This window comes from Anser anser (genome assembly GCF_964211835.1).
Source record: "Anser anser genome assembly, chromosome: 13".
Lineage (NCBI taxonomy): Eukaryota > Metazoa > Chordata > Aves > Anseriformes > Anatidae > Anser > Anser anser.
In genome coordinates this window covers 9,061,630-9,205,808 of record NC_139734.1, presented here as the reverse complement: position 1 = coordinate 9,205,808, position 144,179 = coordinate 9,061,630, and the positions used below count along the sequence as shown (strand labels likewise).

Below are 144,179 nucleotides of genomic sequence, written 5' to 3'. Positions count from 1 at the left end.
TCGCGAGGGCTGGGATGCCACCATCCCTCTGCACGGGTGACTCCACTGGTAGTTCACAAGGAGGGGACAGCTTGACAGAAAGGAATGAGACCAGATTGGACCTGCCTGAACTACAAAACATTTTTCATTTCCTTGTCAGAACTCTCTCTTGGACACAAAGCAACTGGGAAGCAGCACTTAGACCCCTGCCTAGACCTCAGTGCAGCAGTAATTAGGAGGGTGAAAAGCAATAATTTTCTTGAGTAGCTCTCTCTTTCTCCTGTACACACATCATGCACAGCACGTTGATTCATCAGCAATTAAAGCCTACTCTTTAATCTACAACTCTTTCATTATAGAGCCGATAGTCAAAAGTATCTGAAATGCCCCAAGTTGTCTCCCCACTCCCCATCCGCCCCCAGTGGCAAAAAAAACGTTGAAGAGGAAGAAAAAAAGAAACCTTCTCACATACATATCCTCAAGTTTAGGCAAAAACAGACTCCAAGATGAGACAGATTTCTTAGACTGACGAGCTCTTCTGGGCCCCTCTCCTCCCAGCTCCCACGAGTGTGTGGCAATGCCTGGCACAAGGCAACGGGCTGAGCAGCAGTTGGTGTTTATAGCTAGAGACAGGTAATAATTCCCCTCCCAAAAGCACCGTGTTTACACAGAGGCACCAAGCACAAACAGCCACTGTACCACCTGCCGTTTCCTCCAGGCACTCCTAAACGCTGGGGCTTTGGGCTGTGCATTGCAGCACCATCCAGCTGCAGCTGGGGACAGAAAAGAGGAAGGTTTCTGATTCGGCAAGGTCTGGCTTTCTGCCTCCCCCCCCCCCCCAGACCCTGCAGCAGGCGATGCTTCCCCCAGGTACCGTGCCTGGGATGATTCAACGCAAGACAAACGTTGCCAGGAGAAAGCCCACCCAGCCCAGCCACCCGAAGGGCTCTGGCAGCAAACTGCCCCACGCAGCAAGTCCATCTTCCCCTCACCTGCAAACCTGTGCTCCCAGCACCGCAGGCACTGCTCGGCTGAGCTCTCCCTGCCGGGCAGCCAGGCAGTAGCTGAGCAGGTAGGAATCTGTCCCTCTAAATACAGATTTAAGCACGTGTTTAACAGCTTTTCTGAACTGAGAATGCTGATGCATTTAAGGAGAGAAAAATAGCATTTTTTGTTTGTATTACCCTGACAGAACCAGGTGCCTGAATAATGCTTTTCCAGTAGGAGGAAACTGTAGGGTTTTTTTTTCCATCCTAGGAAAACAGTCAACAGCCTTTCAGTAACAGAAATCAGCCCAACAGAAGCGTTTGTGTCAGGTTACCCTACAAGGAGCATTTCAGCTGTATTATCCAGAGAGGAACATCTGTACAATATTTGCCTGCCAGGAAAAAGTCTCTGCTGCATTTTCCCAAAAGGAACTTTTTTACAACCTTTTGCTGACAGAGAAGTAATAGTTATCCACATAGGAGCATACCATTAGAGTTCCCTTGACAAGGATTTATTTATTTATATGTATCTGCCCTGAAGAAAAAAACATAATGAATGAAGTGCTGGTAGATTTCTTTGCTAATAGAGCTGCAAAGGGGAAAAAAAAAGTCACAGTGCAAACAGAGCACCTGAAAGGACAGCTATCAGAGCAAAGCAAACACGAGGGCACAAGGGGGACACTGCCAGGCACTTGGCAGACCCAGCCAAGGATGTGTGTGCTGCATGAGCACTTCACACCATGAAGGGCGACCCACTCGTTAGTGCGTGGCTGTGACTGCCTCAAGTTGAGCAGTGCTGGGCCTCCTTTGCCAGCCAGGATCCTTGCGGGAGAGCACGAAGGCTAGAGGAGAGGAACGAGAGAGAGCCTTGCAAAGTTATTTTCCTACCTCTGCCACGGCATTCTTCCCACTAATCTCCCTTTCAAGTGATCTTAAGAAGCTGACAGAGAGAGGACACATGGTGCCAGAAACTACACAAGAAACACAGCTTAACATGCTCATTAGACTGAAAAGAGGAGGATGTCGCAGCTAATCACAAGGCTACCACTGTGGTAAGAAGAAAAGAAATGCTGATTTTTAAAATGTTTTTTCATTTTCTTGTCTAGTTATTGTCATACAAGCCACACTATGGGAATCAAGACCTCTAGTCCCATTGCTCTTTTATAAAACAACAGTATTAGCGTCTGAGGTTCCCATTAAATGAACACGACTTCATTTGTTCAGCAGCTTCCCCATGTATGTCTGCTTCTCCTGGCCTTCAGCAGCTCTGCTAGATGTACTTGCTTATCTGGTAACTGGTTAGGTGGGAGAATAATTTATACCATTATGGTGTCTTCATGGGCTTCATATGAGAGGATTAAAGCCAGCTACTGCCAAGCCCCAAAGCAGAGAAGCCAGCATAGGAACTTCTCTCCGTGTACAGAGGTGCTAGACATTGTCTTCCTGCCTGTGTAATGTGTTGTCTCGTCTGTGCTTTCATTCTCTGTACTCAGAGAGATAATTCACTCACACTTCATTGGCTTAATCAAAGTGATCAGTATTTCTCTGGTTCTGGTGTTGGAGAGTAAAACAGGACATCTGCAACTCCAGTGAGTGAGGAGTGCTGTTATGCAGTCCTGAGCCCTGATTCTGGCACCTTTACTGAGCGCTGCCTTGCTCAGGACACCATCATCTGATGGGATGTTTCTGATGATGTTTCCTAAATAAGGACTGTAGAATCAGGCTCGAAATTTCCATACGAACACGATCATAGCACTTGGCAGAATAACATCTTATGGCTCCACTGGGTTATTTATATCTTTGATTCCTGCTAACATTCTTGTCAAATGAGTATAGATTTATTATTTTAATTATCTCAAGCTTGTAGAAATTTGAACATCTGTTATAGGTATTCAATAAGTATTAGAACAGCAATCAATTTTTCCTTAAGCAGGGGAGTGATTCATGGTGCTCTGTGAGTAGATAAACTCGCTATAGTCGATACCAGAAAGATACTTTGAAAGAAAGCAGGAGGCCCTTTTAATTAGCTTCTAATTAATTCTGTTTAGGAAGTCTAGATGAAACATAACATTTAGGAACACTAAAAGTCATTTAATTACAGGATTTGGTGCGTTATCCTCAGATCTCTCACTGCCAAGGTAGCGGTGTTTTCTGTTCTCTTTCCCAGCAGGACAGTGTTTATGGATTATCTATACAGCTTTGTTGAACATCCTTTGTCCCACACGGCTTTCAGGCTTGTATAATAGATTTATCAGTTAGCAGTGATGGATCATCGGAAGAATTCAGCCCAGAGCTTTGCTTGATGCCATTTGAATCCCCCTTGGACTTTATTTAATGCCAGTAAAATCAAAAAGGAGGAGACTTCCAGGTTTGACTTGGCACACAGGGCACCATTAAAACAGCACGTCTGGTGGAGAGCACAGACAGATCCTGGAATACCAGCCTTTGCGTCTAGCATCTGTCCTGAGGTGAATTACAGAACAAACACACATCTCTAGAGTTACAGACATGCCTGGGCACACCTAGGGGACTCCATGCTCTGAGTAACTTCTCTCAAGTCGGGACAGGACAGCAAGGCTTCAGAGCAGCACAGCGCAGGAGGATAGGTGGGGGCAGGTCTCTGCCCAGACCTACGCTTCCCCTTAGCTCAGCCACCAGCCCTTGGAGCTACTCAGCTCGGTGCAGCCCAGGTGCACACACCCCCACAGCATCTTGAACATCTCCCCCGTTCCCAACCATTCCCCACAGCACTATTTCCACGGACCTGTCCCAAACACAGTATATGCAAACCTCTACGAAGAAACCCGCTGCACCACACACTGCCAGCACAGCAAAGATATGGTTAAACAGACAGAGGAACGTTATAAGATGTTCCTCTTACAATATTTTGAGCCACTGCCCTGGAAAGGAAAGAGAATAGGTCTTTGAAGGTAGCAGGGCTTCATTTCATGCAGAACAATGAAGTAGCACAACAATAATAGATGCTTACCCATTCTCCCCCAGTATGTCCTTGAAGATTTTTAAAAGATTAAAGAAGTGGAAGTTGAGCCAGTTCAGAAAGTGTAGAATACATTAAAGACTGAAAGGATAATAATGGTCCTTTTTACCAAGTTTTGTATGAGAAAGAGTCCTGCCTCAGTATGAAATTTAAAGAGAGAGAGAGGGAGAGAAAATCCTGCAATCATTACAATAAAACCTTGTCCATATAGAGTGGTACATGGGAAAACTAAGTTTTAAATTTGGGAAATAAAGGAATTTCTTCTAAGTGCCCTAGATTTCAAATCCATCAGACCAAAGACACGAGCGACCTAACATACCTAGGAAATGAACAGTTCTTTTACACCAGCCCCTGATGTTGCCTGCCTGGAGGAGGCAGCACCTCAGCACAGCAGTTTTACCTCTCCAGAGTCAAATCTGACCCAAGGCTCCAAAAAATTTCAACCCGTGTTTATATCTGCCAGCTGAGGAGCTAACAAAACGATTGTTATTATTTCACTTACTGTGGGTAGACTCAAATGATTTTTCATGAGATTTATGCTAGGAAGGAGGAGAAACTTGCAGATAAGCATGCATCCTATGGAAAGGAGGCAGCAGGAAAATGAAAAACAGAGCTGTTTATGGGAGAAACGGATGAACGGAGCATTGAGGCTCATCAAGTTAATGAGACAGAGCCAGATGCTAGAAAGAGAAGGGTTTTACTAGGTTATTTGAAAGATGCAGTGAGCAAAAATAAATACCATAGATCTGATTGCTGCCCTCCAACAGAAACAAGACAGCTTTTAGCTCAAATTATCCCCAAAGACAGCAGCAGGAATATCGTTCTCTCCTGTACAATAGATTTCATCAGTTCCTAAATCTCAAAGTCAACCCCTCATGCACTCACCAGACAAAGCCAATATTTCTAGGAATGAAAACACAGATGCAAAAAAAAAGGGCAGCTTCCCATCTTAATGAATCCACCATCAGCTCCACGAAATCTTTGGCTAAGTATCGAACAGACGCAAATTAAAACAGCAGATTTGTCAATTCATATACATTTAAAACTGGATGTAAAAATGCAAATCTGTTAATTGCATGGTTACTGATACAATGCAAGGCCTTTTTAAGTGCCAGATACAAATTCCCACCAAATCAGTGACAATCCCATGGCTCTCAGAGACCTTGGATGAAACCAGCTGTACTATAGTACTCAGGAAATAGTGAAGAAAAAGCTTGTTTCGTACCGTTCTTGAGATATGATCCATAGCTGTAGCTAGAACTCTGTGTGTTGCTAGTGTCAAATTTTCCTTAGGTTTTCCAAATAAGCAGATTGCTAGAATTTGTCCCGGAAGAAAAAGTATAGCTCTGAGGAAAAAAATATAAAACAAAAGACACATTTTCAGTGCTGGCAGCAAGAGAGAGAACCAAAATTTCCATTTCTTGTCAACTCCACTGTTATTTTTTCTGGTAATGTATGATGGTCTGGGCACAGGAGCACAGAACCTTCTTTTTTAAAAACTGCTGAGCTTGCAGGACCAGCAGTTTTAAAAAATATTACTGGACTGAGCAAATGTAACAGTGCTCATTGAGAAAAAAAGAGGAACAGTGGTATCACTTTTATATTGCCTTTTAAAAAAAAAGGTGAAAAGAAGGTGATCAGGAGTAGTCAGCATGGATTCACCAAGGGGAAATCATGCTTAACCAATGTGATGGCCTTCTCTGATGGAATGACTGGCTGGGTAGGTGAGGGGAGAGCAGTGGATGTTGCCTACCTTGGCTTCAGCAAGGCTTTGGGGGGCTGACCTGCTGAAGAGCAGCCCTACGGAGAAGGCCCTGGGAGCCCTGGTAGACAAGTTAACCACGAGCCAGCAATGGCCAAGCAGGCCAACGGGACCCTGGGCTGCATTTGGGGGAGTGCTGCCAGCAGGTCAAGGGAGGTGATTCTGCCCCTCTGCTCAGCCCTGAGGAGGCCACACCTGGAGCACTGCGCCCAGTTCTGGGACCCCAGAGGTCCCTTCCAACCCCAACCACTCTGCAACTCTGGAACTGCACAAAGTTATTTTCTTCTCTCTCCATTTTTTTTTTTTTTTGCAACCAAATCTAATTCTTCCAATTCAGGATCATAACATTTAGTGAAAAAAAGAATCCAAAATTACTAATGTCAAAAAAATATATACTTAGCTGTCCTGGTTATAGCAATTTCCATAGTAATTATGTTATGCACATCATCTAACACGTTGTCTAGAGCGAATTCTCTACTTCATTTTAGTACCATCACAGAAACATATATTTAAGAAGTTATAAGAAGAAAAGAATTGCCTTGGGGAGTCACACTTGCTACCGTGTTCTAAATTCTAAAACAACAGTTCTAAGAAAGCAGATTTTGTTTTTATGAGCAACATAAATTAATTGAAAACAGGAAACAAAATATGACTTTTTTGTATTAGTCTCACTTCCAAAGAAGAGGCATGCACTGCTTGTGCCCTCTGTCTGCTAGCACCTGGGAATTACTGAACTTGTTGACCAGTTTGATTTAAATTCAGCAAAAAGTGAGATGTTCAAAAGTTATTAAGTTCCTACCAGTTTGGCAAGAGTGAATGCATATAGGACATGGAGTCTTACTAAGGCAAACAAGGAAGATAGGAAAGCACTGCAAACTTAACTTAAAAAGAGAAGATAATATATTTTGGGAAGATAAATTCCTCTTCCTATCCTATGCAGATCTCTATCACCCAATGTAATTCAAATAAGACGACAGTCAACCCTACAAAAAAATTGTTTGCTATAGTCATCCTGGCACCTGGAAAAGAATACAGAGAAAGCAGGCTAACAATGGTTCATGCTCTCAAGTTTACAAGCTATGGCAATAATTTACTTCATACACTGTCATCAGCCTTTTTCTTTCCCTGTACACAGGCTAAATGTGTGTGGCTTCCACTTTGCTTTGCGGTGGCATGTTCTTGAATTAACCATCACTGGTTAATCATTTTTGGACAGCAATTCCAAACAGCAATGCCCATGTGGGATGTGAAGAAGGATCCCGATGGTTTCCATAACAGCTTGGTGCCTCCCAAGGACTTGCCTGCAGTGCAATGGGGCTTTCAGTGGAGAAGCCTTTCCCTGTTCTGCATAACGAATGGGGCACTGAATCAACTAAGTTGTACTGAAATGCAAGCTAACGAAATGCAAAGTAACGAATTAACTTTGTGATTTCTGACGTTATGTAGCAGCTCTTAATTTCAATGCCCTTTCACAGTTTTGTGAACACTTCCTCCAATTCTGGGCAAAACATCCTCAAATAAAGTAAAAAAGTGTAGCCTCATGAGGAAACAAAGCTAGTCCAAGGGCACAAAGACCTGACATTCCCCTCACTACACACTGCTGAAATAGCTATTTGATTATGTTATCAAAACATACTTTGATCCATTCCATACATAAACATGCAGCTGCCTGACGTTTAAATTATTAGCAGAAAGGACCTAAGGTGACATAAGGCTCAGTCCTGCATTTTTAACAGATTTCCAGATCTTCCCATGATGTTAGAAGGTATTGGAGCTGCGTAAGGAATGCGTGACCAGGGAGCACTGGCTTAGTCTTTGGGATCTCAAATCACGCTATTCACAACTAAATCTGAGCCTGCATGTCAGTGCCATAGGATCAGCCTTTTGGCATGTGATAAAAGCATCCCTGGACTATTTCTGCTGATCACTTATCTGTTTTCCCAAGTCCTCTTTGCCTTCAATCTCTATTCTCTGAAAGAAAAAAGATAAACATGCCTCTAAAGACTAGTGAGAAAGAATCACAGCTGTGAATCACAAGTAAGAAACATTTCCACCATGCACACAATGCATCTATATGCAGTGGTCATTCTATGTTCCTGTATTTAGCTGTGAAAAACAGAAAAAAAAGAACAGAAAACAGATTAGCAGCCAAGATGTTTGTCTGAAGTGTGGACACCCAATCCAAGCCCATCATGGCAGGGACTCAGGCCTGAACCTGCCACCTCCCAGCCAAGTGTAACGAGTTCACCGACAGTTCACAGATGGATGTAGCTCTCTTGCAGAATCATACAGTGGCTTGAATAATCTTCCCCATCAAGTGGACATAAAACATCTTAACACCCTTGCATATGAGCAAAGCAGGCCAACAAACCCAGAACGTGGTACCTGATGGCCTCCCGGATTCCTAACTCCTTCCACTGGAAGCAGGGATGGGAACAATTGCTTTGTCACAACCTGTTGGAATATCACAGAACTGGACTCGTTCCCAAGTCAACATAACTCCAAATGACAAAATGGTAGTTCTTCAGCATCAGATACCATTACTGAACCTAAGAAATCTTTCAGTAAGAAGGAAAGCCCCAGTGTGTCTGGTGCTGTTCAGATACAGGGGACAGCATCTGCTGAGGAAAGTCAAAAATCTCAACAGATAAAACAGACAAGAGCCACAAGGAGAAGTAACAGCGTGGGGTAAGCGACGTCCTTAGAGCTGCAGCAGAGAAAGCGGCTGCAGAACCCAGGTGTCCTGGATCCCAGCCCCATGCTTACAGCACCACATCGCTATGCCAGGCACACAGATGCTGCACTTTTAAGCCTATCAGTCTTCATGTCAGGTGTTACCTCAACTAACATGAAGTAAAGCTGCTATGGTAATTTCTCCCAGATTTCTCTACGTTTCTTGGCCTTGCCAGTCTCATTAGAAAGCAACCCACGAGCACTGGTCCAATGGGACCCTTCTGCTTGCTCCTCTTAGGGTTTTTGCTTCATCTTATTTCACTGCATGTAAACAAACCTCACCAAATTACAGGTGAATACAAAAATACACGCACGTAGCACTGCCTTGGAGGGTGTTACACCTCTCCCATTCCTCCCAGCCTTGGCCTATCCACCAAGGATCACGCTAGATAACTTAATTTAGTTCCAAACAGTCCTCGCAGCAAAACATGACTTTGAAAAATCAGCCAGCACACTGTTGTCAGGAAGCTTACCTTCAGTAAATTCTATCAGGCTGCTTCCAAAAGTCTTTGACAGCCAGCTGTGCGTTAGTGGAAGGCAGCAGCTAAAAATGGCTAAAATCAGAGAGGAAGGATAAGAGGAAAAACAGCAGGAAAAAAAGATCACAGTTGAACATCCTACTTAGTTATAGGAGGTCTATAAACACTTTTAGATGCTCTCTGAAAGAACAAGTCACTGGGAGGTTAGGGAGAGGAGGGAAACCTGAGGAAAGATCAGAATGAACATGAAGTAGGGCTGTAATATCTCCTAAAAGAGGAGCTCCGAATCCAATGGAGCTCCCAGGACCAATACTGCCCGCCTCAGAACTTTTCTCTTTTCCCATGGAGAACAAACAGATTTGCAAAAGCTCCACAACCTTCAAAAATCGTCTCATAATAAGGTGCGAGGTCTGCTGCACAGCCAAGAAAGCACGAGTTAAGGTTGCCACAGTAACCTCCTTCTGAGATGTGACAGTGGGATTTTTCACCAGAGCCTGAAAGAAAAAGGGGCCCAAATAACACAGATAAAAAGCAACAGGAACCAAGTGCCTCACACCTCACAGCTTTCCTTGAGGGAGGAATCCAATTTGCCATCCAGAATGGCTCCATCTGGCCTTCACCTATGAAGAGCCCCAGACAACTGTATCTTAGCCTGAATCCTGTGTAGGGACTGTCCTGGTATGGAGAGGAGCACCCTGACCTGCTCAATCTGCAGGCATTTGCCTTCTGCTCCAGCCCCTGCAAGCCTGGCCTGCAGGACTGTGTTCTTCCAAACAAGGGACACAGCCCAAACTTAGAGGTAGGGGTATGGCACAGGACCAGCTCCGCAGGAAGCCTGCAGTTCTTCAGTACTTGAGGGTCTTTGGAAAAGCCGTGAGTATCTTCTGAGCAGACGTAAGACATACCAAAGGCTTGGCTTCTTCCTCTCTTCACGGGCCAGTGCATGGCTGATCCTTTAAACAGGATATTTATGAATTACAGCATCTCACTCCATCCCTCTTACTCTATAAATTCACTACACAATAAAAAAACAGAAATGCAATCTAAATAACTCCTCTTCCCACACCCCCATTGCTTCCTTCTCACTCTTTTCTCAATCCTTTGTGTTTTAAGGAAGCATTTCTCATGCACAAATGGGTGTGAGGCTGGCAAAGTGTGACTGGGCTAGAAACATACTCAGTTTCATCAAGGAAGCCCCCAGACTTCAGGAAGCCCTTAGAGACTGCACTAAGTTATTGTGGCCAACCTTTAAGCAAATTCAAAGACACATTTTCTTACAAAATACTATTACCAGGCTTCACTACACAAAGACCCAACCATGCGTCCCCCAGACCTCAGCATGCACAAGAGGGCTGGCAGCAAATGAGAGCTTACGCTGAGGTCCCACACATCCACGCAGGCACCACCATTTGAAGAAGCATTTCTGTTTTGATATTCTAACAAATGTTCTTCTCCTAAAGTGCAGGAAAGACACATGGTGAGGAACTGGTGTAGAGCATATGGTGCTGAAACAGCAAGCTGATAAGCCTTTAACAGCTTTTGACAGTGGTAAAAGATCAATTATTGCACCATAAATATTAAAAAGTTCTTCCAGCCTTTTGTTGGAATGAAATGTATATTTAAACATCAGTGGTCCCCCTTAATAGCAGCAAATTTGCCTCAGAATCTGAAAGTCATACAGCCCCTCAAAGTTAAATTAAATGCTCGATTGCTGTGTGTTTACATCTCCAGCTGCTAAAGAACAGGCCTGGCACTTGCAGCACAAACTCCTGAGGCCACTGAGACTGCAGGCAATCAAAAACCGGCCCTCGACACTTTGTTAAAACTAAAACGGAAAATGGAACCATTGTTGTTTTTCTTTCCCTGCAATTACAAAGGTTTACAGCAAAAATAACCAAAGATGACTCTGGAGAGGATCAGGCAAGAGTGGCTGATCTCCCAGAATGACCACTGTGCCAGCTGAGATGCATAACCACAATGGGTTTTATCTTCTGAATTTCCTCACCCATGAAATTTCTGCCTTGGGGGGTGGCGGGCACGTACACAAACACTCTTACTGGCCTTGATTTTAATCATGGAGCAAATTGGCAGCTCCCACCAGTTCTCTGTAGAAAGTCACTGAGGTTAAACAATTATAATAGATGATTGCTACTAAATTTAATACTATACATGATATGTTTATGACAATTTAACGACAGAACCACAACTAATGACCCTAGGGTCCAGCTCAAAGAAGCACTAAATGAAAATTGACACTGAGCTGTAGATCTTGGATATGGATCCAAAGCTAAAATGTTCTGCAATTATTCATTTAGATCCCCTATTGTTACTTACGGGTAACATACTCCAGTAGCACCTCAACTTTTTGCTCTGGAAAGCTTCCCACCTAGGGAAGGTATCTGAGCACATTCCTAGCTTTAACTGAGTGCCTGTCTCTGCTGGCTGCCGTAGGTAGGCTGTTAAAAACATTGGGCATTATTTGTATCAGTGGGGTCCTATGGTGATAGCAGTGGTGGTCAGGGCTCAGTTGCGCTCCAGTGGACAGACACTCGCTTGCAGTGTGAACAGACTCTCAAAACCAATGGGGTGAGGGGAAAAGGATGCAAAAGGTAATGAACTCATGAGTCCCAGCACTGCACTGCTGAAAAGCAGAGAGTACTTTCCTTGCTCCCAGACCAATGTATCATCTGCCAGGCCAAATTACTGCTTTACTTCTCACGCATTCCAAAACCTGCCCATATTTGATTCCACCTGATCTAGATTCCCAAGATTTCCTGGGGCATGGCCCACCATACACACAGCAAGACCACCTCATGCACAGATATTGTTTTGGTGGGACATTTCTATCCACGTTAGTGCTCTGTACATAGCCATAAAAATGGTTTAAAGCCAAGTAGGCCAATTAAAAATACTGTATTAATAAAGAAAAAAGCTTAGGTCAAACCCTGATTGGCATGGTGCATAATTTCACATCAATATATACGATGTCACCTGTGTTACTGACCCATAGCTCTCCCATGTGGGAATCTCATATCTTCCCATCTTGACTGTTCTAGCTGGAAAGACACACCTTGGCTTCATGTCTTGTCCCCTTTCCATTTTCCACCCGTACCTCCCTACTTTATATTAACTGAACTTCATCCTACCTCGTTTTCTGGCACACCCAAGGTGCAGTGCCAAGGGTGGTGGCCATTCCCGATCTGTTGGATTGTCTTATCCCCTGCTTCAAATGAATAAGTTCACTTTCTCCTTTTCCATGTGCCATTTTGAGTACAGATCATTGGATAGCACAAGCACAATAACTGTTGTGGACTTTTGCATCTTATCACTTAATGGGAGCTTTGTCCATCAGTACTGAGTATTCTCCCTTTCTTTCTTAGCAATCCTACTTCTCTTAGCTGGAAATGCCACCCTGAAGTTGGATCCATCTGCTGCTCCTAAGCATCCTCAGCTCTGCAGCCTTCTGTTCTTACCCTCATGTCAGACCTCAGCCAAGGTTCAGATCTGTCCTAGCACTCTGCAATGACAGCAATATGTAGTATTTCTGAGTATCTTCAGCTAAACCTGCTAAGAAAATTAGCCTGCATAGAAAAGTCAGAGCACAAACAGTTAATGACAAGATCACAGCAATAGGTAGCAGATGAGGTAAGTTAAATAAAAAAGGAATTTTTAAAGCAAAGTTAAAGATCATAGCAGTGCCCTTGGGAAGACAGTGTCATGAAAAAGCAGAACATACATCTTCCTTCCACATCCAAGACACGTAAGCTATATTATATGCATTAAATGACCCTTCCATTGCACAAGGCACAGCAAGCGCACCAGAGGGAACCCCATCGAACTGATAGGGAGGTCATCAGAGGATAATAAAATCAACCTGCTCCAACCTGGGATGACCTTCTCCATGAAGGGACTACTCACAGCTGGTTAGGTTCAGACAGCCCAAAGGTGGGAGGCATGATTCTTGCTAGCTGTCAAAACACCTGTCTGCAAAACTGTGGTGTGTTGTAAAAGAAGCTTTCCACTTAGTTATCAAACAAAGCAAGAAACTGAATATCACACGGGAGGAAGAAGAGAAGTCCCCAGATGCATTCAGAACAAAGAGAGAAGCAGCGGCAGCAAACATGGCTCTTGGTATCTGTGAGGCTGCTTGGGGACGCATCTGGCTGGCCTTAAGTCTATCAGAGACTCTTAAGACGAGTTCTCATTTCTTCAAAACTAGGCATTTTTTCAGCCCTCTCTAACATTTACATAATTTAACAAAAAACATTTATGCTTGCTTAACTCCAGATAATTTATTTCGGCAGTTTGGCTCTGCCTCAATCCTAGGGATATTCTTTTGTTTGTGTGGGACTTTTAAGGAGGATTTTATGCTCACAGAATATCCCAGATTGACAGCTCCAAGAAATGAAGACTCCAACTGAGCAGGGTGCTGTGTCAGCCATGGTAATGCAAGTGCCCTGCACTGCCTCCCCTCTGCGTCCCAAGGTGAGCCACAATATCCAGCAGAGCAGCAGGCCACACTGGTATCTGGTGCAGCAGAGCACTGCTTCGCTCGTGTGAGCCAGGTCTACAAAGCACATGGCAGTCCCAAAGAAATCAAATGAAGACCAGTCACCGTGAGTCCACATCTCGACCAGCAGGCTTGTAAACCAGCAACTTTTATCCCAAAACCATCTCACAAGTTTTGATGCAAATCAGACAGATCCTTTGTTAATCAATCACTTGGTATTAGCAACAATTAAGCCTTGACATAATTCAGCTGCTTCTTTCACAGTTTAGCCAGTGTGGTAGGAAGGGAATAGAACAGATCACAGAGTGGGACAGAGTCAGGGCTTAGAGCTTACAAAATACCAAAGTCCCAGCTTTAATGGAATAAAGGAATTTACCAAACATCAAACTCAAAAGACAAAGCAGACCATGCCATATTAGTCATGAATACACTTCAGTCTGCAGTAGCCAACAGATTTGGTACGATGGGCCAAGGAGACAGACAAATTTTAGTTCAGGAACATTACTTTATCTTTACCCAGCTTTATTGAGTTTTATACCCAAATACCATCACTCTATTTCGTATCACTTCCCACTGTTATAATTTTCTCTTATATACATTTTCTTTACCACTTTTGATAATTTCTTCATTACGTCTTCTGCACGTTGTTTCATATATTCAGCTCACTCTTTATAAAACATGCTATAACCCAAGCCCCTCTGTTTTAGTAGTTGTTTTTATAGTTTTAAAGTGCCTGTTAGAAGATATGCATTTCATCCATTAATTTCAATGCCACCAACAAAAAAAAAAAAAGGCATCCTCTTTCTTTCTGGTTTGTTAATCACAGCCTAGTGCTTCCAATTCAAAGCCTATCACAGATTATGCACACAGGTGTATAATGCAAGGTCTGACAAGTTCTTCTGTGATAACTGGTGCTAAAGTTGGCTGTTAGTTGGGCTTACTATTAAATGTTTCTGTCTGTACTGAACGAGTTTTTATTGCTCATCTTAAGGAAATAGGGAGCTCTAACTGAGCAAAATGCAAAGGCCTGGGAAGCTGATGGAAAGACCCAAGGAAATTCTTCCAGAAGGAAAGAAAATCCCTCAGAACAGTCCCACTGTACCTACAGAAACTAACTCCAAAATCTAAAGGAAAACGTGTGTTTTGAAACTTACTTTCAAACTAGATCCATTTCCAATCCAACTGAAGAACAGAGAATTGCACTGCTGACCAAAAATGCCCATCTGGCAGGCCATGCTCTTTTAAAAAAGTACTGCACAGCAGGAGGAACAACAACTCAGCCAGGTGAGCCGTAAGAACAAGTGAAGGCCAATACCTCAAACCCCACCCAGAGAACTCTATAGACAGCTCAGGGACACCAGCCCAGTAATATTGCTGCCTGTGCAGGTACTAATCCAGGATAGATGCCTGTGGTCATTCAGGACCTGGATGCCAAGCACAGTGCTCTGATCAGCACAAGCCCAATGACAGTGCCTCAGGAGCCCCCACACACAAGAGAAACAAGGTGGGGGGTGTTTTAGTTTATTTGTGGGGGTTTTTTTGGTGGATTTGGATGTTGGTTGTTCTTTTGTTTTGCTTAGTTTAAACCTGACTGCAGCAAAAATGTGCTCACTACAGTGCTTACTGCCGCAGCTGCCGCACCATTACTGGCTTCGGTTTCTGCAACAAGGCAGACTGCGGACCAAAAGCAGCCGCAGCATCTCCAGTGAATGAAAATACAAACGACAGCAAGGAGCGCATCCCAAGGGCATGGCTGCAAACTCCTGCACAGGTCGAGCAACACCTGCTTAGTAAGAGCTGCAACAACTCCACGCAGCAAACCTTCACGTCCTGTGGCAAGTGTCCAGCGTGCATGGCAGGGCAGAGAGAGATCTTGCTGCTTCTGCTCATTTTCCCCACCAAACCAACTACATTGCAGGTTTATCTACGTGGAGGTCTAGCCAGCTAGCTTTTATGCATATTGTGTAAGTATTTGCACAGTGCCAGCCTCTGGCACTGGTTCATTCAAAGAGGAAACAGAGGTGAAACAATCGATCTTCTGGGGACTGGAAGCTGTCCTGTGCAGCTATGCAAGTATTCCTAGGAATACTCAGTGCTGAAACTCAGTGTTGTTGGATTTCTGGAAAACACTACTTTGTTCAAGACCGTTTATGTAACTTAATTGAGGTATAACTACTGGCTTCAGCATATTGGGGGAAAAAAGGACATATCTCCCTTTTTATTTGGAAAAATTAATTCTCCATTCTATATCTCATTCAGTACTCACAAAGTCATCACTTCCAGAATATGAGGCGACATATAGTAAAAAAGTTTTCACTATTGAAATATTTGTATTTCAGACCTTAAATCACGATCAGCAATTTCTGTTTGAAATACCTTCTCAAGATCACACTGTCTCCTTCTAGGAAGAGACTGACACAATTGGTGATGCATTAACAGTGACGATCAGTAATGTGTCAGGCACCATTGCCTAACAAGTAACAAAATGAAAACAGAAGTATGTGCAAAATAATATTTTATAACTCCCAGTTGTCAATTTTTATTCAGCGATGAGTTAATGCCTTTGGCATACAATTCAGGACAGGAGTTGACAGTGCATGGTGGCAACTGGAAATGGGGAGCGTGACTTAAGGCTAGCACTGGAATCCTTGCGAAACTTAGGAGAATTTAAGTCATCCTGCCATGAACAGTTTCCCTGCTTTTTGTTGTTGGCAGGGATGTCTCATTAAAGATTGAAGACTGTAATTTTTAGATTCCAAACCACCTGAACAACATAATTAACAATGCATGAGCAGAAAGTAATCAAGCATCACTTTAAGATGTTTGCAGGGTGTTTTTTTTTCCCTTTTCTGTTGTTTTGTTTTTAAATAAGATGTGCAAGCATGTCCACGAAAGCAAGGAATTAGTATCTCTGCCTTGAACTAGCCAGGTGAAGTCAGGTGTCTGCTCAGACGCTTCCGCCTCAGCTGCAGGGCCTTCCTTTTAGCTCCAGTTGCAGTATGTGCCAGAGTGAACATTTCAAGTGGGCACAAGTGGAGATGGTAATGCCATGCAAATCAGACTTTGCACGTCACCTAGCAATGTCAGGGTGACACCTACGGTAATGCAAGCAGAACTCTGTGTACAACAGTTATGACTTCAGACTTGAAGGAGTCTAAAATGGCAGTGGAAGCATCCAAAAATTAATAAAAAGCAAAGAAGATGAACCTGAGAGTGAGGCAAGAAGGGGTTTCAGGGAACAAGGTCCACAGGAAACTTTCTGTTTCCTGAAAACAGAATAAATTCAGAAGCTGCACAAATATTGAACCCGCAAAAGTTGTGCAATGAGGTGGACAGAAACTTTCAGGAGAGACATGTTTCATCCAAAACACTCTCTAGTCAATGAATTCAAAATACATTTTTTGAAACAAGTTTGACTGACTTTGGACAACCCAAAGAGAAAATTCCACTGATTAAACCTAGGCTGCAAATAAGGGCAGAGGAACCAGCAACTTGCTCGAGGTGGTTGAGCAAGTCAAGGCCACAGAATCCAAGGACTGGAGCAAACTGCAGTGACCCTGAGTGTGCACGCAGAGGATGGTTCAGGAACTCAGCACTCCGTACCACAAAAAGGGGTCCTGAATGAGGAACAAGCAAGACCAGAGCCAGCAAAAGCAGCAACCTGCATAAACAAGGGGAGGAGAAGGAACGGGAAGAGACAGAGCAGGGTACCCTCAGCCACCAGTGGCATTGCTATGACACCTTGGAGCCTGTGGGGCCACAGCTCAGAGCACGTGGCACAGAACAAGCTCCAGGTCACCAGCCCCCTTACTTCTCCTACCTGTTTCACGGCTGCTGTCGTCAGTGGCAATACTGGAAAAGAGGAATGTATTTTGCCCAGAAGCAGCGTGGGCCAAGGGAAATAAATTCACAGTGACATATTTCAGCATTTCCAAAATGATGTTTTGCCAGGATATCCAGTTCACAGGAAGTGTCAAAATATTTGGTAGCAGTCTGATTCAAACAGACACGAAATGTAATTAAAAAAACAAGTTGTTTTACAACATGGAAAATCTGCCTTTTGGCCAGCTCTAACTGATAGCCCTGTGTCAGCCCCAAAAAACAAACAAACAAAAAAAAAAAAAAGCAGGCATGTGTTTCTCTGTTCTTTTTTTCCCCTTACTGCATTGCACACCTGTAAGAACAAGGGGGCAAATTGCCTGTTAGATCTCATCGGGCTGATAGGAACCTGTCTCCCATTTTCCATCATCAGAATTAGCGGTCAATCAGCCAAGTTCTCTTCCACCACCATAGCAAAAAATGCAAAGGGCTCACATTTATTTTATAGTTTTATAGTAGCTAGGCTACCTTTAGAGATTTATGTCTTGCTTTTATGCTTTACAGCACTCCTTGAAACATTAGTAATATCATCTAGGCAGGAGCAATAAAACGCCAGGACCCTTTACCACATGCAACTCTGTCTGATACCAAATCAAGTTTCTCAAGTGAAATATAGATTCAAGAAAGAAGTGGCTTGAGAAGCGGAATCAAATTCATCTCAGTTATACTCATGCCACCGATGTCAATATATTACATCCCTACTGGGCTAAACCAAGTGTTTCTTCTGCAAGATGCAAGTACCACTTTGGATCTGAAACTAGACTGACACAGGACTTTGCATCTATTTTTAATGTTACAGTTTTACACTTTTTAACTCTGAATCAGCCTTTTTTTTAATAAGAATAATTTCTAACCTTTTTTTCCAAAGCTATCTAACGGAATATTTAATAAGACCCAAGGAAATGTGCACGGAGAAGGAGTAACAGACTGATTTTAAGCCTGCTATTAGTCAATGAAAAGATTCTAGACGAAAGACTGTAGATAACCTAATAGTCTTTTCAGTCTCTGTCTCAGATTCCCCAGACCTTGTGGGAGAGTTAAATATGAATTACGGCCACAGTCTGGTGATCACGCTGATATTTATTTCCCAGACAACGTAGAATATAAACATTTACTTCAGCAGACTTTACTTCTGTGGACTTGAGCACCAAGTTGCACCAAGAACGACCTCCTCACTCAGACTAAGACCCTTGGTGTCACTCTGACAATGAGAAGAGCACTTCGTGTGAGTGTACTCTGTAGCCTCTGATATGACGTCAGATAAAAGGAAAATCCTTCAGTGCAATTGAGAATTAAATTCACAACATATCAAAGCAAAAAAGAACGAAATCAAACTGCCATCAGGAAAATGATTTATATAAATGCCTAGTGGAGAGAACTGAACCACTGCTCAGGGTGGTGGTTGAATGCCACAACAACGTACATGCCAGTCTCCATCCGTCAGGATGGACCAGTAGCAAAACATTCACCATGGTATCCCTCTCACAGATTTCTGCTTGTTGCCAAGCAGCATTTGAAGTTTTTTCCCTGTTATGCTGGCCTTCACAGCTGTTAGAGAGGAGCCACCTCCTCCCAGTAGAACTGTCCAAATGGACACACTGGTCAAAGCACTTTGTGCTTAGCCCACACTGCCTCTTACTCTCTTGTGCTGTCCGGTTAACTTGCTCTTGTAACACCCCTCATCGCACTCAGAAGTTAAATTTCTCCCTCCTTTACTCACAAAAGCCCAGGGGGACCAGCAGCTCAGAACGCCTCCAGATAAATACATTTATTATGAGGTACATCCCTGTCACTCTGATCAAGGGATGAGCACCAGCAGCTGGTTGGTGACGGAGGGCCACGATGGCCTGGGTGGGCCCTGGTCTGCACGGCCAGACGTCACATCACACACGGGCTGCATGGCATGGATGCTTGGGGCAAGGACCAACCACACACACCACCCCCAAGAGACTCCCCTTTAACCCAGGCACATCTAGAAGTGAGGCTGTGCCCGCTCTCTGAGCAGCGAAGACTGGGAGATCAGAGTCAGAATTCATTGCTTTCTAGAGACGATCAGTGACAGTGATTTATGGTTTAATAGCAAATTCCCCATGAGTGCTTAATAATACAGATTAAATCCTAATAAATGTGCTTCCCGCAGGTTTAAATGACTAACTATATGATCTATTAGACTTGTCTCATTATGTACACAGTTTTTCTTGGTAAGCGTGGAAATTTCTAAAGAATTGGCAGCATCTGCACGCAGAGTATTAAACAAACCTATTTTTTACTGGAGGAATTTTGTACAAATTAATTCCAGCCTTGAAAATAAAAATGCTAAACTCCATATTATCTGTGTATATCTATTAGAAATATTCAGAACAAACACTTAAAATCATTAAGAAAATTAAACTGTTAAATACTCTACAAACATTCTAACAAATCATGTCAAGCTGCAGTTTTGTATTTCATTTTCTAGCTATTTTATCTGTTTTGGTTATATATTCACAGCACATATACTGTGTTATTCCTCCCAGTTCCTAATACCGATGCGTGTTGATCACTAAAGGAAAATTTTAACACACAACTGCTTTTAGTTAGCATCTGTCAGAAACCCAAAAGATTAATGGATCTGGTGCTGAGCAGCGGGTCCAAACTTCACAAAAGCTCTGCTAATGTTTTGATCAGTCTGGAGCAAAAGGGTATTTAAGAGTCGCTCTGACAGCTAGAGGGAGGGAAATAATCACTTTGAATGAAAAATCCAAATTCGCTCAACTGGTAATGAAATTGCACTGAATATTGATTCTAGGCTCTAATAAGCTCAGAAGTTCAAAGCAAGCACTGGAAGGCAAATATTCCCTCCTCTTCTGTCAAGCAAATCTGTAGTACTACCACAAGGTAGGATTTCACTCCCTTCTAAATATACAGGATTATAAAAGAAGTCTGAAAGCGGTTCTGCAATTTCTCTCTCTCTCCCCCCTGCCCTTTTTTTAAAGCTGACAAATTGAATATCAACTAAATTTTACCCTACAGAGCAGCACTTTAAAGTGATTTACATCTAAATGAACAGGTTTCTGTCTCCCTTTGGTTTTCAGAAATTATGCAATTGCCTTTTTTATTTTTTTCCCTAAAACAGACTAATCTGAGATTAATGTTCAGCTAAAGCTCATCCTTCATTCCTCCCAACCACGCCAGAGATGTTAATGACAACGTTAGGAGTCTGTTTTGCAGAGGATTTCAGACACCACAGCACTGGAGGAGAGCTACTCCTCAACAGCAGAAGGGGACCTCTTCAGACTTTTGTCGATCACTTCCCAAACCATCTTTCCTCAGGAGATGGAAGGACAGACCACACTAAGAAAGGGAAGGAGGGCAGTCTTTTTGCTGAGAGTTTGATGTAATTAAGGAGCTGCTCATATGACACTGATCAGAGGATAGCTTCCAGTGGTTTGCCTTCCAGGCTGCAACTCCCAGGCAAAGGCACTGTGCTCTCTCTGCATTACCTGTGGAGCCTTGCTGGTGGCAGCCTGCCCCTCTGTCTGTTCAGGTAACTGCAATTTGTTGTGTACAGCCTCATATTCTGTCTGCTGGATAACACAAGAGGATCCCATGCACTTAAAATTGTACTGACCACCCATTAGGGTCTACGTTGTCAGCAGGGAAGTGCACAGGTCTGAAACTAACAATTTTGTCTATGCTGCTGACCAGGCAAAGTGCCTTCCTGTTTGATACTTTCATTCTCTACCTCTGGAGTGGAATGAAGTCCATTGCAAACCACTGATGGAAACACTAGGCATGGCCTTGGAGGCTTCAGACGCAGTTAAGTGCAACACCAGCATCTCACAGACCGATTTCAGGCTACCTCAGCCTTCTGCAGCCTGTGCTCCTATCCCCTACGCCCTGGTCATCATACAGGTGGGACTTGATGCTGCTTTAGACCTTAGATCTTCTGCCCCCTGCCCCCCTTTTCTATATATATATTTGTATTTTTTTTAAGTAAAATGTGTATTTCCAGCTCTCCCTTCCTGAAGCCCAATTATCCTTATCTTTTACCAACTCCAGCTACTCTGCTCTCATCCTCCAGTGATGTGCAACAAACATCAGCCTCAACCTCCCCATCTTCTCCAGAAGGGAAGTACTTCTCTCTTCATACCACCCAGAAGCTCCCTGAAGAGCAGGGCACTTGCTCTCTTCTTTGAGACCTGTCTCCATCCTAACTCAACGTGCACCTCCCTCATCTGGTGCTGTCTGTTAGCGTGATGACCGACTGCTACTCAGAGTAGCATCCTCACCTCTGAAGTCTAAAACACCTTTCAGTGTCAGGAAGAGCCTAGAGCCAGGATATGAGGAACACAATACCATTTTGTAAGCCTCTTCATATCAGTCAGGCCTCCAACCATTAGATGTCAAATAAATAAGAGCATCAACGTGTGCCTCTAGCACCCTCTTTTCTTCCCACTCTCATGCTCTGTGATGCTGTCTGCATTTATCATCCAACCAGAAAGTCAATGTCCCTGAAAAGATTAGCAGGTGATTAAAGTGTATGGCAAGACCTTCCCTGACCACACTGAATGTGTGCCTCAGAATGAAGCCTCAGAAATCACAACTCAGAATATATCAAATAATCGTCAGGCACTTTAAAGCTTTTGCCCCCATACCTTCCTTAGGCCGGTGTAAAAGTTCTGTGTGCTAACAACTGCCTCATTATTCTCTCTCACAAAGGAGGAAAAAAAAAAATCAAAGAGAAAATAAGTTCTCTCGTTACAGCTCTGCCCAACCTAGCCAGGTGTGACAAGGCCAGTATTTCAACAGATCATTTGAGCATTGCAGCATTGCTGACTGTTGTCAGAATGCTTTTTTCTTCACTGTGCCTCCCTTTCTCTCCCATGGTAAAAGGTCTGATTGTTTTCAAATGGCAAAATATTAAATCCTGAATCTTGATTCCTATGGGAAACTCATTACTGTCATCGTTAAACGGTCTTTGATCTTCAGAAAGAGAGAGAAGAGCAGAAAATATCTGTACTTATGTGCTTGTCATTAGAATATCATTTTTACATGTTACCAAAAAGAGGTCAGACTGGCTCTATTGTACTCTTCAGCTGAAATTCAGAAAACAAAACCCCCACTAAGTGTGAAAAAATGACCCTATTTTGATTCTTTCAGGACTGAATACATACACTAAAATGCACCTAGACCTCTCACGCATACCCTTCACACAAGGTAGCGTCCCTGACAGGTGATCACTTCCAGGTTTCCCACATCTGAACATCATATTGGTCACTTGCTGCTTACAAGCACAGCTGTGTATCTGTATCTACACATACCTCAAAAAGGAGGGAAAGCATACCTGGCAGAGCAGCACGAAGATTTCCTTGGTATATATGAACAACTGTGAGATCTCAGCAGCTCTGCTCAGAATATAAGTAGAGGAGCTGTCCTTGGGACGGCCAAGCTTCATAAGTGCATTCCAGAGTTCATCTAAACTTTGATCCCAAGGACAAAAATGGTTGTCTTTTTCTCTCTCTTCTCCATCAGCCTTTTATATGAAAACAAATCTGATTCCAAAAGCACTCAAAGCTCCCTGACTAGCATATACATCAGACTCTCTTCAGGGAAGTTTTGTTATTTGTTGCTAAGAGCTGGTTGGGGGTTCTCAGCAAAATTGGTATTTAAACTCTACCTAGCTGCAGCAGGACTCTCAGATTTCATGGTCACTAACTCACTCGTGTGCCTCTGGGTAGGCACCTCGGATACTTTGCTGTTTGGGTGCAGAGCTGGGTGCTTTAACGAAGCTTTCAACTACGAAAAAAAATCCGACTGTTGTCTTACTAGACCACAGTCAGCAGAAAGATCATCAGCAGGGAGTCAGAGATTCTCTGTCCCAAAAGCTTTGGAACTGGGATTTTGGTCTGGCAAATGGTTGTGGGGAAGGGGGAGGGTTTCCCCACCATGGCATCTTTACTGTCTGGAAAGCTCTGGAGCTGACACGAGTGTCCCACTTCTGCTCTTTCTTTCTTCTCCTGGTAGTCACCACATTTTACTCTAATGCAGTGCAGCCGCACATTTAAATTCAGGAAGTTCCAGGCTTGAAGCTGGCTGCCAGCATCTCCCTCTCTGCACAGCATGACAGACCTCACAGCCCAGCACATGGTTCCCAGTTCATCTATTGTTATAAGTCACAGCCCTTTGTGCCTCAAGGACGTCACAACAAAGGGCAAGTGAGGAGAATGGACTATTGAATTATGTCTTATGCGCACTGAAACAGGATATTAATTATTGTAGAAGACACAATAGAGACTGTGATAAAGGACAGAAAGGGACAGTTGGTTTATTATGACCCATTCCCTGCTGCTACCTGTACCTTTCTTCATCTGAACAAGCTCAATCTCAAGAATAATCAGATTCTGGGAGGGCGGTGACATTTTTGGGTGCATTGGCCCGAATCTACCAGTACTGTACAGCATTGCCATGGCAAATTGACATCTACGGATGTGCCATGTTCCTGGTAAACAGCAAGGCATGCAGTATGTTGCCAACTGCATATGCTTTCTCTGGATAGATCAGTACAGTCACTGGGAAAAAATACTTGCCAAATCCCTGAATATAGCATGAATATCAGGGCAATAAGGAAAGGAAAGCATTGCCCACATAAACCAGGCAGTATTCATCCCTCTACGTGTCTGCTAAAATAGAGGAAAATAAGTTACTGCACGGACAATCACAGGTTAAACCCCACATGCACCTTGTACATGACTGGATCTTCTGGTGTTAGATGTTGTCTGGACAAATGCAGATAACTTGCCTCGTAATGTCTGCTTTTCCAGACTAGAACTCCACAGTCAGCTATTTCCAGTCTAAGCATCTCAGTAAACATTATGGTGCATGGAGCTGATGGGAAGAAAAAGTATACATCAGCAGAGCCCACAAGTCAAACAAACCCGGAAATTAGTCTCAGCTCAGATTCCTTTTCAGATTTCCTTTACAATGTCTCATCTGCTACCTATTAGGAGGGATGGAAGAATCAATTTATACAAGGCCTAAGATATGGATTAACTGCGACTGCTCTCATGACAGAAAGCACCCAGCATTTAAAGAGCAGTAACTCTACCTACCAACCTGTTAAGCCCTCTCTGAAAGGATACTACCTGAAACAAAAACTAACCCATGGTGCATCAGCTGGGCACAGGATGCAGAGATGCATGTTTTTGCCATGGCAATGGTTTTAATTTTAACTTCTTGAGCATTTGATTCTTGTTACTGTCTTGCAACCCTGGAGACAACTGCCTTCCTCTCTGTTTGTCCATCTGCAATTTTGCAGAGAAAAAAAAAAACTATCAGCAGCTTTTTTTTTTTCAATCACATACTTCACATGAAACTAACTTCTTTGAAATCTCCTAGCACATACAACGTCCCTGCTGCTGCAAGATAAAATGTGTCACTGCTCCATCTGCTTCTCATTTGCTGATGAGTCTGTACGGCAGCATGCTGCTGAGAAGAATATTCCAAAAAAGAAGAAACTGTGCAGCCCAACAGATCTGGCTTTGACAGAGCTAGGGCCAGGTCTCATTAATCATTTTGCCACACTGCTTACAGTACCTGGTAAAGCATTAGGACTGCCTCTCGGATCCAGTATTTCAGGGGCTTGCCAGAGGGATGAGATTCACAAACCTGAAGAATCTGCAGTGTCCTCTCTCCTGTCATGTCCACAGGCCTCATTAACGTCACCTGGAATGGGACACATCCCACATCACCCTAGATCTCCTGCATTAAAATTATGGCTATTTCCAGTCCCAGGAATGGCCCATCAGCTCAGATGCAAAAAGTGATTGCAACATCTACATCTCCTCCCCCCCCACTACCTGCTCAGCACCCTGGGGACGCAGGGTCCTGCTGGGTCCTGCTCTCCTCTGGTAGCCCACCTCACAGTCCTCTAGCTCCAGGCTCCTTGCTCTCACAGCAGTGCCCCTTGACTTCAAAGCACCACCACCCCTGGTGTCCTGAGACTTCTGAACCTTCAGAACCCTTATTGAGACCCAAGTGGTGATGGGGTTGGGGGTAATCTGCTGCCCAGGGGGCAGATTGGAGAAGCAAAATAAGCAGCTTTTCCATTCAGGTCACCCAAGTCTGACTGTCCAGCCCGCTGCATCTCAGTAAAAACTGAGATTACTTAGGGCCTGGGGAGGGCTCTGGTATCCCATGGGCTCTTACCCTGTTTATCCACTCAAAGACAGTGATACACTCAGGACTGTGACCTCTTTATATCAAATTAACTCTAAGCTGCACATTTGGAAAAGTTTCCTAATAACCATGTCTATTTAAGTATAATTTTTAGATTAAGAAAATATCATTTTCTAAAGCATAAATGTTATTCTATTTTTCAAAATAATTGAGGGAAGGAAATGATGATTTGCATTTCATTTTCATGTTTTCAAACCAGCTGCAAATCAAAGAAATGCCTGATCTCTATTGAATTACAAACTGCCTTTGAACTCTTAATGTACAGCTCTTTCCTGTACTTAACATAAATAATGTTGTTATGGTACATGCCCAGTCAACAAAGGATGCACAGAGATACAAGAAAAGTGAAGAATCTGAAAGCAAGGTGATAAGATTTTCAAGGCAGAAACACATTTTTCTACTTACCATTGCCTAAGGATAAGACTATTTGAAGCAAAAAGACATGCAGCTCCTCATGTCTGATGAAAAGGTTACTAAAAAAGAAAAGAAGAAATTATGACTTTTCCCCCCAACTCTTTCTGATTTGACTCAGAAGAAAAACCAAACATGCCTAAAGGGGAAGCAAAGCAGCTGCCTTAAGACACTTTCTGAAATTAAAATTTTTACTGAAAAACTATGTGGTGAAATTATAGCCTAGGTTGAAGTTGGTGACACAGGATCCTTATATTTGAAAAGTCAGGTTTCTAAGAGAGCTGGTGAAGAAGAGCCCTAAAAGAAAATTGTGAAAGAAGCTATTACAGTATACTGCAACTTCATTACAAACCTGACAATCTGACAAAGGCAAACATCCTTCACCAATAGAGATGTGTGAATAACTGATCCCTTTGGATCAGTTGTTCAGCTGGAGAGAGAAAAACACATTTCGGGTAGACCTGAAGCTATTTTATTTTGTTTACATTTATGTATATGAGTGTGCACGTGTGTTTATATATATATATATATTTATTTATTTCATAAAACAGTAACTATTCATTTTGGCTTGAACTACTCATTTCAGCCCCAAATACTTTTGTTTCACTTTGAACTTTTTCAAATAACAGCAAAGAGTAGAATCTGCCAGCTGCACTATATCACAAAATCAGCAAGACATGCTATCTGCTAATTCAGCTAGGAAAAGAAAAATCTATAGAGATAAAAGAAATCCTTTTTCTGCTCATTTCAGAATAAGGTTTCAAATCTGTTTATCGGGGTAGTGTTTTTTTTAAAAAAAACAACACCAACAACAAAAAAAAAAACACCAGGATCTCTCTGGACCAGCTCAATTCTGCTGAAACTGGTCTACTTTGTCATCAACGCTGGGAATTATTTCTTGAGCCTGATTATTGATTAATATATATTTATATATATAATTTTATAGCCTAAAATTGATTATTTTTAAGCAACAAACAGGCATTATATGCTTAATGATATACAATCTCCTCCTGTAGTTGTTGTTCTCTTTATGAAATGTGTATGTACCCCCTCGAGGTAGGGAGTACGGTGACTTTTTAGCTCGGAGGCTCAGGTATTCACATGGCATACAAAAACTATCCAACCTATTTTACCATAGCCATATGGGTCACTCCAAGCTTGAAAAGTCAGGTCCTAATACTGATTGGAACTTCCCAGCTTAGAAATTCCATTTAGCTAAATTTAACAATTCAAAGCAAAATGTCTATGAAAAATCCCAACCACCTTTTGAAATGGCTCCACCACCTCCACTGGACATGGAGTTGCCTTAGAACAAAGGAACCTCCATCTTGCTCCAGAATCAGAACCCCATGCCTGTTTTGCACGGCCTGCCCTCCCAAAAGAAACCTGGGCCACAGCTGGAAGTTTACTTATACCCTCCAGTGAGGACCAATACCCTGAAGTTAGTCTGCTTGTCCTAGATCTCAAGACTGCCTCAATATGCTGCTTGCAGCCCCTCTGCAGTCACACTGTGATTTAACGGGCTCTTCCAAACCCTCCAAGGCAGCAAAAATCTAGCAGCAACTAGCTGAAAGCTTCAAGACCTCGTAACAAGTCAGGAGATAAGGCAAACTCTGGCACATTGAACAAACCAGGGCAAACAAATAAAGCTGCTCTGCAAGTCCTAATTGCTCATTACTGAGATGCAAAGGAGAGCAAATTTGGACAGCTGTAAGCAGCAATCTCTTGTTACTATTCCTTCAAGCACTCTCCCTCAGTGTTACCCATGGTCAGCAATTACCACACCAGCCTCACCCACTGTAACACTCTCCTGGGAACTCATGTACCAAGTGCACTTTCAGCCATTTCTTAAAACCTGCAGATGACAGCAAATTTTGTTGGCTGGTTTTGTTTGTTTGCTTGTTCTTTGGGGGGTTGTTTCTTTTCTTTCAGAGGTGTTTCGTGAAAGGAAGCCTTTCGAAAGCAGGAGAAATTAAGGGTATTTATAAAAATAACTAGAATCCTTTCTCAGGGCATCCTGAATAAGACATGCCTAACAGCCTTTAGTTCAATGTCAGCAACATAAGGGTTCATGAAGCATTGAAAAGGCACACCCCTCTCCATAATTAATGGGCAACGTCATTTCTGGTTACTTCAATGGAGTGACAGCAAGTCCATGATTACCCCAATATACACACACACAGAATATCTCAGAAGAGTAAGCTGGAGTGAAGGTGAACGAATTTCAACCAAATGTTGAAAGGGTGGAAAAATTACTAACAATTTGAAGCAAGGTTTTATAATGAGAAATGTTGTGCAGTAATAAAAATGAGTGAAAATACTAACTTGTCAGTAGATCTCAATGCACTTCAGTTTGGGTCTGTTCTTGCACCAGCTAGTGAATGCCATGGTCTGAGTACTGTCTCCCCAGCATCCAGCATGTGCTCTTTGTTTCTTCTCCTCATCTTCAATCATGAATAATTTCTGGGAAAAGAAAGTCTAGTCAGTCTCTGCTGTCTTTCAAAACCTGATGTCAGCTACACACATCTCAATGGTTGGGATTTATAGCACAGGAATACCTCACAAAGAAAAAGACAAGCTTCTAAGGAGGCAGAGAGAACCCGTATTTTAGTTTAACAGATTTTTTCAGAACCATTTACAGCTTACAGTAGCCTCAGGATGAGTCTGGTGTCTGCTGCTTGAGGTCTCAGGAACTCTCCACTCACTTCACAAGGAGCCAGGCATGAGGTATGAGAGAGGTCTCTAAAAAATTCTGGTGTTCACTCTGGAAGTTTGTAGTGGTGTCTTTTTGTACTCAGATGATACACAATACCATCTAAGAACTTCCCCCTCCAAAAGAGATAATTTAGGTCTGCAATGAATTTTTCATTCTCTCAGTCATTATGAACCCGGGACAGTGAGAGTTCGGCTCCATGGAGCTGAGAACATGCCCTGCCTGACAGTTTAGCACCCTGTTTGCTTCCCTGCAGATGTCCCATCAACATACTGACCTCTGCCCGGGCCAGGCTGGGGAACAATCATTTCAGGGGTATGGACCCAACCAGCTCTGTAGCTGTCCTGGAGGACTTCTTGCTCCAGCAGTGAAAAGTTTGTCTCCTAGTAGCAGTATGGCATTCACATTATAACTTTTAAGTATTTCTAAAAATTGAAATTCACATCTAGAATCAGTTCATCACCTCAATCAAAGCTATAAAAGCTTTACAAATCCAAGAGATAAACTCTTGTTTTTATATCTAACATAAAAATTGCACACCTCACAAGCCCACTTGTTCCTCATCCTCCCCAGCTGGGATACATCGATCTGCTAATCTTTCAAGCTTGCAGCAGCCAAGGCAAACACAACTGTACTTTCACTTAATTTATCATGCTCTTTTGCCTTGGCCACAGCTTACATCAGCCTTCTCGCTTCCTTCCTGCTCTGTCCCTTGGGTCCTTGCACAATCCTACCGGGACTCATTAGCTTAATGACTACAGCAAAAGGATTCTGTTCTTGCAGGTTTTGCTGGAGTCTCCCTGGTTACACACAGACCTCTCTGAAAGCCCAGACTCACAGAGGAAATTCCAGTTATGACACAGAGGTTCAGCTTAAATCAAGAACAGCCAGTTGAATTACCAATGCCTGCGGTACACGAGTTGTCCAATGTTTCTGCTCTTGCAGGACAGTAAGTCTGGCAGATTCCAATTTTGGCTTACCGTGCCTGCAGAAGACTCCTGCTCAGGAGAGATGCCTGCGGCCTGATGCTACCTGAAAATGCCACACGTGCTCTAGTGCAAACCACAGGCTCTGGAGGGTTTAAGTCCTCTCTCTACTGTTGAGCCAAAAGAGCCAGTGCTCCACCAGGAGCTTTGTAAAATAGAACAGGCAGAGTGGTCACCTTCTCCACTTATTTCCTGCCTTAAGCAACAGCACATTGTGCTCCTGCTTGGGGCCAGCCCTTAGCAGGTCCCTTCAGCTCTGGTTCTGTTCTTCCCTTCTAGCAGACTTGTGAAGAAGTGAAATCTCAGCTGTCGGGGGGTTGGCGAGAGGAGCAGGGTTTCTAGGTGAGAAGAACAGGCCAAATGCTCTCTTTCTATCACTCTCCAGTGTGCCAGCTTCACAAACCTGCTGACAGTCCTTGAGAACTGATGACATTTTTCAAAACATTGACAAAAATAGACAAGCACTTCCTTCCCGCCATTGAAAAAAATCAACTATTTCCACAAAGCCCTTCTGCTCTCCACTCTTTCTCCGACCACCTTCACAACCAGCTCTTCTCCACCAAAACATTTACAAAGACCCCCCCAACATCCCATTGCTAAAAAATATCTTCTAGGGAGCAGCTATTTGACAGCTGTATCCATTAAAAGAAGCTACCATTTTAATAGCAACTCCCATAAGCTGTAAATTCTGGCCCTGTCGCCTAACACAAGAACTCTTAGTGACTCCCATAAAAAGATCTGCCTGAATGAGAGTTTAATGTAATGATTTAACATAATGTAAATGAAGCCATTAGTACCTGTAACTAATACTAGAAATAAAGTTAAGTGCTCATTGAGCTCGTAATTTCAAATTAAAAGGAAAAACAAACATGTTTTTAACAATTTAATTGAAAGGATTCATAACTCACTGCTCATATCTTGGCTTGCTGTTAAGATACTTTTGCGTTTTACATCCATTTCAGTCTAGCAACACTACTAAATCAATTTATTTCTGTAACCTGAGTACATACACTTGCTATATATACACTGTCCTTTAGCAACATGCAGTAAATTGAAATGAATAAATCTAATTCCTTTTTTTTCCTTTTTAAAGATATATTTATTTCTGTACTTCTTGTACTGATCCTTTAAAACCTATAAATAAGCGTCTGTGTTGGATGTAAATGTACCGAGCTATTTATTCTAGTAGGGCAATCCAAATACTTTACATAACCAGGGATTAATACGCCCATTATGAGCCATTAGTTGGCCTGGGAATAAGCTTGCAAGATGGGAAGCATTTCGGCTTTTACACAGCATGAGTTTAATACTTACATTCAGCACATGCCTAAGTCCCATGCAGAACTCGAGCCAAAGTGGCTGATCAGATTAGGGGCATGAAGTCTAGCATCCTGAAGGATCAAACTCTCACAGATAAACAACGTTCTTGTGGCAGGTACTGAAATGCGTGTGAAGAATCAGCTATCGCAAGCAGAGTGAAACCACACAGTTCTACTAGAGTCCAAAATCCAAAGGAATTCAGATTTGGGCTTTTACAGGAACTAGGTCTGCTTTTGAAACATAGGTCTTCCTCCTAAGATCTTTGGAATTTAGCTTTGTTTTGGATGGCTCAGATTTTAAAGGATTCTTCAAAGGTTTCTTTTATCCTTCCACATTCCACTAGCTCTTCTCAGACGCTTACCCCTTGTTCCTTTTGCTAATTAAACATCCACCATGCTAAGCCAGAGCTGTGCAGAGCATAATTCTGCAGATTTCATTTAACACATATGAATTCTGCTTTCCAGCTACAGCCAACGATGCTTTAGAAGCTTCCAAGGCCTCGTGTGCAAGCAAAGGATGAAGTCAGTGCTGCAGGAGTTACAGCTGAATTGCAGTTCTGCAGCCCAGTAGTGTCTTTGCATTCCTAGGATTAGCTGTACAAACTGCCCAGCCTGCTCCAACAAGTCCAAGAGCATACCTCAATCACTGACAGCATTACCTATCTTTAAAATAAAATGTCACAAGTAAAAGCTATCTGTTCTGCAGTTCACAAACATAAATACAACATTTTTCATCTCCATATAAGATGGTACCATCTTCTCGCAGCAAGGAAAATAAGGAAAGTCATGTTAGTTAAAGAACTGCTATGAAGCTATGTAGAGTCAGGGAAAGCTAGGAATACACCAAGTCTGTCTTTTGGGCTTGAGAGCACTGACTCCACTTTATTACTGGTATTTTGGTAGGTTCCTCAGTATTTCTGTATTCAGCTTATGGTGACCTGTATCTGCTCTAGCTCCCTGTTTGCTTCACCTGCAGCTGAAAGAGACTCAGGAAGGGAAAGAATAAAATGAGGCGGCCATAACGTAGGAACATTATGATGCGCTAAGTGCTGTCATGTAATTATTACAAGAAACACATGTAAAAAACATTTTAAGTTAATGTAAAGATTTTCTTAGTTGGAAAGAAACAGCGTGAAGTTAACACCTGGGTCTCATTAATATGCATGTCAACCTGCTTTCAAGATAAATAACACCATCCATGTAAACCATTTAATATAAAAGCAATTGGGAGACATACACAAACCAATTCATGCCGAGGTTTTAATTTAATGTTTAGATCACAATTTTGGCTGTTTAAATTGAGCATTAAGAATAAATAATAATGAAACATAAATGCTACTTGAGATTTGGTTTAATCTTTAAGAGATAGCCTGGCAGAAGTGGTCAGCAATTTGGGATTCAAAGCAAAAGTATCTCCAAAATCCAGAGGTTCTGTAACTGGAGAATTGTCTCCATAATCAACATAGATTATGGACTTCCACTACTTCCCTAGAGATACCAAGACTACCCATATTTGCATGAATTTCTTGAATTTCCAGCATTAAGAAGTTCTAAGTATTCTTACAAGCAGTATCCTAGGGACAGATTCAGAAAATTCAAGAGAAATCAAGAGAGGTTCCAGGTCTCAGACAAACAAAAACTTCAAGTTCCTCCACTGGGTGGTTTGGTATGACATTCGGAATATTAAGACCATATTCAACACAAATGCAGAACTGCAACTTGAGCTGTAGCTTGCCCTCAGCTGAGCAGGGCCAGGTATGGTTATCTTCAAAAAACTGGCACTCCAACACTGACAGTCTCAGCTCCCCAATTATAATCTCTGGTGATAATACCCTGACAGTTTTCTGTTATCATTTCCTTCATCTCCTCCTTCCACTCTCTCTGGTCCTTCTTTAAGACTACTCTCTGTTCCTGTGACTACATTTTTATTTCAACAGAGTCGAAATGATTCACTTTCCATCTAGTCCCCTGGATTCTGCTATGAGAACCATAAAGCTTGCTCCAACTTGAGACAAAATCAGGAATATTCCAGTACAGAAAAAGCAGTCAACTCCAATCTTTGGTTTTCTCATTTGCTACATCTTGACTATAGCTGCCTTATTTCTTTGATAAAGTCAACAAAGATATGCAGGAGAAGCCACAGTAGACATTATTCATATCATAATTAGCAGTTCTTTATGATTAAAATCCTATTTTCTAAAGTTTCCCAATTTACAGCTTAATCAAAAAACATATTTTATTCCCACCCAAAAAAAGCTCCTTGAATAAGTTCTGATTTGTCAAGAAAAGATCCTTCTCCCTCAAAAACAAAAACAACCAAACAGAGAAAAAACAAAACCAAACAAAAAACCCTTCTCATATAGAATTTACTTTCAGTGTTTTTATGTAAAGTAGCCTCGAATTAATGACTTTTATACCGGCATAACACCTGTGTGTATGCTGCCTCTACACACCCTGGCTCTATTATTTCTAACTTCATGCTAACCATAAAATTCTTCTCTCGAGTAGAATAATTTAACAAATTGCTGTGATGTACATAATACAGGTAATATAGACCTGGCAAATTTCACATTCACATTAAGGTAGCCAGCTCTCTCATAAGCTTTTGTTTAGCGATAACTGATAGACCATTATTAACAAACAGAACGAGATGCTGTAGCAAGTCATTTGGTCCAATTCCCACTCCTTGCTTATATTCATTGAGGAAAAATGAAGATCTGTGGAGTGCAGCCTGCCTACAAATAAGACTACCCATGTGAGATTAGAAAGCCCTCAAAGCAGGCAATCTAATTCCAAAATAAGCAACTAGAATAGGGAGTTCTGTGTTTGTGTTCTTCACTGGACTGTTTGGAAATGGAACAGAAATCATCCTTGAAACCTCCACTCATCCAAAGACAGTGTCATAACTCACCATCTCTCTGGAACATTTTTTTTTCCATTTTTTTTTTCAAACAACTGTCCAGTTGGGCAGGATATTGCAATATAGCCAGTCAGTAAAAGCTGCCATGGCAACAAACACGTGAACTTATTCAGAAGTTCAGGTAGCTCTTCAAACATTTTAAGCAATTTGGCTTGATTAACAAACATACCACATCCCCCCACTGCCAAATGTGGCCAGTGCATGCTACCAAGCTGCAGTGGGTGAAACTCCCCCACCTCCATGCAGCAGTAGGGTGAAGTGAGCTGGAGACAACATTAACAGCAACAGCAGTAACTCAGAGGGGCCAGCCTGACAGGGGCGAAAGTGGCTGTGCATCCAATCTTCTCCTGGCTCCTAATTCTCCCTGTCATACCGTGCCTCATCGTCACTAAGCATCAATCGCAGTCTGCAGTATAAACACTTCTCATAAAGGAGCAGAGGTAAATGGCCTGAATTTTCACGTTAGGTTTTATTTTTTTTCCAGGCCATTCACAGCTCATTTCAGTGGCACTTGCGTGTTTCTGTTACTGCTCTTGGAGCTACACTGTCCCTGTGCGATGCTCCAGCATCTCAGAATGATCTGGTTGCTCAGCCTCGGGCCCTTAAATTTGGGAAACAGCCAGATCCATTTGATGTACTAGCTAAACATTGTACTTCTGAAGTCTACACTAAAAAAAAATATGGAAGTCCCACTACATTTGGTAGCTCAGAATATTGCAACGTATTCAGTACCAAGTACTTATACATACAAGAACAAGCAGATATTGGCCAAATTCTTGGCACGCTGAAAGCTGAGATACTCGCATATATTCTGAGCATATGACACTGTGGATTTAGCTAGCAAGGAGCAGCTCAGGAATAAGATCATGAATTTAGTTCTTTTGCCTGGTCAAAGTCAGATTCAGGCACCATATTTCACTGCACAAACGAATTCTTATTTGTTTGCCCAGAAATTTGAAGGGAAAGTTTAGTTTATTGGATATTTCAGTCTATTTGACTAAAGCAGATTTTTAGATTTCAGATGAAACTGAATCTTCTGTACTGGCTCTTCTGTACTGGTTATATGATCACTGCTAGGAGCAGCTCAGAATTGCCTTGACAAAGAGCACATCTTTATGAAGCAGAGAGATGGATATTACATTGCCCTCAAGTGCACAAGCACCATAACTGCTACCAGTCCAGCAGCTTGAGGGCGTCAGGAAATAACATAGGAAAGCCAATGAAGGCAAGAGAAAACTCCAACAGTTAGTTTCTTTCTTCAAATCTCATGCCAAAATCTGTAACTACTGTTACACCACAGATCAGTTCTTTGTTCAATCAACTACTGCATTCTGTAGTCCCTCGGCTACAGCACTCAGTTTAAAGACTGGCCAAGCTGCAGATATAACCAGACCACTAGTTCACAGTAAAACTGCAACGCTTTATTTTTTTGCTACAATGTTACCTTGGGTTAACAGTATAAAACACACCAGTTTTCCTCCAAAAAAAAAAAAAAAGCAAGGCTGTAAGGAAAAGTACTCTAAGCTGTTCACAGTGCTTCTTCAGGGACAGGAAAGCTGAGAAATGGAGAACTAGAAAATGGCAGGTCCTTTTACTCTTAAGATATAAAATTGAAACTACTTTGCAGCAGCCATGGCTGCGGAAGCAGTACTAGAGAGAAGCAATCCTACCATCTTTTCAGAGTACCTCCAGCCAAGCACCTTATTGTTATGCCAGGATGGTTGGCCAAAAAGCCAGCCCCCTGCATCTTTACAGCTTTCTGCATCTCCCCTGCCAAGGGACAGAACAGTCCTTGCTCCCCCCAAGAACAGAGCCTGACATTCTCTGCATAAATGAGACAAGGGAGAGCTCACTTGTTTACTCTAGGCTAACAGGAAAATCAGCCTGATGCTGGCCCTACAGCCCTGGGCTGCCTTATATGTATGTATAAATAGTTAAGGCCTCAGAATCTGCCATTATTGCTGAGTCTGGGCAGTGCAGCAAATTTCAGTCAGAAGTAGAGCTTTTACCACAGAAATTCTTCATCAGCACAACCCTTCATTGCTGGAAGGTAACACCTCTTCCACCTGAGAAACAGACCTACATAGTTCTGTCTTTCTGGGGACACTAATGAATTACTGCTCTGGGGACTGTTCACTCAGATCTCTGTAGCTGGCTTTCTCTAAGCTGTCAGATGCTTGCTGCTCCATAAATCCCTACAACTGAGTTAAATCCTTCAGGGCGGCACGTTCTCTATGTGCTATGTTTCCTGTAACTGCTTCCCCTCTCCTCAGATCTTAACTTTATTCTCTAAACTTAGACCCTCCACAGATCAGGCCATGAAGTACCAAAGAGATCCTTATATATGAATTCAGGCTCTTCCTCCCACATAACCCTCACCTGCCATCACGTCCCTGAATATAGTTACCTTCACTCTGTCTTCCCAAGCCTTTACTCACACCTTTGTCTTTTACAGGCTTAGTAAGATGCAAATTCTGCTTTGAAATGTGGTTCCTGACATTTGCCATAGGATTTCATGCTTATTGCCTCTGAGTGACTCCAGATCAGACATGCTCAGTTTATAAAAAAGGGGAGGGGTGAACTTGGAAAAGTCAGTGCTAGCTCAACAGCGAAGCTGCTATCTTGTCTTCTTCAAATGGTTCTGCAGAATAAAGTATTCATTTTACACATCTACCTGTAAAAAAGTACAACCATTCTCATCCACAGGACTAGAAGGACCAAAATCCAATCTAAATTGATTGTGTCATTAACGTTACTGGATCTGATTCCATAGACAAAGTGAACTGATGCAGTGCAAATGAAAGGCAAGTATTCAAACTCCTTGTGCTTTAAATTCAGAGGACCTAAGTCTTAAGCTCACCAAGTAATTCTCTTACCTGAGACCAGCTCCTAATCCCATCCATCTTCTTGCCCCTTCAATGATGATACCAAAACTAGTGCTAATATTAAAAGCTGTCTATAAATAAATTCCCATCTTGTTTCCATATCCGATCCTACCTCTTCCTCAGCCTGCTCCTTTCTCTTCTCTTCCTTTTCTCCCGTGTCATCTTCCATCAACAGAAGCTGCCATTTCAGTGGTACTGCCTGCTGAACTGCTTTCCAAGTCATTGAGCAAAGCTGTAGGAGAGAAGCAAATGTACAATTTCCATGAATTTTCACATGAAAGGCCATTTCCTTTCTTTTGAGTAATGTCACAACTTGAGACGCTGCATTCTTTGCAGTGCTAAGTGATCAGTGGGCCATGGTGAACATGAGATCATGCCCTCATGAGATGCAAGTCCTTTGTACTGCTAGGGTGAAAATGAAGAGTTTCCCAAGTCACTGAGAACTAACCAAGTCAGATGGACACAAGAACTGCACAAGACTCTCAGGACAAAGAGAGACAAGTGGCTTGGATGTTCTATGGTGTGTGAAAGGACTGTTTTGGGCTCAGTGGTAAGGACATGATTCACTCAGTGAGTTTTCCTTGGACATAAAAGGACAATAAAGACTGCTACAAAGCCATAAAGAGCTCTAGAGGCATATGGACACCAAACATCAGGCACTGAAAACTGAGAAGACTGAAGTTTGCAGCTGAACAAATGAGAAGAATAGCAAAGGGGTAGGATAAATAAAAGATGATGCAAGACATCCAGATAAATAATAATAAAAAAATCAAGTCTAGAGGACACTTGGGGTGCTATGAGTGAAGCAGCCTCAATGGCTTGGAGAGATACAGCAGCCAGGCTAATTTATTGAGATAGAAAAATAACATTTTCTGGAACAAGCTAAATTATTTGCCTCAGCACTCCTGAAGGAGAAAAGAAGCTGACAGAAAATGACATGTCATATAATTCTCAGAGTGACAAGGGGAACTAGCAGAGATGCAAGGGTTGGGGCCTATATATCCCTCCAGTACTTTTTGGCTGCCTTGGGCAAACCCTGCAGTTGATGAATGCAGACAACATACCAATGACATGCCAGAAGTGCTCTGCGATGGGGAATGATTCTGTCTGATCATTTCCACGGAGCTCAAGACAGTCTCCAGGTCTTACTCTCCTTTGCCACAGCCTTTAAGTCTTCATTTCTGCCTGCACAAAGTGACTACAAAATTCTTCCAAATAAGAGTTCTCGTTTTTTCTTGGCGGCAGCTCAACACTCCCTGTTCACAGGTATAAATATCTAGACAAGGTGCAAAGAAAAAATTCAGGCATGAACTTATGTTGCTGTTCATAAGGGAAGCAGGTCAGAAGCCTTTTCCAAAGTTATGTGAAGTTAACAGTGGGGGATCTGGCCTTCCACAAGTTAGGTGCACCCCCTGTGAGCTCTGCCTGCTATGCTGCCTTGCTCCAAGGTAAAGGGACCACTGGCTCCTAAATACCAATGGGACCTCAGTGTAAGATAAATTTTCAGGAAAAAAATGCTCGATCAGTCAGTTTTTCTCTTGGCATCAACATCAGCTCCATTTTTCCCTTCTTGTAACTCACTTCTGTTACAAAATAGCTCCCCTTAGTGACTGAGGGTACCCATGCATGTACCCCGTGCAATGTGTTATAACAACTCTGTTACATGAATGCCTGTAGATTAGTGACTACCTCCAAGGGTCTCACTCCATACTTAAGCATAAGCAATTCAGCAGAGCCAAAACTTGTGAAAATAAACTAATTTTGATTAATAAAGAGGGACGCATCAACCCACCAAAAAAGCAGAATGCAAAATTATTTGCCCTGCTTTTCCAGATTCTAAGAACTATATTAATGCTCAAAGCTTGAGATAAAAACCAGTAAAACCAGACTGCATATACGCTTGGCATTTTACCTTCCACATGCATAGAAAAAATTTTGGATACCATGGTACATGGATAACATGATTTCAAGGAGTAACGTTATTTAGAGTCATTAAGAAGCAGAATTCCAGAAAAGCCTAATCAAGATCTGCTTAACTACACAAGCAGAGAAATCTTGAAGTGATAAAATACTTGCAGTGATGCTCTTGGAAGTTGTAATAATCCAGAAATTGTCTGTTCTTTCTGCAGAAGTCTGATGGATTCATTTGTCAGCTGCCGATTTTCTGCCTACAGTGAAGAAAACCACATCGCAGAGTGTTATCATCACACACACTGCAAGCAGGCACAGTTACGTATAGACAGATGAACCTAAGGGGTGGATAATGGATAAATTACAGAATTTGGTAAATATATTTAAGAAAAAGACCTTAAAACGAGGGTGTTTGAATTCCCTCTTTTCAAATGTCAGCAAGTTAGAAGATTATAGCAATTGCTCACTCTAAACATACTCGAGAAGGTAATCAATAGAGAAGACAGAGTAATAACAGAGCTTAATTCAATATAAATAGACTAGGAGAATAAATCTCTCCCTAAACTAAGAGGTAAGTCCTTTCCCATTACGTTTCATTCTATGCTTCTAAAACAGCATGCGTGTGAGCCTCTGATGAGATACGAAAATTGCAAAACTAAGCTGCAAGCACAGGTATGTGCGGAATTATATGAGAAATGTAATAAGTAAGAGAACATGCAAGACAAGGATAAATTTCTCCTCTTGACATTTTATAGACATGCTTTTAGCTCTGCAGAAACTGAAGTGCACTTCTGACCTCACTGAACCTCGCTCCCCCAGAGCAGTATCCAAACGATGGGCTTCTAGGACTTTATCAGCACTACAAGCTTCGCACAGTAACCAACATACCTGAATCTGTGACATCTTAGAACAACACGTTATGGGGGCAGCTGTAGCAAACCAGTATGAGAAAAGGATGCTGCTGTAATTCCACGTGACTGGAAACAACCTAGATCAAAGCACTCGGGTCAGCAGGTAAATAATTACATAGTCTGGTTTAGTTGAAAGCTTGTCTTTGCTGGAAGGACTCTTACTGAGTCACATGTTCTTTGAGTACCCAAACAATCTACAAATTTGTGTCCCAACACATCAAACACAAATACCATTTTCTGGGCACAGTCTGCTTATTAATTATGCTGAAGTTCTGGTTGGGAACAAAGGGGGAATCATGCCAACAGAGCACAAAAAAATCTGCACGTCCTGCCTATGGGATAGGAAGAAGGAAGCAAAGTGTATCCTCAATAGCCACAGGTTCCAAAATTCCAGAGCCAGAAGTAACAAAGGGTTATGTACATACTCCATTTCAGATCCGGGCTTATAGCAGAGGCGCTGGAAGCTGACCCCAACATGTATCAGAAGTTAGCAGGTATATGAAGCATTCTGAGGAAGGGCAGAGGCCACACCAACTGCAATATGTAGAATATAAATCACTCCAATATAAAGGGATCAATTTGGAGATGAAGAAAGTACAACAAACAGCTGGGGCATAATACCGGAACACTGACATTTTTGTGATTTTTGCAAGTTTTCATAAAATGAGAAATTCAACCCTTACTCCAGAGAGACAGTGAGCCATCCCCAGTGTCCTGCTCACCCAGGTACCCTACAAGATGAGCAATGCTTTGCACACTCCAGGCTGCTACACACGATGCAAAAATCAGCGTCCAGACAAGTGAGGTGGCTTTTGTTTCCAAAGAGTGAGAAGAGACTGAACAGATGTTTGAGCACAAGAACAGCTTGCAGCACAAGATCAGCAGGACCCCGGGCTAATCAATAATTTCAGGACAGCAGTATGTAAGGGCACGTTGTGCTGGAGAGAAGAGCTGATCAATGCTTTATTATGCTCTTGCACTCGATATTGGATGCTGCAGGATGCTCATAGCTGCGTGCATTAGACCATGTTGCTTTTTGCCACTACATGAAACTCTCAGTAAAAAGCCAAGAGAAAACTGGGTCCGTGACTTTTCTTGTCAGTGGTTCTTGTCCCTGACATCCATCTCCAGCCCTGTTGCTGGTTCAGCTGTGCTAACAGTTGCTTTGCAGCAAACCAGCTCCCTAAAACCATGCAGACTGACAAACAAATCCTGGTCCTAGTGAACCCCCTCCAGCTCCACATTGTGGACAAGGCAACAGAAGGAAATGCCATGACTGGTCTTGCTCTCTTGCTTCCAATGGGGTTGAGATAAGCCATAGGAAGACTAAACCCAGGCAGTAAAGTCCGACCAACTTCTGTATCTTCTTTAACATTCAGGAGTTACCCACCATCAGGTTCTGGATTTAGTCTTAATCTAGATCCCCTCTCATTTTTGTCTCTCTCCTTCCAAAGCTCTCCAAGACAGCTGGTTGAGCAGAGCAGCAGGCTGGGAGCAATTTCTGACAACACACACCAGAAATGGGCACAGGAAAAAACATCCAAAATAGCCCTAGTGGGTTTTACATACATCTCAAACTGTAATCATCGCAGGAGAACCTTCCTACATCCACTGACAGAGAATCCCAGCTCCCAGATCAGATGCTATAGTGATAACTCACCGGTATCTTGACCATTCCTCTGGGATTTTCCCTTACAGAAAACGTTAAACACTTCTCTGTTCCTTTCTAGTAAAGTGCCCATTTCTGACCTAAAAGCTTTACTGCAGGATTGTTACTGGATGAAACAGAGTCTAGCTCTGTTTTGCCTGCCTTGCCCCGCCTCACATCCATGGTTCATGAAGATAATGCAGAGATGATGAGAACTTGGGCCTGGGGCTGATGCTACAGGGGACACAATGCCAGCCAGCTGTCTCTCCCCCAGCTGGGTTAGCTGTGCAGTGTGGGCTCACGTTGGCAATGCAGAGAATCACATGGAGTGCAATCCTCCACAAACTGGGGCCAGTTACCAGCAGGCAGGGAATGAGTTCTGTTCTCAGAGTCTCTCCGGCCCCCACCGTATTTAGAGGACATTTTTTTTCATTCCCTCAAGGCACTGGCACTGATGGAAATCTAGTGGCAAGGTCTCCTCATTCATCTCAATCACAAACAACAGATTTTGACTGAGCAATTTACATCTGCCTACCACTTTGCCTGCCTTGGTCCTTAGGGCTACTAAAGGTTAATTTCTATCAGTGTGAGAATGTCATTGCCTCCTCTAAACACATCCTTCCATGTGTGTTTTGATTGCTTTGTCAATGGCAAGGCTGAGAATAGATCTCATTGTTATTTTTGCTCAAATCACTTATCACAGCCGACTGTCAGTTTCCTGAGCATTGCAAGCTACAGCATTTGTGCGCTTATGAGCAATTTCATTACCCAGGATGAAGCAGGAACCCACCCGAAATGGCAGCACAGCAGTAGGGCAGCTAAATGATGGATAGTTAGCCAGGGTACTAAATAGTCCACCAAGGGCTGGACACAAGCATTGGTTTGCCCAGCCATGGAGGGCAATGAAATAGGTGTTGAAGTGGGGCTTTGCTCAAAGAAACCCCACCTTGTACAACATCCCATCCCACTGAGCTGCTTCCCAGTAGTACGAGGGCAATTCCCTGAGCTGTGTGCTGAAACCCAACTGGAGTGTGAAACTACTGTTTTCGTTATTCCTGTCCTTACGGCTCCCTGTTTGTCACATCTATTCCACTTCCAGTAAACAGAGCAAGTGTTTGCACACCACAGCACTATCTGAAGTCATGCTGTAAACACAGCCCAGGGCCTGCTGTACCAAAGGGTCTGGACCCTGGCATGAAAGTAGGTGTGGTTCCTAATCTCTAGGCTAAGTCAGTCCCTCCAGCTCTCTGCCTAGAATCCCCACCTGAAAGGGAAGATAACACATCTGCCATACACCTGAGGGAGGCTTCCAGAACTGATGTCTGACAAGATGAAAGGCAGTTCCCAGCACAAAGTGCTGCTTCAAATGTTTGCCGTGCGTATGTCACCAGATTACCTTTTGCAGCTGCCTTGCAGACAGCTGACTCGCTGTCCATGGTGGCAAAATGCAACATTGCAGAATTACAACAGAGCGTTGGATAATATTCTACTGCACGTTGGCCATAGCCAAGGACTCTTAACAAAGCTCCTTAGGCTAACGTGCCCAAATTTCTGATGGCAGAAGGATAACAAGCCTGCTGACTAAAACAGAGGGTGACCAACTTCTGCTGGGGTTCCAAGCATTCCGGGCAACGGGAACAGTTCACTAATTCATGCCAATCTAACACTGTCGGGGACAGCACCTCTTTAGCCATTTGTTCCCCAGAAATACCCTTCTGATTTGCCTGGAGAAGCAGAGAAATACCTTCTATTAGCAAGTTTGGCTATAGAAATCTCCTAGAGAAGCTGCTCTCTGTGGAATAAGGAGCAGTTGCTCAGCAGAACAAACAAGGAATAAAACAGATTCATATTTTGTTCTAACCACCAATGAGTAGACACCAGGTTAAAGCCCCAGGTTTCCTTCTGATACGGATTTAGGGCTCTGACTCATGAGCACTTTCAGGTTAAGCTGCAGCAGCTGTAGAGGTCAGGAATAACCAGCAAGAAGGGTTACATCTTCAGCTGTTTCAGCCAGCTCCATACAAGTTATGAACTGGAGACTTCGGCCACTGCAGCTCCCAGTGTAGCACATTCACAGGCTGCAAGCAATGGTTTAAGGTACAGCACAGAACTGTGAAGGCTTAGGAGCTGAACCAGCTACTATGGGTGGTGCAATCTCCCCAGGGACAAGGAGCAGCCGGAGGCATTACCTTGTATCAAGCAGCACCACTTGCTGGGCTCATGAGACCTCAGCGGATGAATTCCTGCACCAAGTCAAAAGGATGCTGAGACCTTGGTTGCTCCGTCACCTTTGAAAATAAGATGTAGTGTCCTGAAATGCACCAAGACTTTTGAAAATGTATTTTTTACCTATGCAAAGCCCCTTGTGCAATCCATAGCCGGGTGCTTCTGGGGTTCAGAAATGACTTCCTGTCCTTTGCATCTGTTTGGCTGGATGCCCACAGGGTTCCCTTTCAACCTGAATGTCACCTTTATAAGAGCTGTTCATAATGGCCTGTTTAATTTTATCTAAGATTCACAGCTGAATTCTACTAGGCCAGTTATTTTTTTGCCTTTTTCCTCCTTGGCCTTTCTCTAGAGACTAGACATAACATAGTTTTCATGCAGACTAAACACAGTTTTGTAGACTAAACATACAGACAACAGTTTTCATACAGACTAAACATAGTTTTTGTATACTAAACATATGGACACAACATAGTTTTCGTACAAACTAAACAGTTTTTATAGGCTAAACATACAGACAACATAGTTTTCATACAGACTATTTTACAGAATAAAAAGATGTTTGGATGGAGAAGGAAAAAAGTTCCTTTCTTGCCCTCTGACTGCTTACTCTTGTTTTTTCTTAGCTCCTACCAGTACTTGATGTCTGAAACAAGCTAATTTCATCTGCTTTCCCAGGATGCTGCAGAACAATAACAGAAGTTGTTTGGAGATGCCTCAGGCTCCTGCTATCACAGGTAGCATGTCCACCTACCTAACTGCTGATATCTGCAAAGCTGCCAAAATACAGACCTACATGTGGAGCACCAACAGCTCCAGAGACGCGTGGGCTCCACGACGAGAAGGGGGCGGCACACGGAGGTCCTTCTGTCTGTCACAGGCAGCTGCGTGCGGCCGGCGGGCGACACCGTGCGGCCAGCCCGGCCCCGGGCCCGCTCCCAGCAGGGACCAGGAGGGCACAGGGTGCAGGAGAGCAGGGCTGGGGTCGTGGGCTGTGCCTCCCCTGCTAGCTCCGGTAAAAGTAACAGTGGGAGCCTGGGCTTTCTGAGGTCTCCATTGCGTGGTTGTTGCTGCTGTGAAGCTGGGAGCTGCGCTGGGTTAATTCCCAGGGAATCCACAATAAGCTTTCATTAGCCATCAAAGCCCTGACGTACTTAGATCTTGCAGCTCAGCAGTATGTGTATGGCTTTAGAAAGCAACCACCTGTGAACACAGAGCATGCTTCACGGGGAATCCCACTGCACGCCTGCAGTGCTCCCACTCTCTGGGCAGCCTGACTCTGGCCTCTCATGCCTCGATGCCGCCTTGTCCCCCTCCCTGTCACAGTCTCTGAGCCCAATTCACGTTCTGGAAAGAAAAGCTGCCCAGCCTGGAAGTTAATTACAAACGTAAATTGCCTCCTGATACTAAAAAGTGGACTCTGATTTCTTGCAGCCCATCCTCTGGCTAACATTTTGCCAGACCTAGGGGACAAAGAGCTTTACAACAGTGCTGCTGTGCTTGTCAAGCTAAGGAGAGGCAGGCATGGGCACTACCACAACATACGTGCCCCATGGGGACAAGGAGACAGGAGGGAAGGCAGACAAAGCCAGCATGCAGACTGTGTTTGAATTGGGTTAGCTCATAGCCTGCAACTACATTAACAAAAAGCAATACTGAAAATTCTGCTGCATCCCTAAAATAAGAGACAGGAACTGCTGGAGTCTAATTCTGACTGCTGAACTTCAAAGCAAGGGGATTTTAGTCTTGTTTTAAGTGAAAAGTTCAATACACTCAATCTGGCCACTTCCACAAACCAAGCAGTGGCTTAACCCATCTCGGTGATGGATAAGGCTGGCTTCTAATGGATCGCTGTCCAGAGATCAGCTGCCTCCAGTCCTTGAACTGTAAATTAAATGCCTAATGCTGCATTGGAGCCCACAACCAAAGAAATTCAAACAGTAAATCAAATCGAGAAAGTTCAAAGTCATCTTCTATTTTTATCAGCTAGAGGTTCAGCAAAATTTCTTCACTGACATTTAAAGGCATGAGCTTTGTCATCCCACCAGGGGCTGCATACAAGCACAAACACAGGCTATTCCTTGGGCAGAGGCAAGGAACGAATTCTTGCACAGAACTTTCCTCCTCTTACCCAAGCAGGAAACACCTGGCTCCCCTGGGGATCCGTTGGGTACTTCTACAAGGCAAGCACCAGTTCTACCTTTGGCCTGGCTCAAATCCTGTGTGCATCTCCCAAAGGACACATCAGGGAGCTAGGAAAACCCACTGGTCAGACACATGTCATTTTGGGACTTCTTACTGGGGAAAGAAGCTTTCCTTCTCCTGCATTATATATCCCAGACAGGGCTGGCCTGTCAAAGTACTTGGATTTTGGGGTGGTTGGGTTTGGGCCACATATCGCAGTGGCAGATCCCAAACCTCTGTAACACACCCGGACTCAAAGCGCAATGACTCGGTAGAGGCAGGCTGGCTAGCAGGTCATCTGAGGTGTCCGCAGTGGCAACTTCCCCCCAGACCTGTCTGTGACCCCACTGCATTTATCTGGGGTGCAAGGTGAGCATGGGCAGGTGGCTTTAAGCCAGAACCAAGTCTTCCCTCTCGAGACATTCACCGTAACGTTTACCTGTGCAGAGCCCACTCCGTCTCTCCAGCTCCTAGAGCTCCCCTGCACCCCTGCTCGGTGTCACGGAGAGCTGACAGGACTGGCAGCTGAGCACATCTTGCTGCTACCATCTCACAGCCCTTTGTGGGAATCTGTCAGCAGCCACAATCAGATCGTGGGAGTCACTGGCTGCGTGCTGCCTGGCTTCTCTCCAACACGTCATTCCACTTCAGAGGTATGGGTAGGTTTTTGACAAGGGGTATGGTCAGGTTCTCTCTTTGAATGCTGTTCTGTGCAAGAATTCATTCACCTTAACAATCTGGGAGATAAGGTAGCCTCTGCAACTCTTGCACCCGTCTTATCAGTTGGCACAAATAAAAGCAGGCAAGCTCTGAGGACCTAAGTCCTCAATCACGGGAAACCCAAATGGCTTTTCAGGAGAATTCATTTTCTTGTCTATTTTGACAGAAAGCCTTCACGTAACTCAAGTGACACATCTGTTTGATGGATACTGCCACAAACTTCTGCCTTTTAACACTGAAGTGAAGATTGATGGGTCCTAGAAACAGGTAAGCATCATGCACCTGAGAACTGGGATTCCTGCTTGAATGGAACAGTCCTCCCGCATCTACGAACTGCTGAAGCAACTCCTGGACACAACAGACTCCATCAGTGCCAAAGAGAGAAGGTCACTGCACAAAAAGCGTCTCAGAGCAGCAGCGGGCATTAGTAGTAGCCAGCTTTGTCCACTGAATTAAAACAACACCCCCTTCAGAGGATCCCTTTGGTTCCCCAAGTCCGGGATCAGCTTTAATTCAGAAGGAATGAACAATGTTTATAAAACCACACAGCACTGAAATTAACAGGGTTAATCCTACGTGCAGGAGATTTGCAGAATCAGATCCATAATTAGCGTCTTATTTGAAGAGAGTTCTGAAAGAGGCAGGTTATTTTTCTTGGTGCCTGTCTCTGTGTTGCTATCTGCCCCTCATGTTTCAGCACTAGTTCTGCATTCATCAGCAAGGCCAGTTAAAAATCGCCTGAGCCACCGTTTGACCAAGTGCTTATCTGCACAACTGCACAACCCATACCATCAGTTAGGGAAAAACAATTTCCCCTGGCTACTAGAGACAGCCTAATTACCTAATCCGACAGGTTATTAATGGTTCAAGTCAACAAAAAGTATAATGGATGCTGATAAGCACACGCGGCCTGGACATTTGGCACATACAACCCAGCTAGAAATCACTGCTATGAAAAGCTGCCACTGGCCACAGGACTAAATTGTCTGATCTCTCAGGGTTTCATTTAACGGGTCTATCAAAATGATAAAGAGACAAACTAGCAAGTTTAGTCCATTAAGGAGGACTGTGAAAGAGCCTAACAGGATGAAAGATACTTATGTTCCAGGTTAATGTAAAAATAAATCTCGGCTTCGTTTCTCTGCAATTACAACAGCCTCCCCTTTTACAGGGCTACTTTGGGGACAAAAATCATGTTACTGTCTGTACGAGGCAGGAGAGCAGTACACACAAAGGTTTTGCAAGGAAACGGGCAGCAAGAGCCAAGATACAGGCTTTTTTTTTTCTTTAAACAGCATTGTCAGACCTCCCATAACTCACCACAAGTGCTGCACTGTCTCATGGGTCTGCTTTCAAGACCCTGCTGCTGGAGCCATGTGATCCCATCAGAAACTCGGCTTTTCCATTTAGAGAGCAAAAAGAGCCATAGCCCTTGCAGGTACTGGGAGCAGTACGCCGCATATGTAACTCGAACAGCTCCAAGCCAGAAAGCATATAAAAAGGAACTCATGCTTTCAGTTATTTATTGTAATCTCAGGGTTTTCCAGGCCAGTTTTGTAACCACCCAGCAACTGTCACCTGCAGCATAAATGCCTGGAGCTAGCAGCACTGAGGCCGTTTAAGGACAAAGCGAAAGAAACGGATTTGCCCCATAGTCTTCAGGTTCCAGTTAGCACATCCCAACACCGACTGTACCTAAACCACAACGGCCAACAGGCAGCTTGCACCTCCAGCACCCACACGACGGGTTTTTCACAACCTCCTAGTTAACTTTGTTTTGGTTCACTGGCTTTTTACCTTCTTTTTTTTTTTATGGAACATTTTTCATTGTGTTTTGTTCTCCAGTTCCCTGTGAAATCTTTCATTTGCCACTTGCACGTAGTCGACTGCTCAGTGGAATCATCCATCCTCTATTGCCCATGCAATGAGAGGGCTAAAGGGGGCTGGGGGCTGCCTGAGCAATCAGTACTCCAGCACATCTCATGTATGTTTCAACACATGTCCCACCATTAAGCAAACAGTTTAAGCAACTGAAATATTTATCTCAACCCCTGTAGGCCCCCTGCAACATGCCCACCTGGAAAAAGTAACAGAGGAGACACCTATCTGCTTAAATGCACCCTGGATATACTAATTAAATGTTTGACTGAAACTTAACATGAAGAGATTTCAGTCAAGGATGTTTCACTTTTACAATAGCTTGTACTGGAAATACAAGACCTGGTGGCTCACTCAGTACTAGCATTGCATATAGCACTTGCTGTAAAATTATTGCATAAAGCAATAACGCACATGTTGCATAAAGCCCAGCTTCTAATTCAAATAAAGCAACAATTGGTTTCCTTAGATTCGTTTTTTCCTATTTCAGCACTAAAATTACAAATATCTACAACACACTCTAGAGTAGACTCAAATTCTTCAAACCACAACAAAGGGAAATGCAAAGCAATTTTGACTGGAACTATGAAGAGAACCACATCAAAATCAGTGTTTCTTTAATACCGAAATCTTTCACCACATTCTCAAAACCACAATATATGTAGTGAATACCAGTGGTTCATATTGTCCACTGTTGGTGCTGCTGGAGACTGCAGACGTTAAATGGATATAACTAAGGTCAACAGAGGCCAACAGAGAGGACAAGACATGATATAAACTGCAGAATGCTACTAGCCCAGATACTGCAATTTAGGCATGGCAAAAGGTGGCTTCCATGTTCTAACATGAGGCAAAAGAAGATGCTTCCCACAAGACATTCCACGGAAAGCCTGCAGCTTGAGTTGCAAGAAACATAGTCCACTGCTACAAAGCAGGTCCACCTGGTCAAATAATTTCCCCAGCAGGCAGCTGCTGTGCTTGAAACACGTGCTTTCACACCCTGGACTGCATGTTTGAACACTGCAAAGCAGGCAGCTGACATCAAAGCAATTCAAAGAGGGTCTCCCCTACCAAAGAGGGCTGTAGATTTTTTTCAGTCGGATGAAAACACAGACAGTGATACCATCATTGTTTAACCAAAATTACATAAGCTTATTATTGGTCCAAAAAGGCAACAACTCTACGTATTAGGTCGTGTATAAATGAGCTGTACCTGTCTCTCTTGTTCTATCTGGGTAATACAATTCATCAGCTTTAACCACAAAACTGCTCACCTCTCTGAAGCTCCTCACTTGTCTCTCCGTATCTTCAAGACAAGTTCGTTACCACAGAGTATCTGTGCGTGCTGGAGCTCTGGACACCCACATACGCATGCAGTAACCTGTCAGCCCATTGCAAGGAGATGAGGCTTACTGTGCACTGCCAATGAAGTCCCCATCGGACAGGCTCCTGGCACCACAGATGACATCGTATCTGACATCCACTATAAAGACACACACAAAAAAAAAAATCTGTAAGTGCATAAGCATTTCCAGCAAAAGAACATCAGCAAATCTGGTATTAAAAGTCCAGGAAAGCACTACATCTTTACACAGTACATAGTAACCTGCAGTAATTTGGGGTCTTGCTATCTACTGCTACTCCTTTTCTCATTTCTGGGGTAGGAATTCACATAATTTCTATCTATGGAGAAGGATCTTCAGACATCTAAATGTTTTGTACACTCTAAGGTCAAGAAAGCTAACAAGACACAGAAGGAACGCATTTTCCGCTTCTGAACCACAAACCTGCCAAACACTCAAGAACATATGATGGAAAAATATACCAAGTGGCATGAAAGTACCATAAACAATTTTAGGCAGTATTAGACAAATAGCCCTAAGCTGTTCTTTCCCTTGCATATGAAAAAAAAATAAATTAAAAAAAAAAAGATCAGAGCTTATATGTAACTGTATTTCATTCTTCTGCGTTCCCTGGCTTCCCTGGCTGTTTGAATGCTACAATACAGATTTAAAAAAAAAAAACAAAAACTATTTGTTAAGGGCTGTAGTCTGATCTCATAAAACCTTTTACTTTCATGCCATTTGAGCTGATGTCAAAGTTCTCATTTAGCTTATCACAAGATGATGAGGAAAATGCATGCTCTCAACTTTCTCAGCATTATAGGCATTTTTTCCCAAACTTTTCTCACATTTTTATAAATACCACAAGAGGGAGCAACGAGTTCACCTTCTGATCCGAGAAACAGGTATGAAAAAGCAGCTCATCGTCATCACTAAGGCTGAACTTGGTCATAGGCAAAGTTTATAATGCTTTTACACAGCACCCAAGTTCTTGGGCAGTTAACAGGGCAGTTCTGTGCTTTGAGAAAGGTGTTGTCTCACAATCACACCCTGCAGAGCTCTTTTCAAAGTCAGCAGTTGCTGCAGAGCTCGTCTGAGGAACAGAAAGACAGGGTAATGCCGTAAGGCTGGTACAATCAAGACAATCCTGACAAAGAAAATAAAAATAAAAATAAATAAATAAATAAATAAAACACAGAATCATTTTAGCAGTGTTAGCAGGATGTTTACATGAAATTTCTGAGCATTTCGAACTATATTAGGTATGCACGTGGAGGTGAGGGACAAGGAGCAGAACTAGATGCTTCTAGCAGCACATACTGCTTCTAACTGCAGTGTACATGATTTCTCAGTAAATACATGTTATCTGAAAACAGCTCCCTAAAAAATCCCCCTGAACTACTAGCACTTCTTCAGCATAAACTTGGCCACACAGAGGGAACAAGTTCTTTGTATAGGAAGGTCTCGCTGGTCTTTCTTGCTCTCTCTCTCTTACCCCTCAAATCATTAACACTCTTAACTTCTACTGTTATGAAACGTGCTAGTTATAATAGAAAAATGAAACATCAATCTAGGCAGTTACAGATTGCAGCTGACACCACTATTAAAAACAGTGACTAAAATCTCATCGCAGCAGAGCACTCCCACAGGTGCTTCGGCCCACTAACTTCCCACATACAGGAGTTTTAACTGCACCGTTTTCATCACTGGTATCAAACACAGTAAGAAATATCCTTACAAACTGCTGGACAAAGACGGACTATATCCAGACATATTTTCTAGAAGGAGGTAAAGAGAACTGAGCCCTCTGCCTCACACTTACCCTCCTTTTGGCTAAGGCTAGTCGGCTGTAGTTATTCAACTCTGCTCAGGTCTGGGCTGCATTTGTCCCATCACTCACAATTAGGATCAAACACACAAATGAGGGGCTTGCTGAGTCCTAGGTCAGCTTGGCTGCAGACCACAGCTATTTCCTCTCGATAGGCAGAGGCTGTCACAAACACCAACAGTGGCAGACCCAGGTAAGCACTTTCTGAAATACAGCACACTTGGTAACTGCATGACATGTCACCAGGCGAGCACAGACCAGACCCGATTCCCTTCACGCTTGCACTGTTGGCAATCAGAAGCAGAGCTGCTGCAGTCAGACGGGCGTGCGATAACCCGCAGCCCACTCGGACTCAATGCCCCGGTAAATGCAGCAGAGGGAGCTCCCAAATCGCACCGTTACCAAACACAGGGCTCCGTCCTTTTCCTTGAAGGCGGTTCAAAAGGCAAGAATGAGACAGATGCAATCCACAGAACAGTGCAAATACCTCCCCATAGCTGAATGTGTTTTACAGTAAAATCCTCAGTTGTTAGGGAATAGCTGCAGGTTTAGCAGTAAGCAGAGACAGATTTACCACTACAGACTTTTACCTATTGATAGGCCGGTTCACTGAAAATATTTGACAGTAGAAATGATGCGCACACACTACAGGTTTCTACAGTTACACCTACTTTAAAATTTTAAATGTATTAAAGTGGGTGTCATTAAAGGGAAAGTCTGATAGTTGAGCCAATAAGGCAAAATATGGGCAAGCACTTTACGGACCACACCACCACCTTCCCCACATCACTCCATCTCTCCGTGACTCACTTTACCATGTAAAATGACAGCAGCAGCAGCAAAAAGTGCTATGAAGAAACAGGATGAAGCAGCAATCATTCCAGCTGTGGAAAAGAAAGAGAGAGAGAATAGCAAATTTATCTAAGAGCCTCCTTTGCATATTACCAGACAGTTCACACCTTCAAAGTGTTGTGTCTTTGGTCCCTGCCTGCAGACAATGAAGTGAGTTGAACTAGTCACAGCACCTGCCGTGTTGTATCTATCCTCCCATATCTATCCTTTATTAAGGAATCCTGGAGGACTTCAGACAATACCAAATAACAAGATCTGCTAACAAATGTTTCTAAAGTAGTCATTATAATTAACTCAAAAAAAATGTTTGTGAATTGTTTTTATTGTTCCTTGGACCTGTGGTCCCCCTAAGCTCTACCAGGTTTTTAAGTTTCTCTCCATAAATGCAAAGTCTAAAATCTTCCAGAAGTTAAAACACGTATTCTTTAACTCCCAGAAAAGAACCTTGCATAATCCTGTGACCCCAAAAGGGGTGCCTTCTGCAGACCCAGCACATATTTCAGTACCATAACAACACTGCCAGAGCTGCCCATGCAGCAAAGAGCTCTTCACTTTTCACCTAGAGGATTTAAGAAATAGTCCATTATGCCAGCTGCTGAAAGAACGCGGTACGTTTGGGTTGTTCGAGGTCTCTCTCACAATGCTTCATCACGTAATTCCAACAGGACCTCTTACAACCTCTTACACGCCTGCCCTTCGCAAACAAACCCCTTCAAGTACCAAATGCACAGAGCAAAGGCTGAAGTGCTCTTTATTTTCCTATATAAAAGACCTGCAAAGGGAGAAGAGAACAGATATGAAATCCAGACTGTAAGCAGATGTGGATGGGGACACAGCAGAAGGCATCTGCTCCAGGATGAATGTGCACGGTGACAGCAGTGTCCGTCATTTCAACACGATGGTTCTCCAGAGTTCGCCAGCAACACCCCAATTCTTACCTCATTTGTTTTCCAACCAATATTTTACTGTGCTCTTGAATATGCAGCAGAGAAAGGGAAGCAGATTTGCCTTGTATTGTGCACACATTTTTTCCAAGCAGTCAGGTATGCCTCATCAGCAAAAAGCAGTTACATTATTTTCAGAAGTTATTAACTGAAATGGGAAACCAGCATACTGTGATTCCATTACAAAAGAGTTACTGCGCTCAAGCACAGCTGGTGTAATAAGCATCAACTGGCTCCAAGAGAATCTAGCTATGCCAGCTAGGGCTTTGTCCCGCAAAGTCCAGTCTTGCAGCTCACCGGTATAGGCAGCATTGCCACGTAACCTAGATCTAAATCCGTAATAAGAAAGAGAGGTGCTGATCTTCAAAGTCACACAGATCCTCACAGAGAGCTGTGTAAAACGGAAGTATAACAAAATAAAAAATATGAAACAATCTGGAGAGGTACATTGGCATTAAAGATGCTCAGCACCCTTCAGAATCTGGTTTCTAGAACATCAAAGCTGGATCAGAGCTTTCATCAGAACCATTTCTGCTTTATCCACACTCTGCACTGAAGCGTCTACTGGCTTGAAGACGACGTCTGCTTACTAAAGATCTGTGCTGAGGTGGCAAACCAACTCCTTGGACATACCTCAAGAAGTGTTTCCTGTTAACCCTGTCAAGTATTTTATCTCTTTATATATACACTTTATATAATAAAGTTATAACTTTATTGCAATATGGTTATGGACAGGCTTTTCTTTCTAAGCTGAAGTATTAATCTTTAAATATAAATATATATTTTAATGAAGTTCTATGAAGAAAGCTGACACATATGATCAGTGTGCCCCTAAAACAAACCAAGAAACATTTCAAGCACATCAAGTACCAGACCCCTCGTGCAGTTCCAACGTTGCTGTCATCTCCAAACATAAGCATATACTTCCCTTCATCTTTCAAATCCTTTCAAAGAAGGTGAGCTTTGTTATCTGTCACATTTTACTTTTTATGGGAGCCAAAGAAAAGCAAGAAAGCAGTAGCAGCAAGGTTGGTCAAACACGAAATGATGAAAATGTCATTTAGATCACACTTGCTCAGGGCATTTTTCAACGGCATTGGGCAGCAACTGTGAAACGGGCTCTCCGGCTCATGATGAGACACAGTACAACTGCAAAATACTAAGTCAGAAGTTCAGCCAGCAGTATGGGACTTGCCTGAGGATATCCAAAAAATCCGGACCATGACAGAAAAGGAAGACTACACTGTATCCCAGAAATAATGATTAAAACATATTCATCCTTGAAAGTTTCCAGGGGTAGCATGGTTCGCCTGATCACAGAGTGCTAGAAAACTGCAAACTAATAGAATGAAGCACCCTGTAGCGATGTACAAAACCTCAGAATACAGATAACTGCCTCATCCAGCCATTTGTGATAAAAATCTATTTTTATCTCCATTTCAAAAGAGAAAATACCAGCAAAAGACAACACCTGTAGGAAGAAAAATAGCTTCCCAATAAACAGCTCTGCTGAAAATAATTTTGATGAAAATCAGCTTGCGTCAGATGGCTGCTGCTGAGCTAGCAAGGAGAAAATTGTGCTTTATCTGCTGGTTTGGGTATTTTTGAATTTGGGTTGTTTGGAACAAAGGAGCTGTAGAACTTGGTTCTTGTGGCTAGAAGAAATTTGATGGCTCAAATCGTGTTTCCTGAAACTAAAAGAAACTGTATTACAGACGTTTGTGTAGAACCACTGTTCCTTCCACCACAAATGAGGCCCTAAACCTTCAAACACAGATAAGGTCTTCAAAACGTGAAGCCAAAAGCTGCTAAAAAAATTGCAAACAGGGAAAACACTGGCAGTTCCCTAAGTCACTGACGTATCAGGGAGGGAAAAAATGTCCAGAGAGCTCTTGGAGGCACAAAAGGAAGTATAGGCGTAGATTTCTGTCGTGTGTCCCCCGATGTCATTCTTTAAAAGAGAGCACTGAGCATAGCTAGCAAGTCTTAATGATTTAACCTACATTTGTGCAGGGCTGGCCTATGACCTCTTCACTTTACTACTTCCAGACCGCATCCCAGTACTCCTATGATACACAAGGATATTTTTCCCCACTGCCCATTGTAACTGAAGCACATATCCCTCCTCTATTGCAGGTGACTGTGCACAGTGGAAAATATATCATTCAAAAATTCTAAGTGTATCTTCTTTAATTTGCGATAATCCCCAAAAGGTTGTTTCTTACTGTAAAAGCTAAGACTTCTTAAAGCACACCTACCTTCACCAATGATTAAAAACAGTTTAGCAATAAAGAGCCCAGAAGCAAATGCAGCAACTGAAGAAACATTCTGGGATCCCAAGTCAAAAAAGCTCTGCAGCTAACAGGAGCGGTAGGGATGCAATTCAGACAGAAAATCCGATCCAGAGAATGGTTCAGCAGTCACTCCCAAAAGGCAAAGGCAATACACTTACAATACTTCCACTACCTACAGCACACACGTTCTGCTTACCTGTTACTGAAACAGATTTATGGTACAGTCACAATCATAAGAAAAATCACACAGCTGCCTGCATAGGAACATGCAGAAATTAGGTATTTCATTTTGTTTGATATGTGTGGAAAAAACATATTTAATGTAAGCTCTCCCGTGTTGGGTTCCCTCAGCAAAAGGCCCACACCACGCAGGCAAATTGTGCAGCAGGAAGTCTTTGTCCATTTGTTCTCCATCAGCATGCCCAATAAACTCGTGGCAGATGGGGAAGACTGAAGGTTTTCTCTCTCCACTCTAAAGGATGCACGTGCCCAGACCTCTGCCCCTCCAAGAGGCTACAGATGGATCTTGATTTCCAGGCTCTTCTTGAAAAGGGAAGATGACAAACTCTGCTCTTCTTTGGTCCCTGCTGAAAACTACAGCCACGTGTGGAGACTCAGGAGTTCAGTAGTATGACATCTCCCTTCCTGTGTTGCCTTCTGCACTTTCCACCACGATATGGCTCTGTGACCTTACTCCAGGGCAGCAATAGCTGGACTAGCCCAGAACAAGCCAGAGTGGGCGCCAGAAACTGGACAGTACCACCTCCTAGCCATCTGCCAACAGCCAGCTAACCCAGCTTCTCGGAGCTTCAGCTGGCCTGTTCAGAGGTAGTTCGGGAATTCCCGTGTGATACTGCAGGCACCACTTCTGGCAATTGCTACAGCCTTAATCATGCTTCTACAAATTTAAGTAGTGTTTTATTGTAAAGACAAGAGAAAAGGCAGTCTGAGGTTTGAAAACGAAAGTCAGGATCTAAACAGGACAAGAATCTGTGAAAGGTCATGAAAACTCTGTGCAAAGGTGCTTTTTGTAAGCATCACCCTTATAGACTTCACGCAAAACGTCAACCTGCATTTTCAAGATTAGGCATCAGTAAGCGCTTCAGGTGCTTTCCCAAAGCTTCTCACAGAGGGTGCTGCAGGAATAGGTCCACAAAGGCACACTGCTTCAGGCCAAACGCAATTTTTTTTGTGGTGAAAGGAATAAAGCTGAGGGTTGACTCAAGGAAGAACCTTGTGGCAGAGCAAGAGGGAGGCCTGTCAGTAACCAAGGACAGAAGCGCTACAGCACTCACACAGCCCCTGTGAGGTGAGAGGAAAGAGGAGGACAAAAGTCCAAGTCATTTGTTTGCAGACTACAAAACCAGAAGATTGTTCAGTCAGACATCTGGTATAAGAGAGGTTACGAGTTCAGGAAGCGTCTCCGCACTGACAGCTTCTATGTCCTTAGCTAAAACATAAACCATCCTGCCTTGGTGTGACGATCCCCAGACGTGGAGAACCCAGAACTTCACCAGCTATGCTATTTTATGGGTTAGTTATAAACACAAGGATTTTAAAATCTGTGCCTCGTTTCTAATCTAAGTTTCTCTGGCTTCAACTTTCAGTCACCTTTTGGATTAAATTTCCTTTAAGCCCTGCCCCGTAGCACTGTGTAAGAGTCTTTAGAAAGTGGTATTTTATCCTCATCCTCTAACATCTAGACCTCAGGATTAAGCCACCTTATGATTTAATTTATGTCATTCCCTCAGCAGTATACCACAGCAAGATCACAGAACTGCTGGGAGCCCGTGTAAGAAAGTTTGCAGGCCTCCTGTTGAGGGATCTCTGCCGTAACAGCGCCGACAACACAACTCAAGCAGAAGCCGTAGAGATCTGCAGAAGAGAGGCAATCCCGCAGGTTTCCGTGCACTCTCCCCGTGTTTGTCGCCACGGGGCACTGAGCAATCGCCGAACGCAGGGACTCGAAGCGGAGCAGAAGGGGCAGAGCACCGAAGCCCGGCTCCCCTTCCCCTCCCGCACAGCCCGGGGAGTTCCCCCCGAGCCCGGCCGTGCGCGTCCCACCCCCGGCCCTGACGCGGGCGCGTTAATGAAATGCTAATTACCGGGGCGCCGAGCCGGCCGGGCTGCCCGCGCCCATAAAACCCGGTGCCGGGCTCTGCCCGCTGCCAGCCCGCCGCCATGCAGGGCGCCCCCCCGGCGGCGCTGCACCTCCTCACCTCCTGCTTCATCGACGGCGTCGTGGGCCGGCGGCACGGTGAGAGGCGGCGGGGCGAGGCGAGGCGAGGCGAGGGGCCAAGCCGCTCGGCTAACTGCCCGCTTCTCTCCCCTCAGGCGAGGAGCGAGCGGAGCCACCGCCACCGCGGCCCGGCCCCGCCGAGGAGCCCTCAGCGGCGGGGCGCGGGGGGCGCCCGCCCGGCCATGAGGCGGCGGCAGCGGGGGGCGGCGAGGCGCCGGCTCCGCTGAGGAGAAAGCAGCGGCGGTACCGCACCACGTTCAGCACCTTCCAGCTGGAGGAGCTGGAGCGAGCCTTCCGCAAGTCCCACTACCCCGACGTGTTCACCAGGTAGCGGGGGTAGCGGGCGGTGGGGCCGGGCGCCGCTCGGGGGCAGGCGGGGAGGCGGCTAACGGTGCGCTGCCCCCCGCAGGGAGGAGCTGGCCGGCCGCCTGGAGCTGACGGAGGCCCGCGTCCAGGTGGGTGAGTGCCGGGCGGCGGCGGGGAGCCGGCCCGGGGGGCGGGTGGAGGCGGGCGGGCTGCGCTTCGGCCCCTCAGGGACGGATGGAGAGAGACTGGCCGGCCGCCTCGGGGACACCAGCGGCGCCTCCTGGGAGCACCCCCCCGCCGCGCTGCCAGCTCGCCTCTGCTGCTGTCCGCCCGGGTGGAAGCAGGTACCGTGTGCTGGGCTTTGGGGGCGTGAGGCCGGCCTGAGAACTCGGCTGGCTTACAGCGCCCGAGGGACCTGCGGGGCAGGCCGAGTTGTTAGCGAGGCGTTCCGAGGAGCTTGCACCACCCGCCTGCTCTGACTGAACTCGAAAACACAGTCAGTCACACTGCTAAATGACTGGTTAAAGCAAATACGGGATTAATTCGTATGACAGTAAGTATTGACTGTCCTGGGGAGTTCTGTGGCCCAGCTGAGCTGTGCTAACACCAGCGCTCGTAGAACTTGAGGCATAGAAAGGGAGACTCATCATCTCAGCGTGTGCAGTTTCCTTAAACTACAAATGCCCCAAGTAGGTTTTCCTGACTCTAAGCACTCGATACCTTCTAAAAAGTAGCTCAGAATTTGTCTCATCTAAGCTAGAAGTCCCTTCCCATACAAAACCTAGGTGTTCTGGTGTTGGGTTTGTGTTGTGCTGGGTTTTTTTTTGTTTTTTGAAAGTTGCTTCAAACTCTGTGAAGACTTCCAAAGTATTTTTAAGCTCAGAATAAAAAACTGTACAAAATTTGGCTTGTGCTGTCTATCAGATACCAACTGAACTACTGTTCCAGCACAGCCCTGGGTACGCGCATATTCATGAAAAACTGAGAACTGGGTGCAGCTGCTCAGTGTGACAGTCCTGCTTATTGCTGCATAGCGCTGTTACTGTTGGTGCCAGATCCTTGCTTATATATGTTGTCATAACTTAATTCACTGAATCTGGGATGGTTCACACTAGATAACACCTGTAAGGCTGTAATTTTTGTATATCTTTTTGTTTTAATATGCACCATCTTCAGAAAAGGTTCTTAGAAGTATTAACAGTACTTCACAGTTACTCTTCTGAGAATAGCTGGATGTTTTTCATATTTCTTTTGTGTGCTTGGAGGAAGTCTTATGCTCCTCCCTCTCTTTACCACCAATGATCACTAAAACTTCTACTCACTGAAATACCCCAATATCTGGCAACTACGCACAGCACCTACGGTTCGAAGGGACACAAGTGAAAAGCTGTTAACTTACCAGTTACTGTCACATGCCCTTCCTAGGGTGCTCACTCTGTAGTCCATTTGACTAGTGGAGGAATGGTGCAATGGTAGATGGCAAAGAGGAACTCATCTGATAGTGACTCATCTAAAAGACATGGAAATGTTTAGGTTTGATGTAGTCAAAAAGAAATTAACAAGCAAAATTCCAGAGTTCATGTATCCTCAGTGGATGGAAGGAACAACAAAAGACTCTTCCTTGCACCTACATATTCCTTGTCAGATTCAGATCCTAACAAGTCTTCAGGGCACAAGCACCCAGTCAGCACAGTTCGCTTGGGGTGAACTTCCAGTGCACAGCGCTTCTGTCTGCATGTGTCCTTGTCCTGTGGTAGATGGGAAACCTCTTAGCTTGGAGGTGAAAGGATTCATAGGAACAGGTACTGTATAGATATACTGTAAATAACAAACTACCTTAATGTCCAAATACATCCCTCAAATACCTATGCTCATAGTTGCTCTGTATGGTGTCCTGTGAGAAGACTTCCATGCCTCTCTACAGTACCTGAATAAACCAGTTGACATGAAAAGTGGTATCTTTAATTTACTCAAGTGGAATTCCAGGAAACTAATTGATCTTCCCAAGTACAATCAGACTCCTTCTTCGCCTCATTGTTTTCAATTTGAGATCTTCTCTGCGGCAACCCCGCTATCAACCAGCTGAAATGGATACAAGCCACTATGTTGTCCCCCACTCCTGCATTCTGGAGCCTTACATGAAAATGAAAAAACAAGGAAAAAAATTACCCATCGATATATTCTCATTTCAGCATCACTTCAAAAGACATCAACCGCTGATGTCCATTATTTGCTTGTAGAAAGGAAGAAAAGAGATGGCAGCAAGAATCTTCCCATTCTTCCAGACCATGGGAAAGGGGTAGTCTGAAAGTCCACAAAACATTTTAATTCATCTGAACCTGTGTTAGGAAGCTCTTCGGTAGCGTTTACATCTCTTCTTGCCATTCTGCTCATAATTCACATTGTTGCTATGGGAGGAAAATAAGAACAAGTTAAAGGGATATTTTGTTTTCAAAATGTGTAGAGCAAGCCATTATTTGGGTATTCTAGTTCTGCAAACTGGATCAGTGTTAAAACATTAGTTTACAAATATAGCTGATCTGAGCATCCTTGTCGTGTTTTCTGATTATGATCCTGTATTCAGCTACAGCAGAAACATGATACTGTTAGCCACATCCGTAAGTCTCTTTAATGATTGCTAGGTATAGCATCAATTAAATATATTTTCAAAGAAAATTACAGCAAGAAAGCTATCAAATATTACATGCTCACCTTTTCTTTTTAAAACTCTTGTCAGGTAATGAGGTGGTACTTACAAAAACCATCTGGATGATGTAGTGTACAATTCAAAATCATTACTTTAAAACTCATCCTCCTATGAGTATTAATACTCAAATATTCAGACAAGAGTAACACACTTTTTCCAAAGTATTTTGTCACTGCTATCAAACTCATACCATAAATACCTTAACACTAGCGTAGCGGTTTCTCTTATGTTTAGTTTATCACTTCAGATATATCCGAAAACAGAGTAAAGGCAAGTAAAGCAAAGGAAAAATGCCTAATAAAAGCTTCAAGATGACTAATCTGAATGCTAATGACTATAATATACGCATTAAATTTTGATAGCTGTTTGTCATGTATGATGCATGCCTGTGCCTCTTTTATCACTTGAGTTGATGAGTTTGTAACAGTAAGGAACTGAAAGTCAGCTTTTTTCTAAAGGTAATTATTAGATATCTATGGTGATACTCTTTTCACGTTTGAAGAATACAAAATCTGAGAGATGATTAAATAAGTTTAGTTTTAAAGCCAAAATCATCTGTAACACTAAAAAAAGTTATTTTTTAGTCAAAGTGCAAGTATGAGTGATCACATGGATTTGCTTTAGGACAGAAAAAGCAGAAAAGCACACATTTCATGTAAGGCTTCTTGATGAAGAACAGATTGAAGAACAATACTAAGACTTAGTAAGAAAATTAATACATTTGCAGTATGTTATTTCCTTTTAGGAAAGTTTTTAACTTGCATATCTGCAGTGTGAGACAGTTCACTGCCTTTTTTATATGATTTATTTGAATGGAAAACACTAACACCTTTCCTTCCAAACACACTTAATGTTGTTTTAGCACCTAAAGGTAAATTAGTCACTGCAAATAGTTAGATGGCATGTCTGATATTAAAAGGAGCAGTGGAGGTGGGAACGCCCAAAAACCCAGTTTTGAGACATTACACGATAGAAATTTAGAACTGTTAAAATATTTTGGCTGAAATATAATTGCAGATATAGTAACAGCTATTAAAAGCCATACATCCATAAAACTTCTGCATCAAAATTCAAAGATTGTCATAACACTTCTATAGAATCTATTTCAGAAAGACTAATACCAAAGGAATAACTATTTTAGCATCTGCTGTCTTTTTTTCTTTTTAAAGACTTAATTTTTGCAGCTTAATTTTATGATTTTACTTTGGTTTAGTGACATCGACAGATTCTTGATATGAAGTTAACTACACTGTATGTTAAACAACCTCCATCTTTAAAGTCTGCTTTTGTCTTAAATCAGAAGTAAACTTCAGAAAGTCATGGTTCTGTACAGGACTGAGGAGTGTCTTTCCAAGAACTCTTGTTCTTTGTATTACCACTTTCTACTAAATGTTGAATCCTCATTAGAGCATTTAATTATTACACACAGAACCGTCCTGCACACAGCTCACTGAGTGACACAAGACTGCTGAGATTATAAGGCATTAAGCACAGCTAATGCCTTTTTTCCAAGTCCAGATCCAGTTCAGAATCCAGCTTGAATGGTCCCCACTACAGAGGGGACTCAAAAACCTGAGCAGCTGAGTACAGTTGGATTTTGAGTGTGCAACCTTACCAGCATACACTTTCAAGATTATTAAAAAAAACCAACTCTCCCCTCTGTTTTAGGGCTGATGCTCCTCAGTCTACTCTTTGCTACCATCCGGGGTCTGAAAGGTTCAGCTCAGTGAATGCTAATGACAGTGTGAAGAGTCAGTTTTTCTGATCTGTAGATTGGATTGACTATAATCTTTAAAAGATGTTTAATGGGCTAAAATAATGACTAGTCAGGCTCAAACAGGCAATATACTCAACAGCTTACTACACAAAACCGGTGCTAGCTAAAGCCCCTTTAGGAACAGCTTGATACGCTGTTCTAATAAGACTTACTAGATTTTCTAGTTTAGTATCGACTTCCACTGCAATTCAGTTAATCACTGTCATGTCACTATATCCTGTTTGCATTCATGGTAGGTAACAAAAGGTTTTCATTTTACTTTTAAGTTTCATGTATAAGAATGAATGGCCCAGCTATCAAGATAACAAGCACATGCCACATATTTGGCCTAGTTCCTCTTACAGTCATGATTAAGGTGCTTCCTAAGGTATCTGTACAGAAATAGCGACCTCTTGAAAGGCTTTGTTGAAATTTAGTTTTCAATAGCTTATGAAAGGAAGAATTATAATTTGAATAACTGATCATAAGTTCTCAAGTGATCAGTTTATCACAATGGGTTTAAACCATATGGGACTATACAGTCAGAGCTACAGTAGTAAAATTTAGTTTTTATAACCGATTTATTTGTTAATAAACCCATTACAGTATTTATGAATGGATCTTTAATATTAAGAAGTTTTTGTTTAACAGTAAATATTTTGCCATCTGTATCACTGCATGCAGTAGTAGCTGGTAAGACAAACTTCAGAGTAAGTTCAGCTAATGCCTTTATAATTTCTTATTGAAGGTCTGGTTCCAAAACAGAAGGGCAAAGTGGAGGAAACGTGAAAAAACTGAAATTCTGGGGACTGTTCCAGGAATCTCCTTAACGCACCCACTTGGTCTGTTTTTGGATGTTCCACTGGGTCATTCCCCCCTCCTAGATCACACGTGGAGGTCAATGCCATTTTCAACATTGGCTGTGCCATCCATGTCTTCAGCCTTTAGTCCTTCAACCCTAGGGCCGTTTGGCCTCAGCAGCCTTACCTGGACTTCTCTCTTCAGAAATCCCATTTTAAATCCACATTTTGGAAGGTATAGTCTTTTTTTTTTTTCTAAATCTCAAAACTGTTAAAAAACTGCATTTTTATTATTTGATATTCACGTATGTTCTTAATAAATGTGCTCCCATGGAAAAATAATGAAATGGAGCTGGTTCCCATGTGGGATCACTTGACTAGAAAAAAAATATTTAGTTTTAAGTCGTGCTAGTGAAAACTTCCTATGTAATTGCTGTTTGAATATCAATTGTGCATACTTACCAAAATTTTGGTCTCACTGAAGATTGGTCTTCACATAGAGTGCTGTAACCTAGGTGGCTTCAGCTCCATCCTTATCTTGCATAAATAATGATGTGACTGCAGACAGATGTGGCTTCTAGGAGATTTGGCAGAATAAAGGTTTTAGTCATTTTTTTTTCTATGGAGATCAGAAGGCTCCATAATGCACCCCATAAGATATGAAAAAGCATCTGTGTAGTGTGTATAAATATGCGTGTGTATATACACACACAGGTAAAAGACAGTGTTCTCGCTGAAATTACAGCCTGTATCAATTCCATGCTAACTGGCAGATCTGTCTGCCACACAGGCAAATGCTGCTTTTCACATGGAGCAACTTGTCTGAACAAATTGGCTACGTAAACAGCTACATAAATTGGTCTTTTTATGAGGTCATTTATTGTTTTCACAGAACGGGCTGAGCTCCAGCATCCAAGGTTTGCTGAGAAAGGATTAGGAGTTAAGTGAGTGGTTGATGTTCTAGGTATCTGCAGTCTGATCAGCTGTCTGGTTTATTTCAATTAAGTGTTTTTTTGTTTGCTTTAAGAGTAAGATGCTGTACTGCAAAATAAAGCAAAAATACATTCTGCAAAACAATGTACATTTGGAAGAAACTGGTAGTTCTGGCAAGTTAGTTTCCCCACTTTTTTTTTTTATTCCCTGCAACTCAAAAAGTACTTGTTCTCCAAAACAATTCTTAGTTTGGATAATATTGACTTCTTTCAAATACAGGTTTCTCAATGCTTTAAATCCTCTCATGACAACAGCTTCAGTACTAATGAAAGCTCCTGGACCCCCGTCAGACCCTGCTCTTACTGCCTTCACTGATCCAGCAGCAGTTGAAAGGAAAACGTCGAGCATTGCAGCACTAAGGCTCAAAGCGAAAGAACATTCAGCACAAATCCCTCAATTAAACCTCATCTCCAGTCTTACAAACACTAACAAAGAACTTTGTTAGGAGCTCTCCCACAGACTGCAGCCACAGAGGGGAAAGTGAATGCCTTCCCCAATAAGTAGCGCCTGTTAGAGACATTTAAAAAAAAAGAGAAAACACACATCCAGCTGTAGTTCCTCCACCTTCAACAACGGACTAAAAGGAGATAACCCTGCTAAAAATTCTTCCTCCATTACAACATGAAATCCTGTAGCAAGTTGACTTTTGTCATCATTTTTATACTGAGTGAATTTCTGACGCTACAGAAATAAGCAGGAACTGCCCTTGTCTTTATAACTCAGGCTACAATGAAACTGAAGCTTCGAAATCCCTGAAGTCACTGGATGCTAGTTCAAAGGTTCAGAATTCGTTGTAGGAATAACTTCAGTCTTATAAGCAATTCTTAACTCATTTCTCAGGAGGAACTCTTACATACAGTACTTTAGACGTAAGAACCAGTACGCGGTATGTTCTTAACTTTGAAAACATGCTTCATGTTGAAGTACGGATGCCAATGAAATCTCGCATTTTAGACAGACTTAGCAGGAAGGAGATGTAGACTATTTTCAGTATAGACTTTCGATTCAGAACTGGGTTTGTATAAAATATATCTTGTTTCAATCAAGAAATGTTTATGTTCAGAGTGGCAACGTTTTAATAATTAAAAAATACACTTTGTATTTGAAAACTGTACCCTGTGACAATAGGTTATTAATGTGCAGTAAGTTGTGTGTAGTTCTCTGTGCACATACACGTATCACTAAGTAGCTAATAGCTGTAAATATGAGGTTACTGAATACTTTTAGCATGACTAGTGGCACATATTGCAAGACCACTAAGTTAACAGATCGCTTGTACATTTCCATGTTTCATGCCTTGAGTAGATTGAGAATTTAAGCAAAAACTAAATGTGAAGTGTTAAATTCTTCCTAGGACTGATGTTGAATGAGTATAAATAGAGGTTCTACTAACCAGAAGTCTCTAGTTCAGCAAAATCATGAACTCCTTTTCTGGCTTTGGACAAATCCTTTCAAAGTTTTTGCTGAACTTCCCCATCCATCAAATGGACTGCGAACAACTGTCCCAGCTATAGGCTTTGCAGCTTACTTGCCTACCTCACAGGGCTGTTGTGAGGACTGATTAAACAAACATGGTCGAGCTATACAAGTGCTCATTGTTGCTTAGCAGTCACAGCAGAAAGGCCAACGGCTGAGGACACCTGCAGATTACCTTCCCCAAGTCCGTAGTGACACTCCAAGCAAGTTCTGTTGTGGGCTGATGCGACAACGTGGAACTCGCCCATTGATGCTCTCTGGTTCCTAAAAACCATTCACAAGCACTAAATTCAAAGAAAAGATTTTGTAAGTTTCAGAACTTCTTTCTCACAGCAACTCTGGGACTACTCTTGAGACTATCAAAGATGTTTTCTAGGCTAGGGTTTTGAGTGCAGAGCTCCAGATACCTGACTTCTGCTTCTGTAGACTTCTCTGAGCTTGTATTTAGGTTTGTGACTGAGAAAGACAGTTTGCTGCATCATGCACCTCTGTTTCTCATTTTCCCTGAATTACCAGTTGCTTTGACTGCTCTTGGGCTGTAACGTACCACAAGACTGGAAGTATTTCTGGATTCACAGATCTCATTGTTACCACAGGTGGGAGGTGGTGGTGGTTTACTGTTAGGAAAAGCAAGCTTTATACCCAAAGTACGCTAGCTAGTCCTGCTGTGTGGGTCAAGCAGCAGAAGACGTGGAAGGCAATGTGACCAGGACCTCTCACAAAAAGTTTGTGTGCATTTTCTTCCACAACAGCTATTCACTCCCACCAGTTCACTCTGGTAGCCCAGGGTGCCAGCTGGCAGCATAACACAGTATCCACTCAAGCACTGGGTTTGTTCCAAATTAACCTTTTAAGTAGGTTAATGGTTTGAAAACTGTCAGTACACAATTCACAGAATAGAATGTGGCATCTTTCCTTGCCATCAGTGTCACTCTTGCAAGGTGAGGAGGTTCTGCAGGAAAGCAGACTGTGCCACTGTTTCATTAAAGCAGCAGGAACTGTCTTGCATTTGCCACAAGCCGTTCGGAAGAGAACTTTGCAATAAAAATAAAACCTATTTCTGCCAAGTTGTATTCCTAGACAAATTCACTAGAAGCAGCACGTGACAAATAACTGCTGAAGGCTGTTTTGAATAAATAGCATGAAATAGGAAGTTCTTACACTCACCAAAAACTTTGACTACAGGGCCATCAAAATTTCACCCAGAAAAAGCAAATTCACAAGCTAAAATTCCCTTGATTTCAGCAGTTAAATGCAGAGGTAACTTTTATCTGTCAAAGTTTTTCTAATAGCTATGGACATGAATGATTTCAGGGACAGCAGTTAATACACTGAGGCAAGTAACTTCACTTATTTGCGCTATAGCTTGTATCAGAACCAGATCTAGGAGCTGCTACCTTTACACAGCACATACAGCCACTTTTACATAGGCCACAAGACCCTCAAAATTAGAGGTTTGGATACCAGGTTTGGTTCCTAAACCCCTCCCCAGGTTTATTTGGCATTGCTCTTTCCAGATTCACCTTACAAGAAGTCACCCTCTGACAACGCCCTCCTCCCTTACTGCAACCACAACCAAGCACCTGCTTGGTACTGCTCCTCTGTCACCTTAACTTCTGAATTTGTCACACCGAGTCAGGGAAGAGGCAGGGACTCTGTTGCATATTTATCCATGGCTCTGTGGCTTTAAGCCACTGCGTTCTTTTTGATACGTGAAAGAACTGCAAAGGTAAGTACACTGCTTATTTTGTTATATACAGATTAAATAAAAGCTGCCATTCCTATGCCATTTGGGTGGAAGATGGTGCCTGCAGATGTTAGCATCTCACAGCGGGTGCAAGCAGGGAATACAGCTCGCCGATGTGTCACCTGGTTTTAGTTTGAAATGCAGAGAAGTGGTTTTTTTAAACCTGATTTCACTTTTTCTGCTTTAATGAGTGCTTCCAAGAAATTTCTGTTCTTTCATGTGAATTAAAAAGCCAGCTGTGAGAACTAATGATATTATGAAAACAAATATGCAGGGCAACACTTGAAATCAGCTTAGGAATCAAAGTACACCTGTAACCAAAACTCAGCAAGCCTTTCATGTTAATTAGTACTATTTTTTAACAGAATATCACACCAAGGAAGAAAGCTTATCTGTTTAGAAATGTTACTTTATTTTAAATTTAAATAAAGAGGATTAAAAGTTTTTGTGGACATAGCATTAAAATGGCAGTTAAGAAATGTTGGGAAGAATTTAACTGAAAAACCTTCAGTCTGGTTTCATAGCTACACATGGGTCAACACTTAAATAAACCAAGCAGGAACATTTCCTTTCCTAGCTCTTCTCAATGCAACAGCAGCATCCCACATTCTAAACCAGTCAGAGAGCTTTTTGATTTTTGTTTTAAATAGTTCTCACAGTGAACATTGCAATTATTTCCAGACACTTTATTTTGCCTTATAGGACTAAAGAATTTAGTGCAATTTAGGCAAAGCTTACGTTGATCTGGATTTAGACTGCAGGATTTTTTTTTTGTCAGGGTTGCAGCCTAATTCTTCTCTGTGTGCCATCAACACAGTTTCTTGGCATAGGCTTCAACTGAGGCAGGCCTGGAGCCCTGCTTGTTTTATTGGGTTTGTCTAGTTTTCCTGAAAGCAAAAATCTTGGGGAGGATTTTCAAAGTAGCACAAGATCTGAATACACCACTACCCCCCTTCACCTTCTGCAGGCTTTAGACCACTGTGAGAAAAACTCAGTTGTGGAATTAGACCTCCTGACATTACCCTCCATGTGACAATTTTCTGAGGTGTTTTGCTTGTAGATTTTGGACAATATTGATACCTCTTCAAGAAATGCTTGCAAATATTTATATTGGAGTACTCACATTTGGCTAAATTGACAGGTTTGTTTAATTTGTCCTCTGCCCCAAGTTCAGTTCTGGTAACATAGGATGTCGGGTAAATCTTTGTATTTCCAGTGGCATAATATCATCAGAACCTTGCCTACAAAGAAAGAGCAATTTTGTTGGGGGGAAAAAAAAGGAGAATAATAGGCCAGGTGTTTGAAGAAAAGACAAAAGAAACAAGCACAGTAGGGTGTTCTGACTCACAAATCTGTATTGAGAAAGAAGTATTCATGAAGAAAATTAATTTAAGAAGTATGTAGTTCAGGTTTTGAGCCCATAAGTTCCTTTCAAAAACAGATTAGTGATTAAAAACTTTTTTAGTCTAGCAATCTCTTAAACAATTAGCACAGTAATTGGAAAGGGACTACAAATTCAAATCTAGATAGACATAAAAGAGTTTCCCCATAGAGCTTTCCCTCGTTTTGTGGGTAACTGGCGCGCACCTGCCTTTACCATCAGTGGGGTTGAAATACAGAAGTGCTCTGAATAGGGATACAAATGCCCCAAACAGTAATACCATACAAATTACTTAATTCATGTAAAGTAATGGTAATTGTATTTATTATGAATGTGTGAGTGACTCCTTTATTTCAAGTTATATGAGATGTAAACCACTAGTGTGCAATGAGGTCTTCACTGCAAATTCGCCAACCATAGGGTGGGATGTTACTTTTCTCCTTAGTCCGAACAATAAATGTGGATGCACTGCCACATGGAAATGGAGATCTACTGACTTAAACCAGGTAAATAAGAATTTCTCTACTTACAGGCTGTCTTTAAGAACCTTTCTCTCCTCCAGTCAGGTAATAATTCTGCTCCATTTGCTCATCCTGCAAAAGATGCCTGAAAGGAAAGGAAAGGGAAGATAAGGAAACAGGATCCCCAACCTTGAAATCTTTTTTTTCCCCAAGACAGATTTTTTTTTTCTATTTTTGAGGCTTTTAACAACTTGTTCATTTTCAACCCTGTCGTTACATGCCATGGATCACAACTAAATAGATAAAGCTTAGACTGCCAAAAGAATTTAAAAATAAAAGGTTCAAAAAGAGAGACTGTGCATAGGGCATCTCTGGCAACACAATTATACTTACCAGCAAATTTCTGAGTTGCAGCTTCCCATGAAGCTGTATGAACAAAATAAACCTAAGAATTGGAAGCATGTGATGCATGCCACTCATACTACACTTGAGCTATACAATGACACAAATTGCATAAAATACAGTTAAGGACAGGGCATTTCAGTATACCTTATGTCCAAGCAGCTCTACATAAGAATTACAAAGAAATCAAGCTAGCAGGTTGTATTGCAGTCCATACTGATCCACGTGGAACCACCCACAAACACACAGGCCATCAGGGCACAACGGCACCTCACTTCACACAAATGCACCAGTGACCTTAATTAAGCTTGGCTGCTCCACACACACACAAAGCCCGACAGCAAAGTTATACACGAGCCATCGTCAGCATGCAGGACAGACAGATCTGAGCTTCTCATCTCACACTGCAAATTTCTCCCAAAACAAAGAGATGGGCAAGTATCCAAGCAATCTGCTACTGCAGGGAAACTTTAAGACACACGCAGCAGAGTACAGCAGACTGAAGTAAACAAGGGCTGCAGAGCTGCTCCCGAAGGTCGAATAAGGCTACCAACTACATTTTCACACACCAGCATTTCCTTGAACAGACCTACCACTCAAAGCAAATCCTGCTGGTAAAAGGCCCAGGCACACAGTCATTTTAAACATGGCATGAAATTGTGTGATTGTGGTGGGTTGACCTTGGCCAGCTGCCAGACGCCCACCCAGCTGCTGTCTCTCTCTCTCTCTCTCTCTCTCTCTCTCTCCCCCCATCCTCAAAGGAAAAGAGAGAGAAAATAGGACAGAAAAGCCCCATGAGTTGAGATAATGACAGGGAGATCACTTACCAGTTACCATCGCGAGCAAAACAGACTTGACCTAGGGGAAGTTAATTTAATTTACTGCCAATTAAAAATAAAGTGTTGGATAGTAAGATACAAAAACAAAGCAACATTTCCCCCTGCCACCTAACCTTACCCCAGGATCAACTTCACTCCATTCCCAACTCCTCTGCCTCCTCCCTCACACCGTGTGGCGCAGGGGAAAGGCATGGTGGCCGTGGTCAGTGCGTAACAGCTCCTCCCTGCTGCTCCTTTCTCCACACTCATGCCCTGCTCCATGCTGGCTCCTCCACGGGCCGCAGGCCTTCAAAGACTGCTCCAGCGCGGGCTCCTCTCCATGGGCTGCAGTTCCTTCAGGGCACATGCCCCGGCTCCAACATGGTTTCTCCACAGGCTGCAGGGAGCCCCGGGCCGGGAGCCCCGGGCCTGGAGCACCTCCCGCTGCCTCCTGCCCTGACCCTGGTGCCACAGGGCCGATCCCTGCACTTTTTTTCCCCTCACTGCTGGGTGGTTTCATCCTTTTTCAGACGTATTTCCCCTGAGCTGCTGGGCCCAGGCCTGCCCTGTGATGGGGCCGCTGGAACCGGCCTCTCCTCACAGCGCCCTGCAGGCCCGCTGCCCCGCCTGGGCACGGGCACTCAGCACAGGGGCAAATCCTCTGAAGGGATATGTCACAAACTCCTTTTTACTCCTGAAACTTCCCCATGGCTTAAGAAATATTTGAACTTAGCTAAGGCTGTTCCTTCTGCCTATATGGAACCTGGTCCTTCCACTGCCTATACTCTTCTTCCAGGTCTGAAAGATGCCCCAGAGACATCCCACAGAGGGGATCCCTGCTTCACAGAGACCTGAGGGCAGAACTAACCCCTCTGCAGATGAAGGAGCCATAGCACAATGCATTTAGTTCTTTACTTAGCAGGGGCACAGAACCACAAGGAGCACCCATTTAGCTCCTTGCTCAATCCCTTCACCACGTGGCCATATTGTACCCTTACCTCTAATATATCTGATTTACTAACAAATGCAAAGTCAACCTTCAAGTACTGAAGATGTTTAGTCAAGCAGTATGCTAAAGCACAATTCCTAGAAGGAATATAACAGTCTGCATTAACTTAGTTTGTTGGCTGCAGCGATGTTTCTTGTATTCCAGCTGGAGAAGAACTGCTCTACTATTGCTGGTCACTGACAGATTAGAACAAGCTTGCAAAGTCACATTGATGGAGTAGCAAAACTTTTACATTAAAATATATATATATATACACACACCGAATGGAAGATTGTTTTTTTATTATTGTTTTAGAAAAGCTACCTTACCAGTAATGGTCTGCAGAAAAACTCAGGACAAAATACCTGATGTAGCTGTTAGAGATAAAAACTTAAGTCTTTGGTGTGAGCTGCATAGTGACATTATTGTGAACTAAAGCAGAAGCAGACAAGACAGCTTGAATTACAGTTTCATCTGGTTCAGAAGGGTTGCTAGTAAAATGTATTTAGGTGATGTGCTAAAGAAAAGAATACATTGCATTTTGTAAGTACCCAGTCACAGCTAGAGATTTTGACAAAAGTTGACTTTCACACGCAATTAAACAAAATAATTTCAGTTTTCTAGTTTCATACAAGCTGATCCACAGACTGCCCTATCTCTTGGGTTATTTCATACTGATAAAAAATCATGGGATTAATGTTTGTGAAAGAAGACAAGAAAGGACAGCATTATTATAGCCTTATTTTCTATATATCCCAAAGAGAATACAGGAAGAGAAGTGAAGCAGGCAGCAATGTTAATGTATGAGGAGAGCCTAGAGACACTTTCTCATCAGTAAGTTATCAGAAACATCTAAGTCTTACCTCTGTTGGTGCTCTTTCAAACTGAACAAGTGAAGAAGTTGCTGACTGTAGCAATAAAGCTTTCATCTGATGTAACACTGGCACGGTAAGCTTTCACCTTCTTAGTGCAGAGCTAAGCAAAGAGAATGTGAAGGAGCGAGGGGCTGCACATGGAGGACAGAGAAACAGATGGAAGACATTCAGGGCTTCTGCTTTGGGACTGTGGGGAGTGCACTGCTCTGAGCCCAGTTCTGGGCTCAAAATAATTAATTCTCCCAAGAAGAGTGGATGGGGACTGCTAAGGACAGCCAAGACACAGCCTCGAGGACATGAAAACAGCAGCTCCAGGCATTACATTTGCAGCATGCTGCAGCTACCTTGCCAGTGGTACCCAAGGTACCAAGAAACTTAAGTCACATCCTACAAGCACCAGGCATAGCCCAGTGGAAGTGGGGGAACACTTCACTATTAATCAGGGATTGAAAACATCCTCTGGTTCACTGGTATGCTCCTGATTTCAGGTTCCTGTGAATTTATAAGCTACTTCTGAAGCTTTCACTTCTGAAACCTTCCACTTTGTAAACCAAAAAAGGTTGGAGACCCACAATCCTTGTCTGAAGCAGGCAGACCACATACTTCCCTTAGACAAGAGGAAAGTAGGAGACACACTTGTCCAATAATTTACTTAATGCACATCAAGGTATACTTTGCCCCTGTGATATGCAAAGAAAATGGGGTGATACCTCAGGAAATGACACAAACATTCATATCCTAAATCAAGACACATTTTCAATATTTACTGTCAGGTGTATTGAAAACATTCTCCTTTTTAACAAGTAATCCTTTTCTTGTAGTGAATTTTGTGTTGATTAAAACTAAGTATTGCTATTATTAATGTTTCTGACACTTTCTGTTACCAGAACTTCTGGACTGCAAAGGCATATTAATGAAATTATTCAGAGCCTCTACAATGAAGTGTTCAGTTTTGCTTATGGAAGAACACTTGGGTCAAACAGAAACACAAGCAGTCATTCACACCCTGCCTTTGACTAGGTAGACTTTTAAATTCCCCGGGTATCCTTGATAAGACAATGCTTTTTATGAGAAGTTCCTATAAACCAGTAATGATTTAGGTAGAAGGAAGAAATGTCTAGACTGGAGGGAAAAAAAAAAAAGCACACACACACCACAGAAGACAAACAAAACAAGGAAAGAAAAAAAAACACCTAGCTCCATTAATGCCAGGCACCAGAGGCCTCAGCACCTTGCTGCAAATCACTTTAATTAGAGTTAAAACAGCTCAATCTGTCAGTGACAAAAGATCTAACCATACTTAACTAAGTCTTTGTGAGGCCAGTGACTTACACTTAACTAGTACAGGGTTCAGAGATTACTTGTAGGAACCAGAAATGTGGTGTTTTTGTTTTTGTTTGTTTTCTTTTGTTTATTCTCCTTAAGTTGACATCTCCAAAATTTAGAAATTACTATTCACTGTAAATGTGTTTCCCCTGGAACTGCCCTTGTGCCAGGAAGCTAAGCCATGCTAGACAACCTAAAACACTACCCTTCACTTTAAGATCTTGTCAATATTGTAATTTTTTTTATATAAATCTATTATTGATTAGTTATATTATGCCTTGCAAAATGTATTTTAATAAGGTATTTTCATAAATGCAATTTAACTGAAATCATGGCCACATAGCAATAAGAAAACATAACACCTACAAACATTAGTCTTATACCCTTCCTACTTCACTCACAAGGGAGAAGGAAGGGGATCATAACGACAGAACATGGTTTTTCCTCTCTTTAAAGTTTAAAAGGTGGTACATATGGACTTTGCAGTTTGGCAAATACACATCAAGACAGACAAAATATTCTGTTCTCTGCAACTATTTTAATATGGAAAGGTCTCATACACATTGCAATAGATTCACAGCGGGTCCTCAGAAAATATTGTACTTTTAGTACCTTTGAGTAAACGGGGACTTGGAGAAGGAGAAAAAATGAATACAACAAGCAATCCAAACAAATTTTAAAATAATTTCACGAATGGTTTCCCTTTCAGTAGGATAAAAAACTCTGACTACTCTCTAAAACACTCAACTGATAGCTTACTTATTAGACAAAAATTAGTGTCCATTCAACCATGAAAAGGACAAGCCATTATATACTATAAGAGAGATCAAACTGACATCAGCTACTGTACATCTTGACACTTACTACATAATCAAAGTAAACTTTGCTATATGTGGCTGATCTAATGTACCTGTCAGTTATCGCTGTCTCTGCTCAGATGAGTCTGTGTGTCACCTATATATGAGGGACAAAACAAATAAATAAATTGCAACGTTATCTCTTCAAGCTGCTCACACAGCAAGGGGAGAGTGCTTAGTATTCAGTAATGGAGTTAGGAGTAATTTACTGAGAGATAATTTCTTTTGGACCTAAAATCTCCTGCCTCCTGTAGTGCAGACAAATAGAACTATCTAACAGGAAATGGGGCATGATAATACCACTCTTTAAATAGAACTAACAAAATGGAAATACAATAGGCATTACAAAATATACAGCTAACAGTTATCCAAACCTTTGATGTTTTTATAGCTATTTATTGCAAGAGAGTGTATTAGCCACTCCTGCCCATTTTAATACAAGAAAAGTTTAACATGCTTTTTAAAAACACCTTTAAACAAAAGTTAAACCTCTAAAGTAGTAGTCCAAAGTATCTGGGGATACTGAGTATGAGGAGGGAAAGCAACTTCATTGATGAAATAAAGGTTTGGTAATCAGCTCCAACAGTGGTGTCCGCTGTGGACTATAGTTGTAACAGCACTAATTATTTAATCATCCAGAACCAGCCTTTCCGTATCTGAACAGAGATGCAGCAGGGTGCAGCGGCTGGGACACTCACCTGGGACTTGGAAGACAAATTCTAATTGTGACTCGGCCCCTGCAGCTCCCCACGCCTTGGGTAGGACATTTCATCCTTTTGCAACACCTTGCCCGGTCTCTTTAGGAAGGGGAGCATCACATACTCTGCTCCTTGACAGTGCCAACAGGACCCTGAGCCTCAGCACTGCCATAGCATCCATCATTTCAGAAGCTATCACCCTGAGCTCCCTCTCAACCTCCAGAACTGATCTTTCCTGTTAAAACTAAGAGGGCCTGCACTAGCAGAAACAGCAAAACCAGTACTCAAGGGACCCTTCTCACAGCAGCATTGCTTATGTATCATCTCTGCTACTCTGTGGGAAGTCCTAGATTACTATTTTACAAGAGTAAGCTCTGTCACGGAACCGCAATCCAATTCCTAAAGACATCCAGTTCAGCACTCTTCTCTTACTAGCCTTCCTGGCTTCTTCACAAGGAATATGGTCCATTCACTACTGTATAGCAAATAAATGACATTTTATTTCATAATTTAGGCATTATTAATGCAGTAGACGTTCTTACTGTAACAGAGGTCAATTTTTCTCCTCACCTTCTGTTTAAGCCTGATTTTTGGCACCAGTTCCTGAGCTTCAAAAGGAACAAAGTAAGTCTGGAAGACTGGGAACTCCTGCATGGCTCCTTGCTCAGCGATATATTTAGGTTTCTTCCTCATAGGAACTTGTCAGCTCTCCTCCAGTCTGCCAAACACAGCCCTTTGGCACAGCACACTTAGGTCCCTTGCCTGCAGCCTCAAAACACAATTACAAGGTCTTACTAGACAAATTTGTCAAAGTGATTTTTTTGTCATTTTCTGTCCTGTTTAACCACACTTTTTTTTTTCCTCCTTGATGTATATGAAATCCTTTCACTGTATTCCCTCTTGATTGACTCACTATACCAAAATCATCGTGGTTCTAAACTACCCCCCCCCCGCCCCTTTTGGTCTTTTCTCTTCTGTCCTGGGTCCAGTGATATCTCTAACCCCCAAAGATAAATTATCCAGGAAGAAAATTGTTGCTCTAGTAGAAGGTAGAATGACTGTGGCTACCCAAACCTGGCTTCACTCTGTGTCCTAGGGAAAAGTTCAGTCACCAGCCACCATGAATGCTGCTTTAAATCAAAATTTCCAGGGCATTTGTGCTGAACTTCTTTCCAGAGCATCTCTTTTGTCCTTTTGGTTGGTGTCACTTCCCTCTCAGGGAACTTTTTCAGTTTAACAAAAGATTTATCAATGCCGAATTCTCTGTGAAGTAGGAGGGGAGACTCTCTTCAGTGGAAAATATTTTAAATATTTCGCTTTCCAAGTAGCTCAGTGAATACAGGGAAGAAATACATAACTTAAACACAAGGAGTTACTGACCCAAAAGCGATTAGCATTAGCGTAAAGCTTTCAGACCCTTTTTCATCTTATTGATTCTAAGCAGAATAAATCCGTAAATGATAATAGGCCTCAATTTAAATTACCTACAGCAAGTGCTGCTTTTCAGCTCTCGTCAGACAATCATGCTGTTCAATCAGCTCCATTCTGTATGTACAAAGCAAATTAATGTGTATAAAACAGTCGTAACTCAGGCCAGTTTTCAACAAAAGAATCTTTTATGTAGCACACAACTGCCTTTTATTGACATGCTTTTAATTGAACCGATAATGTTATGTCCATATTCTACCTAATTATAGCAGAAAATACATACATCTTTCAAAATACTGCCCATTTCTTTCCCTTTGTAAAGTTTCCAGAACCTTTACCAGGGTAGAGAATGACGTTCTCCGTTAAGCCTGGATTTGCTTAGAAACACCAAAAGGGCACGGGAAGACACGCACAGCCAAGCAACGTCTCAAGGACGATGACATTAGCACAAGGCCTGTTCCTCACTCCTTGAAGTCAGTGTCTGCAAACAAACCTCTCAAAAGCAAGTCGGAGGGCACCGCAGCTTGGGACGTTAATAGAGAAGGTTCTAGTCTGCAAGAGTTGTTTCTTAAGCAACTCATTTCTGTTTCAAGAGGAATCTTCAGTGCATCCTACTTTCTTCACTTGTGTTGCTCAGATTACCAGGGAACAGGCAAGTCCCAGGAGGCTAGGAGAGTACTTCTTTAAAGGGTGAATTCCTGGGACAACAGAAGCAGCAAAAGCGAGGAACAAAGAATTAAAGGTGAGCTCTGACAAATACTGCTGGGTTATTTCAAGGCTTTTGCCCAGTGGGATTCTCCCTCTGAGAGTAGTGATGCCAGGAGTTAAAAAGGGCACACGCACTTGCTTGTGCCATTTCAACCTGGGTAATTTAGAAGAGCTATCGGGGGATCAGAGAGGAAGGAGTAGGACAGAGCACAAGCCTTTCATTTCCATTTTGATATTGACGAATCCAGACCTCACTGTGGGCACGAAAAACCCTGCTGACAACTTCCACAGCCTTTGCGAAAACGTCTCAAGCCAAGAAGACAGCACACACTCTTCTTTAAGAGCACACATGCCATACCATGGTTACCAGCAGCAGACAGCAAATAAAGCCACGTCTGAAATCAGCTGTGCTGTTGCCATTGATTTCGGCACAGGCAGAACTCAGCCTCTAGCATGGGCATTAACAATTAGCCATTTTATTGCCAGCTTCTTCTGACAGGTCTGTGCTCCACTGACACTGTACGTGGGACCCCGATCTAGGGTTTTGCTTAAACATATTTCCCATCACCCAGCCACCCCAAACGCAGATGAAGGTAAGTGACATGAATGCAGCCACTCTACCCGCACACAGAGCGGCAAGTAGCCGGGAACACCCCACAGAAAGGCAGCTTCTTTAGCAGTAGACAAATACTCCTCCTGATCAACACACACAAAAGAAATCTGGGGTGTAAATGGTTCAGCTCTGCCTCCTGCTGCAGGACCACGCTTGCCTAGCATTCAGATTAGCAGCTGAAGCGTGCTAGCTGGTGCTCCCGCTCCGTGCAGCAGCTCTGCACACGAGTGACCTTCTCTTCCTCTTTCATCACTTTTCCTTTCTCGAGAAATCTGTCAGGCACTGCAATTAAAGTCTGTGAGCGCTGGTGAAGCCCAAGTAAATGGAAGTTTAATCTCTATGGGGAAATATTTAAGAAGCATACCGAGATGTATTTACTGAAGATTTCACTAATTCAAATAAATCAAGTTAAAATTACAGACTAGACTGGCTACTGTCACTTTTCTGAAAACCTCCTATTCAAAAAAAGCAAATAAAAATAGTAAGTTCATTTGTCCTTCACTTTTTGACTAGGAGCAGAGCTGACATTGATGTTCTGGTGAAAGACATTAGTATTTAACTACTTGAAGAAATTCACATTACCACAGTGTCCTTTTAAATTGCTGTACTTATGTTCGCCACATAAGTTGCTATTAGCAACTGTAAAAAAAAAACACCTTATATTACTGTCTTGAACACAGCAATGGTTTATTGTATTAAATTCTTTGGAGTTGCTTTCACTCAATATTTGAAATAAAATTAAAATGTTATCCCTGAAAAAGAGCTATAGCTTCCAAAGTATATATCCTTCACTGTAAACAGACCTTAAAAGCTAATGTAGCTGACAAGTAATCTCCAACTTTTATATCAAAAAGTAAATCAAGTCCTTCTGAGAATACCGACTTGCCCCTTATACTTAATTTTCCAGCTTTTAAGCTAAAGGAGGGTGCACTGCAAAGATCCTTACGTTGAAGTGATTTTGATTTCTCTGAAACATAATTCCTGTTTGCCCTTCAAAATTGTATCTTTTTTTGTATGTTGCTTTTCCAAATTTGTATCTCTATGAAGATCTAAGGCAGTACAGTTTATTTGCTATATATTTAAAGATGAAGCAAACATTTCACCTAGGACAGATCAAACAGGAAGATATGCTGGCATAAATATTTCAGTATTTTTTCTCTAAAAATAAGGGAGTTCACCTGATGTTTACAAGAAAATAATTTTTAAAACATCAGCTTTACTAAATAGAAAAACTACCATGGAGATTTGGAGGACAGACTCAGTTAAACAACATATTACTGAAATAACCACACTGTATGTGCAAATTCTAAACATGACTCAAATAAAAGTATTTGATAACATGCCTGTAGGTTCCCATTTACCATACTCTTTACACAACAGGATCAAATGAACAACTTGAAGAAAAAAAGGTCCAATCTGGTAGTACTGGAGTATTAAAGAAGGAATAGATCAATTGTTAGGTCAGAAGAAGGATGGAGGGTCCTGCTTCCCATTCTGCTAAAGATTTGGCAGGATGCTAGTTAGCTCACAACTAAGGCAGAAACATCTCTCAGACTCGCAGGAACAAGCATAGCACCAGCCAGCTTCGGTACAGAAGCAGCGTTGGTGCTCTACGTATGCAACATATTTAAATACACCCACCTACCCTCATTTAGTAACACAAGTTCAACAAAAGCTTCAGTTCTTTCATGGACCTCATTACAGAACACTTATGCACTTGCTCTCTGCCAATTTACATCTAAAAATTGAACTTTTCAAAGCTTCCCTTTATGAAGTTCCAGGTCTATTGCCCTGCACCAGCACAAAGACAGAACTCCTTGCACAAGCTCTGTTAGGCTCTGATATCAATAATATGCATTATGGTATTTCAGTGGGATCCAGCTCTTCAAGAAATAACCACAGGTAAGGAACAAGATAAATGACAAGAAGAGCAAATGTAAGCTCTGAATGGCTGAAATATTGCTGCAGTGTGGCTTTCAGGTCAGAGATTAAGCATAAAATCCTATCAAGTGGAGTTAAATAAATATGAAAATTCCATTTTCTCTTCCTCAAGCAGTCTAATCCAGGCCACCTTCAAAAATTCAAAATTAGATTCATCTTATTTTTTTCTGGCAGTACTGCAAGACTGCTGTCTAGGATCAGTAGATCCCTCCTGCTTGAACTGACTTTTCTTGTCTCAGCTAGCAGAACAGACCTTGGATTTCCGTGCCTTCCTGCTTGTAAGAACTGCTGTTTTCTTCTGGAACAGAAGAGCTAGATTTAGTTCAGTCATTACATTCATTTTTCTAATGCATTCTGGATCTCTGGAGACAGGTGGTTCACAATGAAAAGAAACAAATATAGCTGCTTCTCCATGGAGCATTCTGTTGCCTCAGGTTTCCAAATCCAAATTAAGTAATGATTTATGTACACATCGAGCATTAGCATCTTTGTGCCACATTAGTCATCAGATCACAAGTGGCTCTAAAGAGGCTTTAGTCAAACAAATGAATATTAGGTTGAATGACTCAGCTAACTTCAGCTAAACAGTTCCAGTATGTTCATATTGATCATCACTAAACTGCACAGAAAGTGGGCAGTCTAAGTTGTAAAGTTAAAGAAAAAATACCTCCCACAGAAGCAGCAACTAGGACTCTGTTTTAAAACCAACACTTACCACACTGATGGGGTCTTCTCCTGATGCATTATCCAAGTTTGTAAGCATTCATTGTAAGCAGTGTTTTCATTAAAGCTTCCCTGATACCAGTATGAAGTTGCAGGAGTGTCTCTCTTCCTTTAAAGATCACTTTCAGCTTCCATAGTCACAAGAAACCCTGAAAGCACACCCTCTAAATCCATAACCAGAGGCCAGCTGTATTTATGCATGTGTGCAAGTGTTAGTGATTTTTAAAGTAATTTCCTGATGCAGAGATCCAACTCAATTTTTAAACACTGAGTAGGCAATACAAGGCAGGTGTGAATTTTCACCCTCACTAAACCTTCTGGGTGTGCATGTTGCTCCTCAAACCAAAGTTCCCCCAGAGTTTTCCTTTCCTTCTCGGATCTATCTTTCCTTCTCATATGGTTCTATGATCTGATATTCAACAGAAATCCTTTTATAATCTTACCAATATACCCAGATCAGCAAAAATATCATTTTGTATAAGACAGCATCTAGCTGTTTGTAACTTAGCCTTTTCCAGCCTTCAATTACAGAGATGGCTTGCTCTGCATATGCTGGGTTGTTTTGCTAAGAACATCTCTAGAGACATTCAAAAAAAAATCAAAACCAGGAATCGCAAGTAGCTACAGCTGATTTCTTTTCAGTACTGCCCCATGTTATGTAGTCTGTTACTCAGTTTTAATATTTTCTACATGTCAGAAAACATGAAATATATGGTGCCTTCTGTTTTCTTTACCAGGTGGCACAAAAAAAATATATATAGTCTACAATTAAGCTATTTCCCAAATATACGAATAATAACTAGTATTACCTCATCAGGGCATATTTACCCCAGCAAAATCTTTCTGGGTTTCTGTCATGAAACACAACAACCAGTTATTATGGGAGAAATCATCCAACTCTTCCATTTCACTGGAAAACCTTTATGATGTTTTCTATTCTTAAGAACCCCAGCATCCTCCAGGCATGTTCTTAGTGAGCAGTTCTATTATTCTACAACACAGTACAAGTGCAACTCACCTCCAGTCTTTTCTTTGGCAACAGGCAGAGGCTCTGGTTAAGATCTTGGTGCTGTAATGCTGAGTGCTGTAGAGAGATGTCTGAAGAAAGAGGCTTCAATTTGAACAAAACAGCTGAACAGCAGAAGAGGAATAGCAGCACAGGACACTGCCAACGGATACGGCAATGGAGCAGGAGACGATCCATGGACATTAAGCATCTCCTTTCCAGACCTACTGCTCTATTTGCAGGACTAGGGAGGCAGATCCTTATCATTATGCCATCACTGAATAAAGGATACTATAAAAAAATTCTTAACATGTTGATCTCTGTTTTTGAGCAATGAGAGTCTTAGCAAAGACCAGTATAGCTCTTTTTATTTATTTGTTTTTACTCTGGTGAATGTGTGTGTGTGTGAAGGGTTTACCATGCTTCTTAACATAAAGCTATCAGGAAAAGTTCTTAAAGATAATGACTATCACTTTCCACAAACGCTCTTCAGCAGTGCATTTTTAGAAAACCATTTTGATGGCATCCAACTGGACATGCAGTGATACCGTGGCAAACTAAAGCATTCTAGTAATGGGCAATGTTTGGATTTACTTTGCAACATGTAAAGCAAAATAGTCTCAGAAGTAGAATTAAGACAATTGTTAACTTGCATACACAGCCCCAGAAAAAGTCAGAAGCACTTAGGGTTACATTAATTTGTTTTTGCAGATACAAAATCGCTACTGTAAATGTTTTGGCTTGACTTAATAATTAGTTTTCAAGGAAGGGAATGTTTATCCCTCCCTCCTCCCTCCCCAATATTTTTTTCCCCCTTTTTTTGGTCTGAATTCTGCTTTAGGTAAGCTGACATTGCAAAGTCCTTTAACAACAGTACTGCTCAGCTGTATTCCCAGCCCCACATTGACAACAAGGCAATTCTCCGAATGCAGAGAAGATAAATGGAGTTAATGCCACTAAGCAAACATGACATTTTTGTTGTACTGTGATCATAGATGAGTCACTAAGTAAAATGATTAATCACAAATCAATGTTACTAGGCTCATTTAGAGATGATTCTCCCTTTGCAAAGCAGGTAGAAGCTCTAAATTTATAGGCTAATGCGTTTATTCTAGCTGTAGCAGTCTCGTTATTGGTCTTAAGCATCAGCGTCTGCAGGAAATTTGTGCGCAATTAAGCTAAAGTGATGACCTCCTTATACACATTTTGGCACTTTTTTATCTGATAGTGTATTGTGCAAATATATAAATGAATTGAAGCATTACATAGAAATTACAGCTAATGCAACGCTAAGAAAAATAGACATATTCCAGAATTTTAATACATATGCCAATAAGGTATCTAAGACCATAAATTACACTCGTTTTTATCAGTCTGCAAATGGGTTTATCAGGCCACAAATGGGTTTGTACTGAGATTTTAGACTGCTTCATTTTCGGTTGGCTAACATTTGTAACTTCTATAAACAATTTTATGATCTAAATTGTTTAAGGAGGAAGTGCATGGATTTTTTGAGCAACATGCTCATAAGTCACACACTGTGAATATTTTCTGTTTGGTAAATAAGTTCACCTTATTAACTATTAAACAGAAAAAAATATATATTCTTCCAAATTTCCTAAAGACTTGCTAGCCCCTTGGGATTTTTCCTTCATCTTGAATTTAACAAAATTAAATACCTGGATACACTCACACATGCATCAGTCTGCACACCAAGTTTGTCAATGTAAATTGTTTCTGGAGTGATCATTTCCAATCTACAACAGGTAACTTCCAAGGCAAGAGATTGTGGTGCAATCTCAGACATGATAGGACCTGGAACCCCGTACTACCAGACAGGAGCTATTTCAAAGCAGAGCTGGATGAGTATCAACTACGATTTAAAGAGCATTAAACAAATACATGACAATTTGATCAAATTTAGTGATCAGTTTTGCTCTCAGAATGGAATCATTAGGCGGACAGACATTGATACTTGTAACTACGTGGTTAAATTATATAGTCAAGCACCATAATTCACAAGTTTTTGAAGCTTCCTAATACACACACACACACTTTTTGCTCTGATCAGCAATACTTGTAATACTAGGAATCACATAGTCATCTAGACCCAAGTTGCTCCATGTTTTAGGAATGCAGAGAGGAGATGCCAAGCAGAACCATCCGAGAATTGCTAGGTCCTAAGCCAAAACAACCTACAGAAATTGCCAAGCAGCTTGTGCTGCTCTTGCCAGAAATGACCAGCCAGTGAACATAGCACTGTGCTCTGGCTTAGGGAAGAGGTCAAGCACAAAATAGCCCTGCACGTGGAACGTGTATTGCTCAAAGAATACACCTCTCAGTAACAGTTCTTGCTTACCATGAACGCTCCTTAGGATAGTAATTGATACATTACACCTTTAGGTATCTCTTGAATGCAGGAGACATCAAATCTACAAAGTGATCTAAACTATGGCCAACAGAAGTTGTCTGCTCATGCAAGTTAACCAGCTGTTGAAAGGAACTTCTCTCAGCTCTTCCTTTGCTCCTTCTTCTACACAAACAGGAACAGAGGGTGAAACAAAACCCTGTGACTAATCAATTTCTACTCTGAACAAAGAAAGCAGGGACTAAATCAACAGCCTTTTAACTACCTAAGAACAGAAACAAACACCAAGAGATTAGAATTACCTGAATAACTAGGGTCTGTGATGAATTCAAAGCATCTTTTCAGTAACTCCCACGCAGTCTTCATGACTGCCATGCTGTACTTGCTATTTATTATTTTCAGGAAGTATAGGCAGGAACTAGGTGCCTAGGTGCCTAAAAACAGACAGCTATGTAGACATTAAAAGCTATATGTCATACTTTAAAGCTCTTTACTCTGCAATCATCCTTTCAAGATTAGTTGGGCACGTTTTCACTGGGGGAGATATTCTAGAATGAATGAAAAGAGCCCAAGAAGGAAGTCTTCATAGTATCAACATTACTTACAGGCTCCTTCTGATACAGATGTTGAAGTGCTATTTGGAACCAGGCACCTCAGCTTTCAGACCATTTACCCTGTAATTGTCCCCATGTGTAAGCCATCTATAAGGAGTGAATAAAGCAACACGTTCACTTAAACCTTACACTGTGGTCATGGTGGAACTAACAACCCTTCAGATCAGCTCTCCGTTTTCAAAGGAAAAGTGCGTGTGAGCAGCAATCCACACCAACTGTCCCCCAGCAGAAGCAGCAAACTGCTGCTAGACATGAGGCAGCTTGGCTTTTGAAGATACACTGGTACAAGGCAGCTTATTAAAGGCATTAAACACAGAAGACAACATTTAACCAACTGATATGATCACAGGCATCCCTTCTTGCAAGGCCGTGCTGTAGCAATGAGGACAAAGCCCTGTGCTTACCAGTGCTGTAAGTCTGGGATGTCACTAGTACTAGGATAGGGACATCAGTCCTCAGCACAGTGATGAAATCACAGCCAAGGATGTTGAGATGGCAAATGCTGCTGGGTCATGGGATCGGCATGCTGCTGCCTCTCCTGTGACGAGCACTCAGAACTGAGAAGCAGCTGTGTTTCCTTAGGGGAGCACAGCTGACACAAGGACCAGACAGACTGCTTACAGCAAGCAGCCTCAGGTCACCCACAACCGGCCAGCGTGCCCAAGGTCTGACCACAGCAGTTTCCCAGCTCTACATAAGGTCTCTCTCCACTAGAGTAACATGAGTATAAATACTCAGCTACAAGATTCATAACCCACGCTAAAGAAGCCTGAATGTGAAACAAATCAGGAAGTTTAAAGCACTAATACAGCATATATACAAAAATTAACACTGAACAGGGATATACTTCCATCTTTCAAGCGCAATAAGCAGCACCAGGCAGGAAGCAGCATCTGTTTCTCTAGTCACTGGCAATCTTTTTATTATAAAACTCTTAAGAGACACATTCTTCCTACCAAAAAAAAAAAAAAAAAAAAGCATAAGAAGGAAATCCTCCTAATAACCGTTAACAGGACAATAAAGAAAAAAGTATTTGTAGCAAAACAAACCTGGCAGCCATAGTCTCAAAGGCAAGTACAGTGCTCCCTCTAGTGGAAATACACACAGGAGAGTTAGTGATCTTTTCAAATCAAGTTGGTAGTCTAGATCAGACCTCAGGAAAGCAAATCATAACTGCTACTGTACTAGGAAATGTTTGAATAAAGTTGAATAAAGCATAAAACATTCAGGTCAGTAGTAAAAGAAGGCTGAGGACAGCAAGAACATATCCAATACCATCTTTCAATTTAGTAAAGGAAGTTTATCTATTTTGCTGAAGCGGAATTTTTGGTTCAGCTTGTGCCTAAATAGGATTTGGCCATCAAGTGAGACTCTCCTTGCAGTGAGACTTGCTACACGAGAAGAATAAATGAAGAAATGTGTAAGTGGTGATGAGTTCCATAACACGCACTATTTCGTTGTGAGCACACAACCTCACTTGAGAGTCAAGCCACGAGATACCATTATTGCACAAACAGCTGCATGGCTCAGTGATGAACTACTGCAACGGGATTTCCTCTGAAGTTCACAAGTCTGCAGCACAGCAGCATGATGAGACCCTGCAGTTCAGAAAACACAAGTAACAGCTTCCGTGCAGCTTCTAGGTGTCACACACACAGTGGTAAATCCTTAGCACTAGAGACCCCCACAAAGGCTCAAGGACCTTAGCAACATTTCCATTTATTTTGTTGCAGAATACTTTGCACTGCCACTCACCTTTGGGAGAAAGCAGACTAAAAGCTTTCTACTTTCAACTAAAAGTTGTTGAGTAAAGGCAAAGCATCGCAAGAGGAATAGCTTCTGCAGTTGCACTCTGCAGCCTCCCAGCCACACCAAAAGAATTAGAGGTCTCTGACCATTTGATGAGACTTGCCGTGGTGTGCTATGTTTCTGCCCCCATCTACCCTCCTCTGTCCCTCAATGTGTACAGAAACAGGCTGGAATAGTAACTGTTGGTGAATTTTAACTTGCTTACGTGATGAGAACTGGAGCCTTAGCTGGGATGAACAAGGCAGTTTATATCCCTGAGGCACTGCAGGAAGCTTTCCAAACACTGAGGAATACATCCTTGTGCCTGCTAATCTCTTACTGTATTTTCAGGGCTTTTCTGCTTGGTTCCAGGTGGGAAAGAGAAGAATTTTCTTAATACTGCACTTGAAACTTCAGTATTGCAGAAGGCAGAGGATTTGAGAACAGGATTTACAATACAGTGATACATAGGCATCTGCATGATGAACTATACAACCATGGTTGGTTATAAGCTTTAAAAAAAGGTCACAGAGATATTTAAACATTACAGGACAGGTATTGGCTTGATGACTATAGACAGTGAGGGTGACAGCAGAAGAAAATCCAGTTATTGCTGACAAAAAAAAGCGATCAGACTTCCTATGTCCAGGCCCACAGATATGTAATGTACAGCATATACATATACTAAAAATGAAAAATCCTTTGGCACAGAAATCAATAACAGAGGAGAGTTTTCAGTACAAGATCTTGGATTATATCATTTGTGTTTTTTTTTTTACTAAAGAAACGATTCTGCTCAGGTTGTATGGGTAACAAACTACAGTAGTTAAGGAGGGACTGGTTTGCTTTCTGTCACAAAGAACAGCTAATGTGTGCTACATGAACTTGTACTTTATGCCTGCCTAGTGTGTACAAGCCCTATATATGAATAACCCTGCTCTGAACAAGATACCACAGTTTCATGAGAATATCTTTGCTATGTCATCAGTTTTAATTCCAGCCTGTACTCCAATATGCACATGACTATTTTCAAATACAATGAAAACTTGATGTAAACAGCATCAGTCACCAGCATGGCAGCTATTGGTAAATCCTTCACAATTTCAGAAAAAATCTCTATAAACATTGTGGAAAGCAGATACAGAATGTACATAGGACAGTTTTCTATACAAAAGTGCATTTTAGCCATATAATTAGTGGAGAACCTGGAAAAAAAAAAATCAATGTAAGCAGTACCATATATTCTAATCTACACCCTCCACCCCCCAAAGAAAACCAAAACATCAAAAAAACCAAACACGTAAACCAAAACAAAAACCAAACAAAACCCACCATTTTCTCCTTGCTTTGGTTATGAACTATATTCAAGCTTCAACATATATTTTTTTTAATTGCAGAATTTATTTGTTATTTGGAAATATTTTAAAGTTAGCCAGATGAGAGAGAATGCAAGTACGATTATCAGAGTTAATAGTCAAAATAGACAAACTTTGAATACTACTAACATTCGCACTTGGTAGATTAATAAGTTAATTTTGCAATCCTTAAATGGAAAATTGCATGTCGACCAGGTCCTTTCTATGCCCAAGAACCGCAAGACCCATAAGCTCAAGAACTTTAAACCAATAAATCTAACAACACTGGCCATGAAAAGCTGGCTTATAAGAATGAGTTTCAGTTTCAAGAGCCCCCAAAACAGTCAAATTTATTAATATTTATAGACCAATGCATCAACTGATTTCAAAGCTCAAAGAGTGTTAAGAGAAAAGAAATGGCTTTAAGCCATTCAGCATAGATGAACAGTAAATATTGCCATTTTATTTGCTTCAACACCTTATACGTACTCTGATGTAAATGCATATGAATGAATTCAAACTTTTTATTTTCCCCCCCCAGAGAATGTTCTTCACAGGTTTCAAACCACAATATGAGAACTAAAAGTTAAGCCCAGGAAAGCTTTGCAAAGACCTTGATTGCTCTTCTTAGTAAGCACCCCATACAGAGTATACTATAACCATCCTTTAATCAGTTTCCCAGTTAAAGAAAAATAGTTTGTGTCTTAACAGAGACAAAGGGTGACACCAGATACACACACAAATTAGACAGGTTTGTCAGGCGGCTAGCTTTCTTCCTCGTATTTATAATCATATTAGAAAAGAATGTTCTCTATTGTTTACAGTCCTATTGCAATCAGACTTTCAGTGCTCCTTCTAAGCCTTTTTAGAGAAAAAGTTACCATGGAAGCAAATCATTAATGTTACAGAGTGTAAACTGATTACATTCATATTACAGGGGGTACAAGCACCTAGATATAGAGCTTCAGTACCATGGAGCCATACAACTACTAGCTTTTTCCCGTGTGTCTCTATTTTGCTTTTAAGCTTACCATTTTCCATCAATTAATAAGTAGAAATCTGATTCTTTCTTTTTTGAAAAAAGCAGTACAAAGAATATACAGTCTGTTGCTGTTTTGTAGCTATCTGAACCCAACAGGCTGTAGATAGCCTCCTGTAAAACAAAGTAGCAGCCACTATGGCTTAAACCTTGTCTTGCTGATCAAAGTGTAACTAAAATTCCACCTAACTAATGCCACAGGCATCCAAAACTAATTTTAAACATATAGCATATTGCAAGAAAAGATCAGAATCTGATAAAGACACCTCCCACCCCTCCTCAAACTGAGGGTACCATTCGAACTAAGAAGGATATGAAAGAGGAAAAAAAGAGAGCATGTAAAAGCATGGGACAAAGTTTGAATCCCACAGCTATTTCAGGTCTGATTCTCTGAGATGCCAAGCACTTAGCAAAGAGGAAAGTCAGGTAACCAAGAAATTATTCTACATTCTGATCAGAACATCCACAGTTTTGTATTCCTAGGTTAAAAGCATTCTGGAACTACAAGATTCTAGAGCTATGAGTTATTAACGTGGCAACCCTTTAAACTCACACTTTTCTATCATTTTAACTGTCATACAAGTGACTGAAGTACCCAGCTGGAGATAACTTACCCCAAGCAGCTACTGTGGCACCCAGGAACTTTTCTCCAATACAACAGGTGAGTAATTGGAACCATTTAGTCATTTGGATAAATTTATACTTACATGCTTACACTAAAATCAAGATGGAAATACTATCCTCCCTCGGTTTACAACCTCTGAAAGCTAGTAGACAGGTACCTCATCAAAATAAGGAAGTCTTCTCTCAACAAGGCCTGAGGAATTTGAACTCTGAAGAGCTACTGAAACAGAATAAAACGACACTTTCATGCTCCACCATGCTGAGGTATTGCACCTTTCTTACAATTCATTTCAGAATTTCAATGCTCTACAATATTAAATGTACATTTTTCTTCAGGAAATAAATATTTACATCTCAAAATCACTGTGGAAAATAAAGGTTATACTCAGCTGTGACAGTACACACAGTGAAATGTTTCATGATGAATTCATCCATTACTGCCATAGTAAGTTGCAAGAGTGCAACTACTGCATCCTGAAATTAGCTGAATTGACAGCAATTGATTTTCTTCCCCCATCCATTTAAAATGCTGCAGATACAAGTCAATCTAAATTCTTAATAACTTGTACACAGCTAAAAAGTTTTTAGTATTGTTTCTACAGGAAGAAGAGAGGTGTCATCCAGCTATAATGCACTGCAAGCAAATACTAACAGATTAGAGTCACTTCTGGTCTGCAGCCAAATGACTGGCAATATGGCGTAGCTAACATTTGAGTTGAAAATGACATTACATAGCTTTTATTAATAGCCAAGTCTGGCTGCAATGAGTGACTGAGTTCACATAGACTAGTTAGACTATGGACATCATTTATTTCTTACTGAAGCCCTTTCAGAGGCCACTGTTCAGATATTTTATTGGTTAGATTATTTTCAGGCTACATGGAATGCCACTTCTGAAATAAATATACTTCAGCTGTCATGGCAAAAAAGTGTGTGCAGGACATGCAAAATGAATGAGTAGTCCCAAACCTCTATATAAAGTGAATCATGCAATTCTGCAGGATTGGGCTATATCCTGCATTTACAGGCACCTGTGACCATACTAAATTGCCAGACACCTTAATTCATGAGAGCAAAATTAAAATAGTAAAGCATCAGTGTAGTAAGAAAATCACCTTCCTGAACTCAGAAATAGAAAATACTTGAACTCCTCAACTTTCACTCTGAAATTTAGAACTATCAATTTCATCTCAGGTTGGAGGGAAAGGAGTTTTGTAACACGTAGTTCCAAGATGAAGACAGAAGTCACTTTACAGATTGTCATGATTAGGAAACATGTTAAAACAGCTACTTTTAACTCCCTACCTGAAAAAACATAATTTTACCTCATTTTCTTAGCAAGAGATACTTCAAAAGCAGACAGACAACAAAAGCAGGATTCTGAAGCACATTAATAATTGTGCAACAACCAGCGTGGAAGACCCATCCTCAGTTGGGTGGTAAAGGAGTAAACATAATTGTATGACACAGCTGTGTTAAGTTCTCTTGCCTACAACATGAATCAATATAGATAAAATTCCAGAGGGAAAAAAAGCCACCAAAGTTGTGTGCCACTTGTTTGCACTTCTGTTTCCAGTAGCATTTTAAGCTATTTTAAGTAGTGTCCTAGACAACTTTACTGAAAATTAATGTACTTTTAATGCATAACGATGTTTTCTTTCAATCTCTTTATAGCAATACTAGGGATGTACTAGTCAACCGTTACTAACGATCAGACTAAGAGATATTGAGCAGCAAAATAACTTTTTAAAGACTAAGTTTGCAATTTTTGTTTTCATTTTTGACTCTAAATGCTTTCTAAATAACTGTATCATTAAGTATTATTTGTGTATATATATTTTTTGCATTAGAAGTCCTGCTTCTTGCTTTCTATGCAGTTTGAGTTAAATTGAAACTTCTAGAAATTGGATTTATCACAGTATTTTGATTCTGTATGATCCAAGAGAAAGACTGAAGAAAGCCTTACAGAATTATTATTTTTTTCCTCATGCTAAATAATCTTTCTAACAAGAAAGGAAGAGACAAAGCAAGCTAAGTGTAATACTAACTCTAACTAGGCGAAAAAAAAAAAAGCTGAAGCATAGTACTGCATACTTAGTGTCATCCGAAAGCATCCCTAGACTTACGTCTTGCAAGTAGCATGTCAGCCAAATTCAATTTTCCTTAAAAAGAATTTATCTATTCAGCAGCTTTTCAGAAGTCAATTAAGTTTCTGAAGTCTTAGTTGCAAAATTAGTCTCAAAAAGCTGAAGTTACTCAATTCTTAGAATGTCTTACCAAAATTATACTTGAGAAAAGATCTGGTTTATATTGTTAATACTAATCAAAATTTGGTCAAGAAATATATGTAAACAATAAGAATAATACATTTAAGGCTTAGAAAGAACACTGATAAATTCACCCCTGTCACATTAAAACATCCACATCTCCTTCATGGTCCTCCTCAGTCACTTTTAAAGAGAGCACTTCTTCATTAAGAAATAATCCACTCAGTCTTTCCTTACGAGCTTGTCTTTGTTCTTTCAGCTGTCTCTTGCGTAAGGCCTTTTGCTGTAGTTTCCGTTGCTTGGAACGTTTCTGCCAAAATTGAGAAAACAGACATAAGATTTTGTTCGGTATGTTAGAAGCCACCTTTAAAGTTGACAAATATGTTAACCTCTAAATTAACGTTTGCTCTGAAAAATAACTAAAATGAATTCTGAGGTGGTGCAAACATAAATAAATGCCTGTTATAGCTTGATTTTTTTCCTTAAGATCAGTACACAAATTCTGTATCAGAACTGTTTACCGTGTCTCAATTATGTGACACAACATCACCCTGTGACATTGCACAGCTGAGTCTTTGATCAGAAGAGTCTTTATTACAGTGGAAAAGTTAGTCTTCAAATAGCAAATGGAACTGAAGTCCAACCTGACACGTTGAAGAGCAAGCAGGAACTGCTCTTCTCCACACCTGAAATTGGAATTATGGAGACGGGACAAGTGCCACAGTATTACTTTAACTGAAACTTACTTCAGTAGGTCACTCCCCACAAAGTAATCTCATGAGACATGTCAGAAGGATAAACTGAAGATCCAAGAAGCCTACATAAACAAAACTGTCCTTACTATCCAGAAATTATGCCAAGATTAGGCTGATCATCCTTGACAAAAATGTTATGTGATGTAAAACGTGTGCTTGTTCAAAGGATAAAGTTTGATGTATAAGCCTTTATTCAGCCCCCATTCACCTTATTCAAACAAAAGTAATCAGAAGATCTACTTCATACAAACATCAAGCTTTAACGTGGAGGAGAAATGATAAGAGTACAAGTTTAAATTCATTATGGTCATGCCAGAGGAAAGACAGCACTGATTTAGCTAGATAACTTTAGCAGATCCACAGTTACTAACTAGGCTCCTTCAACACAAACATCCTAGTTCAAATCACATAAGCAACCATAACAAGTTACACAGCTTAACACACATGTACATAACTAGAAGCTTTACTTTTGAATCCCGGATTCTTTCTGCAGCACTTGTGGACAAATTACTATCACTGTGTGCTCGACTCATGTTGGCACTTGAGTTTGACGCAGAGTTAGCAACGCTGGAACCACTGCTGCTTGCTGAGCTGACCATGCTGGCACTACTGCTGCTGGCACTGGCACCGCTCACACCACTGGTACTTGCACAACTGTAGCTGCTCCTCTTCCAGTTTTCCCTTGCAGATCGTTGACGAGGTCCGTGTTCCTTGATATAGTTTCTCACCTTCAAAACAGAGACAGAGGAATTAGTAAAGCCTAATACTGGACTGAGATACTCCTTTGCATAGAAAAGAAACACAACGTTCCTGTTACTAATGATGAAATTACTGGATCAGTTCAGTTAGTACTTTAAGCCATTTTGTTGTGGCTGCTTAAATACCATGCCACCTCACAGTCATCAAATGAACTAACTTTACCAAGAGCTAAGTTAATACTAACTTCATTGTGGAAGGAAGAAAACTAAGTAACAAGTTTTTGTTCCGCCCCCCCATCTCCCGCCCAACCCCACAGATTTCAATTAAGTTGTAATAATAACACAAAAACAGAAATACCAGCCAAGTTCACCTAAATTATTAAAACACATTTATTTTGCTACAAACACTCAAACAAAAGTGGGCGTAAGAAGAGCTGTACTTCACGGTGATACTTGTGAAATGTCTGAAATATGAAATAGTCCAAGTCCGTAAGAACAGTGACTGTCTACCCTTTTCAATTATGTTCAGTTTATGTTCAGTTAGCAAATTACTATCCTCGACCAGTTGACAGTCACGAAATGGAAGCTTTGTTGTAAGGAGTACGGGTCCCACAGCATGACTCATTACACACATGCCAGCATGTCAGAATTGATTGCTACACTTCTAATATGTACCAAGATCATAAAATCAAAGAGTCTTTCTTGTAAGTTTAGTACATGCAATATGCTTTTGAACACCACAGCGTATTATTGTCAAGCAGGAAACCAGAGTATTTCCTTGTATATAATAATTATGTAGAAAAATTGATCACAACTAACATTTTGCAAGACACACCAGATGCTGGAGGGCTTAAAAAAAAAAAAGGCATATATACAAACCTTAACTCACCTGTTTCAGTTTTTCATCTGTGAGACAGTTCAGTTCAATAATGAATTCACTATCTGTAGGTGAGATCTGCGCAGTAGGATCAATAATTTTAATAATGTCAAGTTGCTCTCGAAGGCCCATCTCTGTGCTCACTTTGCGACTCAAATATTCAATATATTCAACCTAGAACCCAAAGAAAAGCAGGTCATTTAAAACTATTATTGATTCTAAAAGAACTAGAGAAAAAAGGAAGGACTGACAGAATAAAACATTCGCAAATATCCCACTTTCTATAATTCTTGCCTCTCTGAGTATCCTCAAAAACCCAAGAAGAAAGCTTGAATGCATGTTAAACTGCCTATTACAGATGCAAAAGACAAGATTTAATTTCAAAAAATCAAATAGTACTGCATATGGATGCATTTACACCTAGAGAAACCAGTATGTCTTTTGAGATGCAGCACTAACTAAAGTTCTTCTGTATCTTACAGTTACCATAAAAGAAGAAAGTTGATTTCACCTGCTCATCATTTGTCATTGCACTCCATGGAAGTTCATCAAGATTCCTATGCTTGTTTTTCTTCTTCGGAAGCAGACACGGAGAGCTTGGAATACTAGGTATAACATCAGAAAGTACATCGCTCCCACTTGTAATGTCACTGCCAGGCAACTTGTAATAAGCAAAAGAAAGAACAAAGCCTTAGAATACCGTAGGCACATTTAAAGTCATTTCAACACTATTAACAAATTCAAAACATGCTTTCAAATTAGCAAAGCATTGCTTATCTACATACTCTAACGATTTCCTAATAAGTACTCAAAACCCTGCAGTACTTGTTTTAATCTTCCAACAAACTGCAAGTGCAGCAAATCACACTCTACTCAAAGCTCTTAAAAAAATTACATTTAAAGAAACACCAGTACGATGTGGCATTTCACTCTTTGCCTTCTCCATCAGTGAAAATTGTCCATGACATTCTAAAGCTAAACCTAAACCTCCCATTCTTGAGCACAATTTTAGTTTAGGAAAGATAATTTCAGAGTAGTTCTATAATTTATATTACATCCCATAATTACACAATACAATTGAAATAAAATATTAAAGTTGCTGTCATTTTCTTGGAAGCAACTGCAGAACTTTAGCTAACTTCATTTGTACGACTGACATGTAATTTCTGAATGCACTTCCAGTTAAAGTGTGACAGTTGGATTACTCATGCTCAGATTCTGCCAGATAACACTGTAAAAACTAACAAATAGCTTTCAAAAATTCTACAAGTTGAATCAAGTACGTCTCTTAAGAAATACTTGTTTAAAAAAAGCTAGTTACTAATCAAACACGCTGTCAGCTAAGTAAGATGTGGGAAATTGCTTCTTTTCAAAATAATCCCCCAGTTTATCAGGCAATTAAAATTTCACAACTCAGTAAAGCACTGAATCACTGGGATCCAATCTGAGCTGCTCCTACAGGCTGCATTATACAAATGCACTTGTAACTTCAAAGAGTACATACAGAGATTAGCAGCGAGACTAAAAGAGTAAGAAATACAGAGCAAATTCCGTCCATGTTTTCTTAAGTTTATTCGTACTTTCCAGAACAGAGTTTGTCTGGAAATTTGTATTCTCAGTCCTTATGCTGCATTTATAAGGCTCTGTATGTGCTTAGACTAAGCTTTATAACAAAATTTAAAAGTATTCTTCAGTATATTCTGAAGCACGTTTCCTATTTCAAACTCACATGTATGTTAAAAGTTGATACAAGTCTATAAAATAAAAAGAGTTAAGTCTATAATGTGTAAGAACAAATGCATATCATTAAAAGACCACTAAAGAAAGTAGTAAGACACATGGCGATGCCTGACTAGGACCGCACCCTATACAGACTAGAACAAAAGCAGTACATGATTCATCTTCACACTTTTCCCATCCAGGTGAAGCAAAGCAAGCTCTGTACTCTTCTCAGCACCAAAAAAAATGGAAATAGGCTATATCAACAGATTCTACACTTTATCTGTCAGTTCCATCTTTGCAGAAGACTTAATATGACCAAATCGCCAGCAGACATCTATAACCAGATTTCATCAGCACGGCAGATCCTCAAGACATAGAGCCTAAGCTCACAGCTACGAGATACACAATGACCACAAGAACCAAGCAACCATAATACATAACCACTCCTCTTGGAGGAGACTCTTCTCCAGATCAAATACTCCAGAATAAAATGGAACAAAACATTTTCCTTATTGCTGAAGATTCAGATACCTGTTCTAAAGTTCAGGAGTTAAAGAATAAAAAACAGTGGAGGATTTTTCAGTTAAAGCTAAACCCAGGACTTAGTCTATACAAAATTTTACAGTGGAACTAGTTTACCTGCCATTCAAACTCGCTGTCCGACCAATCCCAGTACGTGCTGATAGAGGAAGAGACATCACTGCAGACACTGCCCTCAGGGAACAAATCAAAAGAGGTGAACTCCTGGTCATCCAACAGAGAATAGCAGTCATCTTGGTCACCAACTGAAACCGAAGAGAACAGCTCCTCACTGCACTCTGAGCTGGCCACGCTGGTTCCACAAGAAGTCAAGTTCCACCTGTAACACAGGACAAAATAAATAGAAAGTAGAAAACGTATTGGCATCATGCATCCTGAAAAATGCTTATGTTTTTTAAGCCTCAAAAAACCATCTCCACTTTGCTTGTCAGTAACAGTACACTGATTTCTATTGAAGTTATTATTCAAATGGAAGTATTCCGGTTTTAAGTATTTTTAAAAGGCAAACAACACCAAACGGAATTCAACATTAAAAATAGCAAGGCAAAAATCCATACACAGCGTATTTATACCTTTATTATAACATATTAACACTTTCCATCCCAGAGTGATGACTCCTGTAGAGTGTGAATTTTTGTTTTTTTCTTCTTTAAATACGCTAAACTAAAAGATAATTTCATATAACTGCCATATAAATTGAAATCAATTGGACTTCAGAATAACAAAGTATTTCCTAATCTGTATTCCAAATAGGAGTCAAAGCAATTCTAGGATGATGAACCCACGCAAAACTAATACTTAATAGGGAAACACAACACGGATATAGCCAAGGCCCCATTATTCACTGCTTTCAGCCCTGAACACCAAAAACATCAGACATGCTGTTGAAATGACAGTACAAGGTGGGAACCTGACCTGTGTGAAAATGCTGTTATGCTAAAATTCAACACCTTTTTTCCCCTTATAATTTCATTTAAAAAGCCAGTTACTGCTGTTGCTAAAGTAAAACAACTGAGGACTCAGATTTCACAGAACAGGTTTTCTAAGAGTAAGCCAAAATTTAACAAGCTCATGCAACCAGTCTCCCTATCTGGATTTATTTTACAGATTGGTGAAAACTAGGTCGAGACAACTATGAGTCAGCACAGCACTGCAATACGGCCCAAACAATTTGAAAAGAGCTTCCAAAACCCACCACACAAACCCAGGCACTGAATTCCCATTCCATCAGTCTATCCACTTCAATCTGGGCAACTGAAAAAACGCTCCCCTATCCAACTGCAAGGGCTGAGCAGTGCCATCAAAGAGAAATGTAGATCCTCACCATTGTTATTTAGCTGCACACCTGGCTGGCTGTTTGTGATGGACTCACTCCCACATCTATCTGGCCAGCAGTGAATTTATCCAATTTAAAGACACCTCAGAAGCTTTTCTTTTAGCAGACTGACGAGGTCCTGTTCTCCCTTTCTGCACCCCTTAACTGTGTGCTATGTTTTAGTAGCACAGACTTCTGTGGGCAGGGCAGTCAGTTGGTATACAGAATACAAGAGGTGACACAGCATGATTCTGAGCATTACTCCAGCTCCAATATTCACGAAGTATTGATGAAAGGATAGGTAGAGCAGACAAAGCTTCTAGACATGTCAAAACACAGGGTGAGGTTCCGAGACTCTAACGCCAACCGCGTGCAGATACGCCAGGTTCGTAGCACCACTGCAGCTGGAGGCAGTCAGCCCTCTCCTCACACAGCCTGCTGTACTTGCTGGGATGAACTGGGTTAGAAAGAGGTGAGGACTGCATTACAGTTACTTGTGACTTGAAAAAATGGAAAGCCTTCGTGAGAACTGAAGGTTGTGCAGTGCATCTGCAACAGCTAAATCTGTGTGAGTCTGGGTGGGGGTGCCCAAGGAAATGAAATACCCTCCTGAGGTGCCTTCAGTACCTGGGTTTGTAAAATGAGCAAGCCTGAAGAAAACACTCAGAAGGTGAAGACAGCATGAAGGGAAACATACAAGACAAATGCGCGATACTCCCCACATTTGCATTTAATCAGTCTTACAGACACACTACGAATATCAAGCATCTTACTCTTCCTGACACTATCTGGTCTTAGGATACATGAACTAGATGACGATAGCATATTGTATTTGATCAATGCTTCTCACGTCAAACCATTTAACCCACAGTTAAGAGCACTGAACAACACTTTTGAAGTGTAATTTCCATCGTTTCACACAAATTCAGCTGGGAGACTACCTCATTACTCACTCTCCATCATGGTGCAGTAGGAACACCAATAACCAGTAAAAGTATTTTGCAACTCTGGAACAGGAACTAAACCCATACGTACACGTGCTGAAGGCTGAGGCCTCACACGCTGCTCTCATAAAAGCCATGGCTACACTGAGGCTTGGCTGTGTGCGTATACGGAAGGAGAACCAGGATCCTTGGCAAGCAGGCCTGTTTGCTTTTTATTTTACAAGCGCACCCGGCATTTCTTTGCAGAGCTGCACCGGCATTTTCCTTGTAGGCCTTCCCCACAAATTACAGCCCGTCCATTTGCCCCTAATTAGCAGCATGGGACCGAAAGGCTCCTGCGGGAGCCGCCGCAGTCCCAGGCCGCCTGTCTCACCCCAACCCCCGGCGGCTCGCTGGGTGCCCCCGGTGCCTTCCCCCCCCCCGTCCCCCAGCCCTCGGGACGGCGTCCGGGAGCCTCCCCCCCGCGGCAGCCGCCGACCTGTTGGAGTGGAAGCGGCGCAGCGGGTCGGTGCGGTGGCAGGACGAGAGCTGGCAGCCGAAGTCGCTGACGTCCAGGCAGCCCTCCTCGCTCAGGCTCCAGCTGCCGCCGCGCGGCGGGTGCTGGTGCGAGAGGAGCGGGCACGGCTCGTCGGGGGCCAGGAACTTCTCGTACGGCTCCTCGGTCATGGCGGCGGCGGGAGAAGGAGCGGGGGGATCGCCTCACGCTCCGAGCGGCCGAGCCGCAGGCGCCGCCATGGAGGGAGCGGGGCAGGAGGCGGCGGGCTCCTTCCGGCGGCGGCTGCGCCCCCTGCCGCGGCGGAGGCCGCCTCACGGGGCGGCGCTGCCATGGCGGCGGTGGCGGCGGGGAAGGCGGCGGGCGCGGCCCACGGGCACGGCGAGGGACGCGGCGGCGGCGGCGGCTTCCTGGGGCCGCGGGTGCCCGCTGAGGTGGAGGCGATGGCGCGGGGCGTGCAGGAGGTGGGCCACGAGACCTTCCGCCGCCTCCTCAGAGGTACGGCCGGGCCGGGGGGGGACTGCAGCTCTCCTGCTGCTGTCCCTGCCGAATAATCGCGGGCTGATCGGAAAAGCTGAGGGGAGCAAGAGAACGGGCTTGTTGGGGCTTGCTGAGGGGAGAGCAGCGGCTGCACGGCGTGGTGCGGGGCTGCGACCCCTCTGTGCACCTTCCTTCTGCTAACTTTCGGGCTTTTTCATCATTTGAGTCAATAAAGGGCTCGAGACATCTGGTAGTTTCCTTTTAAAAAGATTTGTCTCTAAAAAGCGTTGCTGCGCCGTGTCAGAAAAGGAAATCCTGGATGCAGGAAACCCTGGATGCTCCCTATAACAACATAAAGCAGTAAAGCTACACATAGGCGGGGGCATTTGGGACAAAAGTAAATACAGATGTGGAACCGTATTTGCTATCCAGTGCGGGGAGGATGGAGACCGAAATAGATGCTAGGAAACCCGACCGTCCCCTAAGCCCCGGCGTGGGTTTCAGTCAATTGTCACCCCCCTGAGGTGTGCAGTAAATGCTTCCTACCCTAGGGGGAGCACACAGCCCTTCAAAACCGAAGCTAGGGCGTGTAAACGTTGCCGTACAGATTGACCAAAGTGCCCGGAGATGGGCTCCCAGCGCGCTGCAGAGCCGGCAGAAGCATCCACGCGTCTTCTGCTCTCGCTGGGCTGTGCTTCACAGCTTGCAGGACACAGCAGTGTTCCCTTTGAAGGACGGGTAGTGTATGAAGACATGACGGATTTCAGCTGACTATGTCCACGTTGCTCTGGCACTCGCACCAAGTTGTCTTTTTGAGGCTGTTGGAGTCACTTTATCACTGAATAATAACTAATATAAAAAAAATTAAATGCTGTTTCATATGCCCACTCATTTAAAGACACAAAAACTGCATATACCAGTATCTGTAGGTAATCCAGTATCGTAGGCAGTGCTAAACTGCAGGTTTGTGACCACAGGCATCCTGTAGGAGCAAGTCACTCTCAGCAGAGAGACTCCGTTGGGACGAAGTGCTCTGCGCATGATCTAGTGAACAGGCCTCAGTGGTGAGCTGTGTTTGGCTTTTCCGGTGAATTGAATCTTCTTCCTTTTTTTCAAAGGCAGTTCCTTTGTCTTAGAGCAGAGCCTTTTCCAGACAGTGTGGAAAGCTTGGTGCTAGCACCTTGTCCATCCTGGCTAATCACTGCGAAGTCTGCGCTGCAGATCGTGCCGTACACATTCAGCCAGCCACATGAGTGATCCAGGACTCATCACTGAATTTGATGTGCGTGTAAGAATGTGAAAAGCAAAGAAAATTTGTCCAGAGTGAGAAGACAGCAGTGAGTGGAACCCACCCAATATCAAAAGGAAGGCTGATAGTTTAAAACTTTTTTTTTAACCATATTATTAAACTACTCTCTTAGTCTTGGCTTTTGGTAAGACTTGCTGGCCATTTTTAACTTTCCATGTTTTATTCACGGCACTAAATATGGCACATTATAAAAGACTACTCTAATTCCTTGATCCTGCAATGGGATTGTGTCAGTAATCTTTTTTTTAATTCACCATGGGGCTTCCTGTGGCTCCAGCAGTCCTTCAAGACCGATCAGAGTGCAGGACAGAGGCTGACATGACAACAGAAATTTGTTGTTTGTATAAGCCAATTCGTATACGGAGAAACAATGAATAACTGAGTGCTGAAGACTGAGATAAACCCACAGCAGTTTCAAGTGTGTAATATTTCTGTGTGTGTTAACAGTCATTTCCTTCAAAGCTTGTATTAATCGGCAGTTGTGCGAACTATAAGATTTAAAGGTTTAGTTTTGTGTTCTTGCTCATTTAATCCTTAGTCTCTGCTGATATTGCAGGACAAATTGTGTGAGATGTTGGAGAACAGTGTTGAACTGTTTATTCGCTAGTGCTTTCTGTGGTATCAGAACTGTTAAGCTGTAAGCAGACTGGATGTGAACAATGTTGATGATAGAAGCTCACGTCAGATTTGAACTCATGAGCAATGAACTTTTTTTTTCCATTATCCCATTGGAACCAAATTCCACAGTGAAATCATCTCCAATTTTAAAATGCAAAGGCTCAGTATGTTAACGTTCTCTTGGTAAAGTGTTGCGAGACTGACCTTTGGTGGAGGATGATCAGATGTATTTACAGTTTGAGAGTTTGATACCAGGAAAAATGTCAGCACGCTGAGTCAAGTACAATCACAGACGTACTTATGTTAATGTTTGCGATCTCTGGGGCTTCCTCTTTCTAAAGGGATCTTGCATTGCTTTCTTATTCACAGTCACTGTTAATGCATTGGAAGGAAAAGACTGCAAAGAATCTGTCAAGCTGATTGCAGAAAGCACTAGTCTCTCAGAAGAGCAGCTTGCTTTCCTCATTTCTGGCATGTATACCCTTCTCCGAGAAGCTCTGAGACTCCCCTTATCGACTTTCAAACAAGAAGTAAGTTCTGGGCCTCGATAAGTTGAAGTTGTATGAATTACTGTCTAAGCCCTGTTTGCCAGAGCGGGGAGTTCCACACAGAAGTGTTGATCCAAGTTAGAGCAGTCAAAAGAAACTGCTAGAAATGTAGAAGTTATTATTTTTCTTGTTGTGTAGATTTACATAAAAAAATATATATAGGCTCTGGGAAAGAGATTCTTCTATCTTTCTCTGCTGCAGCATCTTGTTTACTGTGCATGTTTATTTTCACTCTTAAATTAAAACCCCAAAAGAAACCACTGCAAAATGTCATTTCACTGGCATTGACTCTCTCTCCTACCCTGTGTGTTCACACATTTTGTTTACACTTACAGACAACTATGAGAAATTGTCTGTCTTCGTAATTCTGCTGTAGAGGAAGGTGCGTGCTATGGCCAGAACAACATAGTGGGAACTGGGAGAAAGTGCTACTCCTGTTTAAGCTATGGATGTTCTTTGTAAATATGCATACACTTGCTGTGGTCCCAACCTCGATTCCTTCTTCATAGCTATTTTCTTCACTTTTTTGTTACCTTACCTTACACTTTTTCTTTTCTCATTTTATTTTTATGTGGATGAGCCACTCCTGACACCTCTCTCTAGTTGAAGAGATTGTTTTCATAACTCAAAATTTGCAGGAAACCTAGTGAAAGTGTGCTTTTAATATGTAGAGCATATCTTTTGCCACTTCTTTCCTGTTGTCATAGTTTAAACAAGTTACTGCAAAGCACGCATGAGAATAAGGTCGCATAACTACTCTAAAGAAAAAAATATGTTATGGATAGCTACGTAAAAGAATGGTAGGGATGCTGCTTTAAAAAATAAAGCTTTCCAGGAGATTTAGGCCTTTAAAATTAATTTCTCGCAACTTAATTGAACACTTTTGGAAATTCTTCTCAAAATGTAATTTGTCATTTCAAAACTACTGGCACTTGAGACAAAACTTTTGGGTGAGAAATACCAAGCAAGTAACCAATATTAATTCAGTTGATAAGAAATCAGCTGTCATGACTACATCCTGTAAAATTTTACCTTCCTTGTCTTTCTAGGTTTTTAAGGAAGACCTAAAGGAGCTCAGGTATGCCTGTTTTTTCCATCTGTTTGATTTTTTTTTTCACAACTTTTATGTAACTGCTACCCTAAATCAACTTTTTTACACAACAAACTTGGTATAGAAATTACCTGTAAATAACACACAATACATCTGTTGCCAAATGTCACATGAAGCCAAACGAAAAAAACAGGTGTTGTGTAAGACTTGATTTAGCACTGAGCATGAGCAGTAAATTTCACATGCTGGGGAGATTGGTCTAATTTAGCCTGTAATGTAGGTTATGCAAATGTGAGTGACCTTCTCTTTGCCATCCCCACCTTGCCCTGCAGTATGTTTTAACGTGTTTGGTAAGACAGCGATAACATTTCAGAAGCTAAGAAACTGCCCTACTTTTTTTTCTTCTTTGAAAGGCCAATGATATAACCCTCATGAAATCCTACCACCTTGTTCAGCTATGATCTCTCCTTCCAATTACCCCTCAAAGCATAACATTGGTTACAGTGACTACAGAGTCTGTTCGGAGTATCTCTGAATAGAAGTACACATCCTAAAAACCAGACATCAGATACTAATAATCTTTATAGGGTTTTCCCCGATTTCCCTATCCAGTGGTAACAAGAGAATAACAGCAGTTGATGTTTTCATCTATAGAGAAACTTGTGCACCAAGGCCCAAATGTTTTAAAATGTTAACTTTCTGCAATTCTTTGCATTCTGATTGCTACCTAGGAGATACAGCTATGTTTCTAATTCTTTCTTTTCTCCTTATTTGTCCATTATCCTGCAAATCAGCTTCCTCCTCAGACTCTGTTCTGCAGAATCGTAAGCGTAAGTTGCTTTATGAGCAACTTAAGGTTGTAAAAATTTGATGGATGTAATCAGTGTCTAATTGGTGAGAGGTGTAATTGAGGCCATGGTGAAAGGTGCCTTGCTTGTTGATATAATTTTGTCTGCAGCTCAGTGCTAGAGTCTGTCCTTTCTTTTGTCTTGTGAGCTGAAATGCAAGCTGCTTCCTCTGGCACGTCACGGAGTTCACACCCAGGTTAAAGTAGGTCAGTAAGAAACTGATGACTTTCTTTTGACCCAGTGGGAGTTGGTGTATTCTGAGGTGCACACAGAATGCATTCAGTGTGGTTAAGGAATAATGAAGAACTCTAAAATCTCTGTGCTGAGTTCTTTGGGGGTGGGTGAATATTCTTCTACTGAACAGTAGAGAAAGTAGGTATACAGGAGTGTCAGAAGTCACTGGCTGGGCTGGCTGTGTACACTGTGTCCAGAAATACAGGCTCCCAGGCCACTGTCCTTGTCAGCTGACCACACTTTAATGCCTTACACTTTTGTATTTGTTTGCTTTTCTTACTTTATGGACTATTCATGGCCATATGAAGATGCTTTTTGGTCTGAATGATCTTTTCTCTCTCGTTATCTTGCTAAATCTTTTGTATTTTGTTGGTCTGGTTAATGTGACTGACATAGCAACAATATTCAGGTAACTGCATTTGTGCTGCTTGCACTCACATGTTTTATGTGCTGCTCATTGTTGCTCATATGCTCCCATGATTCTCAGAGGTTATTTGGATTCTTCCAAACTTCTACCTCTGACAGTCTTTTTTTCTTGTGAGTAGCTTTCCTCGCTTTGTGGATGAACTTTTAGAAGAATAAATAGCTCATTCTACTCCCAAGTTATGGTACTTAGTAAATTTGTTAGCACCTTTGATTCCTATGGGAAATGTCATTTCCTATGTTTCCCAATGCAGTCGGGTCTGGTGGCGAAATACCCGCATGATTTAAGGCACCTACTAATTACATTGAGACACTTATCCTTCTGCATTGACTCCTGGGGGTCATCCTGTGATCATGTGCACAAAGAACACGTGTAATCAGTTGAACAGCAATGTCTTGGCGTTATTGGTACCAAGTGTTTGGACAGGTATTTTGCATTTTAAGGCAGAAATTTTGCTTTTTTCCTTTTTTTTTTCTTTGGCCATATCCTCTTTTAAGAGGATTGAGATCTTAGCCAGGTTACCTGTTTTACCTTCTCATGCATTCTGTTTTGTTCCTTTCAGTGAAGCTGAAGATTGGCCTAGTTCCATGCACATAAAGTCTTGTAATTCTCAATTTCCTGGTGATGCAGCTGGTCTTGGCTTCTAGTTTTGTCGGAGACAGAGGCTGGGAGACATGCCCACTTGTGATTAATTAGATCGGTGCTACTGGTTTCACAGGGTTGTCATCCCATATCCCATACTTTTTTGGCTTGACTGGCTGGCTCAGTCAGTGAGAATAAAAATCACACTAAATTGTGGGTGCTATTTTCTCCTTCCCTTCTCTGTATATTTGATAACTTTATGGCTCAGGCCAGTAACGTGGGATTGAAACATCCTTCCACCTTCTTCCTTGCCCTTTGAGTCCCATCCTCAGAATGTTTCTTTGAAAACTGCTTACCACCTGTAGCTCAGGCCTGAGCTGTGCCATGTTCTGTGTCTGATCTGCTTAGTATGTGACTGGTCTAGTGTAAGCTGCTTGAGCCGGGAACAGAATTTGCAGCAAAATCACTAACTGCATAGCAAAAATAATGCAAGCTCCAAGGTAGCATTAATGCGTCTATTTTAGTAACATGTGCTCTTACATTCAAGTAAGTGTTGTGATAGTTATCGTAATAATCATATTACAACCCCCTTTCTCCAGCTATTCCACTACATATGGAGGCTATTTGGTCATCATCAGCATGGATTAATGATATGTTTGCACAGATAGTATAGGTAATGTTTGCAGAACTTGTCTTGTCTCTTCTGTTCTGAAAGACACGTGCAGCTGAACATCACTGTCTAGTCCCTCCTCCTCAATTTCCAGCTTGCCTCAGATAACTAGCTTACTAATACTACTATACGCGGTTTTATCCAAGTACCATTTAAAAACATGTTTTAACCCCACTTCTTCCTTTAAGGATTCAAACTCTAATAACTGCCATTTCATTTTCCCACTGTGTGAGTTGAGTTGATTTTTTTTCCCATCATTAGACACTATAAACCCTTTAGGACAGGTAACTTCTTTGTTTGCTTTGATTGTCTTTGATAGACTGCTGTGTGTCTCAAGGGACTGGTGAGTAATGTCTCAGGGCACTGATTCATGTTGAATGTTGGATTTAAGTGTGGCAGCTGAAGCGGTTACTTCTTCCACTTGTTCAACTTGCTTCGCTGTAGGAGATTACTGTCCCCGTGGCAAAGGCAGCTGAATGGGTAGTGTTTGCTCTGCAGTCTTTGCAGTTCATGGCCTGATACATTGAACTGAAAATCAACAGCAGCTTGTTTGTAAAGCAGCAGCAGCAGCAGCGGAATGGTGAAGTAGTGGAGAGGCAAAAGGCAGATGGAGTGTGAATTATTACATTCAACTTATTCTCGTAGTCCCAATAAATTTATGCTTGTCTTCCCCACGTTAAATATACTCCTTTTGTAAGTACTCTTAGCTACAAGGACCCCTGTTTTTACTTTCGAGTAAGCAAGTAATTCTGTCTTGTTTCGATTACACTTCAAGGTGAAAGTGAAATGAAATCTATAGGTTTGGGATTTCTTAAAGCATTCCTCGATGGTCTGCCTTCTGCACTTGTCAGAGCGATCAGCAAAACTTTTCTTTAGTGAGAGAAGTTAGGCAAATACAGGGTTGTTTTGAAACTCACTATTACAGTTTTTTGTAGGACAGGAGGATGTAGTACAGCTTTTAGGGTTCTTTTAAAAACGGTGGCTGTTATTCCGAGAGCCTAGACTGAATACTGAAGTGCTTACGTAAGAGCTGATGGCAATTTTAAGCAATGGAAGATGGAAAATGTTGACACTGTATTTGTGTTCTGCAATAGTTACTTTGTAGCTAAGCCCATTTATTTGTGGTTACAAAACACTTAACTGTTCTGTATTGCTCTTTTCTTTAAGGATACCAGAAGATTTCATCACGGACTTTTCCAGTATTGTCTTTGGTAACAGGTTAGTATTTTCATGTATCATGCATTGTGCAACCCTGCTGGCTGACCAAGTCCCAGACCTATTGAAGAAACAGCAAAATTCTCTAAATGTATGAGAACAAGATTTGCCCCATTATTTTGATTCAGTATAAACTTCTCTCCATCATGTGTAGCAGTAAATAGCTTTCATGGCACTTTTCATTTTTTTCTGTGATCATTGCCAGTCAATTTTTATAATATTCTATATCCTCTGTAAGGTGCATCAGTACCTACAGATGAAAAGTGCAATGCAGAATTAAGTGTTTCTATCATGGTTATCATTGCAAGTTAGAGCAAAAGTGAGAGACTTGCCGTGTTGACAGGAAAGCTACACGCAGCCTTTTACAATGCTGTGGCTTGTGGAAGCTTTCTCAGATAGCATTTAATCAAGTGATAACGTACAGCTGAATTCACACTGGGTGCCTTGATGATACATATGAGATAGCAACTGCTCTGCTAGCTGTTATTCATTCACCAAGCAGTATACCTCATTAGCTCCAGAGGGTGTACTAATGAAAAAGTTTTTAAAATGGCTTTCTCTGCTGTTCGTTTTAGGACTTCCTTTTTTTTTTTTTTCTGTATGGTTCTCTACTCAAACATATCTATCTCCTTCTATATGTGGAAACTGCTTCATCTCCTTGCATATGCAAAGCTTTCCTCCTTGAGCGGTGAGGTCACTCAGCACGTAGCATCACCGACCTAGAGCTGCTTCACATATTCTGCACGGAATACTGGTAGTTTTAGTTGTGGGATTTCAGTTAGCCTTGCAAGGGTCTGAATGCTGCTACCAAAACTCAAAATATTTTTAATTTCCTTGCTTAAGATCTTGGCTTAAAAGTTATGGTTCTTGGAGTAAAAATAAATTCAGCCTTCTCATCTTTTCTCTGCTATTCCATTTGAATTATAGGTGTTAAAGAATGCAAAATTCATGGTTGCAAAGTGGAAATATTGTTTGCAGTGGAGAAAAGATAAATTTAGATGTCATTTGAAGCATGCATGATTGTCTGTTTTCTACTGTGAAATCACGATGCTGGAAAATTTAGCTTTTTCTCATTTCAAAAGCTGTGATTATCCAGTATAATCTTGCTCTGTGTTTTGAGACCAGAGAAGAGCACCTTGGATTTGATTTCTAGACAGATCTGCTTTTATCATCTTAAATGTAGCACTGAATCATACATATGCTTATTGAGTTGTAAATACATATGATTGTGATGGTAAGAGAAGGATCAGCATCTGATCAAAAATTCAGCATGAGCTAGATAACCCAGAAAAATCAATTTCAGAGGTTTTTAATACTTTTCCTGGCATCTTATCCTATTTTTGCCATTTTGTTCATTAAACAACTCTGAGGTGCTAGAAATTTAACATTTTTAATTCTGTGTCCCCATAGTTCCATCAAACTATATAGACTGAAAGGGAAGATAAATTTGGCACTTTGATGCCATAAAAGAACTGCATGAAATTAAAACTTTTTTTTTTCAAGGGAAAACAGCCATAATTTGTCCTTCTTTGTATATTTATAATAAATGTATTGCACTTTTTTTTAATAGAGTAGCTTTAGTTTCTACCAGGAGTGGGCATTTTGCGTGCCATCTGACAGCGTTTGACACATACCAGTTTATACTTTTCTCCCTGTTCAGTGGCTTGCTAGGCTACGTTGTTACCTGCATCTGAAACCATCCCAAATTTGTCTTCAGTTTTGATACTGTTAGGTCTGTTGCTGCTCCAAATTCTCTAATGTCCCCTCTTCGACTGCTCTAGAGCATCCTTTGGCAGGTGACATTCTTGTCAGCAGGTATATCAGCCTTCCCGAGTGTAATTTGGATGTTCTCTAATTGATCCATATTGCTTTACTCTTTCTAACTTCTGTCTTATGCACTATGTGCAGACAGTATATTGCAGCTGTTGGCACAGAGAATTTCTGAAATGTAATTATATTTCTTTGGTGTTGGATACAAGGTCCATTGAGTCTCTTCTGCTCCATTTTGCTCTTCCTTTTAGAAACCGATGGCTTGATGTAGGGCCTATACAATTTCTGTATGTATGTTGGCCACTATGTGCATTCTGTCATTCTTACAGGATTCTTTCAGTTCAGTTGTGATCCTGTCCAAGCTGGAAAGGTGCTGACAGAAGCTGAAACAGAGCTATAAAAGCTGCAACTCTTTCTGAGGGAATGGTGCTGAAGTACAGTCCAGTTTAGCCACAGAATTGACATAATTTAACAATATTGAGAAATTTCATCTCTGTCTGGACGTTGCTGATCTTTCCCATCACCGCTAACTAGAACACCTTCCTGTTATCCCTGCTCATTCTTTGCCCAAAATGCCGGTGTTGCACTGAATGGACTGTCCTCCACTGAAGGGAGTTAGCATGTCTTAAGGAAGCGGCAGCAGTCGGTCTATTTTTAGGCAGTCCCCAAATTAAGCAATACTCTGGCAGCAACTCACCACTGAGAGAAAGGCCTGTTCTTATTGTCTAATCCTGCTAATGACCATTCCAGACTGGCTCCTGACGGTTGCACCCAGTTGTGGTGACCTATTTCTAGTAGTAGTACAGTGAGTAAGGACCAGCTGATCTCTTTTCTCTGCTCGTTACTTTGCCATACTATTAGGGATGTGTGTCACTTCTGTCCAGCACTCCCCCCAAAACGGATAAATTCTTTCTTATAGTGCTTTTGCAACATGCAAGAGTATTGGAGGATTTTAGCCTGTCTGTGTTTTGTACCTTATCAAACCACTAATCTTTCTCGGCAGTTTCTAAAGACACCAGCTAACTTGCACACAAGAGGCTGAATAGGGATGTTAGGCTATCATTCCTACAGTCCTTGATTTGTTCAGAGAGGATTCCTTTCTGATGTAAAGACTGTAATTAGATTATGTCTAGCACCATGGATAAAGGATGTAACATTTCTTATCCTGCCCTTAGCAGGAGTAGCTTTGAAATGTACTGTAAATAAGTGCCAGAGACATGGGATGCTTAACCAAAAAAAAGCAAAGAAAAAAATAAACCTGTTTGGTAACTAATACACAGGTCCAGACTAGCTCCCTAATGGACCAGTGGAATGATCTCAATCTGAAGGTATTTCTCTATGCATAGCTAAAAATGGATGGTTGTTATGTCTTTGTATCAGATTTGGCTTGTTTACCTACCCGGAGCTTAAGATGCTATTAAAATTTTAAAGACTGTCAACCATCTGAAGTTTAATCAATGTCAACTGTATTTCCTCCCAGAAATAAACTGAGGCTTAATGAGCCTGATTCTTCCTGCAATGAGTAATAAAGGCAGGCTGGGCTTTCTTAAACACTAGTCTAGACAAAAGTCATGAAGGTGGTGCTGGGGCTGGCAGTGAACATCACATGAGGAATTTGGAATTTGTAAAGCATCCCGGATTAGTAAGAACCACTGTATGGCTTTATTTTTAAGGTATGCTTCAGAGTACACACTAATATCATTATATTTAAAGCACTGCTGCTAGCTAATGCTAGATGCTTTCTGCTGAAGGAGCACAGTGAGCATATTCCAACTTTCTGGCTTGAGGCATCTGTCTTCTGTTTCTGCTGGATTTGCATGAAGATTTATTTCCAGATCCCTTTCCATACCCCTTAGAGTTGCATGAGAATTGAAATAATAGATATGCCAGCCACCATGATGACTCTTCCTAAACTCTATAATGACCTGAGTTTACTGGAATTACACAGAGTAGCTTTGTCTCTCTCTCTCTCTTTTTTTTTTTTAAAAAAAAAAAAAAAAAAAAAAACACGATATTTAAGCACAGGAAAATGGGTAATCTGAGCACAGCCATCTCAAATACACAAAACCTCCACCCATTCAAACCCCTTGGGGCACCCGTGCAGGTGACTGACCACTGAAACATGTTGCCCAGAGAGGTTGTGGATTCTCCCTCCTTGGAGATACTCAAAATCTGTCTGAACGTGGTTCTGACCAACCCGCTGTAGGTAGTTCTGCTTGAGCGGGGGTTTAGACCAGATGACCTCCAGAGGTCCCTTCCAACCTCAACCACTCTGTGCTACCTCTCTAAATGAGTATATATGAACAAGAGAAACAAGCTCCAGACAGGTTTGTTCTGGGGAGTCTTATTTTACTTTCAGATGTATTGTTGCTTTTATGAATTTGCATTGCAGTCTCCTGTTTCTGATTTACTCTGTAGGCGTCCTGTTTCTGAAGGCACAGCTCTGATGCAAGGAAGTAGGCTGCCAAATGTCCAGGACTTCAAGTGGAGAGTGGATGTAGCTATATCCACAAGGTAAAAAAGAGAACTCTGCATGACCACAGAAAAAATTCGTCCAAGGTTAAACTGACTTCTTGTGCTGCTTAAAATGTTAATGGTGTTAAAATGTATCTTGCTGTTAGGGATTTGCATGTAGCATCATATGGCAAGATAAGGAGGGAATGTTTTGACCAGTGTATTAGTCAGTTTATATACAAAAGGGTATTGCTGTTATGCAGACTTGTCAACATGCTGCTGTCTCTACCTCCTACTAATATTTTTTGATGCTGCATATTTGTTATGAGCTCTAAAACTTGTGTGCTAGAAACATTTAACTCCAAGTTTGAGTCTCTCTTTCAATATTTTAAAACTTGATGGAGCTGATAAAACTCCACAGGTCCTCACTGATGATGGAAGCAGTTAGATGGATTGAGCCTCAAGCAGCCAGCCAAGCTCTTAGTTGCTCTGGAGTATGGGACGGAAATTGTCTCTTCAGTTCTCAAGTAGACTATCATTTGTGTGTAGCACACCTTAAATAAAAGGACTTTCCATAACTCGAGTCTGCTGTAGATTCGACAGAGAGGCTTCAGAACAGCAGCGTCACACTGCCATAGTTATGCAATTGGTCATCAATCTGCCTGCTAGTTCCTTTCACAAAACAGGAATAAAGGCCTCTGTGATCATCCTGTCGGTGCCTGCAGTGAACAGCTTCTTGCCATCTGCCACGGCATAGGCAGCTAGGGGATGGATCTTTGGCTAGAGCCTTTCTCCTTGGTTTCAGAAAGACTCTTTGGCTCTTAAGTGGAAATTGTGATGGCCACGAGCTGCTAGTTCAAGTGACTCTCAGATGAGCAGTGCTGTAAGCCCCACACAGGTATCATGATGCAGAAAAATCTGCACCTATAAGAGAACAAAATGTACAGATAAACATCCTCAGGCACAATGCTTGCAAGCTGCAGGCAAATCCTGTGATTGCTTTCCAAACAACACAGGAGCAATGCATTATCCTTTTCTATTTTCCTTCTTCTTATTTTCCTTTCCAGTCAATCTCCCCTTGGGAATTCTTGTTTATCATCCAGCAACAGCCTCTGTGAAGAGGCATGGCTCCTGGCTGTAACGCCTGTCAGTACCTGAGCAGGTTTTGGCAGGATCTGTTGATGGAAGCTGCACAAGAATGACTCATTTCCCCTCTTTGGGTCATCAAGTAAAATAAAGAGCAACACACAAATTTAGGATGGAGACTGGGAGAACTTAGTTCCCCAAATGAGACAACAATTGAAATTACAAAGGGATGGAAACGGTTAATGCAACATAGGAAAATGCACAAAAAAAAAAAGTGTGCATTAGTGCTAGCAGTACTTGGTCAGCTCTTATCCCTACCACAGTTCCACTAAACTGACAGTTACGTAAAATGAAAATGCTCCTAAGCTTGCCTTGCCATTATTAAACTATTGACATTTTTTTGGTCTCAATACTGAGGCAAATTGGAGAGACTTCTATGTTTATGAGTTTCCAACCAGCCAGGTACATGACTCTGTAATAGAAATTACTCATGTGTTCTATGTAAAGCCTGTATGAACATCTTAAATTGTTAGCGTACAATGCTATACTCATCACGCTGCTGCTGTCTATTGTTGTAGTGCTAATAATGTAAATAATTTCAGTTCACTGGCCCGTGCACTTCAACCATCCATTTTAATGCTGATGAAGCTTTCAGATGGGACAGCTCATCGCTTTGAAGTAAGTCTGATTGCCACAATAAATAGAAAAGAAACCATTTAAAGTTCTTTTTAGAAAGTTGAATTACTATTTAAAACATTAAAGCTTTTGTAAACAATGCATTATCGTTGGTTGGTTTGTTCTTTCCTCCATGTTCAGTGTTACCACATACAACACATAAACAAATGCCAGTTAAAAACATTTCGTACCTTGTTCCTACTCACATTTTGCTGCAAATTCATTTGGTAGAAGAATGTTATACAGAAAAGCACTGTTGCATAATACCTGGTTTGATTAAAAATTACAGTTTTGATATCAACTCTAACCTTCAGACCTGATGATGGCTTTGAGAGGAGAAAAATTACTGTGTAGTGTATATAATATATGATGCACTACTAAACCTCCTACCTGGTGCAACATTCTTTTCTGTGACAGAGGTAGTTTTGTTTTCTTCAGATCTTGCTGCTAGAAAGTGAAAAAACTTCTTTGCTTTTTACCTCAGAATTAGTCAGTGGCAGCATTTATGACACTGTACGTAATTGCTTGCCAGAAAATGGCATAAACCCTTCCATATTTTTAACCTTTGAAAAGGAATGCTATTTGTTCTATAAATAACGTGGTAGAGCATGCAGGATTTCAGTGCACAACAGGCGTTGTTACATTTGAACTCTTTAAAGATTTTGGCTTCAGTTCATGCATTAGTAGTAGTCTGGAGGAAGCACCAAAGCACAGAGGGCTGAAAGAGGTGGACTGGTTTCAGTGTTACGTTTCACCAGAAGACAGCTGTTGAGGAAGGCATAAATTCTGTGCTACATTGCAAAGTGTTGGGGTGTCACTTCACAGAAGATTAAATTCACTTCTCTGTGGATAGTCCTTCTCAGAGCAGCCTGTAGCCCTGACCAGGGTCTTCTGTGGAACTCAAGTGATGCCAGGGACTTTAGGTTAACTCTTTACAGCATGGTGAATTTCACTTAAGAGAATAAAAACTAGCATGTATTCTTAACTGTTTTGATTTGGGGCTTTGTTTCCTTTTAATGTCAAGTCTTGATGGCGTGATTTGTGGGGTATTTCAGTTTGGGGAAATTTTGTTGTTGTTCTGGTTTGATTTTGTTGTTGTTTTGTTTGTTTAAGTCAACGGAAGACACAATGCTGGAGCTATTCTGCAGTGGAGATGTGCTGCTGTGCCTGTCCAGTGCATGCAGAAGCACAGATACCTGATAGCAAATAGTATGCCTCCCTCTTAAAATCAGCATTTTGCTGCTGCTTAGACCTGAATACCAAAGATCTGTCTGTAAATAGGATTTCTGTATCTGATGAGCGGTCTTCCCACAGTTAGTGACTTATTGAGGGTTTTGATTCAAGATACCATATGCAAGTAAACATAGTCCTTACCTCTTCAGTTTCCTTTCATTCCAACGTGTACTGAATGTCCTGTTAACTAACAGGACTTATGTAAGATGATAAGTCCAGAAGATAATTCCATTATGAACAATTTTAAAATGCACATGCCACTGGGAGAAGTTGCACTGTTTGGTCTCCTGGGCTTTTTCTAAGCACACTAGTTTCTGATGATGAAGATTTTTAAAAAGCATTTCAAGTTTTGTGGTATATATGTCAAAAATGCATTTTATACATTCCTGATACGTATGGGAATTGTTAATCAGATGCTGGATTCCTCTCACATAATTGATATCTGTGCTACAGTGGGTAGCACAGATAGGACTGAAGGACCCTGTGCCTTCAGTGTAGACAAAGTAGAGCAAATTAGCCAGTGCTCTGCAGAGCAGCCTGGGACTGTACCCATGTGAGCACATCTTTCCCCCCAGTCTGTGCCTGTGCTCAGATGTATTCTCAGAAGGGTCTTAAAAGCACTAAATAGACTTCCATCCATTTGGCTTGAAATGTTAAAGGAAAGTCCGTTAGTCTTCTGTCTTCTCTCGCTCCTCCAAATGATGAATCTCATCCAATGAAATAAGGACCATGGGCACCATTGTTGCATGATCCGCAGAGAGCAGACATTGCCCTTCCATAACCTGATTTTACCTCTTGGCCTTTGAAAAGCTGATCTCCTTAGCCTGGAAGCTTGTGCATAAACAAATGCCTGATGTCCACTTGTCCGGTTAGTTTTGCAGCATTTACAATGCTGAATTGCAGCACATAGCTTTTGCTGTCTAAGGCTGTCTTCTTTTTGAAGATATTATCTCATTAGCTTCTTAATAGCCTAATTTATGAAACTGACTGTAAATTTACAGTCAATGTAGACAACCATAAGGCCTCTTCTGTGTTTGAGCAGTTAGTTAGTCACCATTAATCCCTTGTAAAACCACATTTTAACCAGGACTTGGTGGCAAGATAAGGAAACACACTGTTCAGTTTGAATGTAAAGCCATTGTCTGTTCATTAGTTAAACAGTCTTTTTGTGGTAATATCCTCATAAGTGACACTATAATTCTTTTGACTCCTCTCTACCACCTCATGTCTTTATCATCTGATGCAAGTGTTAGCTGAGTTAATCTGGAACTCAAGGCCTCTTGTTTCGGATGTGCTATTTGCAAACTGAAGATATATCAAGACCCACATAAAAGTATAGGCTCGAAGCATTTGTGTTTGAGACCTGTAAGCATCTTGGGAAGTCATGTTTATATAGTAGTTGCTTCAAAGAAGATTAAATCTAGTTTGATCTTCTATTCTCTGCTAGTTGGCACCCACAAAACCCCATCAGTTTGGCACATCAGGATAACAGGGAAGTTGAGTCTGAGATACAACACATCTGAAAACATCTAGTATAAAATCGGGGAATTGCAACTACAACATAACTGGATTTTTATACCCAGAGCATTGGCTCACATAGCTCTTGGAGCATTTCAAAAGGAAATTCACCCAAATAATCAGAATTGTTATGGTTGTGACCATGCTGTAAACATAACTTTGCAGAGAGGGTGACAGGGAAGCACGTGTTTGTATAGGTTAAATATTTTGAATTTAATTAATTACTTTGAAAATTTTAACCTCACAGTGTAAGAGGAATTTGATGGCAACAGTTCTTTCATTGACACTTCAGTCTAAAAAGTATATGGTCTGCTGTTCCCCTCTGGCTTTAACAGTAGTGGAGACTTGGGGCAGGTCCTTAGTTAACTAAGCAAATGTTTTTTGTGCACGGCTTTCTGTGCTGCTTTATTACACTGATCCAGTTCCGTAAGTTGATGGTGAAGAGCTTTTTAATGACAAATTGCTCTTCCTTATGAAAAAAAATCTTATCCACTAGTAGTCCTTGCCTGCTTTCAGCAATGTATATTAGTGCACAGTCTTCTTTGCTCTTGAGGTCTCTGCTGAATCTCTCTCTTGCTTAGAGGCTTGATTCCTTTCTCCTGCAAGTTTTTCAAGGAAAATATCTGGAATTTGTTGCTTGAGAATTCTGTAGACTACACAGTCTTCCAGATCTCTTTATCTTTCTGTCCAACCCATGACTCTTACTTCACCCCAGCAGCCATCTGTTGACATTCTTAAGTATTTCCTTTCTCACATCATATAGTATAGAAAATGTACTGTGTAGGTGTTATTTTTTTCCACTCTTCTCCTCTTTATAAAAAGAGGAATTATAAAAGATGATTTATTTGAATTAACTTAATTTTATTAATCTCAAATCCTTTGTCTTGAGTTTTAAAAAAACAGCTGAGAGATTGGGCTGCTGCTGTGGAACGTTCCGTATCCATAGGCATGCCCTATGCAAAGTTTCTAACCTGAATCACGTTTTCTAACCTAAGTGTTCTGTTTCAGGTGCCAGTTGCAAAGTTTCAGGAGCTGAGATACAATGTTGCCCTTATACTGAAGGAAATGAATGATTTGGAGAAAAGAAGCATATTGAAGATCCAGGACTGAACACTTCTAAATCAGGAGTTTACAGAACAGATCCGAAACCCTCAGTGAATTTTGTGAATGGTAAAGCAGAGGACCATCACCGCTTTGCCTGTCTGAAGTGCAATGTAGCATTTATGATGTCTGTTGTAAATATTTTTTCAATTCAAGTGTTAAAAGCACAAGCTCTTTTCTTAAGACTTAAAAACAAAAAATATATTGATGGAAAAAGTATAATCCTATTTGTGACCATTTTTGCATGATTCATCAAAACATTTTTAAATAACTGTCTTAATAGATGTAAGAACCATTTCTTCCTGATTATGATTCATCACTCTAATTATTTTTGAAAGCCTGCTCCCAGAAGCCCCATCAATGTGTATCAGAAGAAAGCCCTGCAATGTCTCAAATAAAAAAAAAAAATAAAAATAAAAAAAGCAACCCACTGCTGTGCCGTAGTACAACAAATGTGAAATTGATTGAGTTTGGCATAAGTAAAATTGCTGTCTGCCTTCTTGGTAAGTGACTCAGGTATAGGTACAGATATTTAAAAGCTAATTTTGAAGAAAATTGTAAGCCTGGGGACCAAGAAAGAAGTATGGATTGAACTTCTCTTTTAAAACTAATTCCATGGAACTGAAGAAGTAGAAAGGTGCAATCCAAGTCTGCCAGGTTGACAAGTATGGGCTAAACAGTAGTAATCTCTAAGTGGGAATACATGCCTGCCTTAGCTCATGCATTTCCTATGTTCAGTGTGAACTGAATCATCTGACTCATTACAGGGCAGAAACCTCTGGCCTGAGATGGTAGCAAACAGCAGAAGGCAGCAGCCTGGTAGACCACTACAGCTGATATACTCATTAGTAGTGCAAGTCAGACCACAGGATGAGGAGGCTGCATACAGCCACTGAGATGAAGGTGACAGGTATGAGGATATTCAAGCACCCAAGTCAAAAAACCAGTTAAGCACAGGCTGAAGGCTCTTTTGCCCCATGCGCAAAGCTTTGAGGAATTCTCTTAATTTGAAGCATATGTTTTAAGTCTCATTTAAACTCAAGGGGACCACAAATATGACCCTAAGGGTTTTGCCAAGAAGGGATGCATTCCTAAATCAATGGCTGAAAGTTTTCCCCCAGGAGCAAAGACACGAAGGCTGAGCAATGGCCAAACACAGCAGAGCTGATGGCCCCTACAACTACTATCTGACTGTCAAGAGGTAATTTAGAACACGTATGCTGCTACCAATGTTAAGCATTGGCTTACTCTAGCTGCTTGCTGGGTTTCTGTCTCAGTGGTGCCACCCATACTTCTCCCTCCCATGTTGTGTGATTGTAGAACTCATTTTTATCAGACTCCTTCCTTGCAGAAAACTACTGAAATTAAAATCATGGATCTGGGAGGCCTTTTACGCTTCAACAGGTGTTTGTGCAGGAAAGGATGAGTTGGTCTTGGATTTTAAGAATCACAACAGGCATAAGACTTCAGTGTCATACTTTTTAAGAGGAGACTTCTTTGGTGGCAGTCCATACCAATCTACAGACAGCTGAATAGCTGCAAGACAGAAAGGTTTTCAAACCTATGCATGAAAGCGTCCTGTAGTTTCAAATAATAACCTGGTCAGCCATGATTTTGAACCGTTAAAAAGCTGCATGTTCTATTTGCTGTATTTGTAGGGGACCCATCAACTTATAGTATGGTTTGATCCATACTATTAACTATTGTGTTTAGCTCACAGCAAAGCAAATAAAAATGAATTAGCTTCTCTAACTTCAAGAGGACTGTATATTGCATTAATTTGATGTTTTCGTTTTGCTTTGTGAAGTTTGTTCATCTTACTGGAATTCCATTATCACAAAGTGTGAAACAAAACATATGTTCTTATGTTCCTTGTTACAACTTTTCCCTTTTAAATGTTTATCTTTACATGGTTTTGAGCTGGAAAGGTATCTCATCTGAGACCATTAGTGAAGCCTTTTATGACAAATGGAACACTGCATGGGTGTCTAACGTCTTCTGTTGCTCAAGACATTTTTCACTGGTCAGCACAGAAGAATCCATAAATATGCTTACCTTCTAGACAACATATTCATTCAGTGGTTCTCCTGTAACAGCAGTTGCATGCATTTGCCAGAAATGGAAAGGCTTCCTGACTGTTTTCTGCATGTTCTCTAGAAGGGCTGATGGACCTCTTAGTCTCAAGTTGCCACACATTAAGCATCATGTTACTGTTATTGGTGGTTTACTGTGCACGCTGACGGGAGCTTAAACACTTGGGGTTTTATTTCTTACTTGCAAAAGGAGTTCATTTGGGCTCTGCTTTTGACAGATAAGCCTTTCAGTAACACAGTTCAGTTTTCACCAAAATGGCTAGTGGGAATGGCTGGTGGATAGTTCCTCAGTTTTGATAAAATGAGCCTTCCAATTGGTGAGTTATTTATTAAATATTTGTTTGACACTGAAATATCTTCTTGCTTCAGGATTAAAATACTCTGGAATTTGAACTCCATTGAACTTGTGACTGTAATCTTTTCATTTCAATACAGAATAAAAGTAACCTTCTAAGAGTCTGTGTATGTCTGAACAGAACCGATTTTACCCAGCTCACTCTTGGTTTGGTTATGGTTAGAGACACAGCGCAAGTCCCTCTTTCTGTATTGCACAGTGAAAGATACGTCTGGAATGGGATGCTTGCTTTTTGAGTCTCGAAGTCTTGTCAAGCCGATCACTAGTCAGTCATCAATTAGGAAGCTGGCAGGTTTGCATGAGAAGGGCGCTGCTTCTTTCTTACTACACAATGTTCACAGATCAATAGGTAACAAGGACTTGTACAGGTTCTACTAGTACTTGTCCCTGAAAAACAAACCCCAATGATACACTTGCTTTCTCTATTTGATGGCACCATGCATTTATTTAAACTGGCTAATGTGTTTGTGAATGTCTTAATCCTAGTGATTTTCTAACCATGACATGTGAACATAAATTCCCTCATTACTCCTTTTCTTTCATTTCCTTTATGGTATATGGAACATTATGCCTTTTCTTTCAAGATTAACGTCAAAACAGAACTTGAGTTTGATTGTTTTTCAATATAAATAATTTGTGTATGGTAACAGAGACACCCAGTGCATGGAGGAGTAGGCATAGTAGGCAGAACATAAAAGGAGAGTTAAAGATAATCGCTAGAAATTGTCCAGAGATTCAGGAGCAAAATAACACAGAAAAACCCACGTCTTTACTTCCTGTTCTCTACCTAACCATAAGTTAGTGTAGCTTCCTGACTTCGGGTTTTAATTGGCTCAACTCCATGGGCCATCTGTCCAAATCTGTTCTCACCTATGGACTGTTAGTGTGAAGCACCCGAGTAGAAAAAGCCATCTGGGGCTTTGTTACATGACTTTTAGTATCCCTACTTCCAGTGGAGAAAGAGCTTTGTCAGGATGAGTAGTATGTTGGAATTTCAGACTGGGTTAGTTGTGTTCATGAGGGGAAAGGAACAGGATTGTTCACTGGTTTTGTGGTCTCTAAGTGTGATGCAGATTATAGCTCCCGAAGAAGGCTGAAGAATGTAGTCATGCTCTCATGCTGTCTGTTACGCCAGCCATTAACTGCTGGAAGAAGATCAGTATTGTGCTCATTGTCATTAAAAGGAAGAAATTAAACCTCCCTTTGTAGAAAAATCATACAAGAGAGATGTGCTTTTGCAGAGTGAGTCACCTCCTAGCTTTAACTTCTTCTGTTTAAGCGAAGGATAAATCAGTTCTTGATCTCATGAACAATGCAGGTAGGTAGGGTTTGCTTTCCTTTTTTTCCCCCCTTTCTAATCAAGTACACTTCATGACCCACTGCTGCTCCAAATCCATGAACACATATACGAACGTATGACAACTCCATGCTTTCAGAATGTTATATAACCTCCCCCCCCCCAAAAAAAAAAACCAAAAACCAGCATATCCAGATTGAGTATGTATGTTCAGTTTATATAGCTGTTCTTGCTCAAGCAGTCTTAGATGCAGAATTGGGCAAGTTGTCAGAGCCATGCATTTTGTAGTTGTACTGGTGAAAAGTGATGTAGTATCTTGGCTTTAAAGCACTTTTAAGTTACCGAGCGTAAGGTTCACTCTGTACCTGTCACACCCCACACAGTACTAACATTTACCAAACATCATGCACATCAGGAACTAGCAGAGGCAGAGCCAGCTGGTTTCCACCCCAAGAAGTCACAGAGCTGGTGCCCGTAAGTCATCCACGATAAGGTCTTAACTGGTTTTGGCTTTGGTCTGTAATTCTGTGATCCACATAAGCATCCAGCTTCCACCACTGCAACAGCTCACAAGCCCCAGCTGCCCTTTTCTCTTGAAATGTTTCAGCTACATCCCTGCTGGTGTAAGAGAATTCCCAGAGGTACATTGCACAGTGCTTTTTTGAGACACATTTTAGTCCAAAGTGATCAGACTGTCAGCTAGCCGCGTGGACACTCTCCTATGCTGTAAATAGAATCTGTGGAAGTTCCTTTCAGAGCACAAACCCTGATTACATTTTCAGTGATAATCTATTTCCATTCCCTATCTTGAATTCACGTGCTGCTAGAAAACCTCCCTTTATCCCATGATTGTTATCTCTTTAAAAGTGTCTGCTATGTAACTATGTAAATACTGTTGGCGTATGCCTGATAGAAAGATTGTCATCGCATTGCTACTGGTAACCAGTGGTTATGTCACTTTCCCTCACTTGAATAGGCTTTGACTCATGGTGGTTTTCAGGACAATGGTTATAAAATAACACACTGAGGGGTTGCCGAGACTATAGTTTTGCAACGGAGACAACTATCAACCTCAAGACTACAAGAACACATTTTTCTTTTTTTTTTTTCCTCTTTTTGTTAAGGATTTTGTTCTTTTATAGCACAAGTTTTTTTTTGCACAGAAGTTGGAAAACAAGATGTCTATGTCCTGTTAGACAGTCTGAGTCTGGTGGGGAAAACCCACACTTCTGAGCACATGCCAATTCTTCCTAATTGTTCTGAAGCATTGCTTAACTGAAAATAAAAGTACTTCAGTTGTCCCTTTCTTTGAATTATTTGATGCCAGGCTGTGCTGTTCTTTGGATTATTGCCTAATTTAACCAACAGGAGAAAGAACTACTGAAACCAGTGATTATTCAATTAAACTTTTTCTAATGAAAGGACTTACCTGGCAACTTTTAAAAATACACATATATATATTCAAGAGCCAGAGGGACAGAAATCAAATTTTTGGGAGGTGCAAAAGTGTCTTAGCATCACAGGAATCAAAGATGACCACAGGGTCTGATGGCTGGCTTTCTGTATAAGCTTAAGGACTGCCAGCACATAGGCATCACAAGACTAGCTCTCATTATTAATGTAGAGTCTATGCTATTAAGATTTAAGATCCTGAATTTAAGTGGCTTTAAATTAGTTTTTCACTTCAAGTTCATCTGAATTTTCTCAAGCATCCTCTCTGAACAGGGACTTGCAAAAGTCAGATTGACCTTTCCCTCCTTCTATTTTTTGTCCCATCCATTCAACCCCCTCGGGACAGGGCTTGCCCCTTAATACCTGCTTACCTCATACACTCCAGGCTGGGGAGTCCAGACACTTCTGTAAGTAAGAAATGAGAAATTAATTCAGCTCTTCAGCTTCATGAGGAGGCTAATAGTATCACTAATAGGATATTCTCAGAAATTTCAAACTCTGCAGGGGATTTTAAGACATTGTGAAAAGTGGCCTATATTTTTAGATCATATATATATATGTATGTGCATCCTGGATATTTATAGAAACTCTGACCATAAATCTGTATAAAATTGCAAACAAAAACAATCAGACAACTAATTTCAACTGCTCCTATTCCATGGCAGTGCAGGGCATTTTCTCCTTACACTCCGTTTTGTATGGAGTTATGCAACAAGTGCCAACCTTTCATACAATGAAAATCACCGGGTACGTGCAGGTTGAAGCAGCCAATGCAGCAGGTCTTGAATAAAAGAAACATGCTCTAAGAGCTGTGGGTTTTGTTATTGCTTTTTACACAGAACTCAGTATGGCCAGATGTATGTCTACAGTATGTCCCACTGTTAACACCAGACAAACCTGGCATTTCCCTTCAGTGTGTTGCCTGCTTGTCCTACCAGCACAGCTAGCTGTCATCAAAACAGAATCATTAAGGTTGGAAAAGACCTTCAAAATCATTTGGTCCAACCTTCACCCTATTACCAACATCACCTGCTAAACCATGTCCCTAAGCACCACATCCAACCTTCCCTTTCCAACACCCCCCAGGGATGGAGACTCCACCACCTCCCTGGGCAACCCATCCCAATGACTGACTACTCATTTTGAGAAGAAATGTCTCCTAATTTCCAACCTGAACTTCCACAGCACAACTTGAGGCCATTCCCTCTACTCCCATCACTAGTTACCTGTGACGAGAGGCTGACCCCCAGCTCCCCACACCTTCCTTTCAGGCAGTTACAGACAGCAATAAGGTCTGCCCTGAGCCGCCTCTTCCCCAGACCAAACACCCCCAGCTCCCTCAGCCGCCTGGATTCACCTCAGGGGAGCGACGCCACCTCAGGAGCGCGACGCCCCGCGTGCCCTCACAGCCCGAGCGGAGCCACCACAGAGCTCGGTGTTCCTCGGGCTACCTCGGAGCGGGCGTTTCCCCCTCAGGCACCACACAGAGCCCGACCGAGGAACTCAAGCCCCCCTCAAGCAGCCGGCGCAGCCCAGAGGCGGGCGCCTCCCCCCTTCCCCTCAGCAGCAGCGGCGGTTACAAAACCGCCCGGTTTTATAACACCCCGCGGGCGCCGCCCAATGAGCTCGGGCTCTGCGCATCATGTGGCCGCCCTTATATAAGCGGCGGCGGGCCGGGACGCTCCCGGCGCGGGGCGGCAGCACCATGGCCCGCCGGGGCCCCGCCGCGCCCCCCGCCCGGCCGCCTCGCTGAGGGGCGCCGCCGCCGCCATGGGCTCCCGCCAGCCGCCGCCGGAGCCCCCGCTGGTGCTGCAGCAGCTGGCGGCGGGCGGCAGCCGGGCCCCCGAGTGGCGGGCGCTGCTGGGGCGGGCCGACGGGCTGGCGGCCGCGGGGAGGCTGCCCGAGGCGCTGCCGCTGTACCGCCTGGCGTCCCGGCACCGGCAGCTGCGGGCCGAGCAGCTGGGGCGGCTGGTGGAGTGCCTGGCGCGGGGCGTGCGGCTGAGGGAAGGGCTGCCCGCCACCGCCAGCGGCCCCCCGCAGCAGCAGCCCCGCGACTGGGAGGTGTTCGGGTGCCGCAAGTGCCAGGGCTTCCTCTTCGAGCCCGTGTCGCTGCCCTGCGGCCACACGTTCTGCAAAAAGTGCCTGGAGAGGGAGCGGCCGCCCCGGGCCCGCTGCGTGCTGTGCCGGGAGGAGGGCGGCGCGGCGGGCGGGCAGCTCCCGCGGGTCAATGTCATCCTCAGCAACCTGCTGGCCAAGTGGTTCCCCTGCCAAGTGAAGGCGTCGCAGCTCCGCCACGAAGGGAACCGCCTGTACGAGGAGAAGAAGCTGCAAGCCGCCCTGCAGAAGTACAACGAGGCGCTCAGCCTAGGTGAGGCCGGCGGAGGAAGCGGTGGGGGGGGGGGTTGAGCGGGGAGGCTCCGTCCCGCGGTGAAAGTGGGTCAGGAGAGCAGCGGTTGCATAAGCCGGGAGCCTGCGGTCCGGCCCCGTTGTGTAAGGAGCTGTGAGGGAAGGGGGGAGCCGGCTGCGGGGCTGCCCCGAGCCCCCCCTGCTCGCCCCGAGCGCTGCCAGCACCGGGTGCCGAGCTGCTCGCCCCCTGTGCCCTGCTCTGGTGGGGACAGGTGCCTGTGGGCAGTGCTTCTCTTCCCATCGTGAGCAGTGGCACGGAGAGAACCGTATCCACCCCTCTAAACTTTGATACTTGAGATTTTGAAACTCCTATCCACACAATAGCATGATTCCCCCTGCCACCCCGAATGTCTCCTGTAAGTTTCTGGTCCTCGGTCAGAACCGGTGATTTATTGTGCAAGTGTTTCGGCATTTATTTATGCAATGTTTCCTGCGGTTATGTAATGTGTAGCTGGCACTTCGGCTGGAGCTTCACGAAGAGGTTTCCATATTTCGTTTACTACACGGTTATTTAAAGACTGGGTATATTGTTTTTTTATGCACAAGTTGTGAGGAACAGCATGTGCTTTAAAAATAAATTTCTAAGGAATAAAGCTTATGTAACTACTTCTAAGTTAGGTTAATTAACCAATTTCTTATTTCCTACAGCCCCAAATGACCACTTACTATACAGCAACCGGTCCCAGATTAACTCTACTTTGAAAGCTTGTGAAGAGGCATTGCATGATGCAGAAACAGCATGCAGACTTCAGCCGTACTGGTTGAAAGTAAGTTCTGACTCCAGTTGTATTTTAAAGCCTTGATGCTGCTGCCCTGGGTAGAAAACCATTGCCTTGGTCAGAGCTGAATCTGAGGCAAGCTTTGTCTTGTAATTTCTTGGACTCCTGTGGCTTACAGACATTGAACCGTGATATTCTTGAGCTTCCTGGGGTGAAAGAAGAGAGTGATCATCCTGGAGGATGAGCTAACGCTGTTGTTTTTGACCTGCAGGAATCTCAAGTTCATGAACTGTCTCTAAAAAATGGATGTTGTGCTTATATTTTTATATAAGGAAGTAATCACTAGTTAGGAGATTAATGTAGGGGAAGTAGATTTCTCCAAGATCAGCTGGGCTCAGGTGCTGTGAGAATTATATCTGCCCGAGTTGGAGAATATGCCCGTTCTGCCTGTAAGAGCTTGAAACGCAGGCACTGGTGGTGTCAAGGTATAACAGACTGTTTTAGTGAATTATCCCTGCCGAACTCTCTCTGTCTGGAAAGATTTTCTATTACTTCATCTTGCCTTTATTGCATTCTCACAACAAAATGAATGAAAGCTGCAACTGGGGATATGTTGCGTTGCAGGGTCACTTAAGGAAAGGACAAGCATTAGCTAATCTGGGGAAAACAGAAGAAGCTTTAAGAGAGTTCCTGTTCTGCCTTGCTCTAGATACTGGGAACAAGACGGCCAAGTCTGAGGCTCAGAAGGTAAGTTCCCTAAATCATCTGGAACTATGTTTTTTTCTATGACAGGCCACTGAAAATGAGTTTTTATTCTTTCCCCTGTCCCTCTCTCATTACTGTGAAGGGTTGGGTGGAGGGATGTCCACGCTGTTGTTCAAATTCTGGCCTTATGTGTATCGCTTTCTTGGAGGTAGTAAAAAAAAAAAAAAAAACATACTAGGCAGATACTATGTGGAAACAGTTATTCACGGTGTTAGCATCACCAATCTTGAAGTAAAAGTCAATTGTTAATAATCACCACCCACGGTCTATTGTGATTCCCCATAATCAAACTTCTGTTCACTTTCCTAGCTTAGCAAGGTAGTGCCAATGAGAGTGCAAAAGAGGGGCAGTTGCTATTGAATGTTGTATCAGGCTGTTGACTGCTAGAACGCAACACGCAGCACCCGTCAAACTCCACTTGGGAGCAGCAGCTCTCTTCCTACTGCCGGTCGTGCTGTGCTGAGTATCGGTGTGTGCAGGAGGCGTGGAAGGAAGCAGTCAACAAAAGAGCTGTTTTTAAAATAGTTTTTTAAGATCGCTAATAATTAACTCTAAAAAAGCAACAAAATAGATCTGCGGTGAGCCTTTTTTTTTGCAGCTGCTGAAATTGATGTGGATTCTTAGAGTTTTTTTGTGAAATCTGCTAGTACTGTTTTGCCCACCTCTTAAGAAATTAGTGTTTTGACAATCAATCATTTTCTGTTGTTGTAGCTGAAAGGCTTAGCGTCACAGCAACAATAGCTTATGATAATGAAGATGTAATACTTCTGTTTTCATTATACTGATTTTTCTTTCATGACAGTGTGCTCGTGCTTTTCTTAGTGGCTGGTGGTATGTGAACCTCTGGGCTGCTGAGTTCTGTGACATGAAAAGCTTTCTAAAAGCACAGTAGCACTCTTGCAGTTAAGCACTGTTCATGAAAGTAACTGAGAAAGTTATTACCCGGGTGGCTGCAGTGCAGCCAGATTTGTATCTCACTTTGTATGCGGTTGAGACTTCCATTTCCCGTTATTTTTTTTCTCATTGTTATTTGTTTAGCATTGTTATTTGTTTAGCTTTCTGGCTTGGTTGGACCTTTTTTTTTCTTGCCAGTGTTTTCCATGCAGTCTTTCACCATCATTGTATCATAACTTGTTTTTTCATAGTCATGCTGGGAGACTTCCTATGCACTAGAGCAAGAAGGGCAGGAATAAACAGATGTGATTCTAAATTCAGACTCCAAAGAGCTTTATCTAAGACACCTGATTTCTGAGCAGTGGGGTTCTGAGGAAAAACTTGGCTGCTTGTGACTGAAAGAATTACTTGTGCACTCATCAGACACAGAGTTCATCCATGATGCAGTATTCTACTGGGTCATTTCCAAGGCTGTTTGCATAACAATGTCAAACTACTTCTTACCAAATTCTTTGGGTGTAACTGTGATGTTCTGGTTATGTTAACTGTCTGTCTGTGTTAGTTTTGACATAGTGTGATCCTTTGGAATCCTTTTTGGCTTTAAAAAGCTATCTTAGCTGCTATTTAGTTTCCTCAGGCATCAACAGGATCACCTCAGTTGTATGTTGAAATTAGTTTTCAAAGTGTGCGAATTTTCCATTCATCTGTTTCTTTCATAATCATCTGATGAGCTGTGTTGTACGAGTGGCTACAAGTTGCAAGTTGATACACATTCACTTATTTTCTGATAGCAAATGAAGAGAGCATTTTTCTCCTGATTACGTTTTTGTATTCTCATGAGTGAATTAGAAATAGTTATAATTTACAGTATCAGAAACACTTAACTGATCTTAGATTAAGCCTGTGAGATGAGTGCTTTCTGTACTTAGTAAACTCAGTGAAAGTTTCTGATATGCAGCAAAAAATGAAGATGTTAGTAATTTATGGTGAGCTCTGAACTGCAGAAAAACAGGACAAAGGTGTGTGTTTCACTTAGAGAATGGTTAGTAATTTATGGGCTTGTTTAACTCCAAAAATGTCTCTTCTGTTTGCTTGGCCTGTATTACTTTAGCTTGTGTACTTTTTTTTCCTCTTATCCTAGACTAAAGGGCTCTTTTAAACGGTTTTTAAAAAATCAAGGATGCTTGTCAGCTATTCCCTTACTTGCTTTTTCATTTAGAACTTGCAAGGAAGGAACTAAGCAGTGAAGTATTCTGTTTTATATCACAGCTTCTACTTAGTTTGTTTTCACTCATCCCGGGAAATGCTCAGGAACACTTACCAGATATCCTGCAGCTGTTGTCACATCATTCTAGATTAAAGGGGAATCTCCTAAATTCAGTGGGATCTGGAGGCACCAGCCATAACCTACAGAGGTTGCTCAAGGTAAAGATCAAGTCTGATGTGTGGTTCTTAATTTTGCTGTGTGTTTTATGTTCACATGGGGAAGCCTTGTCTCCTTTACATCTCTGGGAGATGGAATGATGCATTTTTTTTTTCAGATGTACTGTTACAGAACATACAAAAAACAATGTGGACCTACTGAAGTCTCTTACTGACTTCTGTTTCTTTAATTGAAGCCGTCTGTTGTTCTTAGAAATTTTATGTAAGAATTGAGTGGGTACTGTTGCTGTTGTTAGCTCTTCCAAGTAGTTGGTAGTAGGAAAGAGCCTCTGAAGTATGGATTGCGATACCCTTAAAGGCCTTGAAATACTCAAATACAGGGTTTTAGCTTGAACTGTAACTGATGATGTGTCAGCAACAAAGTCATCCTGCATTCAGTTTCTATACACTGATTAGAGATTATTATAGAGCCACATAATTTATATTAGTGAGTCTGTAAGTTTGTTTCCACAGCCAGAGTTTTGTGAACAGCTGTAGAGGTTTAAATTCACAGGTTTGGGCAAGGACCACTTCTGCTTCATTAAAACCTGAACTTTAAGAATAGGATCTGCATAGGCTGTACATGTAGGAGAAAACTTGACTAGTCCCTACAAACAAAAATGGTAGGTTTTGAACAGCCTTGTTGGGACGTAAGAACCAGTGACCTTGCCTTCTGGAAAGGCTATTAGGATACTCTGAAAAGAAATCCCTTCATACAAGCCTATCATGCAGTAAGTCATGTGAGGGACAGTTCACTCATCTTTCTACATGTTAAATATCATCCTGATCACAATCCACAGTATCTGCTTTCAGGCTCATCTGGGGAGTTGATGTGACAAGCTGATAGGTGAAGTCCTATAGAATGGCTGCTTACAGGTTATTCTGTAGCCATAACAGGATAAAGAATGATTGTTTTATCCTTTGCAAAAGAAGTCTCTCTCTGAAGGAAGCTGTGCATTTTTTTTTCCTGTTTTAAATTGCATGTTTATACTGCTTCCTTAGAATGAAACTCACATTGTTTTGGTCGTTTTGATGGTTAATACCATCCCTATGATAGAAACAATATGTATTTTTCCTTAGGTTAAGTGATAACAATGTATTTAACCTGACATTTAGCCAGATCTCTGCCTGAATCAAGTTTCATGACCGAACTATAAAGCCATACATAAAGGCTGAAAATACTCGATGATACTGGGGGAGGGAGGGGAGGATAGTTTGCATTTATTTTTCATTGAAATCAAGCCCTGACAGAGTCATTCTCAAACTGCTGTTTCTCGACTAAGTCCTTCCTGGTGATTCACAATATTAAAGACTTACGACGTTTGTTTTTTTTTTCCTTACCGAGTTGATGGAAGATTGATGTTCCAATGACAATCCTCTCTTTACACAGGTAAATGTGGAACAGAAAAAGGGTTTTCCTCTTCAAGAGGAACCAGATATAACTACTTCTGGCAGTTTGAGGAAATCCATACAAATTACAGAGAGTAAAAAGGACTGCTTAGAGGAGGAGAACAAACTCACCTCCATTGCAGAGTCTGCCTTTCCCACTTCTGATAAGCGCAGCCTCCTGAAAAGGAAGGGCTGCTCAGAGGAGGTGAGAAGTGCTGAGGTGCCCTGCAAGCTCATGAAGAAAGGTATGTTGAATTGCACACAGGGTAAGTTCCATGACATGCAATCAGTGGAGTTTTTGCTTATGTGAAACTTAAGAAGACGGTCCAAATTACACTTTGATTTTTATACTTTCTCTTTAGTTTAATCAGGGCATGATGTGGAACCTTCCTTGTAAAAATTGATTATGTTAGTCTAAAAGGTAGCTAAGAATGTTGAGTCAATTGCTTGTTTATCAGCAGAGCTCTGAATCTTTTAAGGAACATCAATGTTACATGTACTTCTGGCACTTTCCATATCCATTAAAAATAATAAAGAAAAATTATGCTTAAGCATTAATTCTGTTTTTGACATCTGAGGTCCAGCCCCTTTTTGACAGTGTGGGATGTAGGGTAGAATGACAAAAAAACTTGTCCCACTTAAGGCTTCCAACACAAAATATATTTTGATGTTGTTAATGCGAGGCTAAATTCAACCCTCTGTAAGCTGGCATAATGTCACCAAAATTAAGGGGAGGTGTGTTTATTTGTGCTAAAGTTGAGTTTGATGCTTTGTGTAGAAATTACTGTAATGATGCTCAATGGTTCAGTAACTTCCAAGTAAATATAATGCATGATTAAATATCCGATGCCGGTTGTAGATGTACAGATGCTGGTGTATATAGCAGTGTCCAATCATATTGTAATTTTTTTATTGTTAGATGCGGTTGATACTAAAGGAAATGGCGCTGGGCAACATATTCCATTTGAATCTGTGGATCCATCAGATCTGGACTGCTCCCTGTGTATGAGGTATCCATTATTTCCTTGTGGATGTCGTTAGCTTTGAAACTGGATCTTTTCCATTTTCAATCTAGAGATTTTCTAGCTTGCTTGGTATGTAGTTTTCTCTCTGACTTGAAACCAACCTTTATTATAATTATTATTGCATTAATGCATTTCTAGACCTTTGGTTCTGAACACTGTGATGAATAGGTATTTTCCATCTGCCCCAGATTAATGATTGGGAAGGACACATGAGGTCACTGAAGGGTTACGCACGTTAGTGGAGGTGTCTGAAAGATTTTTTTCTCACCAGTTACACCCACCCACTGACCCAGTGCACTTGACCACAGTTCGTCCTTTGGAATTTACTGAACCATATATAGTGTTTATGTAATACACAAAATAGCTATTAAGTATTATCAATATAGCAAGTTTGCATTTAAATTAGTGTTCCTGCTATTACAATAGGAGGGTATTGCAAGCAAACAAGCATGCTTTTTTCCTCAATTGCTTAACAGATGCACTGAATTCCTTAGTTTACTAAGGCTATCACTGCACTTCCTTGATCTCTTCTCTCAGTTAATTAACAGATTTTTTCTTAAGGACAGCAATGACTTTGATTTTTAGAAAACAAAACAACAACAACAAAGTTGTCAAGCACATGTTTTACTGCTTGCTTTGTTTAAAAAGAAATGAGATTCTGTTACTGACTTTGAAGCAAACACTGGGAAGATGTGTTTCACAGGGGTTTTGATCTCTGCATTAAAGCATTGCTTACATTTATCTTTTTAATTACTCAGATTTATCAACAAAGTATGTTAAGGTTTGTCTTGCACAATAGTTCCAATTCTTGAATATCAGAAAAAAAAACCATGAAGAGGCTTTTTTTCTGAAGGTCTGTGACTGGAGAAATGTGGATTTTCTTTGCTTTGTTATATGCTGGTAGGGGGGAGCGCTTCAATTTATTTCAAAGAAACTGAAACCTTTGAGGGAACAACTGCTAAAACTTGCTTCTGCTTGGAATAAATCAGATCTGTCCCTTCTCCCCGCAGCTGCCTACAGCTAAATACATGCTCCAAAATTTTATACAACTATAAGAACACTTGATACTGCTAAGAACAAAACTTTCCTCTAACAGAAAGCCACACAGTTGGTCTTATCTGGCTTTAATGAGTTTATGATTATGTCCACAAAGCATTTTTCAGTGCTTTTAATGAAATTAACTCTACTTTCTCATCCTCTGTTAATCAGAAACAGACTAAAATACATTCTTAAAGGAATTTAGCTTGAGGATTGCTGGTTCTGTGACGGTACAGGAATGTTTGTTAGTGCTGATCTTATAATTGCAATCACACATACAGGTCTTGCATCGAGAAGGATGACAGCCTTGTAACACTGCAATAATGAAGGCTTGCGCTAAGGGAAGCTGTCACAAGATCTTTTTCATGTTATTAATGCAGACTGATCATAATTATTTCCTGCTGTGTTTGTCAGATGTATTTTAGGGATTTGGATCCTGAGATGCTTTGTACTAATTACCTAGTAACCTACTGACCTAGTCACAATTAACTGCAGGAGCTGTTATTAGCCTATTTGTCTGGTAGGGTGGCCAAAACGTTATTGATCTACATTCACTCCAGAAGCAAGCAGAAAATAAAAAGCAATGCTCAAAGCAACATGTCAGTGAGAAATGAGGGAGCATTACTCAGCAGGTGTGAATACTCATTTTCTGCTGTTACAATACCTTAAAATGATGTCACTTTTTGTATAGTGTTTCTTTCTGCAAGTCACAAGGCTTGGTCCAGGTCCCTCAGTCACTGGGAAAAAGCTGCTGCTGGCTGCAGTGAGCCAGAGCAGGATCATGCATTTTAACAGGAATTTCTTGTATTTATGCTAACATTTCAAGTAGTCACTACGAAATAATTACATGTGGAAACCAGTTCTTACTGAAGCATAATGTAGAATTTGGTATTTTACATAATTCAAAGCAATAAGGTAAGGCAGTGAGATTTCTGTTCATGAAACAAATAATAAGGGTTTTCAATTATACAGTCAAGTTGCAATAATAGGTGTGGCATTTTAGATGCTTCTTCATATGTTCCCTTGCTTAAATGTCAATATTTATAGTAACTAAGGACATTTAATAAAATGGCAATGGCAATCTTGTAAAGAGCCAATTATGCTCCTAAGTACACTCATCTTGTTTCAGATATTAATAAATGTGGGTTTACATATTTATAATTTCCACAAGTAAAATAGAACTTAGTTTGTTGCTTTGATAAACTTGATAAAATAAAATTAGACTAGTATTTGAGCCCCTAAAATGCTTAGGCAATATGCTGTGAAGTGTATCGTATGCCAAGCAATATAATTTATAGTTTTGAATGTTTTGTATTCAAAAAAAAAAGGTTATTTAGATTTAGTAGGATTATTTAAATGATCAACATCTCTCTAAGGTACTTACTTGCAAGGAGACATCACTTTACAATATCACAGTTATAATAAGCCAAAAATATTTTCTACATGAAAATAAGTGTCCCAGAGGTGCTTGAAATGGGTAAAGGTTAGATACGAAGATACTTTAAAGTCCTGGCCTTATATATTTAAATATTTTTCTAGATGAAACATGAATTTAATATCATTGCTTTTCCAGAAAAACAGTTCTTTGAAGGTTTAAAAACTGTCTATTCCAACAAAACTGCTTTCCCAGTCCAGGTCTGTAATAATACATTTCATTGTAACAATTTGTGGGCTATTCTTGCAAATAGCTGTTTTGTGCTTCACTCTACCCATACAAATAATCACATGATTTCCACACTAATAGTTGTATAAGCATTGCTCAATTTCATCAGAAAGTTAGATGGTCCAACTTCTGCTTCTATTTATTACTTGTGTTGAATATAATGAAGTCCTGGCCTATCTGAACTTAAAGACAATATTTCCCTCTCACGTTCACCAAAATCTTAGTTCATGGGCTGCCTTTTCCACATTAGGTGACAATAACAATGTCTGTAAGATGAATAAAGACAAAAGTTGGATGAAGGCATGAAAAGCAAGAAACAATTTTATCCCTGGAGTAGTCAGTAGCTAAATTAGTGGATTAATGCAAAGCTTTTTGGTAACAGCTTTTTCTTTTGTTTTTGTACACGATATTGTTGTCTTTTTGTCTTTTGGATTTTCCCAATCCAGGCTCTTCTATGAACCTGTCACTACACCTTGTGGACACACCTTCTGCCTCAAATGTCTTGAGAGATGCCTGGATCACAACCCAAAATGTCCCCTGTGCAAAGAAGGGCTCTCAGAGGTAATGATGTTTGGATGTTGTCAGCATAAATTCAAGGGCACATGATGGGATCAAGTAGCACCTTCAGGAACCTTCCAAACTCAAAACTATTATGGCATAACTGAAGAAAAAGGTGACTTCTAAAATGCACTTGTGATTCTTGTGACTTAGAGCTTGGATAATCTTCATTGTTGAAACCTTACAACCAGGCCTGTACTTGGGAAAGCTGGGACAGGAAGGCAGCTCACCTACAGATTGTCTAAAATAATGTCTCTAACATAGGGAATAGTTCAATAAACAACTCTTCAGTGGTAGTGCAAGCTTAAAAGATTGTTTTGATGTGCTATAGACATACAAAAACAGAACAAACAGATGACTACCTTGTGTATAGGCCACATACACTTTGAAATGCTAGACAATATAATGGCTTCTGTTTTTTTGGTTTTGTTTTTTACTGCAGTGCTTGGCTATGAGGAAATACTGTAAAACAGTACTAATGGAGGAGTTAATAGCTAGATATCTTCCAGAGGAACTCACTGAAAGAAGAAAGATTTATGAAGAGGAAATAGCAGAGCTTTCCAAGTATGTAAACCATTTATTTAAAACTCAGTGTTTAATACTACTGCTGTTAGCTAACAAATGCCTCCTGCTGCTGGGGAACACAAACTAAGATGCTGACAAAAGAGCTTCTTCCTTGGTATCAGTGATTCAAAGAGAACATGGCCCAGGTGAAATTGTGCTTTGAGTATGCATAAGAACTGGACACTGTGCTAAACAATAAGTAGGAGGAGAAGAAATCCAGGATGTTACTTTATAAACAAGGTGTAAAGCAATGTAGCTGCTTTCAGTGCCCCTCTGTGAAAGCCACAGAGCAAGACAATAGGTGGAAGTAGTCTTACAGGCTGTGGGGCAGAAATTACTGGGTAGGGAAGAAGTGGGATTAAGGAAAATAAAGAGAATAGCAGAGATGCTTTAATGCTCTCACTAGCAAAACCAGGCAGCATAACTAAAACATCTTTTGCTAGTAAGTGGTATACCTGTTTGCATAACAGCTAGTCAGATAATCAATTTAAAGGGAAATGGTTTTAGCTTTTACTTACTACACTAATAATATTCTAAATTTAACTTCTATTTACAGATATAATAATTTTAAAGAATTGTCTTGTATAAAATGTATGTATTTTATACCTTGTGAGTGTTTTGGTTAAGTGTCCTATCTGGTTTGTCTTTTCTTACAGCCTAAATAAGAATGTTCCTATATTTGTCTGCACAATGGCTTATCCTACAGTCCCGTGCCCTCTGCACATATTTGAGCCATGTTACCGCCTGATGATTCGAAGGTGCATGGAGACTGGCACCAGACAATTTGGGATGTGCATCAGCGACCCTGTAAAAGGGTGAGTTAGCAGCGTGCTTGGACCATCTGATTTATCCTACTTTTTTGTGGGGCAAGGCTTTTGGAGAGAGTTGCAGAAAGGTCCATCTCTATAGATACCTGTGATAGTTCTCCAATAGAGAGAGCTTCTATCTAATCATGCCAGTTAAAGACATTGAGAAGACTGAAGTTTCTCTTTTGAGCAGTTGGATTCTGACTGACTGCCCATTTTTCTTGAAACACACAGAGCTAGTGGGTTTTACACAAAGTTGAACTGCAGACCTCTTAAAATAAGTGGCAAGGAAGCATATTTTCTACTGTTCTGAAATCTGTTTAATGCCTTCTCACAAGAAGTCAAATTTAAATGGCAGTAAGGTAAGGTGGTGGTCTTTAAATTAGGAAAATAGCTAAGCTATTGGGATACATTTATATCCTCACAGTTCTGAATACATTGGAGGCTGGAGAGGTAGAGCAGGACCTTCGGAAGGACTGGATGAGCATTTACATTGAACCTTTTACAGTCAGTCTTACTAGCTTTGACCTTGATGTCTGTCTCTGCATATAGCTCTTTCCTTTTGTTTTGAGGTACACCTACAAGGTATGACATACACAAAATGCACACCTACAAAGTAAAATCTGCTGACAATCTGGGAACTTTTCATTTATAGATTTCATAGTCATTCCATGATTATTCGGAATTGCATTTGTTCTTTTGTCCTGATTGAAAATACTAGAGTTATGGAGAAAGTGTGCTTCTGGGCTGCATAACTTTCAATTTCATAAGAAATTCCTTGTATTCCAAAGCATAGAGTTAGTGTTAATCAGATCAGACAGCCTGAATATTCCTGATAGTTTTGAAAACAATTGTCGAATAATTTGAGCTATAGCAGGTTAGTACTGTGAACAATGGAAATTAGCTGACACTAGTAAGTACCTTTGTTGTAGGGACTGGCTGTATGGCAGTTCTGTGGAACTAAGGGTGGAGAGAATAAGACTTGTTTACTTGCTTTTGTTCTGATTTAAATAGGTTCGCAGACTATGGCTGCATTCTGGAGATAAGAAACGTTGAATTCTTTGCTGATGGTCGCTCTGTTGTAGACAGCATTGGCAAGAGGAGATTTAAGGTGATACAGCACAGCCAGCGTGATGGCTATAATACAGCAGATATTGAGTACATTGAGGATCAAAAGGTGAATCCAAAATATTTCATTTAAACTGTATAATATCTAAAATTCTAAGCAAATATATCAAGCAAACTCATGTTTTGTGGAACAGTTACTATTAAATCAAACTGGTATTTACTGACTGCTCATGGTTAAAGATGAGGAACGTAAGAGTTACCACAAGTACGTGCGCACACTGCCCATATGCTGAAGAATGTTCTTCCTAGAGGATTTTAGAAACTAAGTGAATCCAGGATGAGATCTTCCCACTCTTCTAGACAGAGTAACTGCAGTTGATAAAGGTGGTGGGGAGGGGACGAGTTGCCTGTTTGCTTCAAAGCAAATTAGAAAACTTCTCTTCAGGTAAGAGGGAGCAGGGCTGGGTCTACTACACCTTCATAATGATTTACATTAATTATTTATTAAAACAAAGGCTTATATCAGCCAGTATACTTTGCCTTTTTTTTTAAGTGGGAAGATAAAATCACTATTTTGAGGAGGTGATAAATGAGCTTTAACTATTTTCATAATTTTTGTGTTGCATGGTGCTTAGAAAAGATACTTTCAAATAGCAATCCAGAAGTGTTTATTCTGCAAATTAGTGTCTTTGGTTTAGAATGCAGTATAAGAAGGTGAAGTAATTGATAAATGAGTTTGTTTTTAGGGGGAAAAAATCCCACCTTTCATGACTTGTACTGGAATTTTCTTGGCATTCTTTGTTCTTTTCTCCTACCCACCCCAGAAAACCCTAAATTAACGTTTTGCCTTCCCTAACAGCAAACTGAACTAACAGTAACTTCCCCCTTCTCTTTACTCATTTCAGGTGCAAGGACAAGACTATGCTGCATTACTTGTCCTCCACGATTCTGTCTATGATCTGGCATATACGTGGTTTAACTCGCTCAAGCAGGCACTCAAAAGTCGAATTCTCAGTCATTTTGGTCCGATGCCAGCTAAGGATCCTGACCCACAGGTACCCAGAATCCGCGGCTTATGTAACTTCTAGAGACAGAAATAGCAAGGATAACTGATAAAAGACGATGCTTCACAGCTTATGATGAAAATAAGAATGCTCTGCATTTATCCTGCATAAGCAAAGTATCTGGATTACGTTGCTGTGCACCAGTAGTAGCACTATTGTGAACAGAAAGCTCATATTTAATGTTGGTAACTTAACCTGCAGTATTAATCCCAGCACACTTAAACATTTTTGCCTACTCTACTTTGCAGATTAAATGTGTAAGAGAAAATAGGGGAACAAACTTGTTACTCTTGCTGAAGGACTGCAAATGATAGGGATCCTAAAATAACAGAATATAACAACAAAACTAAAATATGAAGTGCCAGGTATAAAATAATAAAATATGAAGGAGGCAGGTATCCCAAACGACTGGATCAATAATTAACAAGAGGGGGGAAAAAAAAAAGGACCAACCTATAAGCTGTTGCTAAAAATAGTAATGCATCTCACTTCTGCTTTCAACATCCCATTTTTAGGAAAGGTGCAAATTGGCTTTAACTTCTGTTTCAAGCCAGCATGTAATCACAAGCCATTAGGCTGGCAATGAGATAACCCGCTTGCTAGATAGTTATTAAGATGCTGTGTTGTCAAAGAAAAATTTTCAAAAACAAGACCTTACCACATACATGTATCTTAACTTCTGTTTTCTTCCCCTTACTGCAGGCTAATCCTAATGGGCCAGCGTGGTGCTGGTGGGTCCTAGCTGTCCTTCCACTTGAGAACAGAGCTCAGCTCCCTTTCCTTGCCATGAAATCCCTCAAAGACCGCTTGAATGGCATCAGACGTGTCCTTACATTCATGTCTCGTACAAGATCACGGTGATGGTGAGGAGAGCTGTGAAGTCTCCCGCAGTACTTGACTGTAGAGTATTTCTTGTAACTTCATCTAACTGCAATAATGTATTACAGATCTAAGTGTCAGGATGTTTCAAGCCTGAATTTCAGATGAGTTATAAAGATCAAGGGATGTTTATGGATACTTCAGTAGTTTCCATTTGGAACTCTGAGATGATTATTCAATCACTGCACTGCTAAATTAATAACAAATGTGATAGAACAAAAAGTGATCTTGTTTGCCATAAACCTTTTAAAAAGCTTAAGAGGTTTTTAATTTATTTTTATTTTTATTTTTTGTAGTGGATAAAGGGTAAACTGCAGCTTAATGTGAAGCAGAATTAATAATGTTTATGCATTATTTCAGTGAACTGCAAAGTCTTTTCCAATGGTTCAGGTTTTATATAGCATTGTGTATAATAATGTTCACAACTTCCGTTTGATAATTTATTTTTGCACTATGATTTTTTTGTTTCAAAGTGTGTATTATTTATGTGTTCATTCTCTAAAGGAACGTGAGCTGCTCTATTTATTTAGTGTTTCTACCCTGTATGTACAACTGGGGGGAAAAATTATGATTCTGGCAGTGCACAAAAAACTGCTTTGATCATTTTTCAGATACTTGTGTTCAAGTACTTTGAATGTTTTTCTACTTGTCCCCAGTTCTACTGTAGCCTAAGGATTTTTTCTCCTGAAACAGCCTGCCATTAAGTCTTTGTATACACAGATTCTGAGATAATTCATGCACAGTTGTTGGAGCTTGATCCTATGCTTGCAACTAGGTCCCTGATATCACAAAGCAGTCAAGCACATACTTAACGTTAAGCATGAGTGTGCAAGTGCTTGACTAAATCAAGGTATTGATCAGCTGATGGCAGTGGGAATTGGGTGACAGAAGGTTCCATCCCCTAATGTTGCGCAGAATGGAGAATAACTTAGTTGAATTTATATCTGAACCCTTCCTTGCAAGAAAGGATGATGGCTACAAACAACTGCTAAAGAGTGAGCCACACTCAGTGGCTACTCCTAAAAATGAAACTGGAAGGATTGGTATCATTTCATTGTAGGATATGACACATCTTTTTTACAACTACTCTTGTTACTGTTGAGATAAGCTTTATTTTTTTCATAAGTGTTTGGGACTTGGTTTTGGAGTGTGTATGTGGGTGGAGGGAGGGTTATTTTGAACCACAGGACTCAGAGGGCAGTTTGTATCACATGAGAAGGAAAATGTAATAAATGCTATTTATTTATTTCACCCCAATCTTCAGCTTTCTGTTAGCTTCAAATCTCTACCCAGCCACTGCATTTCTCTTAACAGAGATTGGTCAGTGTTGTTAAATAGTAGTTTAACTTAACCCCTAAGGAAAACAAGTGCATTTTGGGGTGATCACTTCTAGCTGTAAAGCAGGTAAAAACAGGGCAAAAATGAGAATAGCAGTAACTTAGGTGTTTTGTTTTGTTCTTTTGTTGTTGCTTAAATCAACAGTTTGTATACTTTTTTGGCTTTTTTGATTTCTGTCTACCACTTTCTGGGACTGATCTTAGTTCCATGGGGCTCACTTTGACTTACTTTGACTTTCATTGATTTCAGCGTGAGCAGAACAGGGCCTTTTATTCCTAGCTACTGTTTTCAGTGGCAAAAAGAAACAAAACCCTGAAACTGTTGTGGAATGCTACAAATTTCCTTATTTCATCCCAGGATAGCACTAGTTGCCATTCCATGCCTTTATGGAAAAATGCGGTAGAATTTAATGTTTGTGTTTTCCCCATCATTATTTCATCAGAAACATCTATTAAGAGTAATTTCTGTTCTGATAACTTTCCATAAAATTATCTCTGTTCCCCCTCTTGTTAAATTCTATAGGACTTTTCCATAAGGGTACCAAAGAAAGAATGGAAGACAAACACATTTCAGCCTTGTGATGCAAATGGAAGATGTATTCTGTGTTTGCATTTAGCTACTCTAGAAATGCTACAACTTGTTTCCATACTACTAGATTGCTGCACTTCTGACGTCTTCTGTAGGTGGTACTTTACATGCTTCTCTGTGAACAATGTATAGAAATACATACATGTTCTGAACAATAACAAGTGTATGGTGGCTGAGACCTGCTATAGCATTTGTCTTCGTAAGTCAAAAAGTGACTCCTACTTGGAAATGAAGCTGCATTAAATATAATTCTTCCTTAAACTATTATGTATTAATGCATAACAAGGAGCCCACGTTGCTTCCAAAGAAATAAGCTGGCACTTAGTTCCTCGTATCTGTGAGAAAAGGACCTTAAATATCTATTTTACTGTTTTCTCACTGATCTTACTGTTTTGCCTGCATGCTACATCTTCTCCATACTCATATTCTGCCTATTTTGTTAATTCAGAAATTGCCAAGGACAGAATCCTTTATTTTGTAAGCAAATATTGTGTTTCTTTATTAGACTTGAGTAAAGCTATCAATTTTCTAATTAGAAATTTGCATATAGATGCACTGTATTGTGAACACCCAGTGTATTTGGTGCAGCCTGGAAACTCTGGAACTACTGCATACGATACGTACAGTTGACCTGGATATGGACAACAGATCAAGTACATCAAGGAAGTTCATCAGTACATGTATGCTACCGTTCTGTCTGGGACTGCTCTGTGGCCACACATCCTAGATTAATGGGTAGTCTGCAAATTCCCTCAGAGGAAAAAAAGAAAATGTGAGAAACAAATTTCCTAGAGAACACAAAGCTGTCCAGTAAATGCTAGACAATGAGTAGCCTTAGCCTTCAGTGAGTTGAGATGGTTGTTTAAGTAATGAGGTTTGAAAGAAGTCTTTAGTTATGCCACAGTATGGGTGACTCTTTCAGTTGTAGTAATCAGTACAAGGATGTAAATGCAACATTTATTACAGGCATAAGTAAACAGATGACCAGACTTAAAAATACCTTCACTTCAATAATAGAAATGGCATTGATCAAATTTAATGGGGGGAATATTTTATTTATGCTTCTTACTTTATTCTATGTACCTACTTTGTCTCAACCACTCTTGCTGATTGATTTTTTTTTTAAAAAAAAAAGGCACTTTGTAAAGTTACGTTTCCTCTGTGGTTAGAAGTACTGATTATTTTTTGTTGTGAGGTCATAAGTAATGCAAAGGCTTCTTATTAGTCCTTCAGAGAAGGTATTTTCCATTGACCCTTGATTAGTGAGTTGGGTTTACTACAATCAACAAAAGTTCTTCAATTCACATAGAAATGTGATGAGTCCCCCTTTTTTAAAAATAAAAATTCTGTGATGGAGAGGAAAGCCACTAATAGAAGAAACTAAGTGCCAGTCTCCTAGTGAATATCATGGTAAACCATTCAAACATCTGGAGACTGTGAAAGCTTTAGACTTGCATTTGTGAGATATGGTTGTGTTCATCTGAAGTCTTTTCACCCTTCCATAGATGAAGTATTTAACAAAACAGATTAAAGTAAGTAGCCAAGGCTGACTGTATCACCTTTCCAAATCTCTGTACGTACATATAGCTTCTAATTAAAAACAGATGACTTGAGGGGGAAGAAATTACGGTAATTTTTCATTCCCATACATAGACAAACTTCTAACATTTATAGTAACTGAAGTTGCTTTGTGTAGCAATAACTTATGGGGAGTTGCTTCTATGAAAATAACTATTATCTTGGTTTGCATAACTGTGGAAAGTAAACTAGAGGCAGGACTAGATTAGTAAGGAAAAATCAACTCTGACAGTGAACTCACACAGTTATAGAAAGTAGTTTGGTAGTATTCATAACGGAATGATAAAATGGTGTATCACCTGTGTTAGACCATTATCGTGTTAAATCTAATTGACATTCTAGTGTTAGTTGTAAAAAATTTCTGATATTTTCTCTTCCATTGGCTTGTAGCAATAACAGATAGAAGCTGTCATACTGAATGGCTGACCTATTACTTGGCCTATGCTTCCGTCCTGTATGACTGCTTGCAAACAGAACACCTGAACCATGGATTTCTTAATCCAAAGATAATTTTAATTAAAAAAAAAAAGTCATGGGGATGTGGATGTAGCAGGTCTGGCTTAATTTGAGCTGTAGAAAAAGCTTTGTAAAATTAAGTCTTGTTTTTAGATGGCTTTTTAATGATTTGTTTGGTGCTGAAGCTTTACTGGTGTTTAAACTAGTGACAGACAGGCATTGTACTTAAACACAGTGTTTAGAAATGGAGGACGTGTTCACAAACTTATTTAAAAACAAATGTAAACTAACTACAGGGTTTTTGATGCATCAAAACCCCACTAGAACTATACGCTCTTTGGGTAGTGCTCTCCAGTCCCCTGAGTTCTTCATTAGCTGAAAACTAAGCAGGGGTTGAGGTCAGTTACTGTGTCAACTTCACAACCTAGCCTGTAACTGGTGCAGCAAATAGTTTAAGATCTGATCTGGAGTTTATTCCAAAGCCCAGTAAATCAATGAAAGTCTTAGAGCTACAAAAAGGTGATAGTTTAGCATAGTCACTGTTCTGAAACATTTTGCTAATATTGTCTGGGTACAAACTGAACTGCCTAGTCAGGATTAAAATGAGGGATAATACTTAAAAGAAAAACTGAACTATTACATTGACTTCCTCATCCAGGTGTCATGTGAAGTGCTTACTAGTGGTGGAGTTTCATAAGGTCTAAAGTAACCCTCACATAGAAGTGCCTGTATTCTGTTATTGCCATTCTTGATCTTTTTAAGAGAGTCATAGCCATATATTTTATAAATATACACATATGCACCTTTAAATCTTTAAATTTGCAGAACAAAGGTTTACAGAGCAGAAGTGTAGCAAAAACAATGTAATAGCTTCTATAATTCCCTGGTGAGGGATGGGAGAAGTACAAAAATGAGGAGGAAGAGACTCTGTGTAAGATGTCTTAATTTGGCACCATATACTTGTCCAATTTAATTCCATCAAGCTATGTGGTTACAAGAGTGCCAGAAATATATCTATCAAGCCATTTTAAATAAGTTCTTTGTGGACTTGTATATTCCATTTGTTTGTAAAACATCCTTTTTGTGCACTGTAATGAACTTGAACTGAAACTTAAGTTATTATGCTCATATCACTGAACAGAGTACTGTTCAGCTACCTCTACATAAGGTTGAAGTACTTTGTTTTTTTCCAGATTTGTTCACACTGTCATATAAAATATATTTTTTAAAAATCATAGTCCAAAGAACCTGTATGTGTTTGTAGATGTACATATAACTACCTTGTACCAACAAAGTCTGTGTGGAGAGTTGTTTGCTAATTAAACTTTTTGTGTTCTTTACTCTTTGGCTTGCATAACAAAGAACTATACCTGGTAACAAACATTACATGTGAGCTACTTTTTCAGGTATTTTAGAAAAAGGAATGAAGAACAAATCCTAGATCCTACGGTAATGCAACAAAATTTGATGTGAAGGAACTAACTCACAGAAAGCAAGTTAGTTGCCCAAACCTCATTTGTGAAAGACAGCAAGAGCATTTTTCCTTCTTCGTAGTAAAGTAGGAATGATGGGAAGTGACAAGGGCCTGGCTTTCAATACTACATTTGCTTCTCTGGACTGTGGTACCTCTCACATACTACTTGCTTCACAGTGAGTTGCTTCATTTTCTGTGATTCGAAGCAATAACTGGGCTAACTTTTCATTTACAGTCTCAGCCAAGAATGAGCCCTAGCTGCTTTCTAAGCTGTATCAGTGAAAGCACTATATTCAGTGAGGACCCTT

The 144,179-nt window shown here is 41.4% G+C and overlaps 4 protein-coding genes and 3 long non-coding RNA genes across 9 annotated transcripts; 3 read left to right on the top strand and 4 right to left on the bottom strand.

The window, feature by feature from the left end:
* Positions 1–49,757: 49,757 nt before the first annotated feature.
* On the bottom strand, positions 49,758–57,946 carry LOC310880639. Its single transcript, XR_014571834.1, has 3 exons — positions 57,736–57,946; positions 51,421–52,310; positions 49,758–50,745 (listed from the first exon to the last, which is right to left on the bottom strand). It is a non-coding gene; the product is annotated as an uncharacterized lncRNA (long non-coding RNA).
* ESX1 (ESX homeobox 1) lies at positions 52,333–65,975 on the top strand. Its single transcript, XM_083796760.1, has 5 exons — positions 52,333–57,773; positions 57,851–58,082; positions 58,165–58,210; positions 63,273–63,559; positions 64,537–65,975. The coding sequence occupies exons 1-5, from the start codon at positions 57,698–57,700 to the stop codon at positions 64,760–64,762; spliced, it is 867 nt and encodes a 288-aa protein (XP_083652886.1). The 5' UTR covers positions 52,333–57,697; the 3' UTR covers positions 64,763–65,975.
* Positions 58,217–69,552, bottom strand: LOC310880637. 2 transcript variants are annotated; one of them, XR_014571831.1, is made up of 4 exons: positions 69,452–69,552; positions 65,969–68,781; positions 63,787–63,901; positions 58,217–60,469 (listed from the first exon to the last, which is right to left on the bottom strand). It is a non-coding gene; the product is annotated as an uncharacterized lncRNA (long non-coding RNA). The 2 variants fall into 2 exon arrangements; XR_014571832.1 differs by having other exon boundaries at positions 68,664–68,781.
* A 17,953-nt stretch (positions 69,553–87,505) lies between these two features.
* On the bottom strand, positions 87,506–99,443 carry FAM199X (family with sequence similarity 199, X-linked). The gene is made up of 6 exons (XM_083797303.1): positions 99,150–99,443; positions 96,512–96,731; positions 94,662–94,811; positions 94,163–94,324; positions 93,043–93,303; positions 87,506–92,130 (listed from the first exon to the last, which is right to left on the bottom strand). Exons 1-6 carry the CDS (start codon positions 99,335–99,337, stop codon positions 91,960–91,962), a joined length of 1,152 nt encoding a protein of 383 aa, XP_083653429.1. The 5' UTR covers positions 99,338–99,443; the 3' UTR covers positions 87,506–91,959.
* Positions 99,444–99,467: 24 nt separating this feature from the next.
* On the top strand, positions 99,468–117,196 carry COMMD5 (COMM domain containing 5). The gene is made up of 7 exons (XM_083797322.1): positions 99,468–99,662; positions 101,941–102,101; positions 103,169–103,197; positions 107,096–107,146; positions 111,332–111,427; positions 113,056–113,131; positions 116,888–117,196. The coding sequence occupies exons 1-7, from the start codon at positions 99,497–99,499 to the stop codon at positions 116,987–116,989; spliced, it is 681 nt and encodes a 226-aa protein (XP_083653448.1). The 5' UTR covers positions 99,468–99,496; the 3' UTR covers positions 116,990–117,196.
* Positions 110,907–123,772, bottom strand: LOC310880875. Its single transcript, XR_014571951.1, has 3 exons — positions 123,535–123,772; positions 122,549–122,582; positions 110,907–112,291 (listed from the first exon to the last, which is right to left on the bottom strand). It is a non-coding gene; the product is annotated as an uncharacterized lncRNA (long non-coding RNA).
* Positions 123,773–123,863: 91 nt separating this feature from the next.
* Positions 123,864–141,484, top strand: LONRF3 (LON peptidase N-terminal domain and ring finger 3). Of its 2 annotated transcripts, XM_083797268.1 has the most exons (12): positions 123,865–124,545; positions 125,232–125,350; positions 125,927–126,049; positions 128,231–128,386; positions 129,774–130,017; positions 130,692–130,782; positions 133,945–134,059; positions 134,499–134,620; positions 135,277–135,435; positions 136,441–136,603; positions 137,400–137,549; positions 138,261–141,484. In XM_083797268.1, the coding sequence occupies exons 1-12, from the start codon at positions 123,948–123,950 to the stop codon at positions 138,417–138,419; spliced, it is 2,199 nt and encodes a 732-aa protein (XP_083653394.1). In that variant the 5' UTR covers positions 123,865–123,947; the 3' UTR covers positions 138,420–141,484. The 2 variants fall into 2 exon arrangements, with proteins under 2 accessions (XP_083653395.1, XP_083653394.1); XM_083797269.1 differs by lacking the exon at positions 128,231–128,386 and having other exon boundaries at positions 123,864–124,545.
* Positions 141,485–144,179: the final 2,695 nt, after the last annotated feature.

Coding starts and splice junctions, on each gene's coding strand:
- ESX1 (XM_083796760.1), top strand. CDS start 57,698: ATGCAGGGCGCCCCCCCGGCGGCGCTGCACCTCCTCACCTCCTGCTTC. Junction 57,774..57,850: donor CGTCGTGGGCCGGCGGCACG/GTGAGAGGCGGC, acceptor CTCTCCCCTCAG/GCGAGGAGCGAGCGGAGCCA. Junction 58,083..58,164: donor TACCCCGACGTGTTCACCAG/GTAGCGGGGGTA, acceptor TGCCCCCCGCAG/GGAGGAGCTGGCCGGCCGCC.
- FAM199X (XM_083797303.1), bottom strand. CDS start 99,337: ATGACCGAGGAGCCGTACGAGAAGTTCCTGGCCCCCGACGAGCCGTGC. Junction 96,732..99,149: donor CGCCGCTTCCACTCCAACAG/GTCGGCGGCTGC, acceptor CCTGTGTTACAG/GTGGAACTTGACTTCTTGTG. Junction 92,131..93,042: donor AAAGAATCCGGGATTCAAAA/GTAAAGCTTCTA, acceptor CAATTTTGGCAG/AAACGTTCCAAGCAACGGAA.
- COMMD5 (XM_083797322.1), top strand. CDS start 99,497: ATGGCGGCGGTGGCGGCGGGGAAGGCGGCGGGCGCGGCCCACGGGCAC. Junction 107,147..111,331: donor AGTATTGTCTTTGGTAACAG/GTTAGTATTTTC, acceptor TTTACTCTGTAG/GCGTCCTGTTTCTGAAGGCA. Junction 113,132..116,887: donor GGACAGCTCATCGCTTTGAA/GTAAGTCTGATT, acceptor GTTCTGTTTCAG/GTGCCAGTTGCAAAGTTTCA.
- LONRF3 (XM_083797268.1), top strand. CDS start 123,948: ATGGGCTCCCGCCAGCCGCCGCCGGAGCCCCCGCTGGTGCTGCAGCAG. Junction 125,351..125,926: donor TTCAGCCGTACTGGTTGAAA/GTAAGTTCTGAC, acceptor GTTGCGTTGCAG/GGTCACTTAAGGAAAGGACA. Junction 126,050..128,230: donor CCAAGTCTGAGGCTCAGAAG/GTAAGTTCCCTA, acceptor TTTATATCACAG/CTTCTACTTAGTTTGTTTTC.